This window comes from Phyllostomus discolor, chromosome 4, assembly GCF_004126475.2.
Source record: "Phyllostomus discolor isolate MPI-MPIP mPhyDis1 chromosome 4, mPhyDis1.pri.v3, whole genome shotgun sequence".
Taxonomy (NCBI): Eukaryota; Metazoa; Chordata; class Mammalia; order Chiroptera; family Phyllostomidae; genus Phyllostomus; species Phyllostomus discolor.
Genome location: NC_040906.2, coordinates 70,188,464 through 70,332,642, shown reverse-complemented (window position 1 = coordinate 70,332,642; position 144,179 = coordinate 70,188,464). Strand labels below are relative to the sequence as shown.

Below are 144,179 nucleotides of genomic sequence, written 5' to 3'. Positions count from 1 at the left end.
TCGATGATAAATTTAAGCCAGAAAAAGAAGGTATCTACCACAAACATGGCTGCTGACTTGCAGATGGTAAGGGAAGGTTTGAGGAATCTGCCTGGCAATTAGTAAATCTATTCAGCAAGGTAGCCTTGTCCTTGCCTTAGTTTGGAAACTCTGCTATCAAGAGTTTCAATAGCTACGTCCTTTACCTCTTTTTTGCCACAGTAAGTTAATTCGGTTCAGGAGTCAGATGGCAATGGCAGCAGGGGTAGCTGAGCCCCTGTCTAATCCCCAGGCTGTGCATCTTGATAAATCCAACCCTGTGATGATAATTCCATCACCTTGACAGGGGTTAGTTTAGGAAGGAGATATGTGATGTAGTTCTGGCCAATGAGGATACTTTCTGTTGAAGGAGATTGTGGTGGGGTAGAAGATTTTTTTGGATCTTTAAAGGAGAAACAGAACAAGTTCAGTTGTCTCTAGTAAAACCTGGGGAAAGAAGCAATGTTGGATGTTCTCAGTCTAACCTTGAAGTTATGAGAGGAGCTCACCAGAGGACCAGCAGCATGTTGAAGATAATAGGGTGGACAAACAGAAATTGATGCTGTGAGGATTCACCTAAGAGCCAAATAACCAGCCTCTTAAATGCTCTACCTCCTAGCTTCTTGTGACATCACACAATACATCTCATGATTTTGAATCTGTTACCTGTTTTTTTCATCTTAGTCAAACTGAATATAATAATAGTAAATAAATTATGTGTTCCATGTTAGAATCAAACCACAAACCTACATTTATCACTGGTCTGTTTTATTGCTAATTAGTCCATTGGGCACTGGTGAAGAGATATTCACTCATTCATGGATGCATTCAATAAATGTTTATTGAGCCTTTACTATGACCAACACTGAGGTGGAGCCATAAGCCAAATCAATATTGCTCTACTTTCACAGAATTTATAATTTAGCACGGAATAGAGAATGTTGAGCATGGGCATTTACATATGTGGATTCAAATGATGAATTCACCCATACTGTGAACATCTACCTTTCAGGATGTGTTCAGTCATGGCACTTACAGCCACAGTGGAGGCCATGCAACCTGGCCTTCCTGTGGTCGGCTGCAGTGGTTGCTGGGCTTGTAGATACAGCTGCAAGGGGATAGGAGATTGACCAGCAGGCACTGTGGGTCATGTACTTTCTCCTGACCATTTTACTAAGTCACAGAACTTTGCTTTATGTTCCTTTCTTGCCCTCTGGCTTGGTTCATTGTTATGTAAAATAAAAATTAGAATATTCAATATAAAAACATTAATGCAGTTCCCAGGAAATAGTATGTCAAGTACAGGGATATTTACCTCTAATTATTTCTAATTGGTATTTAGCAGAGACTGTGAGCTAGATTTTTAGATGTCCTTCATCAGTCAAACTTTTATTTCTGAAAATCTTCCACTCTTGGCCTCTTTTCTTCCAGTGTGCTAATATTGTCGAGCCCTTGCTATGTATGCCCCAGGATGCAATGAATAAGCCAGGGAATAAACATGGGAGTCTCCATTTCATCCTTGAAGAGCTTTATTACAAATTAAGAGTCCATACTGGGAAGATGGACAGCAGGTCTTGAGTACTGGCTCTGCCACTTATTAATTATGAGACCATGAGTAATTTGCAAAATCTGTTTGGCTTCAACCTCTTCGTATATAAAATTGTCAATTATTATTGTAGCCATCACATGGTTGTTTATGGGTATTAAGTAAGATAATTCAGGTAAAGCCTTTACTGTGTGTGTGGCACATGGTATTGTACAAGTAGATAGTAACCACACTCAGAGATTGGGCATGTGCATAAGCAACTATCACATAAACTGTCCAGCATTAAGGCTATAAGAAGTAGAGGAAAAACTGCTGCATGAATTCAGGAGTCCTCCAGGATGATGATGGGAAACCACTTCAAACAAGAGATGCCATTCGACCTGAGTCATCTCATCCTTGCCTTAAAGTTTGGCTTTTTTTTTTCTGTTTTAGTTAACTTCCAGTTAGAGTCTGCCTTTTAGTTTTCTGGTGGCAGACTCCATCTGATGAGGGCTGGATAACTTTCTTTATTCTCTGATAACTCTTTTGACTCCAAGCAGGTAATCCTTGAAAGTGGGCCTTTGGTCATGGAGAAGGGACAGAAACCAGACTGGGCAACCCATCCACACTACTAGCAAAATACCACTTGCTCTCCTCATAGATTGCTTCACCGATAGGGTCAGATCAAAATCCTGTAATCTCAAAGAGCCATGTAACATGGAACAGATGTTTTTGATTCCAGGACCTTGGTTCACTGATACTTAAGTAGATAGTGGAACTACAAAATGTACACTGGAGATACTATGGCTAGGGCCAAATGGGATGTGTCACATAACATACTAAGCACAACACTTTGAACAGAGAGGGCACTCATTTAAATATTTATAAGCATAGGTGCTGCATTCTTATTTTATTAATGTTATCAAGCAGACTGGGGCCATCCACATGGTGCCTTGGTGAATGACCCAACATGAATGCTGGAAGGAGCAGGTCTTTATTTATAACATTCCAACCTTGGGAGAACTTAGAGCACCTCAGCCCAGAGCCTGCCTTCCCTGACACCCAGCACTTCTCATGCTCCCCACCGGCTATAAGCCAAAGTATCCCCCAAAGTTTCCCATGTCCTCATCTGTGCAGGATCGGGAATACGTTGCCATTGGCCTCCATATACCGATCCAAAAGCACGTGCTGTGTTCTCTGGACCTGGTGAAACTCAGGAAGGCACAGGTCTTAATAATCCAGGTAAAGTCCAGGTGCAGCAGGACAGGATCATAAAGGGAAATCCTTTGCAGCTCCTGAGTCAGCTAGAGCAGGCAGGATTGCAGTGGCAGCACCTCCTTCTTACTAGTGCAGGGCACATAGCTTCCTTCTTCACTGTAAACTAAATAGCTGCTTGGCCTGTAAACTAAATAACTGCTTACTTCTTCCTTTTCACTGCTCTCTTTCAAGCTGCATAGGCAAGAATGAATCCCTCCTACAGGCAGCTTGTCTCTTCTCTCACTACTACTCCCTACATGGCCAAGAGCCCTTCTTCTCAAGCTTCAGGGCCCAGAGTGAGAATGGCAGCTGCACCTGAGGTTAAGTCCTCACCCCTGCTCCTCCTCCGTAACCCCATTTCTGACTCCACTCCCACAACTGGCTACATCTGCCGGTCCTCGGTATCTTCTGCCTTTTCTCTGGATGCCATGTTAGTCCAGGCAGGTGTGGCCCCCCGACTTGGAGGAAACCACCTCCAAGCCTCTAGGGAAGCCACAGTAAGCTGCCTCCCAGCAGCAAGCCCCTCTGGCTACATCTGAGGCAAAGTCACGCCCTTCCCCTTGCTTCACAACTATTTAATATAACTATAATACTGACTAACTATTATTGATATGCAAAGTAACTCTCAATGGCCCTGCTCTGCTTCTCCCTCCCCCAGTCGTGGCTGTAGAGATTTTGGGATTTTTTTCCTCTTTTCTATTTTCCTTCCGGGAGAGGAGCTTCTTCGGTTTGGGGGGATGCCTAGCTCAAACACCCGATCCTGAACCTCATTCACACCTTTTACATTAGGTTGTTATTGCTGCCATATCAAATTACCATAAACTTGGTGGCCTCAAAGAACTCAAATTTATTTTCTATTTCTGTAGATCAGATGTTTAATATAGACCTCACCAGGCTGAATCACAGTTGACAGAGTTGCTGTGTTCCTTTCTGGAGACTCTAGAGGAAGGTCTATTTTTTGTTTATTCTAGTTATTGGCAGAATCCAGTCTCTTGGAGTTATGAGAGTGAAATCCATTTCTCCTTGTGGGCTGTTAGATAAGCATGTTTTAGGTTTCTAGAGGTCACCTACAAGCCTGAGCTCTTGGCTGCCTGTCCTCCACCTTCAAAGCCAGCAATAGTGGTCAAGTCCTTGTTTTGCTTGGAATTTCTTTCTTGCTCTCTCATCTCTCTGACTCAGCCTCGTGAAGTTTTCTGCTTTTGAGGGACTGATGAGGTTACATTGGACCCATCAAGATAAGACACAAAGGTCCTGAGTGATCAGGGACTGGATTTCTAGCACCAGGGGGCAGGGTATTGAGGGGTCAGGGAATGAGTTATTTGGCCTCCCACACTTACCTTTTCTATTAAGCAAAGCATGTTATGATCATGCTTAAATGATCAGGCAAAGCATGCAAATGATATCATGCAAAGCATGTTATGATCAGGCCTTTCAAATTTTTTTTAATCGAAGTTCTTACTCTGTTTCATTTTCTATCTTAGCACGTCCAACATTAGAACAGATCATTGCTTTCATGCAAAAATCTTTATAGCACACTTCTCTATTCATGAGTGAATACATTTCCTTTATTTCAATTTTTTCTCTCCTCTTCCTTCAAACCAATGATTTTCACTCTTTATCCCATCTGTTATGATAGCTATCATTCTCATATCTCTTATATTTAGATTTTGTCCCTATTGTTTATCAATTGATTGTGTTACCATTCACATTTTCTCTATTTTCATCCTAGGTCTTAGAGAGTATAATATTTTTAAGGCTTTATAGAATGGATTAAAAGAGGAGAAAGAAATAATATAAGAAACACTTTGCTTTTCAACAATATATCTTATTAGTTTTAATTTAAATTTTATTAGATTTTTAATAATATTAATACCCACTCAATTCTAACAATGCAATTTAATATATAATAAAATAAGTGTTAATTAAAGTTAACAGTTTGTGTACACTGTGCATCTTCCCGGTTCTTTACGCTCATATACCATATACAAACACATAGAACCTTTTTATTTTCATTTGCTGTAACGGGTTGAATTGTATGCCTCCAAAATTTATATGTTGAAGCCCTAATCTAGTAGCTCAGAGTGGGATCGTATTTGGGAATAGAGTTATTGCAGATGTAATTAGTTAAGATGAGATCTTTACGTTGGGCCTAACCCAACACGACTGGTGTCCTATAAAAAGGGAAAATCTGAACAGAGACATGCACACAAGGAGAATGCTACATTAAGATGGAGACAGAGATTAGGGCAAAGCTTCTACAGACCCCGGCAGGCTGAAGACAGCCAACGAACAATGAGAAGCTAGGCAAAGTGCATGGAACAGATTCTCTCCTCACACAGTTCTCGGAAGGGACCAACCCTTCCAGCCCCTTGGTCTGGGCTTCCAGCCTCCAGAGCTATGAGACAGTACATTCTGTGGTTAAAACCACTCAGTTTGTGGTACTCTGTTACTGCTGCCCTAGCAAACTAATACACATGCTTTATGAATACAAGATTATATTGTAACAAATTATTTTATGACAGGCTTTGTTCACTTAACATGTCATGAACCTCTTGTTAGGTAGCATATTTAAATGAGGGTGTTTTCACCCTCACTGTGTCAGAGTGAGTTGACTCACACTGTGGACAGGAATGTGGAGTGTGGGGCTGGAGCTGCTCAAGGCCCCTTTGCTCAGGTTGGATTAGCTGGGAGGCAGTCGGTATCGTGGGATCGCTCCCGTTGTGGGACAGAGACAAGCATGGGTGCTGGCACCGCAGGTGGAGACTCAGCGGCCCCTTACGTTTTCTACTCATGCAGGGTCTTCCTGTACCACAGAGAATTTACTCAACAAGGAAAAAATTCCCTTCACTCTTGATACCACAACATAAGCAGTGCTGAACAGGTAGTCCCTATTGAGTTTTTAGGGAACAAACAACATATGTGAAGACTTCAGTAGCTTTGATACTATGGAAATTGCTCTAACTTTCTGCTACTTCAAGTAAAACCAGCCCAAGATGAAAATGCAACTCTCCAACGGTAGTCTCTTCAGCTGGAGGAACTGAAACCTGATCTAAGTGCCTGAGGAATTTGCCCCATGAATGTTTTCAAGGTTGGGGTGGGTGTGCAGGGAGTGGAGTGAGGATGGCTTGTTCCGGGAGGGAAAATGGCAATATCTATGCTAGTTTCCGCCTAACCATAGTTTTCATGGTGTCTAAATAAATGATAAAATTTTGAGTAAATTGTAAAGCCACATCAAATATAACACTGCTCTTAGGACATTTTCTATGCCTGCTTGGTTCAGCCATCTAAAAGTTTTAAAAGTTTATACAGAATGTTAGATGCCAGGAATTCTCTACATATTCATGCCGTTCTTGGAGTGAGTTACCCATGAAATGAAGCTGCAATGGAAATCTAGGCAGATATTTCTTCCTTTTAAGGCCACTGGTCCAAAGCAGAGCACACTGTGCATGGAGATTGAAATAGGAAGCTTATTAGGGAGAAAACATTATGGTTATTTGTTAGTCTACTAGGTAATATTTTTCTTTGCCCCAAAGTGGTAGGAATTTGGTGCTGTTGAATTATCAGCAAAATTGGAAGAGTATGTAAGAATATTCTCAACTTGAGTTATATTCTGCAAGTTGATTTTAATTATTTTGACATTTATGCAAATCCAACTTACTTTTCAGCTTTAAATTTATTTTATCTTTCAATTTTTTCTAAATCCAAGTATAACTTTAGGCATAATATCACTTTATTAATAAAATGTGCCCATTACTGGTTAATCTTTTCAATATTTAAGAATATCTTCTAAACTGTAGCATATAATTCCTGTGATAATACATACTTGGCCACATGGCCAGAATAAAATGAAATTAGATGATTATACTTAATAAAATTGAACTATAGCCTCCTCCCCAAAGTGATAACTTTATTTCTCATCTAAAAATAACTTTATTTCTTTTTTACAAATTTCCTCATGGTATTGTGTGTGGGAAGTAATTTATTATGTGGGCCTTCAGACCAATGCTTTTGGCTTCCGAAGTACAGACCTAGTTTTCCACAGGGAAAGGGAGAAGGGTGATTACCTTATGAGGAGAATAGTGCCAAGGGGCTAAGTAAACACAGCCAAACTAAATCTTTTTCAGCCAAAAAGTTTTCAAAACCTGGGTTCATGTTTATTTTCTTTCTTACATCATCAACCTATAATGATAGGAAAACAGAAGATAAGTACTAATTTGTGCAATGTTATAGAAATCCTTATTTTATCTCCAAAATTCTATAACTGTATAATTTTTATTTCTTAGCTCAGTTAGGTTATAGTGTGAAAAGCTGTAAGGAAGTTTAAGGAAGGTGCTGAAGTAAGCACAGTTGTAAGGAACCAGTTTAACCGTTTTGCATGGTGCTTGGAATTTAGGAGTGGCACATGAGTCACATATTCAAACTTTGGGCTCATTAAATATTTGCTATTAGAAGACAAACCTTGAAAGAAAAGAAAAGTCTTGACAGCTCTATGTAGATATCAAAGCAGGTGTGTGAGTGCAGTGCTGTGAGAGAAACTTCCAGCAAAGAAATTCCCCTTTGCCTTAAAAGATAACAAGAGAACCCAATGGTAAAAAGTGTAGTGAGAAAATTTGAGACTTCAACATTATTCAACTTTCCATTTTCTTAGAGTAATTTATTCCCTTTTGCCTGATCCGTAATAGTGGAATGAGGATGGAGTAGAGGCAAGTGCTAAGGAGCGGAGATACTTGGGTATTACCATTTCCAAGATTATCAATACTCTGTTTTCTGCTTTATACTAAATACATTAAATGTTTTTTTTAAAAGAATCTTTGGGGAAATATAACTCCTAGTAAAGAATAGTTTTCTTTCGGAATCCATGTGTATTAGTTAGTATAGGCTAATGGCTGTAACAAACAGCCTCAATGTTTGAACACTTAGCGCAATAGAAGTTTTGCTTTTTTTCTGTTTCATTGGTGTGATATTGTCCAAGACAGGGCTTTGCTCCCGTGTGGGTGGTCACTCAGGGGACACAGGCTCATTCAGTTGTTGGCTTCAGAATTTTCTAGGCTGCTGTGTTTCCTCTTTATTCAACTGCACAAATGGGGAAAATGAGAAAGTATAAAATTGGCATAAAACATTCTTAACTGCCTTGCTCCAGAGATGATGAATGCCATTTCTGTACACATTTCATTGCTGGAACTTATCCCAGTGATCTCATGGCACTGCATGGGAGGCTGGAAAATGTAGTGTGGTGGTGGGGCTAGAAAAAGAACTGTTCCTCAATATGCAATACATTGTTCAATATACATGAAGAAATAAAATGGGTTTGATGTTAAAAACAATATAAGATTTAATATTAGATTTTACAGAGCTTATTGTTATGAATACCAATTCTCTCTGTAATATAAACTTAGTCATTTATTTATTCAAAAACTATTTATTGAGTGCCACTATGTGCCACTTTGCTAGATGCTGCAGTGGTGTAGTGCAGGTGGTGAGCCAGATAGACAGAGTCTCTGAATTATCAAGTTAATAGTTAGTGGCGAGACACACTGAATTAATGTGAATTTTTTTATTTTAAAATATTTTATTTACTTATTTTTAGAGAGAGGGCTAGGGAGAGAGAAAGAGAGAGAAACATCAGTGTGTGGTTTCCTCTCGCATGCCCTCCACTGGAGACCTGGCCTGCAAACCAGGCATGTGCTCTGACTGGGAATTGAACCAGGGGACACTTGGTTCATAGGGCCAGTGGTTTCAATCCACTGAGCCATACCAGCCAGGGCTAATGTGATATTTAAAATATCTAGATGTACTTTTGTAATAGTTCTGGGTAGTACGATGCCCACATAAAGAATGTTTACCCAGATTCCCTTCATTTGTCTTTGTCACATCTCAGTAACTTCTTAGTTATTTATTTTATATACTTTTAGACATTTGCATATCTTGGATAGTTGTAATTCCCTAGAGACAGTAGAAATAGAGGGTTGTCTTTACTCAGAGTTGGATTTGAACCAATTCCATAATTGTATACCTTTTGATAAGTGTTTTGAAAAGGAGATTCTTTTATTTCATTGTTTTTCAAATTCTTACCATGAAGGTATAAAAAATGATTCTATTTTTCAATTTGGGCTTTCCTCCCCCAAAACTACCTCAAGTGGTGAATAACTCTAACTACTGAAATAGCCGAAATAGGTTCTGGCAGACAAGTGGTGAGAACAAAGCCTATCTGGAATGGGCTCATTGGCCTCTCACCCAGCACAGGCTGTCTGAAACTCGGTGGGCTGAGCCGACACAATCAGAGACACAACCTGTTTAGGACAGACCTTCCTAAGGAATGCTCCAGGGATGAGAAGGCATTCAACATCATTTTTTCATAGCCTGTGACTATACTACATGATTTCACTGTCCAGAACAGGGAGGACTATATAAGGCCAGTTAGATACACAAGTTTGGGAATGTCCTAATGATTCAAGCATCTCATGCCCTTTATTTTGGAGCCACACAGATATGAAAGGCATCCTTATTAACTATGTTATTGAGAAAAAGTTGACGCTTCTCACAGACTCTTCCTGAATGTGGCCTGGCTCCCAGTGCTGAGAGCATGGGGTGTGAGCGTGAGGGAGGCTGTAATGTAAACTTCCAAATTAACTTAAGAGTTTGCAGGGCTCATTTGACTTTACTTGATCTCCTTGGATGTCCCGGCAGCCTGGGGGCAAAACTGAAATTTATGGAGATTGCTACAGAATCTCCTCTCAAGGATTAAATGAGAATCTAAATTTACAATAATCCCTTTAAAGGAGAAAAATAAACCCAAGAGCTTTTGATCTCTGTATGTACAATTGTAACCATCAGGAAATTTTTAAAGAACTTGAATGTATCTTGAATATTAAGATTCAGTGCCCCCAAACTTTGCTGATGCTCACAGCTGACAGAGTCCAAACAAAATAACCAAATCTTAGAAAAAATGTCTCTGTACAAAGACCTCAGCATGGTGCCTCCTACCTTTTTCCAGAAAAGAAGCCAGAAATGATTGAAACTCTAAGTCTATTAACATTTCATCATAAGTTTTCCTCTCTGACATATGGGAAATATTTATAAAAGATGCCAGTCCATAAGGAATGAGATAGACTGTCTATGGAATATAAAGATGATAAGGCTACATCTGGCATTAATTGAAATGTTTTAGAGATACATCTCATCTCCAAAGAAATAATTTCCTTCTGTAGCTTCTAGAGTGGAAACTCACTTTTATTATTACACTTATGGGTACACTCACATTCACACTGTTTTTATGTAAGGGAGAGAAATGGAAAATTCAGTACTTGGGGGTTTAAAAGATGTTTTCAATAAAAAATTAAATTCCTGGCTATTTCTTAGGTATTTGGGGGAAAAATCAAATCAACATGATAAAATTGTTTCATACTGGAATAACATAATGGTTGCCAACTTGCAACTACTTCTGTCAGAAATTAAATGATAAAAACTTTCCCATTGGAATTTTTGCTGTTGTTGACAGAAAGGATTCCCTGTTTCTGTTTGTGAAGAGCAGCCTTATTAAAAATTTAAAGTAACGTTTAGATAAAGCCTTATGAGATAGAAGAGACTAAATGTTATTTGTAGTAAATATAGTTGCTGTTCTCATCAAAACATAGAGTAGTAGAACATATTTTCCAATATTCCTGGGCCCCTGAAGTTGAATTTTTCTCAGACGGTAGATCAGCATTATCATCACTGTGCTCATCAATAGAGACATAAAGAAAAAAATAGAGGGAGACAGATATCTTGTTATTTTTTTTTTATTCTTAACATTTTCTTTAGTAGAATTGACTCCTCCCTGGTTTCTGAATGGCTTCTCTTTCTTTGGAGGGTATGCATTACATGGTTTTAATCTTACAAATTTTGTTACTTAGGTCATTTTAGGATTTGTTTGCTATAACCATTCTTAGTAAATGAGGGGTTTTCAGTGGCTGTTAAGAAGATAAATCATAGAAAATAATTCTGATATGCCCTATGTGTGTGTAACTGTATATGTATGTAACTTGTATGTTGCATGTGTTTTGCAATTTCCTTAGGCTAAACCAGAAGTAGAAAATTTAATTTCATTTGTTGATATTTAGTGTCTACCAGATGAATGGCCAAATCTTCTAAGTTATAAACTTTTTGTATGTAAATTAAAATATTTACCTAAGATTATAAAGCTTTTTTATCAAATGCTCCATTATGCAGGTTTTCTGCTTAGCTGATTAGTCATTTGAAAAATCTAGTCAGGAAGGTCATCTATAAAAAACCCTACTCATGGACCAGAAATGTGACACGTGTCCCTCCACCTGGCAGTCTCTTGCCCTCAGATTCAGGCAGCATTGTCATTTCAATCAGCTTCCTGAAGAGGGCAGTGCTATAGGGCTTGCATTCAGAGTGGAAGACTTGGTTTGGAGAATTGCATCAATATTTATTTGCATATTTTAGAATACTCATCTATTTTTGTCACTTAATTGCTTTATCTTTCTAGGGACAATGACAACCTACTATACATTATCAGGAATAAATTAAAAAAAGGTTGTAAAACTTTTCTTACCAAGTTTTCAAGAGATGCTAGATGTTATTTTTGTTTGAAATTTAAAGTCACATATTCAACTTGCCCTTTTCTTCAGTTCTTATTCACTCAGGAGAGATATACCGAATCTCTACTAAGTGTCAGATGCCTAGTAGGAACTGAAGCTAATAGTCCAGTGGGAAATCTGACTGAGAAAATACATTAATAAGTATGTAATCATGCCTGGAGATAAAAGCTGAAGTGGAAGAATATTTGCTTCTAAGAGAAGGTGTAATGGAGATTTAATTTGGATTATAGATCAGAGATGCCTTGTTTGAGGAATTGACACCTCATTTGATATTGGGTTATAGGGAAAAGCTGGGCAGGCGAAAAGGATGTCAACATGCCTTCCAGTAGAGGGAACAGCACATGCTGCTACTCAGAGGTGCAAACCAAGTCTAGTGGGCTGAAGGAACTGAGTGACGGCCCGGTGGGTTCAAGGGTAGTGAACTGGGGATGGTGGCGGGGGTGAATGACAAAGGGTAAGGCTGGACAGGCAGTCATGGACTAGACCATATTAAAGATTTGGGTCTCATGGCAGATTTGGTTGGAAGACATTAAAGTGTTTGGGGTTACTGAGCAGCATGAGCCAATTATGTTTTAAAGAATGTACTCTTAAAATAATAAGCCATATAATCAGCCATGGCTATAATACCCTTTTCAGTAGCTTGATGACTTTTCTAAGAATATAGATACTTATTGCAAACATTGAAAAAATTTACAAGAGTGCACAAAGGATAGCAAAATTCTTTGTGAATCTCATCATTCAGAGAACTTTCCTAGGTTATGTGAAGTTGCTTGCAATTTTATATTCGTGTGTTCAAACAATATTGTTTTCTTCTCCAGTGACCTTAATATACACTCAACAACATGTTGTGGTCATCTTTCATGGCAGCAGTGATGTACATCAAACATGCTTGATAGATGATTAGTTGTCTACTGTAGTCAATTACACAAATTGGCATAATCCCCTATTGATGACTTCTAGCTCTTTCTTTCCAATTTTTTGCTGATATAATGATGTGCTGGGTATCCTTGAACATAGGTATACTTCACATGGGTGATTATCTCACTAAAGCAAATGGTTGAAAAGGGAAAATGCTGGATTAAAGAATTTGTACATTTATAATTTTATGTATATTGTCAATTGTCTGGAATTTTCTTTGGAGAAACATGGAAGAAGATTCAGAATTGTTTTCTTAAACGAATAACCAGTTGTCTTACTCATTGAAAAAAAAACCTGAATGGGATTTTAAAGCAATGGAAACACCAATTTTAGTATTTGCAAACTTAAGGCTAGTTTTTCTCACTTTGTTTTCTCTGAGTACATGTCAATTTCTCTTACTGGACCTGAAACTCCTCTTAGTAATAGAAGTGTTTGCCTTGGGCCACATCAAGCTCCTGTTGCAGCTAGCCTACTCACTAGTTATAAATTTTTTTAAATTAAAATACATAGTTATTTTTCATTTATTAAATTTCATTATATGAAGATAAATTTCTAATTCCTTCATACCTTTTATCTTCAATATGTTTTATTTTTTTTGCATTTCTTTTTTCTTTGTTTAATTGTTCAATATATTTGTCCCCATTTTACCCCCATTGCTCTCCCTCGCTTTACCCATTCCCCCTCCCATTTTCAATCTTCCCCCTCCCCCTACTGTTGTCTTTGTCCATAGGTCCTTTGTAGATGTTCCTTGACTATACTTCCTCTTCTATAATATATCTTTAAAATACTTTAGCATGGATGATAACATGTGTGAGTGAGTGAGCATAAATTATTTGATCTATGCCTAGTTTAATATTTGAAGTATATTAATCTACAGTACATACCAGAAAAGTACTTAGTTAACTTTTGGAAGAGTGTCATCAGGATTTCACTTTCTGAAGGTCTTGGGTATAAATCTCTCAATCTACATTAGAGGTTTTCCAATTAACATAAGATCTGCTGGAGATTGCATTTCCTTGGTGAGATGTGTGGTGTATCAGCTGTGTGTGGTGGTTAGAATATTGCACAGGCCACTAGCATTTCCACCTTGATGCAAAATTAGAAGCACGCTGGTTCCTATCTTCTCTATGCCTGCTATATTGTTCAAACCTGGTGTGCCGGATTCAAGCAGAAGCTCAGCTGCTATGGGACTGCGGTAGCAACTCCCCCAAGTAGCTCTTTCCTGCAAAGTTCTCTTTAGTCTAAGGAGCACAGAGCTGGGACAGGACTGAGCTTCCAAAGAGAGACTTTTACAATGGTTTCTGTACATATTGATAATAATTGTTTGAAGTACTGCTGAATTTGAACTTGCTTCTTTGTAGTATATAGTAAAGTAACCTGGAACAGGATTGTTGTGGGGAGGCCTGCAGTCTTCCAGATGTCCATCAGAAAGAATCTGCTGGTTGTGCAGGCCAGTTCATGAGACTAGGAATGCCTTGGAGGGCACTTTTCCCCTCATTTTATAAAAATGTTCAGGCAGGAGAGTTTCAGTGACTTATAACTGCTGGGCCCCCTTGGGCAGTTTCTGGGATGAATTGAGGTTTGTAAGAAAACTTAGCCCATGCCTCTACCTTTGCCAAAATTAAAAGCCCACACTAAAAATAATGGCAAGTAGTGCAAATATTACTACAGTTTTTGGGGAAGTAGATGAGGAGGTTACTGAATCATGCAAGTTCAAGAAAACTTTTCTTAAAACTTCTTTGTCCCTCTCTCTAGTCTCATCTCTCTTCCCCCACCCTAGGTTTTTCATTTAATGTTTCTTTTCTTTGCATTTCCTCACTTTTATAAGGCTTCTAAAATCCCATTTATATATGGTCCATGCCCTTACAGCAAAACAAAATTGTTTACTCATATATGCACCTTGGCACTACAGAGCTTTTCTTGTTATAGTGCAGGAGGCTGGATCATTTCCATTTATAAACCTTCAGGCAAAAGTCTCAGAAGGAGGCCCATTCCCCACCCAGGGCCTCTTTTCCTCAGAGTCCAGCTTCATGGCTGCCTGACCCACCCCTGCCACACTTAATCTTGCCTCCATACATCTTCGGGCAACTTTTAGCAGTGCTGAAACAGAGCAAGACAAACACATAGTGCAGTGGGTGTATCCCAGGGAGAGGAAGTCTTTCCAGAGCATATTTGCGTCTGCATTCCATTTCCTTCAGAGTGGTGTCAGCAAGCAATATCAAGTGTGAAAAGACATTTTGGATTGTGTTTACAGGGCCCTTGGACGCACTTACTGTTTTAGAGGTCTGCGCTGAACCACTGTTAACGTCTTGGTTAGCACGTAGAGGCCATGCCACTTTAGGCCTGCCTTAGCTCAATCTATAAAGAACTGGCAGAGAGCTACGAATGTTCTCTCCTTGACACCTGTGGTATGCTTTAGCCCTTTAACTGCCATGCTTCAAGTGCCCACTGTTCATCATAAATTCTCATGCTTCTTAAGAAGCGCATGACTGTGATCACTACATTTTTGACCACTTAGCTTATTTTCAACCTTCCTACTGCTGCAAGGTGGAACAGTATGTAATGTGGACAGCCAGTATGGTCTAGGGGCAAATGGCACATGAAAATACTCCTGAACCTGCCACTAGCCAACTCTGTACCTTTAGTAATGATAAACCCCATTTAGGTGCCTCATCTGTAAGATGAGTTTAATAACAATACTTACCTTATAGGTGGCTGTGAAATACAAATGAGATAATATACATAAAATGTCTGGTAAGTAATTAATAATATGACTCATCCTCCCCCTCATCCTTGAAGATTATAGAATTTGAAAGTGGACACCTGGCGTTCAAACCCAGACTTAAATTTCAAGATCATGAATGCTTGTATTTTATAACAAAGATAAGAGGTAATCAAGGCTTACATTTCAAATTGAGTTTTAAAAATACTTGCTGGGTACTATTTTAATCACTTACATGTATTAACCTCCTTTATAGTCATGTCAATCCTATGACATAGGTCAAAATGATTGGCATTATCCAAATTGAAGATGGAGGAAACTGAGGCCAGAGAGGTTAAGTAACTTGCTCAAAATCTCTGGTGGCAGTAGTGAACTTAATCTTAGGCACTGCTATGTAGTGCTCTTAATTACTATGTGCATCCCATTCTGTGACCCAACACTGTATTTTCCAGAAGTCTTTCTAGAGTGTATCATGGCTTCAGTGCAGTGTGGTGAGAAGTGATTGAGGCGGAGGCTCTATCCGCATCGAGGGTCACACTTTTGTTTCTCTGTGTGGCCACGAAGGCCATGCTGTCAGCCATCAGTAAGTGAAGCACTTGAAGGAAGGCATATTTACTAATTTGTTCTACCATTTGTACGAGGACAATTTTCTGAGCAGAAAAATCTTAACAGTTCTGCTATCCTTTGTAGGTGGAAATGGCAATAATTCAGTGATGTGGCTGTAGGGCCACAGTGTCTTTTCTATGGGGCTTCCTACTGACTTAAATGCAGGTAGTTGCTAAGCATTAAGATGATGCCAGATCAGCTAGCCCCTGCATGGTCACTATTGGCTCTATCAGAGAAACTGAATCATTTGCTCCTTATGATTTCACATGAAATAAACCTTTATCCACCAGGTGTTTAAAATAATATAGTTTAGCGCTAAGACCTACATACAATGTTTTCTTTATGCTAAATTAGTTTACTTAAGAAAGGCCTCCAAGATAGGTAAAGTGAAAAGCATTTCTCCCAAGAATCAAACCAACACAACTATTTAAAACTTAATAAAAGTGTATTTGGGTAAGAGAGTGAATAGGATCTCATTATTTAGTGAAAGCTTAGTTTGTGTTTTATTTTACTTAGCTTCATCTTTCTATGAGTCATAAATAAGAAATTCCAAGTAATAAATACACTGCACAAAATGCATTTTAATAATCCTACAGGGTTTCATTACTGTGGCTATAATCTGGAAATGTAAATTATGGCTGATACTCTAGGCTTTATGTATCAACTTCAGAGGTTCCGGTTTTGATGCTGTAAATGCTGTGTGACTATGCTAACTATTTGCAGAATGAATTAACTTGGTGTGGTTACATGGAACTTCCTTGCGTTTGAATGTCTAAAAGATACAATCAAAATCTTCAAGGAATATATCATGATATATAATGTTGAGTGGTTTTGAATTTTTTGAAAATGAAAATGATCTCTAGTTCAAGGTAATAAGTTGGAAAGTTACCCAAGAGAAACTGAACAGCTGTTTTCAATAACACAGGTAAATTCCACCCGTGGGAAAATCTGCATGAGTGCTTGAGCTGTTGGAAATGCCTTGTGCATTACACAGGCCTTGGGACCATTAGAAATATCCCTTATACGATCTATGCCCAACCCATGGTACTTTTTAAATTTTGTCTTCTGTTTTCCATAATTACCTTCCATTCAAATGAGTCTAGAATTTTGTAGTTAGTGCTCCAGGAGTAAACTATATACCCCTGTGTATTTTAATAAAATGCCTTGCTGCTGTCTGTAATGCCTTTGCAAAGCTCCATGTAGCTACACCCTCTGTCAAGTCCTAGACCAAGGGCTGCCCCTTCCGTGAAGTACTGCAGCTCACCTATTGGCCCCGTCTCTGGAAGTCCTTTCTAAGTGGTTTACATACATTCACATGTAACAAACACTACACAAATCTTTTATTTGTTGTATCTCACACAATCCTGATCTTTCAAACTGTAATTCCTGTGAGGACAAGGAGCTTGCCTTAAACTGTTTGCATTCCCCAAACTGCTTATCACAGTGCTTTATGTGCATTAGAGATTCAGTGAATATTTGAGTAAATGAACTTTGAAAAAAAAAATATATATATATATGAGTAGGATTCTAACAAACTGGTCTAATCCAGCAGATCATTTGTTCACAACTGAATAGCTTCTGTAAATGTTTTAGGATTATGCCAGCTATTAATGGAATGAATTAACATGGGAAATGGGTTGCTATGCTTTTGAAAGGATATTATGTAGTAGTTTTGGGATTACTTAGTAATGTTTGTGCCTTATATTATCAGTATAAGTTTCACTTGTATCCTAAAAAGATTATATATTTGTCTGGGTGGGGTTTTTTCCCCAGGGTAGATTAGTCACTTTTATTATTCCTTATCTTCATCCCACTCTGCTCCCCTTCAACCCAAGGGGACTAGAGCCTAGCTTTCCCTCTCCATGGGAAAGAGTGGGGATTGTTACAAATACAGAGCCATGTCCTTGGATCGTGGTGGTCAGTGCTTTTTCAAGAATGCTATTCTTCTACTCTGAGAACACTGCCCATGATCCATGTCGATCCAAGTCCACTGTTTATTTATGAACCAGCTCAAAGTTCCCTCTGTGTAAATGCCTACCTGACCAATTTTATGTTAACACGTTTACTTATGGACTGAAAGCGCCAGTATTTGTGTATGTTATGTATAGCATTGTTTTCAACATTCAGAGCCCCGGCTGGTGTGACTCAGTGGATTGAGTGCTGACCTGCCACAGGGTCACCACTTTGATTCCCGGTCAGGGCACATGCCTGGGTGGTGGGCCAGGTGCCCTGTAGGGGACACACAAGAGGCAACCACACATTGATGTTTCTTTCCCTCTCTTTCTCCCTTTCCTTCCCATTGTCTAAAAATAAGTAAATAAAATCTTTTAAAAATACATTATTTCAACATTCATAAATTTACTTATTCATTTAGTAAACAGTTACTACAGTGAAGTTCTGTACTGGGCAATGTGAAATGTCAAAGATATTTCAGACACATCAAAACATGCACAGTTTAGAAGGAGAGATTACAGACACTGGGGAGCACTAAGGAGTACCACAGAAGAGGTGCAGATGAACAAATACAGGAGCTCAGAGGAATGAGAACCTCCTTTAAGCTGAGGCCTCGTGGAATAGATTGTAATTTGAATGGAGTCTTAATGGGCAGGTAGAATTCAAACACTTATTGCACTTACTGCTTTGTGATAATTCTGTTGTAGACTACGTATCAGATCAACACGAGTAGCATCAGCTTTTTCCTCCCTCAGGTCTTCAGTGAGGAATCAGCAAATCTTTGCAGTTCCCCCTCAGAAAACCCACTCCACAGAGCACTTCTGAGAAACGAAGATTATAACAGTCATATAAGGAAAAAGAAGGTGAATTTTACATTACACATTTGGATAGTTTTCCAACCCATCCACGCCACCCTCTCTCCATTTATCTGTTTCTCTGTTCTGTCTTCTTGGCCTGGAGGCAGGTGGTCCCTCTCCAATGTGCTCTCCTCCAGTGTGGGAGCGGTACTGGCTCTGGCCCCCATCCCTGCATCTGCTGGGTGCTTTCCCCTGCTGCTTTTTCTTGTTCTGCCTCCTCCCGAAGCACCATTGATCCCCTTTGAATGCTCCTACCCACTGCTTAGTGCTAAATTTCTCAAAAGCCATTATTATGACAGTCAGGATTTTACTGCATTCGTCTGTTCTTGGCATCCACCCTCCTTTGAAATCAGTGAAAGGTTATAAATAACAACATTTTGGGTCATCCTATAATTATTAAACTCATGCACGTCCCATCTCTCAACTGCATGCTAACTCCCTTAGGGGGTGGACCATATCTTCCAGTTTTCTGGCTGCCCTGTCTTTCTTCTTTCCTGGCATCTATTGTGTTGCCTTCTGCACAGGAGACTGTGTGAAGTAGAAGTGAAGTGTCCTCCTTCACTGGCAGGGTCATGGCATCAGGCACCATTCCGCACGGTGAACCAGCAGCTGCAATTAAGTGATGTTTCTGCCACTAATGTTAATAGTTGAGGCCTCAGTCTCCAGAAATAAGATTTCTTCTGTTGACTTAGGAGACACTCAGAAGAGGAAGCTTCTGGAGCTTGGATTGTGAAGCAAGGCTTGATTGAGATGTGACACTCTGCATCCCCTGGGAACTATCATGAAGGAACTCAAGACTAGAAAAGTGTCCTAAAATGTTTCAGTTTCAGCCATGGCTAATATTTATTATGGCGATTTGACTCTTCCAGTTTCAAAAAAAGAATTGTGACAAATCCTTTTCATTAATTCCAGTGGTGAATGCGACATATAACATGCAAATAGTTCCACCATCACTGTCAGAATTTATTTCCACATGTTACATTTTATGGACACACTAAATGTACATGTGGTTGTTTTTTATCTTTATGGTCTAATTGCTATAAATAGCCTAGAGCTCTTTAAACTGTATTGAACCATCATGTTTTACAAGACTGTTTATTCCTCTCTACTGAAGGAACACATAGAATTAAAAAAATTCTGGAAATGAGGGGTCCAGCATTCATTGACAAGAATACTATAAATATATCTTATGTATAAACATTAGCAGCATATAAAACCCATGTATTTTGGTTTCTAGCCACATAGGGAAAAGAGAATATCACTAGTTGCTATTCATTCCTAGATTAAAGCATATTGAATGTTAAGGAAAAATTAAAACCACTGAAATAAGGTCTGCAACCCATAGAAACTATAGAAAATACTATTTAAAACTTATTTTTACATTTGTTTGAAATGTAGATATGGGAGGGCCAGGACAGCGCTAGGTCTTTTAGCTCCCAGAAATAAAGAAGCAAGCATTTTCTTTTTTTTTTTTTTTTAGTTTAGACAAGGGAAAAATGATCAAATGGACATTGGTTTGAGGGGGTAGAATAATTTAGGAGGCAGATTTTTCCAAAAAGAAAGCACACATAAATTCATACCTCAGTGGCTGGAAGGTCTCTGACTAAGCTTCGTGTCGGGCACTCGTTAGATGCTCAATGAAACAATGTGGAGCCAAAGGGTTCTTGCTGGTCATTGAGTGTAAGTACCACGAAAACCCATAGATATAATACGATTCATATTAACTATTGGCAAAGCTGAGTCTAATATTTTATGCCTTCCAGCTGTTAACCTAATGTTCTGTTGATCCTTGCTTTCCAAAATCCATTTTAGCTTTTCGGACCCTATTCCCATTGTGCTGAAAATGGCAGGAAGCCATTTTCAGAATGGTCATTTTTGGGACAAGTTGTGACTTTTGGAAAACTTTGCTTCATTGTTAGTCATTTTTTACCTGCCTATAAGAACTCAAATATTCCCTTTCTGTCTGTTTTTAAAGCATTAAAGTCTGTGTTCTCTCCACTTTACACAACTGCCATTCAGATATTTATGTTGAACCTAATGGCAAGATTGGGGTATTATACACAAATGTTGGCTGGGGATTTCAGGATACCCAAATGCAGCCTTGGACCAGTCAGCTCCCCTTGCTATGGAGTCTCTGAGAGATATACACACAGAAAAAGAGAACAGAAAACTACTTTATTACTAGCATGGCTTCTTGCCAAAACATCAGTAAAAAGGCCTAATAATACGGTCCCAAAGGCATAAAGGCAACCTTACTGTCCCAAGCCCCAAATCCAAATCTTACAAGTAGTGAACAATTGATAGAGGAGATAAGAGTGCCAGAACTTGAGCAGGGAGGGAGGACGGGGGTGGGGCCGTGTGAGTGGAGAGATGGTACTGGTGGTTCTGTCACTCAGACTGCTGGGAGACTGTCAGGGTACAGAGAAATGAGCCCATGTTAGTCTTCATGCATCTGCTGCTGCAGAATTTACAGCTTGATAGCATGGAGGCATGGGCAACAAACACTCACACATGAGTTAGTACTCTTTAAAACTAAAGCATACTGCCCTTCTAGCAAATATGCCGCGATAAGGGTTGCTTCATCTTACTAATCCTTTTAGTATTACCTCCCGTGAGTGAGGAGGACAGAGAAAAGTTACAGAGGAACTGAGACCATTCCTCTGCCTCCATTGGAAGGTGGCCATATTGTCTTCCCTAAGCTTTGCTTCCCCGGCCTCCATGCCCACAGTTGTCCCACATGACCTCTGTGGCTTCAGCATCTTGGCCTCCTCTGCGGGATGTGCTTCCTTTGTCAGTGGTCACAGAGTGCTGTGTCTCTGGACATGGTCTGGACTAGTGCAGATCAAATGAGACCTATTCCATATTCTAGGCCATTAGTGTGGTAGAAAAAGATATTAAAACTTTTAGTTACATTTATTTATTTACTTTTCTATATTTTTATCTCACATTTCTGATTTTGTGTTAATACTATGATCTATAAATACATCAGTTAAGCCATACTATATATACTCAAAGTTATTTTACTAATGGCATGCATAATTAGAAATGTTACATAGTATGGATTTAAACTCTATTTTTTGAAAGTAAATATAGCACTGTTGAGGATGGTATTGGATGTATTAGCAATTCATCAGTTATTGGAAGCCTGGAATTAAACTTGACTCTTCCCTACCCATCATAAATGATCTCTAGGCATGAAAGTTACTTATGTGTTCTACACTAAGTCCCTATTCCCATTGTGCTAATTCAGACCTTAGCTTCACCTTTCTAGATTATTGCCATAGTCTGCTGAAGGCTCTCTGACTCCAGTTTGCCCCCCTTAAAAATATCAGCCAGGGGCATTGCCTTGCCTTGTTCAAGGCCCTTCAATAGCTTCCCAGTGCTTACCAGAAAGAGTTCATATTCCTTAATAAGTTCCTAACTGTATTTTCTGCTTCCCCATCATTCCTAACTCAATGCTCTGGAAATACTGTGTTGCTAGTAGTATATTTAAGTTTTGTACACCCTGTCTTTGCCCATTCTGTTCCCTCTGCCTGGAATTTTCCACACCTTTCTTTCTATGGGCATGGATGGCCTTTAAGACCAAGCTCAAGTGTCATTTTCACAGGAAATTGCCCCTGAACCCTTGGATTAAAGTAGCTGCTCTTCCTCCATCTCCAGAAATTCTACATTATAGAAAATATATCTACTAATGTATTTGTAAGTAGATTGGAAGTTCTTTGGAAGCAGTGACCACCACTTTATTCATCTGTCACTGGTTAGCATGGTATTTGGCACTTAGAAAGACTTAATAAGTATTTAAAGGATTGGCTAAACTTAGGTTGTTAAGGTAATAAGCAATGAATATACGCAGACTGGCAGTTTCTCATACATTTTTCACATACATTGTTAAGTGGTTTCCATTAATATGTGGACTCTAAATCTAGAAATTATATTTACTCTCCTTGTTTTATTTATCTATTCATTATTTATTTATTTAGTTATTTAATAAATAAGTTACTAAATAATAAATAAGTTATTTATTATTTATTAATTAATTATTTTTAAAGATTTATTATTTATTTTAGTCAGAGGGAAAGGAGGGAGAATGAGAAGGAGAGAAACATCAATGTATAGCTGCCTTTTACATGCCCCCTGCTAGGGACCCTGACCTGGCCTGCAACACAGGCATGTGCCCTGGCTGGGAATCAAACCAGTGACCCTCTGGTTTGCAGGCTGGTGCTCAATCCACTGAGCCACACCAGCCAGGGTGACTCTCTTTGTTTTATGATTTTGTATTTAAAAATATAATTCTGACAATATTCTTCCAGTTATTACATGTAAAAATTATATATTAAACTAAACATATATAATTATATATTAAGTTAATAATAATAATAATTATTATTATTATATAATAATTATATATTATATTAGTTGAGAAAACATACCTTCTTGACCTGATATAAGATGTAATAGAAATATCAATAACTACAGTGTCAGTAAAGAATAGAGAGCTGGCATATCGTACCTGCTCAGTAGCTATTGGCTCTCGGGAAGTAGTTACAGGGGCAGACCCTGAAGCCAAACAACCTGTATGTAGAATACTACAGAAGTCACTTAACATCTTTGTTTTAGTTTACTAAGGACATAAAAAGAGGTAGTAAGTAATAGTCCCTATCTCATGGTTGTTATGAAGATTCAATGAGATAACACATACAAAGTCCCAGAGTATGCTTGGAATCATAAGTTATTAATACAGTTACTCTTATAGTTAATCTTTGAGACTTGGTTCAGGTTTTGTCACTTCTTCTGACTGCCCTTCTAAAGCTGAATTGTTGTTGGATGCCCTTCTTCAGGGTTTATACAGCATCCACTTCATTCATTCATTTACTCATTCACTCAATAATCACTGATAAGGCATCTACCAGAATCCATGCCCCCTGGTAGAAATGGGGACACAAATAAGGCTACCTTCAAGGAAGTCCTAGTTTGGTTAAGAAGACCAATCCATTGATGGAATAAAAGCAGTATGCTTAAGTCCAGTGATAAAAAGCAGGCCCAGAAATATAAATGATGAGAACTATTAGTTACAAATAAATGCCAAAGTTCCCATCACTACTTTATTTTGCCTGTCTTTGGTCTGACAATGGGAATTAGGAAAAGGTTTTTCCTTGCTATCTGGCTCTACTTTTCCAAGCAATCCTTTAGGGTTTCACTCTCCTTTTAGTTTCACTAATGGTCTTTACCTTTCTCTTCTCAATCAAGGTCATGAGATGTACAGAGGGGTTGGAAACTCAAATACATATGGGTGAATAAGGTACTGGAAATGAGGTGAGCAGGTGTAGTGGGGACAGTGGGTCATGTTCATGTCTAATGCACAGGAAGAGAAAGTGAACCCCTTTAAGCCAGTTGCCATCGTGAGGAAAGGCAGATAAATCATCCTATATTTCAAAATAACTCAGAATTCAGATTTTTATGTGAAAGCTCCTAGTTTTTGAAATAAAATTAATTCATAAAATAAAACAAAAAGTGTTGTATAAGTTAAACAAAACAAGTTTATAAGCTGGAAACTGTCTTTTTTTAAAAAAGTTTTTTCTTTTGAATTGTTTTATTATTATTTTTTATTTCATCTTTATTGTATTTTTCCATTATCATTTAGTCCCTTTATACCCTCTCCCCCCAGCAATCACCACACTGTTGTCTATGTCCATGAGTCCTTTTTCTTTTTTTCTCTCAATCCCTCCACCCCCCACTAGCTGTCATCTGCTCTCCATCTATGAGTCTGTCTCTGTTTGGCTTGTTAGTTCAGTTTGTTCATTAGATTCCACATACGAATGAAATCTTTAGGGATTTTAGTTGGTAAGTTCAGGAAAATATTTTCTTTTTATCACAAATTTTTATTTTGAAAAATTTTAATCCTACAAAAACACTGAAAGATTTGTATAATGAATATACTTTATACAAATATGTGTATTTACATTTATCACCTATTTGCACATAATATTTTACTCTCTCTTCCTCAAAAACATGTCCTGGATATAAGTTTGTAATGAACCATTTGAAATGAATTACAGAAATTTTGACACTCATGCCTAGGTAGCTCAGAATGTATCTATTAAGAAAAAGACATTGCCTTGTGTAATGACAATAGCATATTACCATTAACATTCATTTAATTATGCACTTAGTTTACAATTGCTTTAGTGAATGGTTTCTTAACACACATAATGATCTTTCTCCTCAACTAATGTGTTTTCTTGAACGAGTTGTATTCTTCTATTGCCACTAAGGTGGGACCCTCTGGACCTCATTCCTCTGAATCTATGGGAAGTAATACCCATTTGAGTCTTGATATCATGATCTAGTCCTATTTTCATAAGGCTAATATTTTATATCATGCGGTGTTGTTTCCTTCTTGCCTGAACACATGCACTCCCTTTTCATGCCTCACACTGCGTGCATAGATTTATGAGCACTGAATGTCATGTCCATTATTCTGGATTCTCTTTCCTATTCTTTCTTCCAGACAATAAATAGTTCCCTTTTCCATCACCAAATTTCTTTTTGTGACAAAGCTTTTTTTCTTCCCCAGGGGTTGGTTTTACTATTTTATCTGAACTTTTCTCCCTTGTTCTCGTCAGATTTCATATAACGCCTTCTTGAACAGGTCTATTAAAATGTTTTGCTTATTTACACGCTTGCTTTTTCTTTGTTCAAATGGGAAGATCTTAAGAAGAGAAATAAAACTTAGATAGAGATTTCAAAGGCTGCATTGAAAAGAAGGTTTAGGCTGATTTTCATCTGTCAATACCAATTAAAGTGAGACTATTTAAGAAGGTCTGAGTCACCATAAGCACGATTTTTTTCAGTTAGATTATAGACGAATACCAATATCGTGTGAAAGAGGCATTACTGAGTTGAGCTGTTGACCATATATTGGGATAGTTAAAAGAAAAAGAATTAGAAGTTGATTTGTGTCATATAATGCTTATGAAAGCACTGGTGCTATGTGTGACACATTGTCAGCATCCCATAAATGTTAGTTTCTCCAGTTACAAATGGAAATCTCTTTTATTGCTTTACCAAATGCAATGCTAAGACCAAGGAATTGCCTGGCTCTTCTGAATCATCTAAAATATCTAATTATATTTTTATTATGAGTATCATATTGTATTTTTTGAGAACTAGAAATAAATTGTTAAGGAATTTTCTAACTGGTATACCTTTAATACTTGATTCATGAAAATATACCTTTCTCTATCCTATATAATCAAAATCATCATCACTGTTTTATGATATGACATCTTATAGCTCTCAAACACCTGACTTGTACAAATACATACTTTGAATTTCATACTACTTTTTTGAGGTAAACAGGAGGGCGAATTCTCTGAGACTTAGTTTTTCCCCCAGTAAAGCGGACATATGCATACTCGTGTGGCTGTTAAGGTGATGCACACAGCACCTGCCACTCCTTTGATGCTCAGTTTTCATAATACCTGTTGTGTTTGTTTCCTGTGGCTGCTGTACCAGTTTTCCATGGACACATGGCTTAACGTAACAAAATTATTCTCTTACAGTTCTGGAGGCTAGAAGTCTGAAATCCAGGTGTTGGCAGGGTTGTGCTCCCTTCAGAGCCTCCCAGGGAGATTTTGTCCCCTGCCTCTTCCAGCTTCTGGTGGCTGTTGGCATTCGTTGGCTATGGTTGCATCACTCCAATCTTTCCCTCTATGACCACGTTTCATCCTCTTCTATTGTTTGCATGCCATTAGGATGATTTCCTTGTCTGGAGATCCTTAACTAAATTACATATACAAAGACCCTTTCTCCAAATAAGGTCACACTCACAGGTTCCAGGGATTGGAGGCATTTTTCAGCTCAGCACCACACAGCCTTTAGAGTTTCGAGCTGAGATGATGCACTTCAACAGGTGTCTTATTCTTAGTCTACACTCAGCAGATCTTGGCTTCTTTAAGAGCGTCCCTCAACCCCAAACCATGCCCCTGATTTTTCTGACTTAATGCTTGGTTAACTTCCTTGGTGTATTTAAATGATTTTCCAAGATCACAAATCAGAGGAAACAGACCCTTGGTGTTTTAATTTTTCAGTTCAATGCTTTTCCTAAGAACTATATTATTAACACATTTTACTCTAATGTCAAAATAGGACTCAATAATAAGAAAACAAACAACCCAATTAAAAAAGGGACCAAAGTTCTTAACAAGCACCTCACTGAAAGAGATGTAGAGATGGCAAATCAGCATATGAAGAGATGCTCCACATCATTGACATCAGGGAAATGCAAATTCAAATAACAATGAGATGGCACTGCACATCTGCTGGAATGGCCAAAATCCAGCATGGTCACAACATCAAATGCTGACAAGGATGTGGAACAATGGGAACTCCTGCACATTGCTGATGGAAATGTAAAATGGTACAGCCACTCTGGAAGACATTTTTTCTGTTTCTTTTTTCTTTTTCCTTTTTTTTTGTTAAAGAGAGTGAGTGAAACATCAATGTATGGTTGCCTCTAGCACACCCTGTACTGGGGATATGGCCTGCAACCCAGGCATGTGCCCTGACTGGGAATCAAACCAGTGATGCTTTGGCTCACAAGCCTGTGCTCAATCCACTAAGCCACACCAGCCAGGGCACTTTTTCAGATTCTTATAAAACTAAATGTACTTTTACACATGATCCAACAATCATACTCCTTGGTATTTACCTAAAGGAGTCGAACAATTATGTCCCCACAAAAACCTGCACGTGGATGTTTATAGAAGGTTTATTTATAATTGCTAAAACTTGGATGCAACCAAAATGTAATTCAGTGGGTGAATTCAGTAGGTAAATAAATTGTGGTATACCCAGACAGGGGAATATTATTCGGTGCTAAAAAGAAATAAGCTATTAAGCCATGAAAAGACATTGATGAACCCTAAATGATTAATACTAAGTGAAAGAAGCCAATCTGGAAAGGCTGCATACTATTTGATTCCCAAACATATGACATTTGGGGAAAGCAAAACTGTGGAGACAATAAAGCGATCCGGGACTGCCAGGGGCGGGGGGAGGGGAAGAGATGAATAGGTAGAGCACAGAGGATTTCTAAGGCAGTGAAAATACAGCCAAACCTCAGTTCTTGGCTATCTTGGTTCTTGAACAATTCAGTTTTTGATCAAGTTGTTCACAGAAAAAACGTCTCAGTTGTCTAACAAAACTTCAGGTCTTGATTCTCTATTCAACAGCCCCTTCATGCTGGTACCTGGAAGATCAGTCATATGTCTCGCAGGTGACAAAGGGGACTGAGTGTCAAAGGGATCACTTCTTGAACAGTTTTCCAGAATGAAATAAATTCAAGAACTGAGGTTCCACTGTACTTTGTATGCTATTATAATGATGGGTGTATGTCATTACATATCTGTCTAAACCCCTAGAACAGTGCCAAAAGTGAACCCTGAAGTAAATGTGGACTTCAGGTGATTATGATGTGTCAGTGTAGCTTCATCCTTGGTTAAAAAAAGTGCCATTCTGGTGAGTGATGTCAATAACAGGGACATCCATGCATGTGGAGGCAAGGGGTACATGGGACATCTCTGGACCTCTCAACTTTGTTATAAGCCTAAAACTTCTCTAAAAATGTCTCTTTAAAAAAGACACTGGAAAGGCCTGTGTATATATACAGAGAGCAATATTCTTCCCTGGGACTGTATGTGTGGCAATCCACAGTCACCTATGGAAATAGTCAACCACTGGATGGGTGCAGGGTTACTGCCTCTGAGCCTGAACTCTCTGGCCAGACCTCTTGCATTCGAGTCTCGGTTTTCTCACTTAGTAGGGTATAATCTTGAACACGTTATCTGACTTTTCTGTATCTCAGCTTTTTAAATCTATAAAATGAGCTTATTAGCAACAACAATAACAACAACAGGTTTCTGATTATCAAATGAATTATAATCAAAAGTGCTGAGAATAGAGCCTGGCATGGGGAAGAATAAGTGCTAGCTTCTATTATTATTATCATCATCAGTACTGTTGGCATTGTTGTTGTTATATATGAATATGGAATAGGGTGGCTGGTCTTTCAAAGTAAGATTTTTAATGACTCAGGGAGAAACATGCAAGGTAGAATTTTAAGGGATGATGATTCAAAACACTTATAAACAATGCCAGTGGGGGCTAAAGAAAAAATTTTGGGAATGAAAATAGGGCTTAACAGATTCTTTAAAGAATTTAGTAACTGATCTTGTTTTCCACTGCTGAATGATAGCCTGTTCAATTTTGCAACTGGCTGCCTGCCGTAATCCAGGATTTGGAAAAGTAGGGAAAGGACAGTTGGTTGTTAAATAAAACTGTTTACAAATGCTTTTTTTTTCTCTTACATACACACATATGTGCTTATTATCTGACAGAAGATCTGAGGTGATTTCCTCTCCATGATTCAGTGTAGAAATCAAATAAAAATGTTAGCAGAACACAGAAGGGGAAAAAGTCAGTTACCCAAATGGTGCAAAAATGGAAGGAGTAATAATGTTACAGAATTCAAAGAATCTGAAGCATTCAGCCAATTTAGGAGGACCTGGTGGGAGGCTCATTTAGGGTTTTCCTTCAGAGGGAGCTTGTGTAATAGAAGTTATTTCATTGGCTGGCTCTGTTCATAGGACAGCCGGGAAACATGGGCAGCCTCGGCTGAAAGGAGATTCCACAGCATGGAAGGGACTCATGGACTGCTCTTGGAATGGCTGGCGACTCCAGGCTCTTGGCTTGGTTAAGCAACTTGTCCACTGGCCCACAGACAGGACAGGCCTCACTCTGTTCTCTTCTGGAAGCCAAAAAAGCTCTTACTAACAGGAAATTTTGTCATTTGGGAGTAGAGCCTGACCTAAACTGACATGAGGTTATTTATCATCTTAGTGTTTATTAGTTTGCTAGCATGGCCATAACAAAGCACCGCAGGCTTGGGTGGCTTCAACAATGGAAAATATTTCACTCATAATTCAGGAGGCTAGAAGTCTGAGATCAAGGCGTTGAAAGGATTAGTTTCTTCGGAATCCTCTCCTCTTTGCTTGTAGATGGTAATCTTTCCTTATCTTCACATGGTCTTGCCCTGTATCTCTGTCCTAATTTTCTCTTCTTGTAAAGATACCAGTTGCATTGGATTAGGACTCACCCCAATGACCTCATTTTAACTTAACTCTCCAAAGAGTCACATTCTGAGGTATTGTGGGTTAGGAAGTCAGCATATGAATGGGAGGTGAGCACAATGCAGCCTGTAATACTGTGAAGTTCAATTCTTGTGGAGATATTTTTGTGTTTGATTATGGGTGCTGTCCCAGACCCCAGTGGGGGTTTGATGTTTTATGTTATATGTACATTATCACCTTTGTAACATGCCTTGAATTCTGAACTTCAAAATACATCTTGCCCCTCAGAAGTTTCAAAAAAGGGGTTGTGGACCTCTAACAGTTGTAGACGAGATTCCTGCCAAGGCCAGGCCCCTCCACCCACCCACAGTTCCAGCCTATAAAACTAGGGGATGAAGTGAATGGTCTTCAAGGTCCTCCCCACCTTTAAAATTTCATTCAATGAGCAGAGATGATTTAAGTAAATCTTATCTCCTAAAAATTACAAGAATAAAAAATAAAAATTATAAGCATATTTTAATACTGATTCTTCTAATTGTGCCTGTCTCATTGGGTGACCCTCAAGACAGGGCTCTATTGTATGTACACAGAAACAGGCTTGTACTCTTTGTACAGGGAATTCTGGAGTCTTGAGTCCCTGGGGAATTTTCCAAAACTGAGGGGGTGGGGGTATGAGGAAGCTCTGATGCCTCTTTTGCTCTGTGAGGAGGGATGTGACTGCAGGAGGGTCAGAATGGGACCTCCTCAATCATAGGCCAAAGGTAGCAGTGCCTGACTGGTGGGGCTTCATTTGGGGGGCTAAATGAAGAGGACAGCACCTAAGAAATCCCACTGGACAAGAAATTGGTTCATTTGGAAAGCCATGGGCATGGGGTATTGCTTTCCCTCTTTTTGTTCTTGCTCATAGAGAGTTGCTTGCTCTTGAGAAGCCGTCCTGAGGAGGAGATACAAGAAGGGCAAAAATCCTCTGGCTGTTTCCAAGTCAACAGAAAGTTCAAAATAATACATAAAAATCCCATAAGATTTATTTTAGGAAACTTTGAAGAGCTGGTTAATTCCGTATGAGGTTTGAATTTTTTAAGTTTTTAAGGGAAAAAGCTTTGCCTTTTAAAATAGTAATTGCTGATACAGGGCATTAGACTTTTAAAGTATGTTTTGAGACAAAATGTTTCAGTAGAAATAAAATCTGAAGGAATACCTAAGAGAATAGTGCTTACTTGTGTTTGATAGCTTTAAGCAAACTGAGATAAAAGAAATTTTCCTCCTGGTTTTTAAAATATTTCTGTTTGACAAGAACTTGGGTAGTTTTATTATGTTAGGAATGTTTAGGTGCTCTCCAAACACAGGGTCAGATAACTTACAGGAGGTTCACATGTGAAGGACTTTGGCTCAGAATAAAATTTGGTGCTATCCAAACTGATGTCTCAGGTTCTCTGGGCTTGAGTTTCCCTGGTCACAGGGCCGCACCTGGAGACTGAAAACAAGATCATCACATCTCTGGGATCAAGATTGAAGGCCATGGAGGGTCAGGGCAAGTGTACCTACCTGGTCTTGAGGGTGGGCATGTCCCCCTGACCTGGGGGACTATGAATCCAGTTTCAAATATTGTTGTGGATGATGACCAGGACATGGTTAAGGTGACTTTTGCATCTGTTTACTGTGGAACCAGTGCAGGGACACTGTAAAGCGTGTATGTATGAATGAAGACAAAAGTGAGTAGATGGTCTCCTTGGTTGCTCATGACGACATGTTCAGGATTCAATAGTCAATGTAAAAGAATCTGCCATGTGAGAAAAGCCCAGAACCAAGGGTTAGCTGCAGTTCATACCACATGAGCTCTCAAGAATCTATCCTATTTCTAGTAAGGAAACTCTTGTTGGACCACACTTCCATAATCTGTTTCTCACTGAGTTGTCAGGCCGGTAACTGACCTGGTCACCACATTTCTGTGGCCAAGCCAATTCTCTATGCTTCTTTTTTGCCATCATGATAGTGAGGTGGAAACCAAGAAAACCTTTTGCAAGTGTGAATCTTATTCACAGATGACCCCAGATATCCCCGGGCCTCTGTGGCTGACCTCATGCATATCTCCAGCAAACCCCTGCCCTTCCATGTTCTGCTATGTTCAGAACTATGTTTGATATGGTCCTCTAAGGCAGCCGAACTCAAACATTTACTGAAGGGCAGTGGCTGATGTAGCTCCTCTTCTGCTCTTCTGTCTGTTTTTACATCACACTGAGTCTGATGTTGGGTTGATTTATCTGTGTACCAAGGAAGGTACTTGTTGGACTGTGGACATTCATATAAGTATGCCTCTTAACCCAGTTCTCTACTCAATGACTTCAAAGGGTAACATTCAGCACCTCTGGTGAATGGAGCCAAAGCCTATGATTCTGCACAACCACAGTACAATTCATCGGCCATGATATGCATATAAAAACTAACATTACAGAGCCTGTGGGATAAATGTGGGACATGTGAGTAGCAGACAACAGGTAATATGGAGCTTTCAGAGGGGAAGAGAATGCAGAGTGCTGGAGTTGTCCAGGGAGGCACTTTGGAAATGCTAAGGTCTGAGTGAGTATTGAAAACAAGGGGGAGGAAAGCCCAAACAGGGGAAGAAGCCCCTTTTTGATGGACAGAGTGGCTGGGACCAGGATGGAAAGTTAGACTTAACAGTGCTTATTGGGGACCTACTGAGCAGTCACACCGTTAGAACTCTGTAATCAATATTGACTAATATTGACTAATATTAATTAGTCAATAGGGGGATTGACTAATCCCCCTTCAGACAAACTGAGATGCTGTTGATTTATTATTTGAAGTATTTTCAAGCAATTTTCCTCATCTGGGCCATAAATACTTCCTCTGGCCTCAGAATCAGTCAACATTCATGCCCACGGAGCAGGAGAACGGAGCCCACTGACTTGTGTTGTTTGTACAATTTCTGCTATAGTCTCGGATCCACATTGTGCACACCCTGAGGGCTGCCTTTGGAAGGTGGCCACAGTCTTGCCCTGAAAGAGTCCTGCCTACAGCCAGCTCCCTGTGGTGAGAGGGCGGGGGAGGGGAAAGGAGGGAGAGAAGAGAAGAGGAGAGGCTTGTTCTAATTCCATTCTTTCGTACAGCATTCTTTCATGTAATAACTTTTTTTATGAAGTAGACTGTTTGCCCTGAAAAGCACATTTCTTTGGTTTTTCTAAGTGGGTAATTGGAATTATCTGAAGGCTTTGTAGTTTGGAGGGATAAGTACAATAACACTTTATCTGATCTCCAATGTCTGGTCTGAATGTGTGCGGGCAGCAATGCCTGTTTGTGAAGAGTGACTTTGTAGTTTCCCTTGGGAAGCAATGCATTCCTAAATGGGTTAATTCAACTCAACTGGCTATATTATCTTTTTAATGTTAGAGTAAATATCTTTGGCTTGTGTCCTAAAAAGCTTTATTCAGGTGCACCCTACACCTGAATATTTTCCTGGATTTATTGTTTATTCCACTGCAAATCAAAGCATTATTGGCAACTGAATATACTCAAAATTAATGAAACAAGATATTTGTGGATTGGTGGAAGCTTTGTCCAATTGGAGTATGTGCCTTGGCTCTCACACTTAAAGAAAGGGCTATTGTAGAAAATGCTACAAATTACACGTATAGAAAGAGCATGGGAAACTTCCTGGAGGGTCAAAAATCCTGTTCATGTTGTGGATCACTACTGTTCTCCCAGTGACTATGGAGCTTTGCATTTTAAGTAACCCACAGTTAGTGTTTGTGCCTGAGCTCTCTCGGTGAGGTAAGTATCTGTGTGTAGTGTGAAAGTTCCTGCCAGGACCACTCAGGAGCCACTCGGTATGACCTCCTGAGCTGTGTTAGAGGATGGGGCAGAGCTCCCTCTGATTAGTTTGGATATCAAGGGTGAAGGGTCTACCTCAGGAGAAATGAGAACATTCCCCATGCCTATAACCATCATCTCTAGGAAGGATGAAGTAAACAGACTTGACCTTGTGTGCACCTACCTATCCCATTACTGTGTTCAGAACAGTGTCTGCTCACCAGCTCCTGTGCTTTTGGCTTCAGTGACCTCCCTTTCCAGAGTGGACCCCATGCTATGAATTTCAGCAACACTTTGATCTCCCTGACTCAGAGACTTTCTGCTATTCCCGCCAGCTACTAAGGACACTGGGGAACAGCAGCACACTCAGCTAACAGATTTGCCTTGGTACTTTTTTTTCTTTCTTCCTTATTCATAAACTGTTGGCAATCCACAGAGTAAGTCACAAAACTAATCTCAGAACTTTAAATGAAATGGATTTAGCTGATCTGCAATGGGACCTTCAGTACTGTGTGGCAGACTGTTTATTTCCTTCTCAAATTCCACTGAGTCCCAACTGTAACTGGTGCTTTCTGAGCCTGGCCATCATCCTCTGATTCTAGAGCCCACTTATGTTGTGAGGGAGGGAACCTTCTCCTCTTGGGTACTTCTCAGCATCCTCACCCATTTTCCACTCTTGTGTTCTACCTCCAGGGAAAGAGGCATCCTTCTGCTCCATCAGCAGATTCCTCAGTCTCACTGCCTTCTGCTTCCCTTGGGTCTTGCTCTGCCGCTTATTCCCCTTAAATTTTACTCCAGTGTGTTCTCAGGAGCTACAGGACATTCCCCTCCATTTGAAAAACATGCTCAAGTTCCTATTAATTGAAAACAAAGTAGAAAAGCAAGTAGTCAAAAAAACACACAACCAACTTGGACCCCTTGACCCCTATGCCATCCCTTCACTTTTCTCTGGCTGACAAACATTTTAATTGGCACTTGCCACCTTCATCCCTTCATCATTCACACACTCCTTAAAATCTAATGCCCAAACTGAACATTCTACTCAGTTGTTCTCTTCTTAGTTAAAGGCATCTCATAGTCTAAAGCTGAAATGACCTCATTCTAGTTTTTAACCTCTTTACTCTCACTGAAGGATGAGGCACCTTGGCCATCCACACTGCTGTGGACTGAGCGTTTGTGTCTTCCCCTGTCCCTCAGTTAAAATGTTGAAGCCCTAATCCCTGATGTGATGGTGTTGGAGGTGGGGTCTCTAGAGGTGATTAGGTCATGAGAGAGGAGCCCTCATGAATAGAATTCATGTTCTTGTGAGAACAGTCATGAGACATGATCTTCCTTTCTGCCGTGTTGTGAGGATACAGCAAGAAGGCAGCCATCTGTAAACCAGGAAGAGAGCCTTCACTAAGAACCTAACCATGCTGGCACCCTGGTCTTAGACTTCTAGCCTCTGGAAGTGCGAGAAAGAAATGTTTTTTGTTTAGGTCACTTATGGCACTCTGTTACAGTAGCTCCAACAGACTAAGGCACACACCTTAGAATTCCAGGTGGACTTTGTGACGATGCATGCTCCTCTGACTCTGACTTGCCCATTGGCCCTCCCCTTTCTTCCTGAATGGAGATCCTCCTTCTTCCTGGTCTTTCTCATTTTCCTCTGCACTTAGAGTCTGTCTTTGTGTGATCCCATCTACTCACATAAATTAAAACACCCCTTCTTGGAAAATACCTCTGAACTCTATCATACATATCTTATCTTGTATGTATGATACATATCATATCTTGGAAATATTGTGGGTTTGGTTCCAGATCACTGCAATAAAGCAACTATCACAATAAAGTGAGTCACACAATTTTTCTGATTTCCCAGTGGATATGTTATGTTTTTACTATACTGTAGCCTATTAAGTATTGTAGTAGCATTATGTCTAAAAAAACAATGTACATACCTGAATTTTAAAATGTTGCTAAAAATGCCAACCATCTTGAGTCTGTGGGAAAAATGGCTCTGATAGACTTAACTGACACAGGGTTGCCACAAACCTTCAATTTGTAAAAACCACAGTGTCTGTGTAGCACAGTAAAGCAAGCATGCTTGTGTCTGTATCACAGAAATACACTGTCTTAGATCACATTTCCAATTGTTTGCTGCATACCTTCCCTGGAAAGATGACCCGTGGACTCAAACTCAAACTCAAATTGATCAAAGCTAAACTCCCTTTTTTTCTCTCTATTAATACTTTAGGTCTTTCTTTTATCACTGCTTGTGAAGCATAACATACCTTCCAAACTGGTTACTCCAATTCTCAAATTTCTTCCTCATAATTATGCATGTGTGGATAAATTTATTACTGATAGATTATTTGTCAAATTTTGGTGCTGTTTAAAACTCTCAGTCACAGATATGAAAGTAAACCCAGCCAGAACCTTGCTTTGAAGATGTTCTACAATGTGGATAAGCCTTGCCTTCTCAGGCTATTCTCCTAAAACACTCCCCAGATTTCCTATGCTATAGATGAAACTGACAACTTACAGTTTCATGGATATGCTCTGAGCATTCTTGTCTCCATTTCAATAAACTGACATGCAAACATGGTAAATAGTAGATTGTTTAAAAAATGGATACCAGTGAGTATACACATATGAGTTGCATTCATGAACCCAGAAATGATATCGCTTCCTCACTGCCTCTCAGTATAGGTAAGGAAAAAATGTTGAGTGGGGAGGTATATAGCTGTTATTATAAGTTGTTTGTCTTTGACCACAGTCAGATTTTTTTTCCATATATCTCATCTCCCAAAGAAGACTGTATTCTCTTTGGGGACATCATATGACTTATTCTTTATATCTTTTAAAATATGAAGTATACAGAATAAATATTCCATATGTATTTGCTGAAAGGGTACATGGATGGTTAAAAATGGACATCATGCATGCTACCATCGGAGAGAACATACCTGTTACTTATCATGCAAACCCGGTTTCCCATTTCTAAATGAAAGTTCTATGGCAAACATCTGAAAGCCTAGACAAATGGAAATTAAGCTGCTCCCAAATATATCTGGAGATTACAAGGCACTTTGTAATGCTTTCCCATTTTATCTTCCAGCTTAATTTTCGTCTGGAAAGCAATATTCCACAATTGGCTATAGCATGTTGGAGATTTCAGCTCGGGGGGAGAAACTTGCCATTTATAGCATGAGCCATTAAACAGTTTTACAAAATTTCCAGAGTTTTCTGAGGCTGGTGATAACTGCAAGAATAATGCACATTCTCTATGCCAAAAGATGTGAATTAATGAGGTAAAGGAAACATTTATCTCTCACAAATGACTAGAGGAAGTTTGCCAAGTCTCTTTAAGTTGTCTCTTTCCTCTTGGCATTTTCTTGGAAAGAAACGGCCCTGGCTATGAGACGCTCATGTGACTGAAGAGAGCTTTATGGACTGATGCAGGCCTTCAGGGCCACAGTTAGAGGTTCCGGGGATACTGGATGTTGACATAGCTTTTAGGAATATAGAAATATATTTCAAAATGTGATCAGTGAAAAATGTACACCCCCTAAACTAGGTCTACACATTCAACGCAAGGTCACGTGGGGTGTGTGCAGGTCAGGTCACCTGGAAGTTATGACCCTGTATGATATCATAATCCCCTCTTCTCGTTCCCTAGACCACTTTGTAATGTGGGGGTGTGTGCACACGCATGCATCTGTTTGTCTCTGTGAAAGGGTCGTTAACATGCTGAAAATAAGACAATAGCTTAGGGAAAAGCCTGTCCTAGTGAAAACCGACAAAGGCTGACATTTTTAAAGTAAAATTCTTGGATGACTGAATAGGTGGACAGCCACTCTGGGTGCATCTTCTTCTTAGAATAAGAAAGAAGAGCAGTTCAAAGGTTTGTGCTCTCTTCCCTGGATGGTTTCCTCAGCACAACTGGATAGTAGGACCTCTACTTGGGGTCCAAATAAAGATTTTCTTATGCTCACTGTCTTTAACTTTTAACATATTCATGATATAGTGGAAATACATTTGCCCTTATTTTCTAGGCTAAATAGTCCCCTATTCAGTTCAACACATTGACCTCTGGCCTAGAGAACTTGGGGCAAGTGGAAATCTTTGGGTAGTGTTTTCTTGTGGCCTGTTGGACACCATCACTCTCAGGTAGCTAGAACACTTTCCCCAAACTCTTTGGGATTTGATTTTGTTTTTATCTGTTTTTTTTCCCTTCTGTGTCAGATCATTCCTTATCTTACCTTTTACCTTTCCTGTTCTCTCTTCCGCTTCTTTTGTTTTCAACTATACAATTCCAGATGCCTAGAAGTTAATGTGGCTTGTTAAATATTCTCTGCACAGAGCATGGAGAAAAGTGCTATATATGTCATGCAAATAACGATAAGGAATCAAATTCTGCTCTGTGCTTTTGCCACTTTGTGGTAATAAGTTATGTAATAATGTACTAAATGATCAACTGGCAGCCTGGTGGGGTGAATGCACTTCTCTAAGTGCCTCGTGAACACCCTGGGAATGACTTAAGTATGGGAAAGAATAAAAACCGATAATATATGTCAGCTCTGATCCACTTGAGAATTCATGTCCTGAGAAATTTCAATGGAAAAATCTAATGTCTCATCTGCAATGGCATTTGATTTGCATTCATAGAGAGATCATTTTCTGGTCTGGATGCTCTGGGAGGGAGTTCAAAACTCATGAAACCTTTTAAATCCTTAATTTTGTTCACTTCCCTTTTACAGTGAATACTCACTAAGGTCATGGCCCTGCCTGGAAGGAGAGCTGAATTCAGAGCAAAAATAATCTGGTTTGTACCTCTGAGAGCTTTGTCAATGCAAGAAACATCCAAATCTGTAGACAATTTTTATGAGTTTATTTGAGCCAAGCTGATGATATACGGAGCTCAAGATCTCCCATGCTCCTGAGAAGGGCAGTTTTGCAGTTTATTTAGTACATTAGAATCAAAGGAGAAGACATGAGGAAGGCGCATGGACAGTAGATTAAGGAGGCAAGAGAAAGCAAAGCAGGGAAATCTCTAGAGTTGGATAAAAGGCAAAATGGAGAAACATACTTCCTTTACATTAGTGGGTACAGTATAGTTAATAACTAACATTTACAGCACGTAGAGATGGTATTCGAAGAACAAGATAACAGTGAGGCACTTTGTGGTCTCCTGCTTTGGCACTCTTATACTCTGGTGCCTGCTTTTGTGCCTTCAAGGGGTAGAGAAAGAAAATTACTCTGACATTTCAAAGGTATGTTGTCATAGATGTATAAGAACAATGGGCAGGGCTCACTTAAGGTAAAGACTGACCTTTGCTGAGGAAGCTACAGGCCTGCCATGTGGCTCCCCTGAGCTTGTCAGACTTATTACGTAGCCCCCATTTTTGTTCACGGCTTCTGTGAACAAAAATGCATCACCAAAAGTGGCCCTTGCCTGGAACCCAGCTAGGGAGTTCCCTGAGATAGGCAGTATCCCGATCTTCCAAGTTACAGTAAAGGGAAGCCTGCTACCTGTCATGTGCTGATAATCCCAAATCTCAAAGAGATGTAAAGTGCAATTCTTGTTCACAAGTTGTTTAAAGTTTTTTTGAAAAAATGTGTATGCACATTTACAAACAACGTCACAGTCTATAACAAACTTTAGGGAACACACATAGAAAGACTAGGGGAAGTAAGATCTGTACAAGCTGCAGGTATCAGAGGGAAACCTCGTGGGGATGGTAAGATTTGCTCTTGGCCTTGAAGTAAGGAGGGGCTCTGGTGACAATGGGCCAGCGTGGTTTAGTAAAAAGAGAAGGGACTTTGGAAACGATTTGTCCTCATTTGAATTCTGCTTGACTACTTACTGACTGTGTGAGCTCAGACCAGTTGCTAAACCTCTCTGCTTCTCAGTTTCCTCCTGAGAAAATGGGCAGAGACACATAATAGGTGCTGAGTAAGTCATTACTTAATTGGGTGAAAGAGTGTAGGAAGCACTTTCAGCAAACTAAAACAGCTGAGCAAAGGTTTGGAGCACATGGGAAGAGGATCTGTGGAGTGGAAGTGAGGCTCCTGATTGTCTAGAGCAAAGGTAACCTGGAGAAGAGTACAACATAAAGTTAAATTATGAGAAAATAGAAAATGCATAGGGCAAACATTTTTTAGTTATTTTAGTTAACTGAAGTTCAGCTAACCAGAGCATTCAGTTCTGTGGTGTTAGGAAAATTATTGTGTATACTGGCATGCTCCTGATTATGCTTCAGGTCTCAGCTTTCATATCGAATCCTTCCTTGAACCTCCAAGTCTGGGTTGTGTGCGTGTTCCTATTAAACTGCATCACAATTGCTTTTCCCGTGACCACCTTCCACTCAAGATGAGCTTGTTTCTTGATGGTGCCTCAGACTGTGCCTATTTTATTCACTGTTGTATTTGAGCATGAGCAGAAAACCTGGCTATTTATTAAGTACAGAGTAGGTGCTAAATAATTACTGATGGATGAGAAGAAGGAAGGAAAGAAAAAAGAGGAAGGGAAGGGAGAGAGGGAAGGAGGGAGGGAGGAAGGGATGGGAGAAAAAAATAGCTATTCAAGAAGCTGAAAGTGAGGAGATTCTGATGTGAAGAAAAGGACTTTGAAAACTGGTTGGTAAGCAAGGAGTGAGAGCTGACCTTTTGCAAATTCCTGACTTTGGGATTTGTTTAGAAAAGGCAAGGAATTTAACTTGCAAATATTTAATTGATTGAGAGTCATTCTACAACTGCCTGACTGAAGTGCATTTTTCTTACAAGCCCTGCTTCTCCCTTTTTTGCAGCTATTTTCAATTGTTTAAGCACAATTGCTAACAAAAGGGAAATCAACAATTCAAATAGTCATTTCTTAAAAAGAGCATGCAACCAGGAGGTCCACTTTCAGAAATATCAGTTTTGCTAAATCTCTACCTCTCAATTATACCATTTATCACTGATTCTAAAATATATTTTTTGTATTTTAACATCTCTGCAATCAGGATGCATTTTATAATCAGCGGCATATTACACTTATAATGGCCATGGCTTTTCTTTCTCTATTATAGCTAAATAGCTGTGCTTCTTTTAGTCAATAACATCTTAGATAAGCTGAAGAAACTGAATTTTTAGCTAAATTAGGAATTTTCTGAAGATTACTCTGTAATCTGGTAGTGGAGCTAGGATGAGATCTTACTCCCAATGCATGACTCCATTCTCCTGGTTATTCTTCCTCCTTTCTCTAACTAATAACATGTCATAACTGCAGATACTTCATGGTAAAATTGTTTTTCCCTGTCAGTGACAATAAGCAACTCCATTCCAAGAGTGGGAAAAGACCAGTTACGAAACCTGAATAGCAAGAGTTTTCAATGATATATGTGGGATGCAGGAGCATTCACTGTTGGCCCGACTTCTGTGAAAGGTAAGCAGAAGATGTTTGCCACCAAATTGGTTCAAAGAGACTTAGTTCCACTCCTGTGAAATCAGGGGATGCAGCAGGGACACCATGGCAACGCACATTTCCATCATTGTTCTCCTGCCTCTTCCCAGCCCTGAGGGCTTGTATAATGAGACCTTGACTCCCCAGACTGGATCGATTTGTAACACATTTTATTGTTCTGACTACTTGGATTTTGATGCCATCATGCCCTGGATGGCCTTGCCTGACAATCTGGAAGCCTAAGGGAAGTAAGTCTGTTTATATTATTCATGATTTGAGAGTCCCACAGTCAGTCATTCCCTCTCCAAATAATGATGGAACAGATACAAGCTTCTGTAGTGAAGCAAGATTTGGAACCCTGAGGTTTTGGTCATGCTATTTACAGGCAGTATTGTGCTTTTGAACATTCATTTAGTTACCCTGAGCTGTTTCCCACATATGTATGTTGTCCTAGTCTCACAAATAATAGTTCATTTCTCATTCTAAAATTTTGCACAAAGAACAATGGCTCTTGTGTGCTTATCATTTCCTCTCTGTGGCACTTTGTGCAATTTATTATGTTAAACATGTGGGACTAAGTCAAAGAAAAATCCCTAGAATTTGCCTGCAATTGGTGATTACCTTTGGGATATTTTCATAGGGCTTTTATAAAACTCTTGCTCATGGGGTCCTGAAATATTACAATGGTTGTTTCTATGTGTTACACCATGATAACAATCTATGTATCTTGCTCTGTGGCCATATCTATACCACTGAAATTATCTTGTTCTCTAGAAAATTTAGAAATTCTTCCAAGATTAGACTCTATGGTTCTAATAGGGAATTAAATTATCCCTTAAGTAATCAACCAATTTCAAAAGCAAAGAAATCACATTCAATTAGGAGCAAGATTTAGAGATATTTAAATAAATAAAATGTTGAGACATGAAATAAGTGCATAAGATGTTGAGATATGTCAAAGATAAAAGTTTTCTGATCATTCATTATGGCTGTCATCACCTGCATTTGTTTACTAATTAGTTACTTCTACTAAATAATAATAATTGCCAACATTTGAACCCTTTCATGTGTAGACATATGTTGTTGGGGCTCTATTCTCTGAGTCAGAATTTAGAGAATCTGAGTAACTGAGTTCTGGGCATAGAAATTATAGTAGATTCTCATTGATTTCTTTCCATCTAGGTTTGATTTTTTCCCACAGAAAAATCTCTCTTATCAACTTCTCTCCCCATGTGAGTGGAAATGAGGAAGACTTCACATGATCCTGTTTCTCTGGTCAGAGTTCAGAGGTTGACAGAAGACTCAAGTTGGGTCTATGAGGGTTCCTTCCTTAGGAAATTTGAAATTGAGATAAAAGAATTCTGTCAATTTTGGGGTGACTAAACCTGCAACGTGTAAATTAGGTACCTGTTGCAATCCATCATATGTTTATCTCAAGGAGAGGCAGAAATATGGAGCTGGAGATAGATAAAGGACATGTGTAAGTGGGAGCAAGGAGGAAATGTGGGAGGTCTTTTTGATGGTGTCAGAGGCCCTGTCCTAAAACACAGCTTATTTCCTGTCCTTTTAACCTCATAGTAATTTTTATCTTGTTTTTTCTTATTTGTGAGTGGGTTCCTATTACTGGTAATCAAAAAGTCCAAAGTTACCTAAGGATAGGTGTTTAATGCAAATTAATATCATAAGACTGTAAGATAAAATAACCTAATTTCAAAATATATTTAGGGCTGTGCAACTAAATGAAGAAAATGGACTTTTTATCCTACTTTTTATATTTTTGGATTATCCACTTGACAGATTTTACTGAGTACTCACTATATGTAAAAAACAGTAAAAACAAAGATACTTTATACTCATACAGTCCTTGTCCTTGTGTAACCAAACAGAAATAGGTTCAGGTAACTGAACAAAAGGAGGTTCAGCTGCCTGTTGCCACAAAAGCCAAACTTGTGAGACAGATGCTGGTGCAAGAGGAAAGAGGTTTTATTCAGGTGCTGTGTGGTTTGGGAGGATGGCAGACTCCTGTCCCAAAGCCCATCACCTCAGCACGGCCAAGCAAAAGCCAGTGTCCAGAGTTCCTCTCCAATTTCAAGTACAGTTCCTTTGGAGCTCACAGCAGCTGCTAAGTAGTCATAGTCCCCATCTCGGTAGCTTACTTGTTCCTGGCTGCTGTTCCTTTTAGGATCCCTCCTGCAGCCTGTGTGTGAAGCCCACATGGCCATGGCCATGTGGCTGCTAAGGCCACAAGGTCAGGTACTTCTGGGAGAGTGCATGAACACACCAGCCAGTGTGTCACCAGGTGGATAAGAGAGGATTTCTTTGTTCCCCTGGGATTCTATTAGGTTGGGTATGGGACAGACCAGGTACTTTCTCAAGATGATCAATCAACTTCCCCAACTTTCTCTCGCTTCCCAAGTAATCCTTTCTTTCCCCTGGCTAGACTGACAGGCCTCTTTGGTCCAAAAACCTCCCTCTGTGCCATTTTGACTTCTAGGGCTCATATACCTGCCTTCCCTTGGTTCTGTCCCCAACCTGGTACTGGAAGGGGGAAGGGCATTGTACTATCCAGTTATCTTGCTAGTTTTTTGTGATCTCAGTCTAAGAACCTCTCCCTGTCACCATCTTGGCCAATGGAGGAGACTCTCTGGTGCTCTGACTGACTGTTTTATGGTAACACTTGAGGATCTTATAATTTAGTTGAGAGAAAAAAATGCATAGGGGGGAATTCTTAAGTAACAACTGCAAAGCAACAACTGTATAAATACAAATTAAATAGAGCAAACTAATTGCATAAGTGCTGAGGGGTGACAGAGTAATGAGCAGGTTCTAGAAAATAATCTGTAAGGTCTATTTCAGCTACAAAATGCCATGAGGTTGCATACAACTGATAATTGGATAAGGCGGCACTTAGCAGTAACCCTCAGCCTTAGGGAGCTTGAAGAAACCAGGCCCAAACCAAGCCAAGATTTGATTAAAACTTGAATGTTGGGAATGCATGCTGTTCTGGGCTACAGCAGATGCTTTCTTATATGACAGCAGCAAGGAGACTCCTGATGCATTTGGAGTTTGTCTGAAGGAGAGGAAGGAAAGAGAGGAAAGATACCAAGTCTTCTTCCAGGCAGCTCTGGCCAGGAGAGAAGGGAGAAGGCCATTCTTGCCACACTGTCCTTATGAATTTGTGACTTTATGACTACTTCTTAGGTGTGTTGAGACTGGGTAAATTTGCTGTACTTCTACAATATTTCCATTTGAGTTTCATATATATGTATATATAATTTCATATCACTTATTTAGAATATTCCCTCTGAAGATCCTTGTTTTAAATAAATCCTATAGAGGGAGGGCCCTTGGTATTATGTATTAAGAGATTTTGTTATGAGCTATATAGCAGCATAAACAACTAACTACATTTCTGGGGTTATCAAAATCAATTATAATGAGATGCTTATTTATCATTTTACCTTCCTGAACTATAGGTTCTTAACCACAAAGAATATAACCATAGGGGGGGAAAACTTTCTCTCTCTTGTTTTTAGCACAGTAGCTGACCCCTCATGAGCTTTCAATTGGGACAAAATGGCTGAGGAGTTAAGAGTGTAGGCTCTGTAGTCAGAGATTTGGTTTCAGGTATTGACTCTGTAAACTTGGACATGGACCCATGGTTCATCTGAATGTCACTTTTCGTGTTAACCGTCAATGGGGTAATGGCAGTGTGTATATTATGTGGTTGTAATGAGAAGTAGGGGGTGAGAAGGTAAAGCCCAGAACAGTGCCTGGTGCATATTAAATAAACAAATGAATAGATGAATGATTTGACAGCATTTTATGAGAGACCTTACAATGAATATTCTGACCTAGAAAAAGGTATTGAAATAATCAGAAAAAGTTTAAAAGGCATCACTATAATTAAAAGCTATAAGATTGCTTAACCCTCCATCCCACAGAGGATTACATTTTCACCAGTATTATTAGAAAGGATAGGAACAGGGCTCCACACCTTTAATTCACTTAGATTTGTGTGTAGCTGGGGACAGTGTCATGCCTATGGGCATATGGCTTACAATGTGAAGATGGATGTTATTGCTGCTGGAAGCGTCCCTGAAGCTTGGAGATATCGCCTGCTCTCCTCTGAATGTAATGACAAGCAGATCTGCAGATGCAAGATGCTATGGGCAGAGGCTGAGCTGTCAAGCAGAAAATAATACACTTTTTGTCTTTTAAACTCTCAGTAATTTAGAAGGTGGGGGAGACAGAATTGCCTTTTGTGCTAAAACTATAATACCAAGGCATTCTATGTGCGGGAGTCCATGGATCTCGTCACTAAGCTTCCTTAGGTCCTGCAAGCTGAAGTGAGGACTTCCTTTAATAGTGAAACTCTTATAGCTTCATTTGTAGCAGTGTAGAACTAAAGATTAAATTCAATCTCTGAAGTAAAAAATAATTTTCTGAAAGAGAAAAACCAGAACAGCCATTTAGGTGTACCTAGTGAAACACACAAAATAGTAATAGGGGAAGAAGGGAAACCTGGGGGATTTTTCATGAATGTTATTAGATTGCTAAGTCCTCTGTAACAAAATAACACAAACTGAGTGGCTTAAAACAACGGAAGCTTGTCTCAGAAGTTCTAGAAGCTTGTCTCAGAGTTCTAGAAGCTAGAAGCCTGAAATCGAGATGTCTGAGAGCCAGTCTCCTTCTGAAACCTGTAGGGGACCCTACCTTGCTTCTTCCTCACTTCTGGTGATTTACCAGACATCTCAGCAGTCCTTGGCTTGTAGATGTATTGTTCCCATCCCCATCTTCATATGGCCTTCCCCCAGTGTGTCTTCACATCATCTTTCCTCTGTGTTTGTGTCCAAATGTCCCCTTTCTATAAGGACTCCAGTCATATTGAATCAGATATTGAATCAGAACTCTCCCCACTACCCCATGACCTTATATTAACTTGGTTACTTCTATAAAGGCACTCTTTTTAAAGAAAGTCACATTCTGAGGTACTGGAGCTTAGGACTGCAACATATCTTTTCTTTTTGTGGGGAGCAGGGAGATATAATTAAACCACAACAGGTAATCAACCAAAGCTTAAGTTTTTACATATTTTGAAGGGTTCATGCTTACTACATTAAGCACACTTTATTTAAGCTCAGGAATTTTTCTCTTTAATTAAGTGTTATGGAATGATCAACTGTAAAAGAAGTGAGTTTGAACTCTGGGATTCTAGGACGTGAAGGAAAGATCCACAGCAAAGAAACATAAGTGCCTGTGTCTTAACAGCAGGGAGGACAGGAAAGACATTTTTAATCAGTGAGTTAGTCTTTCTTCCCGGCCTTGGTGCCCAGTGGGGGAACCACCTGGGTGCTGTCACAGCAGCTCTAACTGCACAGCCCCTTCCAGAACCAGGGTGTGAGGTTCTGCTAGATGTCTCTGCGAGGCAGCTGAGCCCCCTGGGCTCTGCAGGACATTCCACCACGTCATACTTCAGGTGTTTCCATGGGAATGTGTGGGATGGTAGATGCTGAGGTTCTTCTGGGTGGTTCTGAGGATCCGCCCTATGCACATACATACCAGTCTCAGAGGGTGGTTGTGAGAAGTTCATGATATATTGTATTTAATGCTGCTAATACAGCATCTGCCAAAAGAAAAAATGCTCAACAACAGTTTGAGATAAATTTTCAATATAATCAACTATGAAAATAATCAAACTAAGACTGAACTTTAAAAATAAAAAAATGTGTAGTCAGTCAACACTTAGGAAAAATGACCAAAACAATGGTGTTTTAAGAGTGGCTGTTTAGGATAGGCTAAGGGATCTTACATTCCAAGTAAGTTCTAATCTTTCAAATACTACAGATCATTGCATAACTATTACTTACTGCCTGTGTTGTCAATACATAAACTGGCAAAATGAATTTAGGAGGTGATTTAAGGAATTGTGTGTTGATTGATGTACATTGAATTTTAGAAATGAAAGTGACCTTTTTAAATTTCATTAAGTATAGTAACTTCAATGCAGAAGAGAATAGTGCTTCTTATTTTATTATAAAATGTTGTGGGAAGTGGAAGCTTCTCAGAAGCAAGTGTTAAAATCAGGATGATTTATTCTTAGCCACAACATTAAAATTTTTGTTGTACCATCCTCTCTGTATTTTGATTAATTAAGGCTTTATAAATTACAGGATTAAAAGGTTTATTTTCAGATGGAAAGTGCATTACTATTTAGAGACAATATAACTTTTCAATATTTAAACTAATATATATGTTAGTATTAATATATATTATATATAAAATGCTGATTTACCTCCACATAGATTAATTATAAAAATGTCAGTAAGATACAGGAAATGAGATATGAAGACAGAAAATGAGAACAAGAAAGATAAATACAGGGAGTGGGCCCAGGAAAATTCTCTCATTTTAAACTTCCTGGATAAATGCTGTACAATTTCCTGGCCCCAGGGAGTATGCTTTTATCTCGGCAGTTTCGTGTTTTCTGTAATTTGATTTATCATTTGTTCCGTAGATTATAAAGCATTGTGTCCTTTCGTCTATAGCACTGAGGCTGCCGCCTTCCCCAACCCCAGGAATTCTGCCCATAAATCACTGTGAAGGAGCTGCTCCATGAGTACAGGCTAACATGTCTATAGTTGCTTGACCTTTTATTTTTTTTTCTCTTTTTTTATCAGAGCTCGGAAACTTCTCAGTAACAATTTTCTCCTGCTTTCCAGAGAACCACATTGAGATAAAATTTTAACTTCTCAGGCCATAACTAAAGAAAGGGTTTCTTTTCTGTCTCCCACCAGTCTCGCTGCTGCTTATCAACAAATAGGTGCTTGGCAGCGGCAGGACAGAGGTTTGGATTATGTGCTGAGGGGTGTTGGGAGGAATGTGGGGACTCTTGGTAGTACAAGTCATTAATGTCCACTGTAACACCCCTTGTCTTTGCTCCTGCTCCCGGAATTCCTGTCCTAATCTTATTTCCCATCATTCGTCCCTCCGTTACACTTTCAGTTCCAGTCAACACAGCAGATCGCAATTCTTTCATGCCCAGTTTACAATGTTGACATTAAGACACAAACCCAGCATCCTGCCCCAGGGGCCCCCACAGAATGCACCTTTCCCACTCCCTGTGTCTCTCACAACGGGCTTCTTAAACCTAAAGCTATGTCAGGTCAGCGTTGAATTTAAAAAGTGCACCTGCAGTTTGTGGGACTACTGGGGACTAGTGTCTGGGTGAGAGGAGGGACACCAGCAGTGACCTGGGGCAGCAGAGTAAAAGCCTGTACTGCAAAGTAACTGAGGTTACTGAACGAGTCACACAGTTTAGTTTCTGCCTCCCACTGATTCTAGTATTTTCTTCCTGAGGCAGCCCTGGGTGAGAACTCAGGCTGTCCCTTGACTTTTCTGGGCACTCTTAGTGACCACACATAAAATGCACACTCGGATAAGCAATTGGAATGCGCAGTCCCACATCGTTATCAAATCTACCAACTTGATTTTAAGTTGGGGTGTCTCTTCTTTCCCCGTTTTGGGATTGTTGCAGGAAAAAAGTGTGTGATTGAGAAGTGTTTCTGTGTTTATCTAAGCTAGTGGTTCACATCTTCCCCCTCTCTACCCCTCTGGAGTCAGGAATGTGGGGCAAGGTGAGAAGGAAGAGGGAGTGTTGCTTTTATCAGTGTGCACTTCTGTGAGGGGTGGCATGTGCCGTGGCTTGGCAGGAGTTTAAAGTGGACTCTGATTTGTATGGGTCATCTGAAGGTGCTTAAGAACCCCCCATTCTCCCCACCCTCCCTCCCTGCCAGCCACTGAACATCTTCCTACAGGTCTTTGAGAGATGGTAAATGTGTCTTTCCTCGGACTGGACTCTTGCTCCCTCCTCAGGCTTTAGTGGTAATGCCAACATTTTTCTGTTAAACTGCCCTTACATTCTTTCATATTTTTCTTTTATTCATAGATTATATAAATGGAATTAGAAAAAAATACTCAATATAAATTATAGGAAAATAAGTCAGATCTTGGGCACAGTCCAGAAAGTTTCTAAGTACATTTGTTTGTTTGTTTTGAGTTCTCATGAAAACAGATGGTGTCATTGCCCTGAAGACTCTAGACTCAATACATGTGGAGATTTAAACACTGCATCAAAAGTGACTTTTGCAGCACTTTTGATTCTAAGGCAACTTCATGTGGATTAAACACAGCTCATTGAGTTGTGTCATTTAAGGCAGCTGCAACTTTGTAATAAAAAACAAAAACTGATGTCCACATGAACATAGTCTTTACTAAGTCTCAGTGATTATCAGCCTTGAGTGAGGTGAGCTCATTCCCATTTGATAGACAGTAAAATCAGGTTGAGAGAGTCTAACGACTTGAGGGAGGTCACTGAGCAATACTGTGGGCCAGAACTAGAATTCACGTTCAGATCGTTCTGACTTCAAATTCCACAGTATTTATACTATGTTCCGCAGTGTCCTGGAATATACCAAAATAATAGGAACTTTTAAGATAGTGACATCTGGCCAATAATTCCAAGTGTTCTGGTAAAGATGCATGGGAACCTGGCTGAGTAGGCAGGTGGCAGCTTCGGCCCCCCTTCACATTCTCTCTGGTTGTCCTGGGTAGAGGAGAACCATTTTTGGTCAGAGGACTGGGATTCCTGCTCAAACCTTTACTTAACTTTCTCAGGGGAATATAGAGAGTAGGGTATTTGAAGTACCACTGTCGCTTGAAATCTTTAAGAGAGAAATTTCAATATGTCGAGTGTTGGGTGTCGAGGGAAACAGATATGACAAGTAAGGACTTCCTTTTGGAGACTTTCAAAATAAAATAAAAAGGGAAAAATGTTCCAAGAGAGGTTGGTCTCAAAATAATGTTTTTAAAGTTTTATTTTAGATTTTCCAAGACCTAGATATGTTTAAAGGAAGGGGAAGAGGGCACCTGAAGAGAGGGCGAGAGATGAATGTTGCAAGCAAGGAAGATCATGACATAAATGTTTCACAGCTTCAAGGGTACCACACACAGATGACAGACTTAGCCATGAAATTAAAAAGATAATTTTTGTTTGAGTTGGGAGTGAAAAAGGAGAAAAAGCGAGAGAAATATGGGAAGACAGATAAGTTGAAAATTCAAAAAGTTTTCTGTATAATTAGGGTGACCATAAAATGTATCACCTAAACCACATAGCTTTGACAGTGAAAATGGCACCTGCTGGAATAGATGTTGGGATAACAAACATAAGTTAAGTTTAAAGGTGATGTATGTTCACCCTCTGATGGCTTCAACCTTTTTATTTAAACTCAGGTCTCCTTTTCTTTTTTTCCCCCAAACATTCCTTGAAGTATACCTCATATCAATGTGGTATTTATTCTTCTACTTTTTAAAAAAATATTTTTAAGAACTTTTTATATATCACACAGCATTCACTACACTGATATGTAGTGCAGAAGACAGAAAAAATTATAGCATACTTTATTAGACTTTTTATATCTGAATTCTCAATAAAAATAAATTAATGTGTTCATAAATTATATACTTATACCACCAAATTAATATATTGTGTCCATTTTAGTCCAAAAAAGTAAAGTTTAAAAGTGACATAAAGATATAACATGCAACATTTTAAAATTGTAATTTCATTATTGACAAAATTATTTTGTTCCACATGAAATACTAAACTTATTAGTACTGAACCTATTACAAATATTTTATTATTTTTGAAATCATTTAAAACTTTAAAAAAGACTTACACATTGCCTCTACGTAGATGTAGATACTTGGTTTTAATAACATGCATAACTGGAAAAAAACACTCCCAAAAGCACAGTATATGCAAAAAGGTAACATTCACTTAGTCAATATTGACGATGTTGGATATCAATCCATAGCTCAAGTAAGCCGGATATTTTTTTGCCTGACTTTGAATCAGAACCGCCATGTCATCATTGTGTCTATGGGTTTTCACTGCTGTAAAGAGCACATTCCTGCGCCTTTCACACGTGCTTACATTATTAACATTGTAATTGATTTTCCACTGCTTTGGAGAAATACTTTGAACCCATTGTTCTATTCTCGAGGTATATTAGTTAGACAGATAAGTGACTTCTCTGGGCCCCATAAACGACAACACATCATGATACATTAAAAACTAGCAAATGAGTGAGGAGGCCACTGTCCCCCTCTGTCAACCCTCTTCCTTCCAAATGCTCTGTGGACTGTGCGTGTTTTTTCACTACCTGATCTGGACTAAAATGGTCCTACTGACAAATGTTGGCCAAAAAGAAATAGAAATATGACTTTTCATGTCCTCTTTCTGTGCCCCTGCAGGTTGACTTGTGAATACTTGGCGGGGGGGGCGGGGAGGTAGGCTCAGGTATGGGCTTTGGTGTCATGCAGACCTTGCTGTGACGCTGAGAAGCTCTGTGGTTCTGGACGAGTTACTTCATCTCTCTGAAACTCAGCTAGCTATTTGCTGTATAATAGTGATGATAATATTTGACTCATCTATTTTTTTGACAGTTGATGAAAGACCATGGTCATGAAAGAAATCCAACCAAGGAAGGGCAGATAAAGTGGTTCCCAGATAAAGTCAAGTTAAAGGAGTTCATCATCACCAAGACTTTATTATATGAAATGTTAAAGGCACTTATCTAAGAAAAAAAAGATGATCAAAAATATGAACAGTAAACTCAACAAACTCAAACTATCAACAACTGAACCTAAAAAATAAAAACAAACCCAAAAACAAACTAAGCAAACAACTAGAACAGAAACAGAATTATAGAAATGGAGATCACTTGGAGGGTTATCAGCAGGGAGGGGGTGGGTGGGAGGGAGAATGGAGGAAAAGGTACAGGGAATAAGAAGCAAAAGTGGTAGGTACAAAATAGACAGGGGGAGGTTAAGAATAGTATGGGAAATGGATTTATAAGCCAAAGAACTTACATGTATGACCCATGGATATGAACTAAGGTAGGGGAATGATGGTGGGAAGGTATACAGGGCAGAAGGGAATAAAGGAGAGAAAAAATAGAACAACTGTAATAGCATAATCAATAAAATATGTTAAAATTAAAAAAAAAGAAATACAACCAGGAGCTTAATACATGGTAGGTGTTCATTGACCCACTGGCTGCCCCTTCTGCTTCCATTCTGTCCAATCTACCTTTCTCACCTAGCTCGGTCATCCTCCCACCCCATGCTTTGCTTCTATGTTTGAAAAATGAATGAAAACCAGAAAGTTGGTATACATGACTAGCTCTTCTGAGCTCCCCACATTTTTTCCTACAATGGCAGTTTTCAGGACTCTGCTCTATTTTAGAAAATGGACAAGGGGACCTTTTCCCAGATTCATACATGCCATACATTTCTCCCAGGACTCATCAGCTAGAACAACATATGAGGTCACATTGAGAGTAATAGCTCAAATTTCACCTGGTTCGTAGGCCCTCCCTACCTGTTGGCAAAGGACTTTCAGCGCCCACACACCAATATTTCTGATACTCCCTATGGGGTGCCTTAAATGTGCTTACACATGGTTTTATGCTTGACACATGTAGCAGCACTGGGCAGTGTGGTCCTTCCATTGCTTTCCTGTGCATAGTCTCTCCCTGGCATGTCTCTGCATACCCTCTCCCAGCCTTGGAGTCCCTCTTCTCCATGCTTCTTCATTCACCATTTCAGTTCCTCCTGTGGCTTTGCTCAGCACAGCTGGCAGATGGACTAATTCACCAAGGAAGACCTGAACTTCCCTCTTACCAAATTTCCTGGGGTCTTTGCCAGGGCAATGAGGAGGGGCAGTTGCTGAGGAAGAAGATAGGTCCTGTTCCCTTTGCCTGATGTTCTGGTAGGGTAGGATCACAACAGATATATTATATAATTTGGTATAAATAATTATTTAAATTAATAATTACAGTTCCATCTTCTTTTCTTGACACACATGTGTCCAGAAGGCTGGGACCCGGGCAGCTCTGACAGTGTTTACCATGATTATCCAGGATCTCTACTCCAATGTGATAATTAAGCCTTTTTTATCGGATCAGCTCATTACCTTCACTTCTTCCTTTAGTATAAGTTCCCTACAAATAGACTTCTGAGCCTCTATCCAAAAACCTTTTGGACAATCAGATTATCTAGCTATACCCAGATATGCCTAAGCTCCAGAAAACAGTGTGGCTCAAGTTCTGGTTCCAAGGGATTTCTTGGCATCAAGCTGAGAAACTGGTGAGTACTGTCCTTCCAAGTCACTGGCAAGCAATAGTATCAATTTTGTCATCATTATGATCTCCATCCTTGTCAAAATCATCATCACCCTAACAGCTACCATTTAAATGCTTCTGACCAGCTGGATGCTGTACACAGCACTATGTAACTAAATAGTGCATGATATAATTTCTTAGCATTAGACTTGTAGCAGGTGAACATAGCCCAAGTGCAAGATGAATTTATGCTATGTCAGGTTCTCTTTGTTGCCTCAGACATTAGTGTAACTTGCCATACTAATGTCAGGAGAGGGGACTTGCAGTGAGTAACTAGGAGCATACCATAGCATAGAGAAACCATAACATAACCTGTGTAGGTTTGAACCACTGAAGCATTTCAGAAAGCACACTATAAATGTACTTTGTCTCCAAATGATGAAGCCTTCAGTTCCACTATAATTTTCAAAAGTTTGTTCTGCATAAGTCATTTAAAAGGCAAAAGTAACTTATTTTTGGTGCATTGTGCATTTTAATTAAATGCCCTGGAAGCATCAGTATCTCCTCTTTTTCTCCCTTGGAAAGAGGAATATATAATGAACACACTGACATTGAAATGAGTAATTAATATGCAGCTTGTTTAGTTAGTATGAATCAGCATTTTGATGATGTCTTATGAGAATAGGATTATGATGGACAGGATTTTTGCCTTAAGGTTGATAATTCTGAATTCTGGAAAGAACAAATGAATTAAATAGCACTGTTAATTTGTTTTATAAAGCATACAGTCATACAAGAGACAAGTAAAACTTGTAACAGAGAGAAATTGATAACACCTAATTAAGTATATACTAGCTTTGAAATATTTAGGTCATTGTAAATTTGTGGCAACTCTTGAATTATTCAGAAAAATAATTTAGAAAACCACCTTACGTATTTTCTTCTGTGATATGTTATCTATAAGATTAGTATATTCTTCAAGATTCACCTGCTATCTTCTCATTGACCTCAGAATAATTATAATTCAAGGTGCTGGTTGACTTTTCCAGTTATCTGATTTGTTTCCTGCAGTATTCTTGCAGGAATCTTACTCAACCAAGCCTAGTTTGGAACCTGTTGTCTCTTCCATGAAATAGATTGCTCTCAAGTCTGGCAAACAGTGTAACAAGTCTTTCTCTCATTTTCTTATCAACTTCTTTGTCTCTCTCTTTAGAAACTCTGCCACAACTTACATGAAGCTCTTTTTTGATTAAACCTGTGTGAATCCTAATCTCTACTATGAAGTATTTAGCAAGTGTATTCTTTGGAACATAGCTCTTCTGTGATGCTCTGGGTAAAGAGTTTCAGAAATAAAGAACTGAGGGAAATGCTGCTTTTATTATACTCCACTGGGAGACTCACAGCATGTCCTAAAAGTTCAGCTCTAAGAAGCTTATTTTGATTAACTTCTTTGATGACACATTTACATCCCTGAAACTGTTGTTGTGTGGAATGTACTCTAGGAACCCACTACTGCAGCTGTGATAATTTGGTACTTGAATTAATATTGCTGACATTGTTTTCAGAGTATTTAGTAATTTCTCTGCATTTGATATAAAGTGCTTCAGTTATGTTGTCCCATCTCCCCGAGCACTCACGTGTAATTTTCTCAAAGTGGGCTTTTAATTCACATCATCTACCAGATACAAACTGAAGGCTATGGTGACAGACCTGAAATTTGCCATTTCTATCTGGATTTGAAGGGCTCCCTTGGATTTTTAATAAATAAGAACTAGCAACTCTGTCCATTATACTGACCCTGTCTGTCCCTTCTTTTAATTCTCTCGTCACCACCTCTGTTATAAACGTTGCTAAACACATTCAACTTCAAAGCCTTGCTATGCCTTTTATTTTAGTTCCTATTGCTGAAGTCTGGCCTTTCCCGGGTGTGCAAGTCACAGCTGGTAATGATGGGGACCAGATGATGCCCCAGCAGCACATTAAAGGTCTTTTCCAGGATGTGGTTTGGTGGTTTGCTTGGGTATTTTGTTGTTGTTATTTTTTCCTTTGGAATGTGATTTGTGGCCAAGAATTATTTCCCTGATTGCATTTTTGCTATCCCTTTTCATTTGGGGGGTTGGAAAACAGAGACATAAGGAATATGGTTGTACACTACTTCTAAAACTAACTGGTAAGCTCCTGTAGGGGGACTTTTAGCTGTGACCTTTTATTCACTCAATAAATATTATGCTTCTATTATGCCCAAAGCACCATGCTGATATTTTGGACTTACCACTTTAACAAGGCATCATTATTCTAGATTTTTTAAAAACTTAGAAGTTTATAGGCATGATTCTTTGAATATTATAGAAGAGATGTTTGCCCTTATACTGTGTGTGTTCACATAATAATATAGTGGAATGTGTATAGTTTTCTGATCACTTTGAAATGCACTGTGTACAATATATAGGGTATTACTATTTAAATAATGGATTGTGTTTTTCTCATTAGAGCATTGTTGTATGCTTATATAAAATTGTTATAACACCAAATCGTTATAGAGAATTTGAACAACATAAAAAGGACAAGGAAGAAATGAAAAATCATCCACAGTGTGATCATGATGCACAGCTCACTCTTCGTTTCATGATAGGGGAAAACAATGGGGTAAGTACAGTCGACACTCCAGCCATTACTCTCAGCATCCTAACTAGGCAGTCTGCCTCTCAGCATTTGTCACCAGACTCAGAGATTCAGTGGTTCTAATCACTGGAGTTACTCAGTCCTGAGATGCCTTTTTGTTTCTACATTCAAACTTTTTAGGTTATCGTTACTAATTCCCTGGACTTAAAACTATATCCCCCAAATGTATATCTCCAACCTGGCCACTCCCTGGAATCTTAACTCATACTTATCTGCTATCTTAACATCTCCATGCAGATACCCAGAAGGACTCTCAAACTTAAGGCCAAAGCTTAACCCCAGATGTTCCTTTATCCAGACTTTTTCCCCAGGTGACTTTTTTGTTCCTTTGTTTTTTGGTTTTCATCTTAATAAGGAGCATCACATTAACACAGTTGCTCAAGTCAGATTCTGGGAAGCCATTGCTGATTGATCTTTTTCCTTCCTCTCTCCCCCTCATGTAGCATATGTGAGCCTGGAGAGAGAAAGATTTGGGATAATGCCAGATTTCTCTCGGCCAAGCCATTATTAAAGAATGTAATTTATAGGGGTCAGTTCTCCCTCTGCTAGAAGCAAATGGAATCCTGTCAACTTCTATGCTGGGGGTAGGCATGACTTTGGCAGAACAAATATTTTCCATACTGGAAAAAAGGAGGAGCCCTTATGGATGACCTAGCAATATGTAGCAGAATTCAACAACTGCTGTTTTTGGCAGCAGAAATCAACCCCAAGGACTGATATTTTCAAGCAGCAGCATTCTGAGTGGTTGCCAGTAAGAGTGTTCAGCAGGTTGAGCAAACATCAGAGTTCCCAGGAAGCCGGGAAACTAGGAGAAGCTGGGTCTGAAGGGGCCAGAAAACAAAATCGTATGTTATATTTTAAGGGGACATACTAGCCCATTTCCCATCTTCTTCCATAAGGCACTCGCTGAAGTGAACTGTTGGGTGGGGGTTGGGGTCAGAGCATTGAGAAAGGAGTAGAAAGAAAGGAAGATAGGGAGACTCTAGGGCAGTGCTCCTTCATGGAGACTATTAATTTCTGGGACAGACAATTTATGTTTGTGCAAACTGCCCCACACTGGGGGACATTTAGCATCTCTGGTCCTGCATGCTAGAAGTGAATGCTACTAAATGCCAGACATGCCCATCAGTCATTAGGGTAACCAAAACATACTTCTGTGGATAGGGAGCAGTCCCAGCTTCCTTGGAGTCTCTTGAGAGAATCTATAAAGAATGAAAGAACTCTAAAGAGAGATATTTGAAGGAATGATGTGTGTGTGCAAGAGAAAGAGAGAATGAGAGAAAGAGAATGAGAGGGAGAGGGAGAAATATAGATAGTGGTGAAAGATCTCTCCTTACTGATTGGGGTGGCCAAACTTAGAAGGATGTGGAGACTTACCGGATCAAGAGAATCCTCAAGGATTCTAAGACAGGGCAGACAGTCTGTCCCCAGGGTCCTTTGGGAGAATTTCTCCATCCTCAACAGACAGGGAGTTTTAGGGTCCAGCCAAGATTAGATTTGTTTTGCCATATGCATCCCAAAACCCTATTGGTGTAGGATATTATTACAAACCCCTAAATAACCAAAGTGTGTGACACACAGGAGCATCTGTGATGTCATTTTCTCTGTGATACATTCCACTGGCCTGAGTAATATTGCCTAAAACACATGCCCAAGCTGCCTGCAGCCTGTGCCTGGCGCCAGGAATCACATTGCTGATCTCACTCATATAGAAAGATGGTACAAGGAATCATCTTGGACAGCTTAGGCCCACGCCTGCCATGAGAATTTAATTTTATAAATATATCAGCAGGCACCTCCCCTTGGGTGGGTTATTTCACTTCTCTGAACCTCAGTTTTCCTATCTATAAAACACAGCTATTGATACTTTACAGTGCTGTAGCAAAGAACGGATAAAATAACTATGAAGTACTTAATATACATTTTGTACCTTCCTGAACATTAATTTCCCAACTAGTTAGATAGTCTAGGTGATTACCTGGAATAAGGAAACTACTTTTGACTAAATGACCTTACATAGTTTTATAAAAGTCTGTCTTCTTTGGGTTCTTTCCATCTTGATCTTCTCATGAATTAGCGCAGCCAGCACTAGGGGAATGAACCTCACCCTCATCCCGGTAAACTGATTACACAGCACACTGCAGTTTAAGCTGGAGGATCAAGCATATGGGAAGGTGAGCAGGAGAAGTGGTTCTGTAGTTTTTAAAGAGCAAAAGAAAGGGCACATTATACATTTCAATCTGGACATCAAATGCCAACTTTGTTCTAACAAACCGTGGAAACAAAAAGGAAGAGGAAAAATCCCACTCCAAACTGGTTTGTGCTTCAGACTGTGCACGGGATGACTAAGCATTTGTTTGCTGTCATGTCACATAACCTCAGCAGCCAAACACTTTTAAATATCTGCAAAAAACTCACATAATTGGAGAAACTCCTTAAGAGGCATTCAGAAGTCACAGAAGTCAGGGGTGTCAGTAGCAATATAAATATTAAGATGATAAAAATGAAGTTGGGATACATGTCATCAGACATCAAAATGGAACAGGCTGTTAATGGTGCTTCTTTTTGCTGTTGTTCTTTCTTTCACACATTCTTCCTTATTTAGGCAGCTTTTTTCTCTTTCCTCCTAACCCTCATATATTTGGCTTCTTTCTCATCTTCCAGCAACACTGCCCCTATAATCCCCCATAACACTCCACCCCAAGACATCCATTGAATACTACTAATATCTATGTATCATAGAATAGACACTAAAAAACTATCTTTATAAGTTTATATAAAACATGAACCTAAAAAAGACAATTACAAGAATTGCTGAAGCGGAAAATGTAGTAAAGTCCCAATGTTCTCATTTACTAATTAACCCAGACAAAGCACACATTCCAAAACTGCTTTCATTTCATGTAAGAGTGCCAAAATTAATGAACTATTCAACTAATTTACCTCAGCTGGAGTCTCAAAATGTGGTACCTAGTGCTTATGAGCTGTACTTTCATTTTTTTTAATAGAAGTGGAAAAACTGGGAAATGAGCCAGTGGCTGCTGCTTCTCTTCCAATATCTTCTCTCTTGGCCCTGAGGTTAAATATACTCATCACAGCCACAGGCACAGACACAGGTGACCTCATAGGGGCTGAAAAAGAAATGAGAAATAACAAGAGAGGCAAAAAATAAATAATGGATCAGTGCTGAGATATGTGTCATTCTTGAGCAAAGTAATAAGAGCATTAATTAGACACTTAGGACAGACGTGTGAGCCCCTGTACGGAGCGCTTTACAGGTGTTTATCTCTTCCTCACACAGCTCTAAAAAAGATGTAATGATGATAATAGAAAACATCCGGGCAGCATTCATTATATGTTAGGTGGAGGTCTAACACTCTGTAAATGCCAGCTCATTTAATCTTTGTAACAATCATTTGAGATAAGTATTATTAGTATTCCTGTTTTACATATGAGGAAATTGGTGCACAGAGAATTTCAGCAACTTGTCCAAGATCACAGTAAATACATGGTGGCCTTAGAATTTAAGCCCAAGGGGAGTTGATACCAAATAATGCAGTTATCACTAAGCTGTAGTATTAACAGCCTAATTTCTCCTGGGTTAAAAAGATGATTGGTATTTTATACCCTAATTTTTTACAGACTTTGTACCTGAAGTTTATGTCTTCTGGGTTGCCAAGATTAATATTGCTGAGGACAGAAGGGAGGACAAAATGACCCAACTAGGGAGGGAGTGACAAGTGATATGTGCAGAAGATGGATGAGGTTGTGCCCTGTGAAGGCAAAAAAATGTGGAAGGTGAGAGAAAACGTGCACCCTAATGAAGATGCACTCTGGTGGAAAATGTATTTCATGCCTTTACAATATCTTCAGCCTAGTTGCTAAAGGATTTGTCCCAACTTGATTGGTAGCAGCAATTGTGTCCAAATAGCCATCGTCTTCTATCTAGACTGGTTCCTAACTGCCACTCTTGTCTTTTCCACATGCTTTCCCCACCTAACATCTAAGAGGGAGCTTTCAGAAGTGTAAATCAGATTATGAGGCTCCCCTGTTGGGAACCATCCAAAACCTTCCATCCCATTTGGAGTAAGTGCAGATGCCTCACCCTGATGCTTAGGGCCTGTGTGGCCTGCCCTTTGCTTCACTAGGTAGAACATTTCAGTCTTGAAGAAGACATAACTTGATGAGTATACATTACTTAGCTGAACATGTATTCCTTAATATAATATTGTCCACTACCAAACATGATGGAGAAATTCACATTCATACGCTCAATAGTTTTCCAAGATCTAACTGAAAAATCACTCATTTTTTTCTCAAATCAGTTTGTATTTCTAGTGTTTGCCTCTGTGTACTGCCCACAAATTATAAAATAATTGTAAAATCATAACAGTATATTGGTCCCAATATATTAAGTGAAATCTATATCTCAAACCCTCCTTGAAAATCAGTAATACACACACTATATTTGAAATATCTTTTAGAGTAGCCCCTGAAAAAATTATACATTAATTGTGAAGAGGATGAGAATACTTGTATATACCACCCCAAAATATGTCACGTTACCATAAGGGTTATTTTGAGCTGAAGGCACATACTGGAAGAATTCTCTGCTATCCTCTTATCTGCTTAAAAGCAAGTCATAAATTTCATTTTGAGGAAGGAATTCCCCTCCCCCACACCCATATGAAGAAGAGAAGTGTAACTCACTGGAGATGGGGAGTAGACACTAAATTGAGTTTGCATAAAATAGACCTTAACTTCCATTTATTCCCTTGTATATTTGGTAGTAACTTCCCCACAGCTAGTAATTTCTTGAAGCCCAAAACCCCTGAATCTAACTGCTTCATTGAGTTTTACTTTAATTCTGTGAACTCCTATGCATGTAAATATAGTACATTTCCCCCTATTAATTTGTTTTTTGTTAGTTTAATTTACAGGCTTCTGAATCACAGACTAAGAGGGTAAAGAAAAAAACTTTTCTTCCTTAACAAATGCATTTGTAATTGTAATGGGATTTTTAGATGAGGCCAAAAACCTTAAATATCATATTCCAAAGGAGGTGCTAGACCATAGTCAAAGTTAACAAAGTTGTGTCTACAAAAATTAACCTTTCAAGGAAGCAAAATTGTTATGTTTGCAGATGAAATGATAGGGTACATAGAAAATCCTATAGACTCCACCAAAAACTACTCGACCTAGTAAATGAATTTGGCAAAATAGCAAAGTCAATACAAAGTCAATATTCAAAGACATTTTTAAAATAGCGATATATAAAGTCAACACAAAGGCATTTTTGTATACCAACAATGAAATATTGGAAACAGAAATCAGAAAAAAAATCTCACTTGATAAAGCTACAAGAAAAATAAAGTGCCTAGGAATAAACCTAACAAAGGAGGAAAAAGACCTGCACTCAGAAAACTACACAATGCTAAAGAAAGAAATTAAGGAAGACACAAATAAATGGAAGCAGGCACCATGTTCATGGATTAGAAGAATTAACATCACCAAAATGGCCATACTACCCAAAGCAATTTATAGATTCAACACAATCCCTATTAAAGTACCAATGGCATATTTCACAGATATAGAATAAACATTTCAAAAATTTATATGGAATCATAAATGACCCCCAACAGTGGCAGCAATTTTGAGAAAGAAGAACAAAACAAGAAGGATCACAATGCCTGATATCAAACTGTATTACAAGGCCACTGTAATAAAAAACACCTAGTATAAGCATAAGAACAGACACCTAGACCAATGGAACAGAATAGAGACCCAGAAATAAACCCAAGTCTATATGGTCAATTAATATTTGACAAACAGGGATAAGCATAAAATGGAGCAAAAATAGCCTCTTCAACAAATGGTGTAGGGAGATCTGGACAGCTACATATGAAAAAATGAAATGTGATCACCAACTCAAACCACAGACAAAAATAAATTCAAGGTGGATAAAAGACTTAAATATAAGTAGTAACACAATAAAAGTCCTAGAGGAGAATGTAGGTGGGAAAATCTCAGGTATTCTATGCAGCAATATTTTCACCAAATATGTCCCCCAGAGCAAGGGACATAAAGGAAAGAATAAACAAATGGGATCTCACCAAAATAAAAAGCTTCTGCATGGCTAAAGAAAACAGCATTAAAATGAAAAGAGAACCAACAGTATGGGAAAACATATTTGTCCATGATACTTTGGAGAACAGTTTGATCTCCATAATATATAAAGAACTCACATGACTCCATTCCAGGAAGACAAACAACCCAATTTAAAAATGGGCAAAGGACTTAAACAGACACTTCTCCAAGGAGGACATACAAAGGGCCCAGAGACATATGAAAAGATGCTCAACATCACTAGCCATCAGAGAAATACAAATTAAAACCACAATGATATATCACTTCACACCAATGAGAATGGCCATCATATAGAATTCAACAAATAACAAGTGTTGGAGAGGATGTGGAGAAAAGGGAATGCACTGTTGGTGAGAATGCAAACTGGTGCAACCACTGGAGAAAAAAGTATGGAATTTTCTCAGAAAACTAAAAATGGGACTGCCTTCTGACCTAACAATTCCACTGCTGGGATTATATGCTAAGAACCCTGAAACACCAATTCAAAAGAACCTATGCACCCCAATGTTCATAGAAGCACAATTTATAATAGCCAAGTGCCGAAAGCAACCTAGGTCCCCCTCAGTAAATGAATGGATCAAAAAACTGTGGTACATTTACAGAATGGAATACTATGCAGCAGAAAGAAAGAAGGAGCTCCTACCCTTTGCGACAGCATGGATGGAATTGGAGAGCATTATGTTACGTGAAATAAGCCAGGCAGTGAAAGACAAATACCATATGATCTCACCTATAAGTAGAACCTAATCAACAAAACAAACAAGCAAGCAAAATATAACCAGAGACAGTGAGATTAAGAACAATTGATAGTAAACAGAGAGGAGGTGGGAGGGGATAAAGCAGGGAAGGGGGAGGGTTTTTCAGGAACATATATAAAGGACCCATAGACAACACCAAAGGGGGTTAGGATAGAGGGTGGGAGGTGGGAATGGCTGGGGTGGGGGCAGATGGAGACAACTGTAGTTGAACAACAATAAAAAATTAATTAAAAAACTAACCTTTCATCCATATTGAGGGCATAAACTGAAAGGTTTTTCAGAGAAGCATTTAAAGTACACTTTTGGTGAACTTTTGAGTCCTTCTTCCTCTAAAAGGAGGAAATACCCATAGAGCACTTCTTTCTTCACTTCCATTTAACAGAGATTTAAAGATGCCAAATAAAAACAAATTCAGACTTAAGTAAGGAGAGACTTTATTTAGAAACTACTTCAATAGGGGGAACATTCTGACCTTAGAATCTGCAAGGTTCTCAAAATTATTTTTTTAAAAGGGTTTTATTTTATAGGAAGAAGTAAAATGCAGTAAGAGAAACGCTGTGGGGAGCAGGCAAAGTGATGGGGTGAGCAAACAGCATCATCTGGGAAGCTTAAGAGGAAATGTGTCTCTATGGGATGATCAGCAATTCTCACAATAAGCTGTTAAAAAGGATGTTTTGCTCCTTAGTGCTTTAGTACTTGCTCAGATTTGGGCTCAAGCCAGATTTTAGGGGCCTGCACGGGGGAAAGAAACCTGATCAAAGTTCGGTCAATCCAAAGTTCACTGGGTAAGTAATAGTCAATTGTAAGCCTTTGGTCAAAGTGAATCATTAGGAGAGCTTAATGCTTTTTTGGGGAGATGCAGTGGACTTGGGTTGGCTTTCTGTGTGAGAAACATGTAAAGTAAGAGGGCAGCTTAAGTGGCCTGTGGCAGTGGAGGTGACTACTGCTTAAGAACAATTGCACTTAAAGAATTAGTTGAGTCAGAGAAAGTGGAAGTTTTTTCTGACCTTCTTTTGAAAGAAGTCTTAACTAAGAGGACCATCTGGAAGAATGAATGAATGGGCTTTGGCAGAGAGAAGCTGATAGTACTGCTGGATTCTTAGAGGCTGAGACAGAAAAGTAGAGATGTGTTCATCTTTAACAAAAGAAGAGCGTGTGGGAGATTCTCATAGATTGGGTCTACAAAAAACTCATGAGTGAACTTCAGAAGAGAAAAAGTAGAATTCAACACTAAATCGCACTCAAAAAGCTCTGATGTTAGAACAACCCACCAGCACCAAACACGCACATCCCTTTGCCCCTTTGCTTTTCTTCTACTCCCTTCTTCCCCAGATGTCATGAATCAGTTACCATAAATGTCATAAATCAGTAGTCAGGTTTCTCCTGGCTTTTAGATTAAAAGCATTATTGACTCAAAAAAATCAAATAGGGAAGGCAATGGCTTAGAGCAAGGTAGGTACATATGCCAAAATTTGGGAATATTCACCCTACCAAGTAGAATTACTTGTGTAAAAGTTATTTATCTAAACATGCTGTCAAAATAAAGGATAAACTTTCAACATACGTACAGCATTTTTATTTATGAAAAGTTATTATCTGGAGCATTTCACAAAACTAGAAAAATAATAATCCAAAAATTTATATGGAACCACAAAAGACCCCAAAAAGCCTCAGCAATCTTGAAAAAGGACAAAGCTGGAGGTATTACCTACCTAATATCGAACTATACTATGAGTATGCACTAATCAAAACAGCATGGTACTGGCATAAAAACAGACATACAGATCAATGGAACAGGATAGAGAGCCCAGAAATAAACCCATGCCTATGTGATCACTTAATATTTGCCAAAAGGTGCAAGAACATACAATGGGAATGGGAGTAGGGGGGAGAAAACTGTACTTGAACAATGATTAAAATAAAAAAAAAGAACATACAATGGGGTAAAGACAATCTATTCAATAAATGGTGTTGGGAAAATTGGACAAATACATGCAAAAAAATAGAACTAGATCATTTTCTTACACCATTTACAAACTGAAAATGGATTAAAGATGTAAAATGTAAGACTCAAAATATTAAAGCTCCTAGAATAAAACATAGGCAATAAAAGTTTGGAAATTTCTTGCAGCAATATTTTTTTCTGATATATCTCCTCAAGCAAGGGAAAGAAAAAAATAAACAAATGAGGCTACTTCAAATTAAAGCCTTTTTGCACAGCAAAGGAAATTATCAATAAAATGAAAAGATGACCTACTAAATGGGAGAAGATATTTGCCAGTGACACATATCCAAAGTTTATAAGGAACTCAGACAAGTTAACACCAGAAAAAGAAACAATTAAAAAGTGGTCAGAAGGTCTTATTATACCCTTCTCCAAGGAAGACATACAGATGGCCAATAAATATTTTAAAAGTTGCTCAACATTACCAATCTTCAGAGAAATGCAAATTAAAACCACAATGAGATACTACCTCATACCTGTCAGATTGGTTATCACCAATAAATCAACAAACAATGAGTGTTGATGAGGATGTGGAGAAGGGGGAACCTTTGTGTATTGTTGATGGAAATGCAGACTGTTGCAAATACTATGAGAAACAGTGTGGAGGTTCCTCAGAAAATTAAAGAGGGAACTGCCTTATGACCCAGTGATTCCACTTCTAGAAATTTATCTGAAGAAACCCAAAACACTAATTTGAAAGAATATATACACCCCTATGTTCATTGCAGTGTTATTTACAATAGCCAAGGTTTGGAAGCAGCCCAAGTGCCCATCAGTAGATGAGTAGATAAAAAAAACTGTGGTGTATTCACACAATGGAATACTACATGGCTCTAAAAAAGAAGGAAATGTTACTTTATTCCAACAGTGTGGAATACCTAGAAGGTATTATGCAGAATAAAATAAGCCAGTCAGAGAATGACATGTATTATATGGTTTCATTTATATGTGAAATCTAATGAACAAAATAAACAAAATGGAAACAGACTTGTAGATACAGAGAACAGAGTGACAGCTGTTGGAGGAGACAGGGATTGGGGGTCTGGGTGAAGGAATTAAGCAATACAAATTGGTAGCTGCAGAATAGCCACAGAGATGTAGATTACAGCACAGGGAATATAGTCACTAGTATAGGGATGAATAGGTAGGTATAGGGCCAGGAGAGTACTTTCAGCAGCAAGGGGAACTACTCTGGAAAGTACATGACTGTCTAGTCACTTCGCTGTACATTTGAAACTAATACAGAGTAATACTGAATGTAAGCTCTAATTGAAAAATGAATTTAAAAAAATACCAAAGATAAAGTCCTTGTCAAATATATTAAGTGTCTTTTAATCACTGCTAAGGCCTTGCTGCCTGTTTATTTCCCTACACAGCAATGGAAACAATGATCTCTCTTTTGTTTGGAGAATATTTTTGTTAACACTTGGTAACAGATAATTCAGACTTTTAGAAAACTATTGAGAAGCATGGAAGCCGAAGCCATAACACAGCTGAATCATCTTTTAGGACTGAATGCCTTTGACTGGAGTCCCAATTAACAAAGTATGATGACTAATCATGTCAATTCTCTTTTTGCTACACCAAGTTCTCCTAGGGTTTCATCTTTCAGAAACTTCCTATAGTTCTTTTCTATAATATTTGGAAGTCTCCACTTTCCTTTCTTTCTGAGGGTCTTCCTTGAGGTACCACGTTAACTTCATCCAGTGCCAATACCCAGCTCCCTTGAGGACAATCGATAATCTATTCTGGTCATGATCAAATAGTTTGGTGTTTCTGTGATTATGCAGCCTCCTGGACTGGGAGCAATCAGGCAGAGAATTATCAGGACATTGACAGATTAGCCTCATCAGTTACCTGCTGTGACCATCAGCTTTCTGTATATTAATAAGGAAAAAATAGCCTACTGATTGTCATTTAAATTACATGAAGATATATTTGTCTTTTGGAAGTCCAAAACACTTAAGTGTGATGTAAGATAAAAAATTGTTAAAGAAGGATCAGAGTTGTTCCAGCAAACATCTCCCAAGAGGCTGAAGTGTGCCACTTGCATAGTTGAGAAGGTGAGCACATTTCATGCTTAATCTTTTCAATATGCAACACAATTTAATCCCACAAATATTTATTGAGCACTTACTATGGGCAAAGTACTATGTTAGGCCCTGTGGGGGCTGGGGGAAGGGACAGGGCACTAAGAAGCTTGAGTCAATTATTGAAACCTACATGTAAATAAACATAATCCAAAGCAGACTATAATGTATGATGCAAAAAAATAATCTGAAAAGACCACTTATGCTGGAACAATTAGGAAAGTTTTTGTGGAAGGAGACAATATCTGAGTTGGCTTTTTAAAAAGTGAAAATGGGAAGAAGGGAATTACAAAATGAAATAAGTACAATATTGAAAGCATGAGAATGGGTGTGGCAGAGGATGAAGGTGTTCCTACAAAGTGCTCTGGGTACATACCTTTCCAGTGTACACTGGCAGTTTCTTACTGCCTGGTATGCAACTCTCCTATGAGTTTTCTTTGGCCATGGGACCTGATCGGTGAACATGTAGAGCAACCTGGGGGACCAGGGAGTTGATACCCTTGGGAGCAGCTCCAATCAGTGACAAACAATAGGACAAGTCCAAGGGGTATTCTCTACCATCTCCTGGAGGTATCCAGCAGGACTGGTTCTCAGTTCCCCAGAGTGGTTGGTGCTCACTAAGTTACCCTACTTTGGATTTCTTCCATTTCCTGCCTCACTTCTCCACTTCCCTGGTGGGTGCTTAATGCGCTACTTAATGACAAGGATACATTCTGAGGAATGCTTCACTAGGTGATTTCATCATTGTCCACATCATAGAGTGCACTTACCCAGACTGGATGGTACAGCCTACTGTACACCTAGTCTATATGGTCTAGCCTATTGCTCCTAGGCTGCAAATGTATAGCATGTTACTGCACTGAGTACTGTGGGAAATTGTAAGACAATGGTATTTGTGTACTAAACATAGAAAGGTACAGTAAAAATGTGGTATAAAAGACTATAGTGATCATGTCATATATGTTGTCCATTGTAGACAGAAACATTATGTGGCATGACTATACTTGCATACTTGCACTAAAGTCCTGGTGACAGATTTTGCTTCTTAGAAACTCCACCAGAGACAGAGGACAAGCACAAGGCAAAATAAATAACCAGCAATTGTCCAGCTTGTTTAAAGCAGACGGGGTGAATAGCACAAATAGGAGTGGGAGCAATAGTTTTGTGCTTTTTGCTCTGTGCCAGGAATTGTGTAAAAGCCTTTTATATGTTGTATCTAATTTAATAATCAGAAAACAGCTATGAGTTAGGTACTACTCAAAATCAGAAGTACAGAGGGTAAAGTTGCTGAAGATCACACATTTGTCAGGTGGAGAAAGAGGAATTCAACTCTAGTTCTCTGAGGTCAGAAACTAAACTCTGAAATCCAATGCTCTCTGGCCTCCCTAACATCACTGAAGGTATTAATTCCACTCTGGAGAGTTTCCATCTAGTGGGGAGCACTGGGCAGCTGTGGAAGTTTCAGAGACAACTGAGGAACAAGAGGTGACCCTGGCTTGGCTGGTGATTCTGATAAGAAAGAGAAGAGTGTTAATAATTGTGAGCAAAGTCATGGTCTGAACACATCAGAGGAACTCTGAACAACCGAGACCCTACCCAAATGCCTCCAGGGTGTGTCTAATCCATGCACTGCTAGTGTTTGGGAAGTTCTAACATTGAGATTAAGGTTCTAATTCAGTAGTTCAGAGTCTTGGTCCATCATTACTGTTTCTGAGATTTTGAGTGAGGTCAGTTATCTCTACTCTCTGAGCCTCAGGGTTGTTGTTTATAACAAGTTACTTCCTAGGGATGTGAGGATTAGCAGAAATAACAAGTTGAAAGAACTTTTATGTGGAATGTCTGTGTTGTTGCTTTATTGAAGGTTTGTGGGACTAATATACAGAGTGAATACAGAGCTGAATTTTTGGCAGCTGGGGTCCTAATAAGATCCGTCTTTCTGACCCTCTCTTACTCAGCTGTCAGTGTCTTGTGAGCCGGCCAGGCCAGGAGCACAGCTGCAGTAGTGATGCAGGGAATTTACCGTGTGTGCGTGGTATGGGTGTGATAAGGCCCGCCTTCCTCCTGCCCTGGAAGAAGCTTTAATGGAAGCCTCGCTGAGGGCCAAGTTCTTGGGTGCCCCTGCTGTGAATTGCCATGGGCAGGATTGTACAGAAGTCAGAAAGGACGTGTTTAGCTTTAAAAGGCAAGCTTCTAGAGTAATCTACATGTTAAGGGTGCTCACTCCAAGTGCCTTGGATTTTTACCTATTAAAAAACATTTTTAGTTAATACCCTTTATATTCACACAATGCCATTTTTTTGTCTTAAGTAAAATTCAGAAGACAGCATTTCTCCAAATTATTATCCATATACCTGTGGTGATTCTTCATTGTAGTACAATTCAAGTAGGCGCAAAGGATGTTTTTTGCTTGGTGTTACGGAGGAGTCCAGAGAAATATAAGCCACATTTCCTTCCTTAGAAGCTTATAATTTCATCAGGGAGAGGAAAAGAAAGAACTAGCATGCATTTAATGCAGAGAAAATCCTATGGCTGTGGGTGGGAATGTTCTAAAGAAGTGGGAAGTGCAACCTGACTTTGAGTGTGTAAGATGGTTGCAATTTAGGTGAAAGCTGAAGATGGCCTTCTTGGAGCAAGGAGCAACATGAACAAAAATGGAAAAAGAATAAGAGAGATTTGTGTACGTGACAGTGAGTATATTGGCCGGGCAGGGGTGGGAATTGTTGAAGGTGGATTTGGGAAAGGGAGGTGGGCTCAGCCTGGGTAGGATTTTGGCTGCGAGGGAGAGGCCATGTCCTCCCGACATTGTTCTAAGTTACCATTTTCTTGCTTACACCGATGCAACGAGATCTTACCTGGTCTCCTGGGATCCAGTGTGAGGTACTTACAATAGGAGAACTGTCACCTCCCTGCTAAAAGCCTTTCCTAATTTCCCTTAGCTATTAGGAGAAAGACAAAGACTTTATCCTGGTCTATGAGGATCTTCTGATCCAGTTCCTGGCCATCTCCACAGCTTCATCCCACCTACTCTACGCTGTCTTCAGTTCTCCTCCTTTGACACTCTCCTCCCATGCTGTTTGTTCAGCCACCTTGGCCTTGATTCAGTTCCCCAGTGATCCCTCCCACCCTCCAGGAGCCTTTGCTTGTGTTATTTCCTCTGCCCAGAAGGCTCTTTCCCTCCACCTCTGTCTTTGACCTAATTAACCAATTTTTATCTTACATACTACAGCTTACATGATACTTTCCAGGGGAAGATTTCCCTGACTACCGACCATTGCATATTCCTAAAACACCCTGTGTCTCTCTCTCATAAGACTGAATCCCAGTTTGTGCGCACTGGTTTATGTGCGTAACTGTTCCAATGTCACCCTCTCCTCCTGGACTGGAGGCACTGATGCTCACCATTGCATCGCCTGCATTTAGCATCGTGCCTGGAAAAGAGCTGGTGAAGATCTTTTGGATTAATGGGTGTTTGAAAGAGTGGATTGGTGAGTGAACAATAAGAAATGTACTCATCAGAATTTGGATCAAATTCCTACCTTCTCATTATTATCAAGTTTATCTGAGGAATATCGGTTGCTTATTATATTTAAAAGCTTCCTATGTCTCTCTTCAGGCAGTTAGCTTATTTTTAGAACTACTATTCATGGAAACCAATTCTTCAGCCACCCTTATCTGTTATTCTTCTGAGTCTGGCTTGTTTTAAAAATGTAGAGAGGAAAGTAAACACTCCAATTTTGTGGTTCAGTTCACATTTCAGTTTTCTCTTCTCTCATTCTGAACAATGTCAATGGTTTGAAAAACCAAACGCTTGCATTTATATTGCTCTTTTTAATGATAAGATTTCTAAGAGCTTTGAAAACACACTTACAGTAGTATTTCAAACTACAAAAATATATCTACATTAAAGCCCCTTTAAGATATAGAGGTTGTTAACCGGTTCACAATACAGCAGCAACATTTAAAACACAAATGGAGGATTCTAATTAAATCCTCTAAATTGACTAATGGTGGATTCCTCCAAGAAGCACCCCTCATTCTAACCCCAAACAACGTTTATGTCTCTTCAAAGAACACATGGCTTTAGAGAGCTCTGGTTTGAAAACAAGGATTTGAAACATTTACAATAAAAAAGAGCAGGATAACATTTTCTCTGCCTTTTCTAACTTCTTGAAAAATGTAAAAGGATCTTTAGTCCTAGATTTTTTCTAACATGTACATATAAAGCTATCATTTTTTCTTCAAGCACAAGTTTTTGCGGTATCCTGCAAATTTTGATATGCCATATTTTAGTTATTTTTGCTTCAAAACATTTTCTAATTTTCACTGCAATTTCGTTCTTTGACCCATGGGTTCTTTTCAAATGTATTGCTCAGTTTCCAAACATTTAGCCATATTTTAGTTACCTTTTAAAAAAGTTTTCATTGATTTTAGCTTTAATTCCACTGTGGTAAGAGAACATTCTCCGTATGATTTCAGGTCTGTGCGATCTGCTAAGAGTAGCTGTGTGTTCTGTAAGCAAAAATTTATAATTGTTGTAAATGTTGTGGGCACTGAAATGCAGATTCTTAAATGTGTGCAGTATTATACATATGCCAATTAGATCAGGTTTCTTAGTAGTGTTATTCAAATATTTTATATACTTACTGACTTATTTTAGTCTGTTTTGTCAATTTGTGACGAATGGTTACCTAAAATCTCCATCTATACTTATGTATTTGTCAAGTTCTTTTATCAATTCTACTTAATATATTTTGATGTTAGGCTGTTAGTGCATACACATTATTATTACATCTTCTGGTATGGCTGGTACTTTCATCATCATAAAATGCCTCTCCTTATCATCTTTCTTTAAACTCTTTTTCTGTGATTTTAGCATAGCTATTTTATGTTTTCTTATTTTGTGGGAGTGAACATATTACATGGTTTTACTATTTCCATCCTTTTTGCTTTCAACTTGTCTCCTTATAGTAAATGTCTCTCTTCTAAGCAACACATTGTTCTTTTTAATCTATTCTTAGAGTTTTATTTTTTTAGTGAGATTATTTGGCCTGTTTACGCTTAATGCGTTTGTTGGTATATTGAGTTTCTCTTTGTCCCACCTAATATTCATCCCCGGTCTCCCCTTTCTAGTCGTCTTTTGGGTCAATGTAGTATTTTCTTTTGTTTTCCTATTTCCTTCACTCTACTGGCTTGTTAACACACACACACACACACACACATTTTATCATTCATTGGTGGTTACATTAGAGATTATAATATGAACTTTTAGTTTTTGTTAGCATTATCTGTAATTAAGTACCTTATATGCAATTCTTGATGCACATTTACATTCTATATACATTTTAAGTCTAACATGTTATTTTTATTGTATTATAAACTCAATATCATGGTAACTTGAATTTCTTCACACATTTACAGTTTGCACTGTTAGTTGTTTCCTAAAATTCCATGTCTCCAATGAAACAATTTTTCTTCTACTTGAAAGATCTTTCTTAGTATTTCTTTTAGTGTAGGTCTTCTGGGGGTAGGAAATATTTTTGATAGAAATTATATATTGATTTTATTTTTTCTTCTGTGCATTTTAGAAAGCTTTTAGTTTTGAAATCATTATAAACACACAAGAAGTTGCAAACATGGTTTAGAGCGGTCCCATGTAACCTTTATCAAGTTTCCTCTAGTTGCTACATTTTGCATAATTGTGATAGGCAGAATTGTAAAGTTGTCTCCCAAAGCTCCCAACCTCTAATCATTTAAACACTAATCTAGGCCCTGCTGTGATGGAGCTGTGCAGATGTTACAAAGTTTATGGATCTTAAAATAGAGATATTATCATGAATTGTCCAGGTGGGCAAATTGATCACTTGAGTCCTTGAGAGCAGAGAAAATTTCTCTAAGTGGAATCAGAGAGGTGTGGTAGAAGAGAAAAAGGAGGAGAAAGAGGGCAGAGACTCAAAGAGTGAGGACTTAACCTGCCACTGCTGGCTTTGAGGATGAATAAAGGAGGCCATGAGCCAAGAAATGGAGGCAACCTCTGGAAGTTAACAATGACCGCAGCCAACAGCCATCAGGAAAACAAAGACCATTTTACTGCGCCCACATGAACCTGAGTTCTACCAATAACTTCAATGATCTTGGAAGTTCATTTAACCCAGAATCTCCAGAAAAGAATGCAACCCTGCCAACATCTTGATTTTGGCTCCATGAAACCGGGAGCAAATAATTAGCTAAGTCATACTGTGCCCAGACCTCTGACCTACAGAACTGTGAGATAATAAATTTGCATTATTTAAATTTATGAAATTTGTTACTGAAATAAACAAAAACTCAAACACAAAAACACAATAATTTTTTTACAATATCAATTTTAGGAAATTGATATTGGTAGAGTGTGTAGCATTCTATTAATTACATCTATAGATTTGTGGAACTGACACCAGAAAAGATGGCATTCATGCTTCCTGTCACCACCAAACCCAGTAAGCAGAGACAGGAATTGAATTTTTGTGGGTGTTTTTACTCAGGTGGCCAGTGATTTGAGAAGACAGTGGGTTATGTACCCTAAAAGATGCTCTTACATTTCCCTTTAAGCCAGCCTTTTTTATAAGGAGGAACAAAAATGTAGGTAAGGGATTTGGAATTCAAGGGAGAAGTAAAGGTAAGGGATTTGGAATTCTGGAAAGCAACTAATCAGATAAAAGCTGCAGTCTGGTAATTCCCCTAACATCTTTTCCTCCGATGACTGGCGATTCTTTATCTGGCTCCTCTGCCCCGCGTCCTGGGTGATTTTCTTTATCTGTGTCCTGGGCGTGGGATATCTCTCTCTGGAAAACAGTAACTCCGATACAGTCTTGATTGCTTGCAGTTTTCCTGGAGCACAAAGGTGGAATTGCTTGTGGTCTCCTGGTGTCAAAGTGGGCCATACCTTCAGTTTCTGAAATAATAACTTTTTACACGCATTAACGGCTAGGCTTATTAACTATTACCTAAAACTAAAATTTTCTAACTCTTGAGTTCCCCCATCAGAACCACTAATCCAATAAAGATGTGGAATTATTCCATCACTACAAGGACCTCCTTCTCCTCTTATAGTGACGCCTCTCCCCCTACATTTCTAATCCCTGGTAACTATTAATCTCTTCTTCACCTTTATAATTTTTTAAATTTTAAAAATGTTATATAATTGGAATCACATAGTATGTGACTGAGGATGGCTTTTTTCACTTGTACAATGCCCTTGAGATCCATTTCAGTTGCCGCCATGTCAGTAGTTCTTTCCTTTTTCCTTTTTTTTATTGTACAAAACCCACATGCAAATAAAATTTATCATTGCAGTAATTTTTAAGTGTACAGTTCAGTAATGTATATTCTCATTATTGTGAAACAGATCTTCCAAACTTTCATCTTGCAAATCTGAAACTCTTTATTCATTAAGCAAAAATTCCCCTTCTCCTCTACCCTGCCGTTTCTGGTAACCACCATTCTACTTCCTGTTTCTATGAATTTGACTACTTTAGATACCTCATGTAAGTAGAATCATAGTATATTTGCTCTTTTGTGACTGCTTTATTTCAGTTGGCACAATGTCCTTAAGGCTCATCCATATTGTAAGTTATTTCCTTTCTATTGCTGAGCAGTATTCCGTGGTATGGATGTACCACAGTTTGTTTAGCCATTCACCTGTGCAAGGACATTCCACTTGTTTTCAGGTTTTGACTCTCCCAAATGAAGCTGATATGGATGTTTATAAACATGTTTTAGTGTGGACATAAGTTTTTATTTCTCCGGGATAAGTGCCGAGCAGTGCAATTGCTAGGTCAGATGGTAAATCAATGTTCAGTTTTAAAGAAATTGATCATCTATTTTCTGGAGTAGTTTATTATTTTATATCCCCACTAGTAGAGATCCAGTATCTCTGCATATTCATCAAATTTAATATTGTCACATAAAATTTTAAAAAAGATTTTATTTATTTTTAGAGAGAAGGTGAGGGAGAAAGAGGGAGAGAAACAATGTGTGCTTGCCTCTTGCACACTTCCTACTGGATACCTGGCCTACAATGCAGCCTTGTGCCGTGACTGGGAATCGAACTGATGACCTGTTGGTTCACAGGCAAGCTCAATCCACAGAGCTACACCAGCCAGGGCAGAATTTTTTTTAGTTATTCTAATAGATGAATAGTGATTGTTCATTGTGGTCTTACTTGCCTTTCCCTAATGGCTAGCAATGTTGAACATCTTTTTATGTGCTTATTTGCCATCTGTAGATCCTCTTTGTTGAAATACTTTATAATGTCTTTTGCTCATTTTCTAATTTGAATATTTGCTTTTTTTCTTTCAAGTTTTTCAGAATTTAAAAAAATTATCTAGGTATAGTTCTTCATGAGATCTGTGGCTTGCAAGTATTTTCTCCTAGTCTTTAGCTTGCTTTTTCATATACTTCAGCGGGGCTTTTCTGTACACAATTTTAGTTTCAATCAAGTCTACTTTATCGACTTTTTTCTTTAAGAATAGTGCTTTTGATATCTAACCTAAGAGCCCCTCACTGAAAGTCCTGAATATTATTTTGTTGCATTCTAAAAGTTTTATAGTTTTACATTTTCCATTTAAATCCATGGCCCACTTTGAGTTCATTTTTGTGTAAGATCATAGTTTAGGTTGAGGTTCATGATTTTGCCAATGGACATCTATTATTTCTTCAAATACCTTTTTAGTCATATGTGCTTTCTCCTCTACTTCTGGGACTGCTGTGACACATTTGATATTTTGTTATTAATCTATAAGTTTCTGAGGCTCTGATCATTAGTTGTTTTAATTAGCTGTTTCTTTCCTTTGTTCAGATTGGGTAATTTCTGTTGTCTTATTTTCCAAGTTCACCATTTTTCTTTCCTTTCTTTTCTCCTTTCTGCTATTGTGTTCATTCAACGAACATTTTAGTTTGGTTGTTGATTTTTCTTTATATCTTCTATTCCTTTTTTAAAAATATATTTTATTGATTACTACTACAGTTGTCCCACTTTTTACTCCCCTTTATCCCCCTCCACCCTGCATGCCCCCTTCCCACCGGCATTTCCCCACACCCCTTAGTTCATGTCCATGGGTTGTACATATAAGTTCTTTGGCTTCTCCATTTCCCATGCTATTCTTAACCTCCCCCTGTGTATTTTGTACTCACCATTTATGCTTCTTATTCCATGTACCTTTTCCTCCATTCTCCCTCCACCCCACCCCACTGATAACCCTCCATGTGATCTCCATTTCTGTGATTCTGTTCCTGTTCTAGTTGTTTGCTTAGTTACTTTGTTTGTTGCTTTTTTTTAAGGTTCAGTTGTTGATACTTGTAAGTTTGTTGTCAAATATCTTCTATTCCTTTGTAGATCGCCTTTTCTCATTCAAATTGAGATTTTTCTGGTTCTTGTTATACAAAGTGATTCTTAAGTATTACCTGCATGTTTGGCTATTATGTTGTGAGACTCCAGATGGGATAGTAGCTAAATCTTCTGTTTGAATTGGTCTCCTCTACTCCCAGGCTGGTGGGGAGAGGAATGTGCTGCCTCATTATTGCTAGATGCCGTAGAAGTCCAGTTCTCTACTCAACATCTTTTGACACTTTAGCAGGAGGGATTCCTCATCATTGCTAGGCAGAGATGGAAGTTTTGGCTTGCCAATAGACTTTCATAATGTCATGCTGTCTGGGAAGCACAGAGGTGCTTTGTTATTGCTTACCAGTGGTTTCTGTAACACTGACACTGGAGCTGAGGTGGGGGGGATTGGAAGGATGGCACCAGATGTAGGGTTGTCCTCACTACAGCTGTGTGGTGGTAGAGTTCCTGATTATTCACTAGGCCTCCTCTGACACCACCCCAGTGGGGAGACTATCTCATTACTGACTAATGGGGGGACATGTGCAAGATGTCTCCTATGGTTTCTACTGAAACCATAAATGTAAGGGGGCTTGTTACTGGTGGGTGGGAATGAAAATCCCTGCTTACCACTTGGCCTTCTCAGAGATTACAGTAATGGGAGTTGGAAGCCCATCTAGTTTCAGCTCTGTAAGGTGAAAGTCTAGGCTCCTCAATTCACCTGTGTTTGTGGAGATGGGGTTGGGATTCAGGTTTTCCGGTGGTGTTTGCTTTGAGTAGGGTGGTAAGTGTATAAGTTTTCTGCAATGATAAGTTGGCCACTTTTTAGTCATTTGGCTAGAACAAGTAGGCTTTTCCTGAGACTCTGTTTATTGTGCCCATTGGTGTTCTAGCTTGTTCATTTTACATTGTTCATTTGACTTCTTTCCCCTGAAATCGTTATTGATTCAGATCTTGAATGTTTGTAACATAGATTGCCAGAAATTTAAAATAAAAAGCTTTACACAAATGTTATTATGGAAGGATAAAACAAACATTTTCAAAGGAAGAGCTATCTTAGCTATCTCAAAGCCAAAATTGTACTAGGATCAAATGCTTCTATTTTATGTTCTTAATGGGTGTAATCTTTTTGTTTGAAATCCATGGATCTTTAAAATGTGTTCAAGTCAAATATTTGTTTGCTTAACAGCACTTTTTAAATGTGTAATACAACATAAAGTGCAGTAGCCATTTTCCTGACATCTATCATAAGTCATGGTGGGGATAAGGTACCTGACATCACAGAGCCTCTGACTGATAACTGTCTCTTTGAGGTCTGATCGTCCCTCCCACCAGATCTCAAACGCAACCGTCATCCATGCAGAGTCTGGCAAAGAGAAGGGTTTTCTCTTACTTTTGGATAAAAACATCCACTGAAAATAACATCACAACAACTTTACACAACCAACATTTTGACTATATCTGTATTTTTTTACCTGTTTTTATTGGTATATGAATAGACTTTAAAAAGAATATTCAACTTTTAGGCATTATTTCTGAGTTAAATGTATTGCATTAAAAACACTTTATTAAGCTATAATTCCATGCAAATAAATATGTCTTCTTGAAATGTAAAGTTCAATGAGTTTTGACAAATATATACGCTTTTATAACCACCACCACAATCAATGTATATTACATCTCTATCAGCCATCTTTTTTCAAATTCTCTTATGTCCCTTCATAGTTAACAGGCACCCCATACCCCCAACCCCTAGACTCAGGCAGCCACTGACTTTATTCCCCCATATTAGATGTTCTCTCTAAAATTTCATGTAAATAATACCTCATTTATACCCTTTCGAGTATGGCTTATTTCATTTGGTATATCGATTTTAAGATTCATTCATGTCATTGCATGTATCAGTAGTTCTCTCTCTCTTGCTCACTGTGTAGTATTCCATAATATGAATGTACATAATGTGTTCATCCACTTATCTCTTGAGGGGCAAATGGGTAGTTTTAAGTTTAGGGATATTATGAATAAAGCTGCTATGACCATTTGTTTACAAGCTCCTTTGCTATTGTGTTTTTCCCCACTGACTTTTACATAAGTTTATATATGCATGAAATACTTCATAGAACTATAAGAGGAGACATGGTAGAGTTACAACTCCCTTGCTCTCATTTAAAATGTTTTTTCTCTGTTTCTAAAGATAGTATGATATTATCCTTTAGGTATCAGGGGTAGCAGCATGCAATTTGTTTGGTAGTTACCCAGGACACACAGGAATGGCTTAGTATTTTTAATGGTTGTTGCTACTTCTTTTTTACACATCTCCGTCCTCTGCGACATGGTTGGTAATGTCATGCCTGAGAGGAGGTAAGAGTATGGAGTATATTCAGCCCTTCCTTGAAGACTGCATTTTAATATTTTTAACTGGGAGGCTTTCTGCTTCTCCTCTGTTCTGTATTCAGCTCTAGTTTCTTTTACAAGCTTTTATTTATTGACCCCCTGGTGTTTCCTTAGCCATTAGTCTCAGCAGTAAAGCTGCTGGGAAAGAGGCCAGAAAAATCAACTGTAACAGAGTAGACGTAAACATTTCAAATCTTCGGTGTTTTTACCTTAACCACAAAATATGTGAGATCTTAGTTTGCATTCTATGTAAGACTGGAAATCAGGATCAATGATTCACTTGCTCTTCATATTATGGTGAAATTCCAACTTTCTCTCAAACTTGGTTTCCTCTTCATTTAGTTCCTTGTACATTTGCTATCACTCGAATTCTTTTGTTTAGGTTCTGGCTGTTGTGAATATTACCCTGAAATACCTCCATGCTCAGTAATTGAGATCTCAAACACAGTGATGTTCTTAGAAACTATTTAAACCTTCAAAAATATAAACCCTGAAAATCAAAGACCAGTAGATAGAGCAGCATTCAGACTTTCAGCTCTGTTTGTTGTGAGAGATTTAGAGCATTCAAACAAGGTATCACAGTAAAGCAGTAATTACTGAGCTCAATAGCCTATTGTTAGGATATTAAACTAAGGCCAAATAAGATAGCTAACCAAGCTGCCATTTAAATATAGCGACTCATAGCCTAATTGATGTGAGGATCAAAAATATTCTGGAACTTCTTTAAGGGGAAGGGATTTCTTTGAATTTAATTTCATTTAATGGAATTCATTGAACATCTTCAAAATTTTCTATAAATTGTCTAATAAAAAACAAAAAATCTGAAGCAAGTTTAAATCACCTTTTAAAAATGGATGGTGAAACTTTTTCTCTTCCTGCCTACCACATGAGAGGGAATGTAGTGCTGTAAATCCCCCTGTAATTTTAGCTGTAGAGACCTGGATCTGGAGGAAAATGTCCTTGCTGGCACAAAATATCAAGGGTTCTTAATGGGATGCAACTGAATGGTGGGACTTTTCTATAACACATTAAACAAATCAGGGCCAGAATAAATGTTCATTCGGTCAACCTGCGGTTTTGTTTTTCTTGTGACAGAGTATTGGTTTGGCGTGTTCTTTTTACTTATTTGCTTTCCAATAGTTTTTTTTTTTTTTTAACTTATAGGTTCTTTCTGTTATTCAATGACAACTTAGAAGAGTTTCTACCTATTAGGCAATTCTGATGACTTTTGCCACTACCACTAGATTTCTTTCAATCACGTTGAGAGAGGGTTAGGGGAGGCCCTAGAATGATGTGAAACATGCTGAATACTTGGCATCACAGAAAAGAATTTGAATTCCTTCTCTGCTACAACTAGACGTATTTTTTTATTAAATGGTTAGCATTTTGATCCTTGCTTTTTCACTTCAAATGAGAGTATAAAATTCTTTTTTTTTTTTTTAAAGATTTTATCCATTTTTTAGAGAGGGAAGGGAAGGAGATAGAGAGAGAGAGAAACATCAGAGAGTATAAAATTCTTTACTTAAAGGAATGTTTTGTTATTAAAAGAAATAAAATATGCAAAGAACCAGGTATATATTACATGCTCAAAGTAGCTTACTTCTACCACTGTATATTTTTAGAAGGCTATTTTCTAGACTTTTCCTCTCTGAAAATTGTTCCTTTCACATTGACTGTGCCTCTAGATACATCTCAGAGGCAAATTCTTTTTGCAAAAAGATAATATCATTATAGGTCTTGTATTTTTACAATTTTTATATGCATTGCACAACCCTCAGTTAAAACTACAAGTCATATGAAATGGTAAGACAATAAGAAAGAAAAATAGAAAAAAATTAGGCAACAGAAAAAGATACACTTGGCTTCAAATAATGGAAAAATCAGACATAACACTTAAAATTACTATTCTTAATGAATTCAAGGAGATAAAAGACCAGACAGGGGATTTTGGAGAGCCTCATAACTCTAAAAATTCCAAAATAGGTACAATAATTAGGAAACAAAATATCTGAAATTGTGAACTCAACTTGTGTGAGTAAAAACAGATTACATGCAGCTGAAAAAAAAACTAACTGGCGGATAGGCCACAGTAAAATATATAGAACTAAACCCAGAGAAGCGAAATAATATGGAAAAGAGAAGAGATGGACAAGTAAGAAGGTCTCACATGTCTCTAATTGGAATCACAGAAAAAGAGAGAGAATGGTGCAGAAGCAGTATTTGAGGTAATGTCTGAGAATTTACCAAAATGAATTAGAGACATAAATCCTTAATTTTAACTCTACGTATTATATTTCTGGGCTTTATCTGGTTTCCTGAATGGACATTAAGAGGCCAGATAATATAATTTACTAGTGCTGGGGAACTGGCTGCTCATGAGTTGGACTTAGAACAATAAGAAACAGGACATATCTGAGAAGATAAATATCCCCTCCATTCTTTCTTCCACTGAATACTTTTCAGTGTGGTTCATTTTTTAAATCCCTATAAACAAGTTACAGTGCCAGAGAGTAAACTCAGCTACTGAGGAACGTATTATATCTCTTGGCAGTTTGCTATAATAACTAATATGGTAATATAATTCATTACATTCCTTACATATTCTCTTGCATCATTTCCCTTTTTCCATATTCATACCACCTTGGTTTTGCACTTCTCAAATTAATGGCACTTTAATCCATTTCACATTGTCTGCTTTCTTGAGGACCTAAGCTAAGAAACTCTATGAACCACAGTATTTAAAATAAAAAAAATACACCTACATACATCTTAGTATAAGTTCTGGAAACCAAGAAAAGATCTTAAAGAAATATAGACAGATGACCTTCAAAAGACCCACATTGTCAATTACAACAGACTACACAACAGAAACAGTGGAAGTGAAAATATAATGAAATATCATTTACATTGCTGAAAGGAAGTACATAACAGCCTAGGCTTTTATGCACAGCAGCAAAAAATTTTTTTCATGGACAAAAGTGAAATAGATATATTCTAAAAAACAATAGTAAGAAAATGTATCAATATCAGACCAACATTAAAGGAAATATTAATTGACTTTTCAGGTAGAAGAAACATGGTCCTAGATAGAAGCTTGGAAGTAGAAGAAAAATAAAGAGCAAAACATTTGGTAAATATGTGGACAAATCTGTGACTGTTATCTGTATAAGACACTATCTAAATTCTGACTGTTCATAAAACAATGATAATAATGTCTTGGTTATTTAAAGGTCATATACATTCTGAAATAGATTGTTGGGACGTGGCTAAATGGCAATAAAGTATTCTATTGACTTTTAATTGTCCAGGAGTAGGGCAAAAGTACCAGGCAACTTATACTCTATGAAATCATGAATGCATATTATAACTCCTTGGGTCACTACCAAAATAATAGTAAACTAAGCAATTTGGGGGGTGGTGTCAAGGGAAGAAATAGAAAAAAATCAATCTAAACAAAGAAAAGAAAGGAGAGGAAAATTTTATCATACCTGGTTGGTAAAAAAAAGAAAGTTCTATGAGTGATAGTAGATTTAAACTATTTTATTAGTGATTTTGTACAGGTAAATGAGCTGAATGATCCAATTAAAATACAAAGATTACTGGTTAGATAAAAAGTAATACCTCCAACAGTAAGCTATTTATGAGATGCCTCTCATATATAAGAATGTAGATAAACTAAAACTATTGAAAAAGAAATATCAAAAATTATTAGCCAAACAAAAGTTCCTTTTTTTAAAAATTATCAGACAATATAGACCAAAAGCATTTCCAGTGAGAAAGAAATATGATATATGGTGATATATGTTTGACTTCATCAATATATAACAATTATAGTATACATTTAAAAATACAGTCTCAAATATATAAAATAATGCTGGCAGAAATAAAAAGAGAAATAACCAAATATACAATCATACTGCTCTCAATAATCAACAAACCAAGCAGATAAAAGTTTAGGTTGTTTAAATAACTCATGGATCAAGGAAAAATGACAAATGGAAATAATGAATCTTTTTAAGTAAGTAATATAAACAATATCTACATATTATGAGATACAGATAAAGCATATTTAAAGAGAAAGTGATAGTCTTAAGTGGATATCTTGAAAAAGAGAAAAAGACCTGCAAATCAAAAAGCTAAGCATCTATTGCTAAAGTTAGAAAATAAATAGCAAATTAAGTCTATGGAAATGTGAAGGAATAAAATAATAAAGAGCAGAAGTTAGTACACAAAATGGAAGATACACTGGAGAAAATTTACAAAGAATAGATTGACTCTTTGAGAAGACCAATAAGATCATCTAGAAAAATTTGTAGGAGAAAACAGAGGAAAGGTTAAAAAAATTCTAGAAAAATAATAGGCACAAATAACCAATATCAGTAATAATAAATTGACATTATTAGACATCCTGTATATATTCAAAATAAAATATAAATTTGTTAAAAACATTTATATTACAATATACTTAAAATATAGATGAAATGAACATATTCCTGGAAAATTATAACTTAATAAAACTGGCACAAAAAAGAAAATGTGTGTAAATGCTATAACTATTAAGTACTTGACTCTTTTTTTTTTATTTCAATCATTGTTCAAGTACAGTTTTCTCCCCCCTACTCCCATTCCAGCCCCTCCACCCAACCCTCCCCCCTTCCCCCCATTACCCCCCACCCTTAGTTTTTGTCCATGTGTCCTCCAAATTTGTTCCTGTAATCCCTACCCATTCCCCCCTGAAATTCCCTCTTCTTAAAAACTATTCCTCAGATAAAATGCTTTACTACTTAATTTTAACAAATATTTTTAACAAGAAATAAAAAAGCTTTTGCAAATATGTCCAAGAATAGTGAAAAAGATACATCTTACAACACGTTTTATGAAGCCATCTTAACTTTTGAGAACAAAATCTGGCTATGATACAATAAATAAAAAAATTACAGGTAAATTTGTAAATTTCACTTCTCAATGTGTATGAAAATCCTAAATAAAACATCAGCAAGAAATATGCAGCAACTATGAAAAAAGATAATCTACCCATTTGAGTTGTTTGATTTTTCAAAAAGAACCCAGTGTAAATCAACATATTAACAGCAGAAAGAAGAAATGTAATGTGACTACATATATGACGCAAAAGTTTCTGATAAAATATAAAATTTATTCGTTAAAAATTTAGCAAATTGAAATCATAAGAACTCATCTTTAATTTAGTATCTATATAAAACCTACTGCAAATATAATAGTTAATGGTGTAGTTAAAAGCTTTCCCTCAGATATAAGGAGTTTCAGAAGGGCTCACAACAGACTTAAGACTTATGCAGACTCAGTCCCTCTGGGCTCTAGAACCATGGCCACAGCTGGAGAGGCATTAGTGTCATATGGGGAGAAACTGCAGGATCCAGCATCAGGGTGAGTGCTGGGGGACAGCTTCTTTCTGGAAAAATCTCCGGAGGCCAGGCAGCAGTCATTGGTCCCTTTTCTGAGCCCTCTGCCACACAGAGTCACAGAGCAGTGACACCACATCTGAGATTCCATGAACCTGGTTCACACAGGATGCTCCACCCTATCCAACTTATGGATGCACTTTTCTACAATAGGCCACACACTACTAAGACAGGGAGTCAAAGCAGCTCTACCTAATACATAGAAACATACACAGGGAGGCTGCCAAAATGAGGAGAAAAAGAAACATGATCCAAATGAAAGAACAGAGAAAAACTCTAGAAAAAGAATAAAATGGAGATAAACAATATCTTGGATGCACAGTTCAAAACACTGGTTATTAGAATGGTCAAGGAACTCATTGGGTACTTCAATAGCATAAAAAAGATACATGGAGAAATGAAGGTTAAACTAGTGAAATAAAGAAAAATTAACAGGGAATCAACAGTGGGGTGGATGAAGACAAGGATCAGATCAATGGTTTGGACATAATGAAGAGAAAAAACATTCCATCAGAACAGCAAGAAATAAAAAAATTCAAATAAATGAGAATAGGGTGAGAAGCTTCTGGGACAACTTCAAATGTACCAACATTTGAATTACAGTGGGGCCAGAATGAGAAGAGCAAAAGCAAGAAATTAAAAACTTATTTGATAAAAGAATGAAAGAAAACTTTCCTAATTTTGTGAAGGACATAGGCATGCAAGTCCAGGAAGCACAGACAGTCCCAAACAAAATGGATGCAAGAGGCCCATTCCAAAATGCATCATAATTAAAATGCCAAAGTTTGAAGGTAAAGAGAGAATCTTAAAAGCAGCAAAAGAAAAGCAGTTAGTTACCTAGAGGCAAGATTCCATAAGACTGTCAGCTGATTTCTCAAAAGAAACTTTGCAGGCAAGAAGGGTCTGGTTAGAAGTATTCAAAGTGATGAAAAGCAGGGACCTACAACCTAGATTACTCTATCCAGCAAAGCCATCATTTAGAATCGAAGAGCTGGCAAAGTGCTTCCCAGACAGGGTAAAACTAAAGGAGTTTGTTATCACCAAGCCATTATTATATGAAATGTTAAGTGGACTTATATAAGAAAAAGATTAAATCTATGAATATTAACATGATGATAAATTCACAACTATCAACAATTGAATCTAAAAAAAAGAGAACTAAGCAAACAAGCAGAACAGAAGCTGAATCATAGATATGGAGAGCATTTGGAGGTTTTTCAGTTGGGAGGGGGAAGAGAGAGAATGGGGGAAAAGGTGAAGGGGTTAAGAAGTACAAATTCATAGGTACAGAATAGACAGGGGGATGTTAAGAACAGTATAGGAAAGGGAGAAGCCTAAGGACTTATATGCATGACCCATGGACATTAACTAAGGGGGGGATGGATTGCCAGAGGGAGTGAGGGGTACTGAGTGGAAGAGTGAAAGGGGGGAAAATTGGCACAACTGTAATTGCACAATCAATAAAGTATAATTAAAAAGGAAAAAAAATGAAAGAAAACCTTAATAAACTTATTAATATATCTGCAATTATAAAGACTTGATATTGTAAAGATATCATTTTTACTCAAAATGATCTATAGTTTCTAGGCATTCTCATTAAATGCCTCAAGAAATGTTACATGTTTGTGTGTATGTGTGTATGTCCCTTGAAATACTGATTATAAATATAATGGGAAACATGTACAGCTAAGATTAGCCTGAACACTTATAAAGGAGAGCAAGATGGAAGAATTTTCTCTACAGGATATCAAAAATTAATACACACCCCTGGCTGGGTGGCTCCATTGATTAGAGTTTACTGTGTACACCACAAGGCTGTGGGTGTGATTTCCAATCAGGCCACCTACGGGAGGCAATCGATTGATGTTCTCTCTCTGTCTCTGTCTCTCTTTGTTTCATCTTCTCTGTCTCCTTTCCTCTCTCTTTAAACAAATCAATAAAAACATATCTTTGGTTGAGGATTAAAAAGTAAAATAAGTTAAATAACAATTTTAGAAATTAGGTTAATGTGCTATTAATTCAGGTATAGATAAATTGACCAATAGAATTAAATAGCTCAGAAATAGACCAAAACACTTATGGATACTTGATTATATACAAACAGGCCAGTGCAGAGTACTGCAGACATTTTTTTATATAAATGATGTGGAGTAAACTGATAGTGTTATAGAAAAGATAAATTGACCTCTACCATACATCATACACAAATATCAATTCCAGGGATAGAAAATTTAAATGAATAAAACAAAAGTTTCTGTAATAGAATTAGGAATATTAATTCTCTTTGTCAAACAGAAAGATTACCACAAAGGACAGATTTATAAATTTAACTATATTAAAATTAGCTTTTTATCAAAAGGCAAACTACAGAATGAGAAAAGACATTTGCCATGCATAGTATTACTTACAGAGGACTTTTGCATCCCAAACATATACAGTATTTGTATAAATTGGTAAGCAAAATGTGGATAACAGTGAATACACTGGAAAGAATATAATGGATATTTTATAAAACAAGTTGTATAAATGGCCAGTAAGCTTAAAAAATATCTTGAAAGCCTAAAAACAAACTACCTCACTACTCTTAACCTTGTGAGTGAACATCAAATGACATATCACTGCATGCCTATCAGACTGGCTGCAATCAAGTTATCAACAATACCAAATATTGGCAAGGCGGGTAGCTACTGGAATCTTTATGAACAGGAGTATAAATTGGTACAGCTACTTTGGAAACTACTGTAGGATCTTACCTCCTATGACCCATCAATGCCATTCTTAGATCAATACTCAACAGTGACGCCAGTGACATGTACTGGAGTGTTAATAGTAGCCTTACTCTTAAATTCCCCAACTGAAAATAACTCAGATATCAATCAACAGTAGCTAGACTAGATCATTAAACTATGGAATAGTAATACAAAGAAATATTATGCAACAATGAAAACATATTAATAATAGCCATATATAGCAAGCAACATGCATAAATTTTCAACTCAATGTTGAAAGAAAAATGCCAATTTTAAAGGAATATATACTGTATGATTTCAATTTTGTAACACTCAAAAACAGGCAAAAGTAAATTATAATGTTAGAAATCAAGACAATGATTACTTTTGAGGAGGGAGATGGAGTAAAGCCTGGAGGTGGGGGCCATTGGGAGGACATTCTGTAGTGCCCCCAATTTCCTGTTTCTTCAGCCAGGATAGTGCTATTATTAGAATTTACTTTATGAAAATTTACTTTATGGTACATTTATCTTTGTACCTCTATGCATATGTATTATAAGTCATAATAAAAATTTAAAAATACCACATGGAAATAGACTTAGGTGTCTTTCAAAATGTAAAATTTTTGTTTCTTTGTAGTTTCCATGTTTTATCTTTTTGCTTGTAATTATAATATAAAGCAAAGGTGGCAGCAAACAGAATCTTTATTAGAACTACTGATCCATGACTTACATATATTATTCCTAATTTTCATCACATTTTTCAGGTTATTGTTATCAACATTCATAAGTGAAGCAAGTGAGGCTCATAAAAAGCCTGTACAATACATGGTGGGGTCTGAGCAGGTTATGGAAGAGTAACTGCAAACACACACTTAGATGAGTCAGAGAGCAATAGTAATATAATACATTTCTCCAGTTCACTATTTATGCCATATTGCCTAAATCTACAATATTTCAAAAATAAACTTGTGTATTTTTTTCTTTAGAAGTTCAGTTTGGGGCTGTTTCTTTCTTTATTTTTAATTATATTTTATTGATTATGCAATTATAGTTGTCCCAATTTTCCCCCCTTGCACCCCTCTGCCCAGCACCCCAGACTCCCTCAGGTCATTCCCACATGGGTCATGCACAGAGTTCTTTGGCTATTTGATTTTCTATACTATACCTTATGTACCCATGGCTATTCTGTATTCTGACCTGTTGGTATGTTTAATCCCCTCACCTTTTCACCTATTTCCCCACACCCCCATCCCATCTGGCACCCATCAAAATGCTCTCAATATCCATGATTCTGTCTCTGTTCTTGTTTGCTTAGTTTGTTTTTTAGATTCAATTATTGATAGATATGTATTTATTGTCACTTTGTTGATTATAGTTTTGATCTTCTTTTTCTTAAATTGGCCCATTTAACATTTCATATAATAAAAATGATGATGAACTCCTTGGTGATGATGAACTACTTTAGTTTTACCTTGTCTGAGAAGCACTTTACCAGCTCTTCCATTCTAAATGATATCTTTGTCTGGGTAGAGCAATCTTGGCTGTAGGTCCTCCCTGCTTTTCATCACTTTGAATACTTCTAACCAGACCCTTCTTGCCTGCAAAGTTTCTTTTGAGAAATCAGCTGATAGTCTTATGGGATCTTGCTTCTAGGTAGCTAACTGCTTTTCTCTTGCTGCTTTTAAGATTCTCTCTTTATCTTTAAACTTTGGCGTTTTAATTATGATGCATTTTGGAATGGGCCTCTTGCATCCATTTTGTTTGGGACTGTCTGTGCTTCCTGGACTTGCATGCCTATGTCCTTCACAAAATTAGGAAAGTTTTCTTTCGTTCTTTTATCAAATAAGTTTTTAATTTCTTGCTTTTGCTCTTCTCATTCTGGCCCCACTGTAATTCAAATGTTGGTACATTTGAAGTTGTCCCAGAGGCTACTCATATTATTCTCATTTTTTGGATTATTTTTCCTTCTTGATGTTCTGATTGTTTTTTTTTTCTGCTTCTTTTTTGTCCCATATCATTGATTTGAATCTTGGCTTCATCCTCTCTATTGTTTCCCTGTAAATTGTTCTTTGTTTCAATTAGTGTTTCCTTCATTTCTGACTGAAACTTTTTTATGCTGTTATGGTGCTCACTAAGTTCCTTGAGCATCCTTATAAATTGTGTTTTGAACTCTGTATCTGATAGATTGCTTATCTCCATTTTGTTTAATTCTTTTTCTGGAGTTTTTCTCTGTTCTTTCATTTGGGCCATGTTTTTCTCCTCATTTTGGCAACCCCCCTTTGTGTTTTTCTATGTATTAGGTAGAGCTGCTATGACATTCTCTCTTGGTAGTGTGGCCTAATGTAGTACATGTCCTGTAGGGTCCAGTAGCTCTCCTCTATCACCCAAGCTGGGTACTCGAGGTATACCCTTTGTATGGGCTAAATACACTCTCTTTTTGTAGTTGAGCCTTGATTGCTGTTGGCAGGTCAATTGGAGAATTTACCCAGGCCAGTCAGCTGCAAGGATTGGCTGTGACCACTGACCACCAACCTCTACCCTCTGTGGAGGATCAACTGTGCAGGGGTAGGGTAGTGGTGCTCTGATGTGGTCTGTAGCTGTCCACTGGGTTTTTAGGCTCTGGGGTTTCCCTAGGTGGTTCAGGCCAAGGTCATACCCCACCTGTGTTCTGCCTTGGGCCACCTTGCATTAGGCATAAAGGAATTTGAGATGAGTGCTACTATTGCTGCACTTAGAGATTCCAAGGTGAAGCCAAGCTGTAAATCTAGGGTGGCTGCTGCTACCCTAGCAAGGATCACTTAGCAAGAGGTATAGGATCTAGAGGCTTGCTGAGGCTGGCTGTTGCGTGTTTGATAGGATGTAGGAAGTTGTGAAGCACCAGCCAAGACCAGTAACTCATATGGAAAAGTCATGGTTAACAGTCTGAGTGGGCACATAATTTGGGTGGGACACAGTCTCAGGGGATCTCCAGGGTGGAGCAAACTGTTAGCCGGGTTGATGGAATATTGGATACAGCACCCACCTGCCAGCTCTGTGCCTCTGTGGGGGATGGCTCAACAAGGGAATGATGGCCTCTGCCTTCCTTTCTGTCTGAGAGAAAGCTGTCCTTTAGCTCCCACCTTGGTGCCAGACACTTCAGCTTCTCCCTTTTATGCCACTGGTGCCTTTCAAGCTGCTACTCTGGTCCTGGAGCTCAGAGGGATTGTGTCTAAGTAAGTCTGTGTGTGGGTTCTTTAAGGGGAACTGCTTGGGACTCCAGAAGTTTCTTCCACTGACTCAACCTTTGCTGTTTTTTTTTGTTGTTGTTTTTTTTTTGGGTTTTTTTTTTTTTGCAACTAGAAGTTATGGACACTTATCTTCCTGGAACTGGTACCCTGGGCTGGGTGGCCTGATGTGGGGCTGGGACTCCTCCCTCCTGAGACATCCCTTCCGAATTTTTATCTACCACACGTGGGTATGGTATCATCCCCTTCCATATCTCTGCCCCTCCTACCAGTCTGGATGCAAATGTTTCTTAATTCCATAGTTGTCAGACTTCCATTCAACAGTTCTGAGTGATGGCTTTCTATATTTTAGTTGTAATTTTGATGTGGTTGTACAAAGAGGTGAGCTGTGTTTGTGCCACCATGTTGCCTGGAAATTAGTTTGGGTTTGTTCATATTTAAAAAATTCTTCCAGGTTTCTGTAGTATCTAGCTTTTATCTGCCTTCTTGAACATATGAAAACACAGTTACAATAAATGTTTTAAAACTCTTAACTACTAATTTTATCATCGAGGTCATTGCTTGGTCAGTTTCAATTGATTGTTCTTTCTCCTCATTATGGGTGGTATTTTCCTGCTTCTTTGAATGCTTGGTAATTTTTTTTATTAGATATTAGTTTCCTTTTTGGGAACTAGACATTCTTGTATTCATACAAGTATTTTTGAACTTTATTGTAGAACACAGATAAGTTGTTGTGTTCAAAGCTTGTGTTTTAGCTTTGTTAGGCAGAACCAGAGTAGCCTTTAAGTTGAATTTTGCCCAGCTACTAAGGCAACGCCCTTCTGAGTACTTCACTAGGGATTGTGAGATTTTCCTATTCTGACTGGTGGGAATTCAAACTGGAAGGTGAGCAAGTTTCATTTGGGAGCTTCATAGACTTCCTCCTTCTCCTTTTGGGTGGTTCTTTCCCTGGTTGAGGAGAGTTTCCTTTCAGGCCTGCACTGATCACACTTAGTTCAAGACTCAAGAAGGACCCTCTCCAGATACCTGGAGCTATCTCTCTGTGCAGCCTTTCCTTTCCAGTGCTCTTCTCTGGATGCACTAGAAATGATAGAGCCTTCATCTCTCTGGACTCACAACTCTGTCATCTCAACCCTGAAGGCCTTTTGGGTCTCTGCCTCCACTACAGCTTGGAAGCTTTTACCATGGAGTAAACCAGGGTAATCATAGCACTCCCTTCTCATGTCTCCCTCTCTCAGAGATTACTGCTTTGTCAGAGTCTGAAACCCACTGTTTCATAATTTTGTTGTTGTGTTTTGTTTGCTTTTTTGTGTGTTTCAGGGTGTCATATAAAGCCAGTCCTTGTTATACTATTTTGTCTGGAAACAGACCTCAAATGTGTTTGCTTTGATTTCATCTTTTTCTGATTTCTATGAGTGAAGTAAATCTAACATATGTGCCTGTGTTACACTAATTGGGAATTATATCAGAATTACCTCAAGGAGAATCTGAGGTGACAAATCATAAGGTAAAAATTTAGTGTGTGCTCATGCTACATTATATGGATCCTGTGTACACTACCCCTGCTGCTGTCCAGCTGGGAATCTAGTTTCAGGAAGGAGTTAATCCTTTCTCTAAGACATAGTTATTTCTCCCAACATTTTTTTTCTTTTCACTGCAGAAACAGGCCCATTAATCATCATTTTGAATTGGGGTTATGCAAGGCCAAACAGTTCCAACTTGCAAACTGATGAAGTTTGGCAAACCCAGTCGAATTTCCAGAACAGCATCTAAGCACAGTGCACCTGCCTGTACCTTCACTTGAACTCCTACTTTGCCAAGTTCACTTTGTCAATATTTGCTGGGCTAAGAGCCAGGACTTGGATGCCTTCAAACCTGAAATAAGCTTCCTTGCTTGTGGAATTCCCTGCATGCAAACTTACAGGTGTTACAACATAGACACAGGTGGTCCTTAAGTGAATCTGATCAGTGAGCCCACATATCCATCTTTGTTTCTCTTCCCTCAGCTTCAGCTTTCTTTCTACCCCCTCTTTCAATGACTAGTGCTTTTTCCTGCTGTTTGTCTGATGCTGTTCTTAGGTCAGCTGGGTTATAGCAAGTAGGGCTGGATTCATTATGAAGAGAAGCCTAGTTTTTGTTTGTATGTCACCTAATTAGTAAATCACTTTTATCAGGGGGCACATTGACTGAGGGGAACTAAAGGGAACATTTCTCAAGGAGACCACCAAGCAAATAAAAATCTTTCTCACATCCCATTTTACTGAAGTAGCTGCCAACACTACTCTTTCTGCATGCAAGACCAGCCTTAGTCTTATTTGCAGTTCTCAAGTCTGATCTGATGTTCCACATATATTTTTTTCTGGATCGTATTTTAAAACTAATTAACACTTATTGTGGGCTTATTATGTGCTTGGTACTGAGTAAGAAGTTTCATAAGTTCTTTAGAAATTGTTGAGCTTCAGTGACAACTTAGTGAAGTGACTATTTTAATCCTCCCTTTATAGACAAGAAAACTGACCCTGAGAGAGGTTAAGTGACCGTTGAAGTCCTTGCAGTACGCTATAGAGTCAAGATTCTAACCTCCATCTAGTTTTTTCCCACTACACACAGTTTGGTAGCTAAAGTAATTAATATGAAGATTCATAGGCTGTGTGCATTAAGCTGTCCACTTATGCTCAGCAGGTCAATTATGAAATCATCTTTACCAAGCACAGGATTATATAGGCAGTTTGTCTTCAGATACAAACACAGACCAAGCTATTTTATTCGTAGAGCTTTGATCTTAGCAAGGAAAGATCTATTCTGAGTCCAGAGTAGGTTGTGAGGTATGCTCCTTGGAGGTAAATAAGGAGAGAGAGGAGATATTAGTAAACGTTTTAAAATGAGGCATGTGGACAGAATATTTGGTGATGTAACATAAAGCATTATATTAAAAGTATAGTTTGACTTACAGGCAAATATTACAACAGGATTATTTTGTGGTTATTCATGAATGCATTCAGTTTCCTTATTGAATGTATTCTATTTTTTCTGCATGAAGAAATGTAAATGCTATTTTAACTTCCTCAAGTTCCAATTGCCTTTTTGTATTAATTATTTTGGGAGGTGATGTTAGCTAGAGATGAAGTAAGTAAGAGGGAAAAGCAGTGTATATTTGCATGGGTTTTAGTTGTTTAACCTCTATACCAGTGAGCAGCTCAAGGAAATTCCTGTGGGAATATCTATAAGCAAATGATTTCAGAAAATGTTAAATTTACAGAGAAAGCATGTGATTTTTTTTAAGTTGAAGTGGGAAGGCAGAAAGCCCTACAAATATTTTCCCCTTTTGTATATTGCCAAGAAATTTATGAAAGAAATATAAGTAATTCTAATAAATCAGAGATATATCTCAGAAAGACATCATCCTACCTTCCTGTCTTTTATTCTGCTTGTCAAGTTTGCTTTCTTCCCCAGAGGTCACCTTTGGTAAGAGTGTGGAGTATAATGCTCCAGGCATTATTTTTCCCAGCAACTCACAAACCACACACACACACACACACACACACACACACACCCTGCTACAACATATGCCACTCAATCAGACTTCATTAATTAACAAGGCATCAACAGAGTATTGATTCATTCATATCTTTTATAAATTAATGTTTTAATTGGTTATTTTTAGATAGAGGAAAGGGGAGGGGAGAAAGGGGAGGGGAAAAATGGGAGAGAGAAACATCGATTTGTTGTTCTACTTATTTACACCCTTATTGATCACTTCTTTTTTTTTAGGATTTTATTTATTTTAGAGAGAGGGAAGGAGAAAGAGAGTGAGAAACATCAATGTGTGGTTGCCTCTCACACATCCCCTACCAGGGACCTGGCCCACTACCCAGGCATGTGCTCTGCCTGGGAATTGAACTAGCAACCCTTTGGTTCACAGCCCATGCTCAATCCACTGAGCTACACCAGCCAGGGCAATTGGTCACTTCTTGTATGTGCCCTGACCGGGGATCTGGCCCACAACCCTGGTGTATTAGGATGGTTCTCTAACAAAGTGAGCATATCTTTTACTGTAAAATCTACTTAAGTATCTGTCTGAGAAAACTCTGGAGTTCTGAGGATTCAAGCTCTTAAGACATTGCCAGAGAGTTCAAGCCTGGCTTATTTGGCCCATTTGAGTTTATAACTCAGCAGGTGAGTTAACAGGTCACAGTATCTTATATCAATTGGGCATTTGTTTAGTTCTTATATTCAGTATCTTTAGTTTTAGTGATTTTCAAGCCTTCATGTTGTTGCTGCTCCTGTTGTTGATTGAAATTGAAAATATAGTTGTACATATTGTGGCTTATTGTGTTTGCCACAACTCTATTGTGTTATAGAGTCAAGGATTTAAAAGGTAGATCTATCTTCCAGGTATTTTCCAAAAGTATGGACCATTTCTAGAAAGTGGCTGAGATAGCAGCTCAGTTCAGACAGAGTCCTCAGCCCCTCCACTCCCTAGCTACATGACAAAATTCTTTCCCATGCTTATGCCAAAACCTTAGAATCATCCTTGATTTCTCTCCTCTTCTCATACCCCACATACAAAGCATCTGAAAATCTTTTGGTCTCTGCCTTTTCTATACAAACCTCCAATTTGATCACTTCTTACCATTAACATTGTTGCTACTGTAATGCAGCAACATTGGTTCCTTTTATACATTTTATTTGTTGTTGTTGTTGTTGTTGTTGTTGAGTTTTCTGTTATTTAGTTGTTTTATAAGAATTCCTAAATGCTTTTTGAAGTATTTTTATAATGCTGACACTAAAATCCTTGTCAGATAATGCTAATATCTGACTCATCTCATCTTGGAATCTGCTGATTGTCTTCTCATTCTAGTTGAGATAGTTTTCTGATTCTTGGTAGAATGAGTGACATTGGGGTGTCCTGGATATTTTGTAAATTACTTTATGAAATTACAGATTCTATTTACTCCTTTTTTTCTTAGTAGGTATTCCCACTGTTAAGGTGTAACAAAGGGCTGGGTGGATATATACAAAGTCTGTCTGGATAAAGTCCAGCCATTGCTAATATAATGAGAACTGTTTGTGCTATCTCATGTAACCTGGCAGCTAAGAGTGGACTGGAATGTGCATGAGTGAACAATGACACCTTCACTGTACTAGTCAGTGGGGTGTAGATGCCTTTGAGAGAGCATGTGTACTTGTGGCCATCACATCCAAAATGACTGAGTGAGTAGAACAATGAATCTGCCTCAAATTTTGTGTTAAGCTTGAACATTCTTCCACATAAATTATTCAGATGATTCAGGAGGCCACAGCTATGGGCAACTGGTGACCGGCAGCTTCAACAGGACAACATACCCATTTGTGCATCACATCTCATGCAGTGTTTTTTGGTGAAACTCAAATCACCCAGGTGACACAGCCCCCCTACAGCCCAGATTTGGTGCCCTGTGACTTCTGGCTTTTCCCAAAACCAAAATCACCTTTAAAAAGGAAGAGATTTCACACCATCGATGAGATTCAGGAAAATAGGATGGAACAGCTGATGGTGACTGGGAGAACTGCGTGAGTTCCCAAGGTACCTACTTTGAAGGGCACTGAAGCATTATTGTTCTATATACATTGTTTCTTGTATCTTCTTTAATAAATATCTCTATTTTCAGCTTCCTATTGTGCAAATGCGGGGCACCAAGTCACACTGCTTTGTGGCAGATGGGTGGGGGTAGAAGTTCAGTTCCTCTACTGGTCCCTCTGACACTGGCTAATGAAAGTGTGACATTGGCTAAGACTGAGTTTTTCCTCTGAGAGGACCCAGCTGCCACTAGGGGAGGAGAAGAGGGAAGTGAATTGGCACATAATGCCACCTTTTCCCCATCACCTCCTTTCACCATTGATTTCAATTCTCATTGGGCTCCAGTGACACTGGGGTGAGCTTGTGAAGCAGAGTGGTGATAAGCCCCACTTCTCATTCCCTCATTAAGTCTCTGTGCTGCAGGTAGGAGTGAGGCTCAGTTTATTTCTGGACCCCACTGATACCACCCAAGTAGGGCAAAGTACCCTCAGCTTTTCCTGGGCAGGATATATAAGATCAACTGCCCATTCAGTCATGTTGACACTAACTCTGCAGGGGAATCAGAATTTTGCCTGCTTTAGCCAGGTATGGGGATGGGTTGTGGTAGACAAATTGCTTACTTCTTGACCCTGCTGCCACCACTGGGTGGAGATTGGAGCACCATTGTGTGATATCCCTGCACAGGGGATGAGGGAGGTAAAATGGTGGGAGAGGTGAGAGCAGCTTCCTTCTTGGCACAACTGTTGACAGCAAATGGTACCAAATGTTAGATGGCACCAGATGTTAGACTTCAGATAAGAAGCGAATTCAGAACCAAGGAACCCAAATAGAAAGAGAATGTTTGTTTATACAGCAAACAAAGGGAAAGTACACTTGAAAGAAAAGAATCAGGTAGGTGGCTGGAAGAGCTGCTCTGGGTTGTGGCAAAGGCACCTTATCCAGCTTGGAGGGGCTAACCACTTCTTTCTTTAGGCTGACTATCAAGACCAGTCCTGTTGTCTCTTGTCCTGGTCCAAGTCAAATGATGCTTGTCTCTGGTCCCTTGTCCCTTCTCTAAGGGGGTCCATTGCATGACTATTGATATGAAAATTCAGGGATGCTTAAACTATATGCCAGCAATGTGCTAGAGGAGGAAAGATCATCCTGGGGGTGAGGTCTCAGCCCAGTTTTTCTTGTTGCTAGCTGCCCAGGGCTTTCCATTCTGGTGACCTTCAGTACCTGGTCTATTGTTCCTACTCTGCTCATGTTTGTCTAACTGCCTACCACATAACTAAAATTGTGGGAGTGTGTTTGAAGAGGGTGAATATTGCCAAAAATGTATTCTGTACTTTTAGGCCACATTTTTCCTGGTATTTTGACTAGGGGTTATAGGCTTCTCTGGAGATTTTTAAAGGGAGTTTGTATCTGTTAGCAGTTCTTGTTGGAGGTTTCTGTAGGGTGCCATCTGGGATACATATGAGGAAATAAGGAAACAGGGAACTTATCTCAAGTTCCAGGGTTCTGAAATATCTGCTTTCTTTTTAGCTTTTCAGGACCTAGCTGTGATTATTGTTTGTGTTTTATGGGTGGTAGAAGGGATGATCTGGGAGGAAGGGGACTAATTTATCTTGGTCAGAATTGAAAGTCACCAATAGTATCTGTCATGAGTGTATGTACATGGTCTTTCCTATAAGTCAGCTGGGCAACTGCTTGGCCAGCTGCCTGCTGAGCAGCCCAGCACCAAGGAATAGACAAGAGTCACACACAATGACTATGCTCTTCACTCAGCTTTTATTGAATGCAGGTTCACTCAAAGTAGAACATCAACACATGTTAATATCCTACTCACACTCTAATAATCTAAGAAAATTATAACACACGCACACAGCAATCAATGGGGAATGACAAACTTGAGTCCCAAAGTCTCAGTCTTCAGGTTCAGGAGATAGCATGGTGGGCAAGGGAGTTTTCAGCATCTTGCAGGGAGGGATCTCTGGAGCCAAGAGGGCAGCAGGGCAGATGAAGTCCTCAGTCCAGCAGGGCAGAGCCTTTGGTGACTGATGCCAAGGGAGATCAGCGTGGTATGGAGCAGCACTCCGGTGTGTGGGGCTCGGCTGTATCAGCGTGGTCTGGAGCCTGCCTCAGTGTAGTCCACGCTTCTGGCTCTCTTGGTAAGTGTCTTGGCATCCTAATAAAGAGTGTGGACTTTCTGCAGGAGCCTATCTATGGGTGGCTGTTTGATCACGTGTGCAGGTATTTTGGATGTACCTCCTTGACAGATGTGTGTAGTGTAACTTGGGTGGTTTCCCTCTTGAACCAAGGTGTCAGAGCTGACTGGCAGCCATCTTGGTTGACATGAGGGACACCATCTTGCTTTGTATACTTTATGCTATTTCTACTGGATCGATGCCATTTTATTGGTCCTGCTCTCCGAAGTATCTTTTGAAGATCATACGTTTTTAAATCCTATGATTTAAGAAATTGTGTGATTAAAAAAATAGCCATAGATAGGCCTGGATGTGACTACCTGCCTTGGCTTCCCAGTTGGGACTTTGTGATCAGATTGTCCTGAGGTTATTTTTGGTCACTTGGCTTGTCAGGCCACCATGTCCACCACCACCCCCAGCCCCCTGAGCCTGTCAGGTTTATCACATAGCCCCTTTTTGTTCACAATAACCTTACCACTTCATAAAAAGTCAGCTGTTGATTTTTCATAAATGCTCTGCAGTATGTTTAGGAGGTTTCTATTTGTAGTTTTTGGGGAGTTTTTTTAATTAGTCAAATTTTAATTTGTCAAATACTTTTCTACATCTGTTGAGATAATTATGTTTTTTTCTCTGTTAATCTGCTAAAGTATTTTGATTGATGTTTGTATGTTTAACTTTGTATTTCTGGCAAAACCCCAGTTAGTCATGATGTATTATCATTTTTAGATTTGTGGGACTTGATTTGCTGAAATTTTGTTTAGAATTTTTACATGCATTTTTATTAGAAACATTGGTCTGTATGTTCTGTTATTTATTTGTCAGGTTTTAGTATCAGGGTTTTCTTTAGATATTACTTGGTTATACATTTGCTAACTTTCCTAGACCTCAGTGCCCATGAACCTTATTTCTATTTCTCATTTCAGCAGGTCTTCTTTGATATGTTCCCACCTTGCCAAAAATAATTAAAGCCTCAGATGGTTCGTAATTAACTTCAAGGTCAAGAATAAATTAGTATACATTTGGATTACAATCTTTTGATTTATGGTGGCCCCAAAATGAAAGTAATGAAATATTATAGCATTAAATTGTGATCAAGTCTTTAATAATGAATATTCAAATAGTTCATTTTAGTAAAAATGGAAATAATGGGAAAAATGGAAAAAATGGAAACTATTTTTTTTTTGTATAAAATTTTTAAACTACCATTTCCACCTCAATTTTTAAAAATATTTTTCTTTCCTGGTGAAACACTTCAGTGACCATGAAGAATGAAACACAGAATACACCTAAACTTGTTTCTACCTTCCCCTCCTCCTACTTGTTTAACTTTACTAAACTATTGTGAAACAATTATGCAAATGGTGATAATTAATTTTCATCTTTAGACAAGTGAAGCTTTTAATATAAGATGATTATTAAAGGTTTAATCTCTCCAAGGAGAATGGAAAAATAGGAAGTAAGTCCTTATTATTAGAAGAAATATGGTTTGCAAAATAAAATAATGCAAATATTGATTTTTTGACCCTGGGTCTGGTACCACAAGGAGATTTTGCTTTTTCCCTTGGAGTAGTTACACATGGTACAGTTTTCTAGATCCTTCAATGCAGTAATACTTTAAATTTGATATGAAATCAGGTGATCATTAGAAACAATATTTATTAGAGAAATTAAAACTAGGTATAAGGTTATCTGATAAAATAGAACATTAATTTTACAAATGTATCAAGTTTAATTTTTTGCTCACAAAAAGATTAATGGGTATTTTAAAATTTTCAGGTAGTTTTCAATAGCATTCATGTATTCAAGGCTACTCTTTTCTGAAATAACCTTATTTGAAAAGTTTCCCCTCTCTCAACAACTGTTTTCTACCTGTCTCTGTTCTATGTCTTAAAGTGTGTCAGATATTTAAGGGGATCTAAAATGCTCTTGTGTAAAGTGATGGTATAGTACAGTATACCTTGAGTGAGAGCATCATCACACATAAGCTGCTATTGAAACTTTGCACTCCATGACCCTTCACAAGTATGCCAATGCTAAGGCAGAGAGAAGAAACTTTCCCTCAGGGCCTTCTCTTTTACTTCCGTCCACTAACTCTGAGTGAGGGAACCCACAGTGTTCCCTCAGCCTGAATTTTCCAGATAACAGTCCCAGTAGCTTTCTGTGTTTCAAACAGTGCTTAAAACTTTGGGCTTACCAATTAAACTCTTTGTTTTCAAGTTATTTTTGGATCCTTAGAAAATGTATTTTCTATCTGTTCATGGTATTTGAGGAGAAGATGAAGTACTATATGAGCTGTCTTCATCGAATATGCACTTTATTTAATCATCCCAATAACTATAGATGGTAATATTATCTATACCATCGTGTTTTTTTTAATAGAAAATTAAGCTGCAGCTTGGGGAGATTGAGTGACATATCCAAGATTGCACAGCTAATTGATAGCAGAACACATACTAAATTTTACAGGTCCTTGAATTTACAAACCATGATCTTGTTTTAAGCTAAAGTCAGTATAGCCTAGTGACAATTTAGAAGAATATTCCATAGAGATGGAGAGCATGCTGTGAATAGTGGCAGCTCCATACAACATGTAAGATATTGTGAGGGCTATTTGGAAGTCTTTCACAGAATTATCTAAAATGGTAAGTGTTCAACTATGGCAGATATGAAAGGGACTATAAAATGAACAAATATCATTTTGCTACTTCTATGAGTTAGCAGAAGCTGCTTATCAAAAACTTCACAGATGTAAGTGAAATCCCAGGGGTTTTTTTCTACCCAATTAAAATTTCATAAACCTTAAAATACCATAAAAATGAGTATCCTGATTTTTACAGGGAAAGGTGGTAAAGTTAGAGTGGAATTAGAATAGTCTTTCTCAAATCTTTGAGAAAAAGTAAGAGCTACCTCAAATATCATCTACAATTTAAAAATCCATCTCTTGCCAAAAGTATAGCTATAGAAAGAATTTTGTATTTTAATAATTAAATAAGATTTTATTTTACTTTCATTATTAAAATAAAACCCTACTGTTATTTTTTTAATCATTAGAAAGATTGATTTGTACCCATTATCTTATAGAAAAATGGAATTGTAGATATGATTGGTGGAATAGTCAAGAAAATTGCAATTCATCTTTTATCACTATGCATATCTTTATTGCCTAAAGCATCTTTCAGCTTTAAAATATACCTGGCAGTCATAAGACTCTGTTTGCTATGAGATTGAACACTGTTTCTCAATGTATGCCACAAAGCAGCACATAGTGTAATAGACTCTGGAAGTCTCTCTCCATACCTGGGGGAGCCCTTTGAAGGCTGCTATAGTTACTACTGATAATGACTCACACTTGAAATCCTCCGGGGAACTGGAGCCACCTCATCCAGAGGGGCTGAAGAGGCCTCTGAGTCATTTCTTGACTGGAAGGGGTTCCAAATACCTGCTGTCTTGACTCCAGAAGGGAAACAGCAGCTTGCTTCAATCCTACTGTCTCAGACTGATACTGGTTATACCAGAGCTCAATTCCTTCCTTAGCTGCTTTTTTTAAATTTAATTTTATTTTTTGTTGTTGTTCAAATACAGTTGTCTCCATTTTCTCCTTCCACTTTCTACCCCAGTCATCCCCACTTCCCACCCCCTTGATCCTACCCCCATTTGGCCAGGCAGTGAAAGACAAATACGACAAATACCATACAATCTCACCTATAAGTGGAACCTAATCAACAAAACAAACAAGCAAGCTCTCTGCTTTTTCATCTTGCTCCCTTCATTCCTCGTGGTCTTACTTGAGAGTACTCCCTTAAAAACCACTTGTGGAAGAATCCTAGTCTCAGAGTGTACTGTTAGGAAACCAGACCTTAGATATGTGGCAACCCACAGTAATTATCTCCCTTTTTTATACTCAAAAGTGTGATTGGGTTCAATTTTGAAATATATAGATGCCTGCATTGCCAATAATATTGCTGGTTGTGTTACTTAATTCTATTTTTTCTTTTCTGTGTGCTCTTCTTGTATTAAATGGAGAATACTGAGGTTATTTATTATAAATATTGAAATGAATTTTATAAGCTGTTGAATGTGAAAAGAAAATGCCCCTATTATGGGTATTTTTGAGGAAATTACTAAAGGATTATGTCACACAGCAAGGTCACACTTAATGGTAATCAGTTCCTTTCTTCCTGCATGTTTTAGAAATAATTTTATAATCACTGCCTGTCTGTTCCAGATTTTACTGTCTCCCACCCATTTCTCCAGCTGGCAGCTCTTTACTGTGCTGTAGTGTTTTTCGGTTTTACCAGACTGGGAATACAAGAGATATGAAACAGAAACTGATTCCCCCTACGCCCTTCTGATGTGGACAACATTAATTTATAACAAAGCTGTTTTGCCATTACTGAAAAAGAAAAAAAAAGCAAACAGCTGGTTTGATAGAAAATCTGCCGTAATCCCTGGTGAACAGGGAGTTCAGACATGATACAAGCTGACAGAGGGTGAAAAAATAATCTCCCGGCAGATGAGTTAGTGCAGCTAGGATGCACAGGATAAGATGCCATTTGCCAGACAAGGCAACACAGGGCATTCTGTGGTCATACAGCGCACTTACAAAAGGTGACATTGGGGAATGATAATAACGAGCTAACCATTGTTTATAATGATGAAAAAGTGCCAACAAAATTTATGGAAATGAAGATTTAGATATATCACATGTAAAGGAGGTTCATCTGCTTAGAATCCATTCAAGATCATTGTTCTATCTCAGTTGATATTTTCCTGAACACCAGCAGAGGCCTCCAGACACTTCTGTAAGCAAACAAACACCACACACACCCATTGTGTCCATCTTCATGCAGAGGACTCAGATGGAACTTCTGATGATGATGATTTCAGTGAGAGTCAGCTCTAATTAGAGGAGCTGTTAACTTTTGTTGTATAATCTGCTGAAATGCCCATTAAAACAAACACACACACATACACACACACAAACACTTTGATCTGGAATAGAAGGAGATCATGGTATGTGAAATGATAGTAATTTTAGATCACATTTAGCTATGATCACAATGTGGGCATTTCTCTGTTAACAATTATGATGTTAGCAATAGCTCTCTCAAGCCACATAACTTGTTCAGTATTCTTGGTGGCAAAACACTATAGTTGCAGAGGGAATGGCAACAAGGTCTTTTGTGGACCCCCATCCTGGGTTATTTGGCAAGTACCACTTTTTGTCTCAAAGTTGGAACTGAGTGTAGTCCTAAAGGAAAAGTTTGCTAAATAGTTACTAGTCATTAAAGCTTTACAGAAAATATAACTAACTCATAAAAAACCTACTAATGAGCAGTCTGAAGCACCTCTTCCATTTGTAAGTATTTGTGTTTATGTGAGTGGTTGCAAATAAGTGCCCAAGACCTACATGGCCACTATGGATTAACTACATGTCCCCTCCCCCCAAGTGTTAATGAATAATTGTAATTATAATCACACAAGTCCTATAATATCCCAGGATGTCCTCTGCTTCTCAAATAAATGTCCATCAGATTCTTCGTGTCACTCATAAACTCTGCTCAGCCCTGACCTCTGCTCACTGCTTTCAGAAACTACAACAGCTTCTTTATATATTAGACCCTCCTCTGACTATACCTTTAGAAGTATAAATACATTAATTTTGCTGCCATATTAATTGATTTTTAGCTAATTAGGAACACGTTTTTTGACCCTGATATGATAAGGAAGTGCGAACACATTTTTCCTCGCAGCAGGTTTGTTATTTGCTGAGATAATAGAAGAGTGTTAATTAGACATAATTCTACTGTCAGGTTGGTGGTTTTTGAACAGTATTCACCATACAGTCTAAAACGGCGAGAGTAGAAGCTGGGTTTTGGCCATTGGTGTTATGTGTCACATGAGGTTAGTCCACCTTTGGAATAGAAACCTGGTGGAGGTGAATGTGTATGTGCTAAAGACGCCCCAAATCTGTTTTTCACAAATGTACTTCACAGCTGAGATCTCCCTCTCCTCCGTTTCAGAATGTCTCAGGAGGCTGCAGAAACACACGTGTCTCTCTTCAGTCATTGTCACTCTCTCCCAGCCTTCCAGCATCCAATTTGGTATTCATCCTGGCCCTTCTTCATTTTAAAGTAAAAGTCGCAGGTTTTGAAATTCACTGGCCTTGAAGTATTTGCAGAAAATCTTCTGAACAGTTTGGGTCCTGGGATTTCTTTCTTCAGTCTCTTCTGCTGAAGGCAAAGCTGGGCGGCCTGTGTGCTGCCTGCCTGGAGCAGCAAAGCAAAGGGAAACAAACAACAGAGCAGTTGAGATTCCTGCTAGGAGCTGGTGTGTGCATGGAGTACTTTTGTTTATTTGTGAGACTTTTCTGAGGGAATGCATGAAAGGAACTTAAAATAAGCAACCTTTTAGAAAAAAGGAAGAGGGATGTTTGACAACATTTTGAGTTTCAAGGCTGAGTGAAATGCTCATTGGTACAATGCGAATGCTCTGTGAAGGTGCGGTGGCTCTGTAAGGCACGTGCTTTCTGTTTCCTTTGTTTTCTCTTATAGCTTTACACTAATCATTTACACACTTGTTTCCCATCCCGCCTGTTACTAATCTATGGATAAAAATATTAAATAAAATAATCTCAGAATGCCCTTCTGTTATTACATTCTACCATTTTGATTGTGCAGATCAAATATCAAGTGTTGATCTTACCACCAAAGACCAATCAAGTTGATAAAATTTTATTGGAAATATCAGGTGATATATGCAGTTTATAACTATCTTTGAGTCATAGAATATAGTAGGATGAAGGGACAAACCCCTTAATAGAGTACCTTGACCTCTGAAAGATTATTCTTGATAGAGTAATGTAGGGGAGGGGGGAAATTTCCCTTTTTCCTTCTTAGTTCTTTTGTCTGGTCTAATAATCAAATTTACATGAGACAGATTAACAGCAAAAATAACCAAATTTAATAATGTATGTACATACATGAGTTCATTTCATAAGACGATGGGGCCCAGGACAAATCAAGCAATTAAGGCTCATGAAGTCTGTCCAGAAAAAGTCCAGCCATGTTAATATAATGAGAAAGGTTTGTACTATGTCATGTAAACTGGCAGCCAAGGAGAGTGGACTGGAATGTGTATGAGTGAACAATGATGACTTCACTATATTAGTCAGTGGTAGATGCTATTGGGTGAGTATGTGTACTGTGTGGTCGTTGCATTCAAAGTGACTGAGTGAGCAGAATGACAAATTTGCACCAAATTTTACGTTAAGCTTGAACATTCCTCTGCAGGAATTATTTGGATGATTCAGAAAGCTTTGAGGAATGATACAATGGGTATAGTGCAAATAAAATTGTGGCACTAACACTTCAAAGACGGTTGAGACTCTGTTGAAAGCAATTCATGTTCTGGGAGGCCAGCAACAAGCAGAATACCTGAGAATGTTGAATGTACAGGCTGCAATCAACAAAGATCAGTGACTAACAGTGCAAGAACTAGAAGCTGATCTGGGGATTCCAAAAACTAGTGTGCCTGAGATTTCGTTGCAGGATCTTGGCATGAAACATGTCGTGGCAAAATTGTTCCATGGCTTCTGCTACCAGAACAGAAGAAACGTTGTGCTGCAGTTGCTAATGATCCTGGGAGAACATGTGAGATCCCAAAATGCCTACTTTGAAGGGGACTATGGTGTTATTGTTCTATGTGCAATGTTTCTTGTATCTTCTTTAAGAAATGTCTCTATTTTTCATAGTGCATGGCTGGATACTTTCTAGACAGTCCTCACATATGCCATCATGAGCTAAGGAGAAAGGAGAGTTGTGGTTTGGCACTTGAAAGAGGAGGAAGGCAGTTTGCATGGAGATAGAAAAACACATTTTTGGTAAGGAAATGTCTATTGGGCCATCTTTAACAATGGGACACAGGAAAGATTTTGATCAAATAGGCCTTAATAGGTTCCGCTCTGTTTATCACATACTAGTTCATATTAAACTTTAGTTATCTGTGATGATAGCTCCCTTTGTGGAGCTGGTCCTCTATCTAAACCTTGTAGGCATTAGAGCGAAGATCAAAGGATTTTCCTGAGTCTTCTTTCTTAAAAATAACCAGATTAATATAATCAATATTCCAAAAAGGTCATATGTTGGGGTGGCAAACCCCACTTGGGAAAGAGTATTGGGAGACACTATTCACCTGTTGGTTATAAACTGGTTCAATTGATCTTTGTGAGTCCTAGCTGTCTCTTTTGTAAAATGAAAATAATAATGCCTTACTTTTAGCTAGTTGTTGATATTAAGTATATTTTCTTTTCTTTTGTCATCCTAGTATTCATACTGGCTTTTCTTAATTTTAAAACAAAAGTCACGATCATTTAACAATGGTGGGCAAATAAGCTTTTCCATTCTCTATTTTGTGTGGCAGAGTCTGGAGAAGACAGTCAGAAATGGCACCTTGCAAGGGGAAGGAAAAGAAGGAAGAACAGATCATTAGCCTCAGACCTCAGGTCGCTCAAGGGGAAAATGTATTTGGTATCTGTCACATTTTGCATCTTTCAATGATACTTTTGTCCATGCCACTGGTGTTTCTGGCAAGAAAACCATCTGCCATGTTACTGGTGGAGTGAAGGTAAAGGCTGATTGTAATGAGCCCTCTCCATACGCTCTCATGTTGGCTGCCTAGGATGTGCCCAGAGGTGGAAAGAGCTGAGTATTACTGTTGTTCACATCAAACTCTGAGCCACAGTGAGAAATAGGATCAAGACTCATGGACAAGGGGCCGAGTCATATCTCAGCACCCTTGCCCCCTAGGGAATAAAGATGAGACAGATTGAGAATGTCACCCCCATCTCTTCCAACAGCAAATGCAGGAAGGGGGTGTTGCTGTGATCACCATCTATGAATAAGACTCCTCAAATTATTGTTTTATGTAATAAATTGTTTTTGTGTGAGCTAAAAAATAATAATGGTTGGCAAATAATGTGTGCTCAATAAACATTTGGATATCTGGCATCATCTCATATATTTGTTGGTTTATGTGATTACTACCTATAGGCCCCCAATAATACATAAGTTCCATGAGAATAAGGTATGTGTCTCATTCTATAATGTTTCCTCAGCTACTGATATGTGGCAGCAGCTCAATAAACGCTTGTTGTTTAGCTCAATGAAATGTCAGCTATACGGCCCTGGCTGGATAGCTCAGTTGGTTTGCATTATTGTCCTAATTCACCAAGGTTGCTGGTTTGATCCCTGGTAAGGAAACATACAAGAAAGCAGTCAATGAATGCTTGAATAAGTAGAGCACCAAAAGGAACAAATGGATGTTTCTCTCTCTTTCTCTCTAAAAAAAAAAAAAAAAACCCTGTCAGCTATATGGCACTTATTGTTATTTTTGTAGTAAAAATTTACTAGTTAAAATCTAAGATAAACACTAATCACATAAAAACAAAAGGGTATTTATATTTTCATTTAAAGGAAGGTTGAAAATGAGTTATGTAAGATTTCATCTCAAGAACACAGGAAAAGAGTAAAGCCACGCCAAAGAAAGTAGATGGAAGCACATTCTAAAATTAAGATAGAAAATCAATGAAGTAGAAAACAAATATAAAACAGGGAAAGTTAACAAACCCTATTTGATTTACTAAAAATGCTAATGAAAACACTGGCAAAATGAAAAGGAAACCAATTATATGAGAAAATATATTTACCAGTGAAACCTCAGAGAAAGGTTTGATCTCCAAAATATATAAAGAATTCCCACCACTCCACACCAGGAAGAAAAGCAATCCAATTTAAAAAATGGGCAAAGGACTGGAATAGACCCTTCTTCAAGGAGAACAAACAGAGGGCCCAGAGATATAAGAAGGGATGCTCAGCATCACTAGCTATCAGAGGGATGCAAATGAAAACCACAATAAGATACTACCTCACATCTGTCAGAATGGCCACCATTAACAAATCAACAAACAAGTGCTGGCAAGGCTGTGGAGAAAAGGGAACCCTAGTGCACTGTTGGTGGGAATGCAGACTGGTGCAGCCACTGTGGAAAACAATATGGAATTTTCTCAAGAAACTAAAAATGGAACTGCCTTTTGACCCAGCAACTCCATTGCTGGAATTATACCCTAAGAATTTTGAAACACCAATCCAAAAGAACCCATGCACCCCAATGTTCATAGCAGCATTATTTATAATAGCCAAGTGGTAGAAACAGCATAAGTGCCCATCAGTAACTGAGTGAGTAAAAAAACTATGGTACACTTACACAATGGAATGGTACTCAGCAGAAAGAAAGAAGAAGCTCCTACCCTTCATGACAGCACAGATAGAACTGGAAAGTATAATGCCAAGCGAAATAAGCCAGATGGTGAAAGGCAAATACCGTATGATCTCACCTATAAGTGGAACTTAATCAACAAAACAAACATGTGATCAAAATAGAACCAGAGACATAGAAATAAAGACCAAACTGACAGTGAGCAGAGGGGAAGAAGGAGGGGGATAATAGGGAAGAGAAGGGGGTAAAGTCAAAGAACATGTGTAAAGGATCCCTGGACAAGACAATGGGGGAGGGCAGGATTGAAAGTCGAAGGTGGGAGGTGGGTAGGGCAGAGGAGAGTAATTGGGGAAATTGGGACAACTGTAATTGAACAATAATAAAAAAAATTTAGAGCAATTTTGAAAAGAACTAGGAAAAAGATATATACCCTACAAGTAGAAAAAAATACTAATGAAATGAACAAAACGTACCTAGAAAAAACAAAACATTAACAATGTCAAAAATTACTCCACCAAAAAACTATTTAACATAATAAATGAATTTGGCAAAACAGCCAGATACAAAGTCAATACTCAGAAATTGAAGGCATTTTTGTACACCAACAATGAAATATCAAAAAGAGAAATCAGGGAAAAAAATCCCATTTGATATAGCAACAAGAAAAATAAAGTACCTAGGAATAAACCTAACCAAGGAGGTAAAATATCTGTACTCAGAAAACTATACAACACTGAAAAAAGAAATTAAGGAAGACACAAACAAATGGAAGCATGTACCATGATCATGGATTGGAAGAATTAATATCATCAAAATGTCCATACTACCCAAAGCGATTTGTAGATTCAATGCAATCCCTATTAAAGTACCAATGACATTTCACACACATAGAACAAACATTTCAGAAATTTATATGGAACCATAGATGAACCCAAATAGCTGCAGCAATTTTAAGAAAGAAGAACAAAACAGGAAGGATCACAATACATGATGTCAAACTATACTACAAGGCCACTGTAATCAAAACAGCCTGATACTGGCATAAAAACAGGCACATAGACCAATGGAACAGAACAGAGAACCCAGAAATAAACCCAAGCCTCTATGGTCAATTAATATTTGATAAAGGAGGAAGAAGCATAAAATTGAGCAAAAACAGCCCCTTCAACAAATGGTGTTGGAAGATCTGGACAGCTACATGCAAAAAATGAAACTCCATCATCAACTTACACCATGCACACAAAAAAATTCAAGGTGGATAGAAGACTTAAATATAAGTAGTGACACCATAGAAATCCTATAGGAAAACATTGGCAGGAGAATCTCAGACATTCCATGCAGCAACATCTTCACGGATATGTCCCCTAAAGCAAGGAACATAAAGGAAAGAATAAACAAATGGGACCTCATCAAATAAAAGCTTCTGCATGACCAAAGAAAACAGCATTAAAATGAAAAGAGAGCCAACCATATGGGAAAACATATTTGCCAATGACACCTCAGAAAAGGGCTTGATCTCCAAAATATACAAAGAACTCACACAACTCCACTCCAGGAAGACAAAAAGCCCAATTAAAAAATGGGCAAAGACTTGAACAGAGACTTCTCCAAGGGGAACATAGAGAGGGCCCAGAGACACATGAAAAAATTCTCAGCATCACTAGCCATCAGAGAGATACAAATTAAAACCACAATGAGATACCATCTCACACTGGTCAGAACTTCCAACATAAACAAATCAATAAACAAGTGTTGGAGAGAATGCGGAGAAAAGGGAACCCTAGAGTACTGTTGGTAGAAATGCAGACTGGTGCCGTCACTGTGGAAAGCAGTATGGAATTTCCTCAGAAAACTAAAAATGGAACTGCCTTTTGACCCAGCAATTCTGCTGCTGGGATTATACCCTAAGAGCCCTGAAACACCCACCCAAAAGGACCTATGCACCCAATGTTCATAGCAGCACAATTTACAATAGCCAAGCGCTGGAAGCAACCTAAGTGCCCATCAGCAAATGAGTGGATAAAAAAAACTATGGTACATTTACATAATGGAATTCTATGCAGCAGAGAGAAAGAAGCTGAGTATACCCTTTGCAACAGCATGGATGGAACTGGAGAGTATTATGCTAAGTGAAATAAGCCAGGAGGTGAGGGACAAATACTATATGATCTCACCTTTAACTGGAACATAATCAACAAAAGAAAAAAGCAAACAAAATGTAACCAGAGTCATTGAAATTAAGAACAATCTAACAATAGCCAGAGGGGAGGGGGGAGGGGACAGAGAGGAGAAGGGTTTTCAGCAACTATTATAAAGGACACAGGGACAAAACCAAGGGGGAGGGTGGAAGCAAGGGAGGGAGGTAGGTTTGGAGGGGTTGGGGAGAAAATACAGACAACTGTAATTGAACAACAATAAAATAATTTAAATTAAAAAAACAATGTCAAAAATTAAAATAAGTCATTTTTAATATAAATACTAAAACATTTAAAAGACAATACTGAGAAACATTTAGGCATCTATCACGTAGATGAAATAGAAAAATTTCATGAAAGCCATTTACCGAAAGTGATACAATCTAAATGATCAGATACCTTTTGAGGAAATTAAGTATATTATTATAAAAACCTCCCACAAGAAAACTTCTCAACCAAATGGGTTCCTCATAAATGTTTGATATTTATAATATTTATAGTGAGAGTGAGCTTGCAAAAACCATTCCAGAGTAAAGAAGAAGAGGAACACTTTTTAACACATTTTATGACTCTAGCATTACCTTCACACCAAACTCTCACCAGGGCAATATGAGAAAGGAAAATTAAGAACCAAACATAGATACAAATATTCTTTAAAAATTAAGTAATACAACACAGCAATAATATATATGTATATAATGTAAACATAAGTGTAATAACTATATAATATAAAATCACTAAGAGCAAAGATTTGTTATTAGAGACCAAGGCTAAAATCATTCATGCCCTTGTATTCCCAATTGTTACATATGGATATGAAAGCTGGACAGTAAAGATGGCTGATAGAAAAAAAAACCGATTCATGTGAAATGTGGTTGGAGAGAAAGATGAACAATGGGTCCTAGAGAACATTAAGCCTGAAACCTCGCTGGAGGCAAAAATGACAAAACTGAAGCTGCCCTACCTCAGGTATATCATGAATCATGAGAAAGCAGGTTCTTTGGACAAGACAGTAATGCTGGGTACATAGAAGGCAGCAGGAAATGAAGGAGCACAAATATGAGATGAACTGACGTCGTAAAAGAAGCCATAGGCACGAGTCTATAGGAGCTGAGCAGGGCTGTTTAGAAGAGGGTGTGAACATCACTCATTCATAGAGTCACCAGGAGTTGGAGCCACCTCAATGGTACTTAATGCACAGTATATAAATCCCTATTATATATATCTCCTGTTTTTAGTGGGGCTTATTCTAGTTATTTAAAAGTAAGTTAACATTTTAACATGCAGGTATTAATTAATCAATATCATGACTATGTTCATAGCAACACTATATTTAAAGTTATAGACTATATAGCTATGAGAATAAATTTACTATAATTAAATGTAAAACATAAATATTACAAAGGTAGTATTAAGCAAAATAAACCAAACAAAATATGACGAGGCAGATGGTGGCTAAGCTTGGATGGACGTAGCAGTGCCTGGGAGGACACAGGAGTGAGGCTGGATTTTTTTTTCCTCTATGCAAGTGGTTACTTAGATATATTCAATATTGAAAATCATAAAGGTAATCAATTATGATCAGTGTACCTTTTTGGATAGATGTTTATATGTCAAAGAAATTTAGATGAAACACACAAATAAATGTAATCACATAGCCTTACACTGGACCTGCAAGCTTAGCATTTGTGTTCATGGGGTGTTTCTGCAGACTCCCACTGTGACTACTGTAGTACCAGACAAGCCATGTTTAGTGTAAGGAAAGGGAGAAAATAAGTAAGTAAGTAAGTAAGTAAATAAATAAATAAATGCAGTAAGAACCAAGTTGCTTAGTCTCGTCAGCAGGTGCTCATATAAATGAAGAAGTACATGAGTGCACAATACGCATATTGATTTTTACCTATTTTTTTCTCTTAAGAATTTACATTGTAATCATTATCTGTTAGTGCTAATAAATAAAAATACATGATCATTTTTAATGTCCAAAGAGCATTTTATTGCATAGATATATTAAAATCTATTTCAAAAAAACACCTACACATGAATATTTTAAGTGGTTTCCAAATTACTGCCATTCTAAACAGTGCCTATGTGTATTCCTTTTACAATGACTGAAGAGCTCTGCTTCTGGCGATCTGTCATTTATGTCGCCTTCCACCATTACTCACTGGAGGTACACACCATTCACATGGCAGTGAGAAATGCCCTCCCAGTGCACCCAGGATCTTAATCATCCCAGAGCTCCTTTCCCAAAATGGCATCTCATATCAGCTTATACTAAAATAATGTTCCTAGAGCATAGTTCTGTTCAAAGAGGTCTTGGAATGCTTATGTGAAGAAACATCGAACTCTGCTGCGTTATTAGCTTAGGAGGTTCAGACATGATGGTGCAATCATCCTAAAACTTCCGAATAATTATCATTTTGCACATTTTAAACCTAAAAATAAAGCACTCTTTATGAGCATAATTTAAATTCCTAGTAATTAATGCCTCCACTTCTCAGGTTTCTTTATTCAAATAGAACCAAATTCAGGTTAAAAGAAAAAAGAAAGAAATGCAATGGAAAGAAATAGAAGAATAGCTCTGAAAACATACTAGTTCCTCATTTTTCTCAACATTGTATATTTTCATCCAAGTGAATTCACATTATACTTTCAAAGTGGTAGGTAAGATGCTTATAATTCATTAATCCATAGTTCAGAAGCAAGGGTGAAATGTCTTCCTGGCCATCATGTATCTAAATGAAAGTAAAAGAGTGTGATTGTGATTCACTGCAGTGATTGTCTACAATAGGGAATAGTCCTTCTTTTCTTGAGATGCAACATTTGCACTGGTGAATGCAGCTGACTCTACAATAGCTCTCTAACACAGAGACAATGAAAAGAGATGAATCTATTGAGAAAGTTGCATAAAACACACCTGACCAGAGAATAAAACCCTGTAAAATTTGATTTGAGTCAAGCAAGGAGGGATGCTTCCTCCTCAAAATAGATGGTATTTGGCATCTCCTTTTAAAAAAAACGTTAGGCAGTATCAGCCAGTTCAGAACAATATGCATTGTCACTTTCCCAGGAAAACATGTCTTGAGGAATGGCTGATTCAGTTGTCTTGCAAGAGAGAAACTTAAAGGGACTTTGCATCCATTCCTTTCTCTTTAGCCTATTGTCATTTAAATTTATTTATAACGAATCCAATCTGCTTAGAATGTAGGTAAAAATTCATAAAAACAAAATGAGTGGAATGGAGAAATATGTCATCATGCCTTTTTATTTTTCTGTGCCTCTGAGAAAAAGTTATTGCTATTAACTTTGTACTCTAATGCAAGGTAACTTTGAGTTGCCATCACTTAGGGGTAATTTGTGCTGATATCCTTATGGAAGCCCTGAGCCATTTGTGGATGAACTTTTTTCTTTCTTTAAAATTGTTGACAATATTAGGCTTTCCATAAGATAGGGATAAGCTGCTTCAAAATCCAAAGAAAGGTGACAACATAGTAGGATACTTGTGCAAATGGCTCTTCAAATAAAATCGGTGAAAAAATTTACATGAACATCTGTTTGAAGAATAGAGCTACTAAGGGGAATGTTCTGCACAAACAATATGCCACACAGAATAGTTGTACAATAATGCTGTGAAATTGTTTAATTAACTCATAAAAGAGGGAATCTAGGAAAGGAAATGCACACAGTGCACTCGGGAGATATTTGACAGTCTTCAAGAGCAGATGTGATTATGATTATAATTATTTTAGTAAATTGAGCCATAATTTCTCTTTCTGTCATACAATAAGGTAAAGTACAATATATTATGAATTCTAAGTAGAAAAAAAACCCTTTAAACGTAAATAATTCATGCAAATCCTGGCTCTTGTTGGAGGCAGCATTGCTTTCATTTCCTTCTTTTCACTGAGGAGTACCTTTGTAAATACGACTGAATAGAGTGAGTACTCAATATGTAACTAGGTTGGATTTTGTGTGTACTTTGTGGAAATTGTTTCAATATTTTGTAGACATGACTTTCTTACCATGGTCCATAGATTTGGATGGCTGTAAGCAGTACATTTTTGTCTCTAGGAGTACAAATTATTTATGAGACCATGGTACAGAGCAGGTTTGAAGTAATTTTATTTTATTACCAGAAAAACTTCATCAGAGGCCCCACAGTATTGAGCATAAAGGCTACAACAGCATTTTTTTTATGTGTGAGGTCAACCAGTTGGACTTGAAGTGCATTCATTGACTACACATTGTATATCAAGTGTGTTTGATAATGCTGTGCAAATGTATTAGATTTGTACCTTTCTATCATTTTTCATCCTTCCCCATTATAGAAATTACATATTTTTATATTCATAACTGTAGTTAGTAATTACAGAAATGTTACACTTTCTGTATGTTGCCTTTATCATTCCTATTAATTGAAATTACTGCTAGAAGAAAATTAATTACATAAATTAGTGTGCTTATTCATGAAACCTAGATTAAAGTAAACCCCAAGATTAAGACTAATGAAACAATTACCTATTTAATCATTTTTAAAAAGGGAACTTTGCTCAGGTATCTGACAGTAACTGTGGTAAGCATTAGAAGCGTACACATGAGTATGTTTTCCTTGATTGCTCTTTCATGAAAGTAAGATTATCATCACCTGCTGGGAGTTTGATTTCATAGTCAACATTCTCCCTATTAAATACATCTCTTCTAACTAGGAAAGACAAAATATAATTTCTCTAATAGATTTCTGTCCCTGACACTTAAACTCTTCTTTCCCAAACTTGAAGATATATGTGAAAATGGCCATAAGTCAAGGCTATAGAGGCTTATCAGGGGCACATGTCTTTTGCTATTTATAAGAATGAACACTAAATTAAATGTATAAATATTCACTTAAGGCATTTCTTAAAACAAATTCAAAATTTTTAATTTAAATTAAATATGTATTAAAAAGCAAAACTAAGGGTCTGACAGTGAAAACTGATAACCTTCTCCTGCACACGCCTTTGCAGCTGGCTTCCCAGCACCTAGTGGCTGCCACAGGTGGTCGGTCCTGCGTTTAGGTCTTCTGGTGATTGCCTTCACAGTGGACTGCTTTTCTTCCTCCTCAACTTTAGACATTAGCATAAACCTAATGGTTTTCTGCCATAATAGCTGAAGATTTTATTCATACTACTTCTCACATCTTATTCCCTCTTCATCTAAAAGTATTCTGGGTCACTTTATTAGCTATGCTTGAAAATCTAAATATTACATTTAAAACATCAGTTTCTTGTTCTATCAGATCTAGACACCATTTATTGATCCTGCTTTTTGTTAAGGTGAGAATTTCAGCATTCTTAATACTTATGAGAGGAATCTAATGAACAAAATAAACTAATGAGCAAAACAGAAGCAGAAGCAGAGAATCATGGAACAGACTGACAGCTGTAGGAGGGAAGGGGGATGTGGGACTGTCTGAAAGAAGGTGAAGGAATTAGTCAAAGAACATACATGAAGGACCCAGACATGGACAGTGGCATGAGGAATGACTGGTAGTGGGAGGGGAGATGGGGGTGAAGGGGGAAAATTGAGACAACTATAATAGTAAAAACAATAAAAAATAACAAAAAGAAAAAATTCTTTGACATTTTTTGTCATACACAGATATAACCCTTGCTTTACATAATGAGTATTTCCCTTAGAAGTCATTCTTCTGAAAATCACATTTTTGCCAATTTAGATCATATTTTAAATGTAATAAGACTATACTATTTACATGAATCAAATTAAAAATCTTATACAACAAATTTAAAAACCTTATATAAATAATTCTGTAGTTAACTTTTGGTAATTACATCTTACCATATAATGCTATTATATTTTTATATTAACACTAAATTGTTAATAATAAATATTTTAAATATTGAAAAAAATACTTCTTTATTCTGCTTTCCACCATACTTGGATTGCTGGATAAATATAGGACAACCAGTTAAATTTGAATTTTGATAAACTATAATTCATTTTTTACTATCAGTGTGTCTCAACTCTGAGACAGATGTCTATCTATCTATATATCTGCTTGGAAAATAGAAAACTAGATAAGTGATATTTAGTTAACTACACTTGAGAAAGGAGAATTTATCTTGGGAAACTAAAAATACATGACCACCAATTTGTCTGCATTAACCCCCAAAGTCTTAAGAGTTTGGGATACAGATCTTTTTAAACTGGGCTCAGGTGATGAAGCAGAAATAAGGATGACTGTTGAAAAGTTCTATCTAAGGAACAGCTAAACTCTCAGATCACTAAGCCTTCATAAGCTAAACTCCAAGTCCCACTCCAGCAGAGGAAATGAAGTTTCTATTTATGGCAAAGTTAATGTAGGGAGACTCTTAGCTCCAGAAGAGCAAAAAAAACTAAGCACAGGGTGTGGCCCTGAATTGGAAAAAGGAAAACTGAGTGAAATTCTGTGTTGTGCAGTGGGAGGCCTCTGGCCCTCTTTTCTCATTTGGCTCTCAAAATGCTGATGGCAGTACCATTTAGGGGTAGCCTGGAGAGTCTCTATCCTGAGCTCAAAAAACTGGCTCAAGACAAAACATTTACATAAAGTATTGTTAGGACTTCTCAAGTAAAACAGCATGGTAGCCCCTTTACCACTCATAGTAAGAACCATCAGCCATCAATCCACAGCTTTTTTTTCTTCAAACAGAATTTTAGGACATCCCTTTTGAATTAAATTTCTGGCCAAGTAAAAAACAGACACTGGAAGTCCCTGATGTAAAAGGCAAAGACCAAAATGAACAAATAGAAAAGGGAGACACAAAGCTCATAAAAGAAAAATCATAATTTTTTAAAAGCTACAAGTAAGGCCAGTAAGATAAGGTGTTGCATTTGACCTTACAACAGGATATTTTAACAAATGGGTATCCCTTGAACAAGAAAAAACTCTTTTAAACTACAAATGACAAAGTTTTATATTGAAAGAGTTCATGAAAAGCTCAGAAAAAAATCCATGAAAATAACACCAACTCTGGAGAAATGGATCATGAAATTTCAGAACAATGGGTATGAAGAAAACAAATACTTTTTTTCATATTTTTTATTGTTGTTCAAGTACAGTTGTCTCCATTTTCCTCTCACCACTCCCCCCACCCCAGCCATCCCAACTTTCCACCCTTGATCCTACCTGCCTTGAATTCTTAAAGATAAGAGGGGGGAGCAGGGGGAAGAGAGAGAGAGGGCAGGAGGGGAAGGGGGAGGAGGAGAGGAGAGCAGAGAACTTTACCACATAGTTCAACAGCTTTTCATCTTTTCAACAGTAAAGAAATGTATAAAATCCTAAGGAAAAATAACTTCCAACTTAGAATAGTATACTTAGCTAAACTATCAATCAAATGTGAAGGTAGAAATAAAAATGTTTTCAGATATACAATGTTTCAGAAATGTACCTCCCATGCAACCTGGGTCTTCAGGAAACCAGTGACAAATGTGTTGATAACAAAGGGAATTACACTAAGGAATAGTAAATTATGGGATCTGAGACATAGAGGCCAAACAGAAGGAAGATGAAGATAATTTCAGGATAATGGTGAAAAAGTCTCAAGAAAATAGTTTATCAGCAAGCCAAATTAGGGAGGAGAGAATGTTGTAGTAGTTACTGAAAGCTTACCTGATGAGTTTAACCATATGTAAGTGTACATTTAAAGTTCTGTTTGAAAATTTAAACCAGTGTTAATTACTTATAAAACTATGCAAATAAGGAAAAATACAATTACTAACTTTAACTCCCCCTCAAAATGTTTACAATTAGGTGGACATAATTACAATATACTATCTGTCTGAGCTCTTAATAAAATTTATAGTCATAACATACATATGAAATATTAATTTGATAAAAATAATGATATAACTGGATTAAGAAGATGAGAGAGTAAGAGGGAGGGAGAGAGAAGTGGAGATTTGTATGACAGACTGAAATCCTCTTCTTGCATTATAGAAGGCATTAGATAATATAAACAAATGGGAAAATGAAGATATAATTATACAATGTTTTAGTTATAAATAAGAGGTGAATACCAGAAGAAATCATTAAAAAGAGATAAGAATGATTACTTGTGTTGTCAGGACTTGGGAGTACAAAGAAATGGAGCAGAAGACAACTTTTTCGTTTGTTACCTATAAATGTATTTGACTTTTAAAATCATGTGTACATACATTACTTTGATATTAAAAATGAACAAACATGTAACAAATACAGTGAACAAATAAACAAGCAAGTGTTACATGTTTATTTCCTTACAGAAAAGAAAGGAAAGACAAAATGAATTAAGCCACAAGACTCCAATAAAAAAAAATAAAGCATCAGAGTAGCGGCAAGTGTGGGAACAATGGACATTTTATAGCTCAGAGAAAAGGTGATACATTTCTGTGGAGTAATTCACATAGTACAATTTGTAAACTAATAAGAAACAGGAAGTGAACCATGAATGTGGTAGGATTCCTTCTCTGTGCTCACAAGCCTGAGGCCTTTGTGGGGAGCAGCGGGAGGCTTGTCCAATGTATACTTTTTGGAGAGTTGTAAGTCAGAGACACCACCAGGCCACTCCCGCTTGTAGGAACTGTAGACACAGAGGACTCCGAGACTTGATGCATTCTTCCTTCCTGAACTTGCTTTTTAAAAGCCTAGGAAATATATCACCACTGGAATAACAACTCCATGCTGCCTTTTTCAGCCCAACATGGTTCTTTAGGATTCAACCATGTGGAGTGATTATCAAGCATCACAAAAAGACCTGGTTTTGTTTGGTGGCATTTTGAGGCAAATGATAATAACCATAAAAGGAACTAAGGGTGGGGGGAACTACATATTTTTTAGAGCTGTTATGGAATAAACCTTAAGATACTACCACATCTTATGTCATGCAATCTTTCCCAAGGCATTGACATTTAAATATGGTACTGACACAAATATGGCAAAGAAAGATAACTCTTAGGTTTCCAGGAGATATCACAGCTTTACTAAGCAGATCCTGAGCCCAACAGAATTCAGTTTTTTATAGAGACACAACTAGCAATGACAACTTAAGTTATGCTAATAAAATGACAGAGTCCAGAACAAGTAAGATGGTGGTTTCACTGTACTTTTCCTGGGTCATACCATATTTGGAGTGTTGTGAGATCTAGCCAAATTGGTACACAGGCTGACTGAAGGAACAATGACTATGAGAAGAATCAACCAGACTGTATAAGGAATATTTAGAAGAACCAAGGATTTAAGTCTAGATGAAGGAATATGTATTGGAACACATTATGGCAAAATATCATAAGTACTCTGGTATAAAAGAATGTATTTTAATCTGGATTGCCTCTGAGACTGAAATTGATTAAAAAAAGTAGAAGTTATAGGAAGCACTTGATAGAGTAATTTCTAACAACTAGTGAATAGTGGAATATCATGTCTCAGAAATTACTGACCCTTCATCAAAATTGTTTAAAGAGTAACCAGATAATCATCAAGTAAGCACAATGAAAGACTATTCCAACAATGGAATACAGGTGGGACCAGTTGCAATTTAAAGTCTAATCTGAGTCTAACATTCTAAGTCCTTAGATATGTCAATTTTGGTATTCTTTCCTTGAACACTGATTATTCAATGAATAAATATTGGTCATCTCCTATATGTCAAAGAACAAAATAAACATTATTCTGTCTCCTGAAATGTTAAATTCAACAGAGAGGCTAATAATTAAGCAGACAATTGCATAAATAATTAATTTAAAATATAATGAGTTATGAAAAAATAAAAAATATTATGGCCACATATAACACAGGATCTATTCTAATTTGGAAAGAGTGGGAAAGCTTCTTTAAACAAATGATATTTAAGCTGAGACCTAAAGGCTGAGTTGGCCTCTGGGAAAAGAATCCAGATCCAGGGTCAAGGTCCAAAAAATTTTTTGGATAGAAAATTGCACATATTGAAACAAAAAATTCTACCTTAACACTCAACCAATCTTTCATATATCCCTTAATGCCTCCCTTACTTATTGATGTGCTACTGAGTGAAGTTTGCTTTTTTGCTTTACAGGAGATCCTCTTTGCTCACAGACTAGTCAATTGCCTTATTTATACTCGGGCCCCTTTCAGTATGATTGACTTTGTTGGTGGTATTGTTGTTGTCTCTGACTGATAGCAGGACCCACTACTCTATGTTTTTCTGTTGCTCAAATGAGTCAGATTTTGAATTATAACTATAGAGGTAAGTGGGATTGCTTTCCTGCCCTTGACTTTTAGAGTTCAGAATACTATTGTTTAAATGCCACCTGCAAAACAAAGTGAGTAAGGAATAGCTCTAAGAGTATATGAAACCATTCTTTCCCTGAGTGTATTTCAGAAATCCACAGAGTAAAATCTGTCATCTAATTAAAGATGAGCCCTCACAAAACTTCAAAGTATCTGATGATATGAAGGGATTAACCAGGCCTATGAAGTGCTGGTGAATAATCACAACCTGAGATTTATTGGTGACCACTGTTGTGTTAATAAAAGGTTGGCTGACCAGATAAAACAAGGCATTAGCTAGAGGGAGGACTCTTGAGCCACTCAATCTTTTGAAATTTCTAAGGAGTTTTCCAAGGGGAAAATCAGCATTCACATGCTATATAGGAGAATCTTTACATAGATCAAATGGATTCAGCTGGCTTCAGTTAACAATGTCTAATTCAGTGCCTGAGAAATGTCATCATGCTTTAGATCTTAGGGATATCCATCATGACTGCTAGTTCTATGTCTGTTAGGTATGTTACTGAATCTACAATGTCAGCTTAAGATCAATTTGGAAATACAACATAGCACAATAGCATTCGATACAGATCTCATCGAGGATCTTGTAATCAAGAAGTGTCACCTAAAACATGACTACAAGAACATTCTCGAGCTTTTATAACATTGAGCGGTTTTCATAGTGTGATTCAAGGTAACACACTCAGATAGTGCTTTTGTTTAATACCCAGAATAGCAAGGCCTCTAAGTGCAGTGAGAATACAGTAACAGCCTGGGTGGGTCCTTTTAATAACAGAGCTCACAAATGTGGCCTCTAAGTTATTTATGTAAATAAAAATAAGTATCAAATTGTCAAACTAAAACTGAAAGCTGAGCATTTTGTCTGTGAAAGCTTTATTCTGTACTCCAAAATCTTAAGTATTTGAAAGAATTATTTGTTTGGCTGCATAAATGTTGCCCTAGAAAAGATAGTTTATGGATGAAACAAATTGGTCACTTCAGTGTATCATTAATAATATTGATAAATAAAGTAAAACAGGAGATGTGGAGAATAAAATTTGAAGACTCATTAATCTCAGCCAGCTATTTGAAGGTTCTAGATTTTGTCTTTGAGCAATTCAAATATAATCTGTAAATTCCAGAAGACATTGCAATAACAGATCTCAAGGTTGTAGAGTAAAAATAATCCTTTAAAGTAACAGAAACAAAATTTGATTGAAAATAATAAGCTCATCAAAGAATTTATTATTAAATATGTAACTTTTGCACATAGGTTTATATAAACTGTGTAAAACATATTCTCACTTTCAGCCATTTATCTCATATTTGAGACATGGATTTCTAAATATATTCTCAATATATTTAGTATATTATCAATATATTATTGAAAAATAATGGTTCACATTTATTGAAAGTTTAGTATATTGTTGGCATAGCTAACCTCTTTGCCTATATCATCTCATTTATATTGATGACAACTCAGTGAGGAAACTAGTATTGTGATTCCCATTACAATTAAGTAACTGCTTCTTAGAGAGGTAAATAGTCTAAGGGTGTACAGCTAGTGAGTTAAAGACAGAATCTGGATTAAGGCATTCTGAATTTGGAGTCTGGCTCTTAATCACAAACTATATGGCTGTCTACATGGCAGCATAACTGATTGAATGGTGGTGAATTCAAACAACTTGTCTTCTCTGTATACTCTCAAACATAAAGTCTCAAAATTGTGTGGACATTGTTACATATCATCCTCCTCATTCACTTGAAGTAATATCATATAGGTAGTGTCCCTGTGGAAGTCATGGGAGGTTGAGAATTCTGGAAGTAACAGGTGGACTTTCACATGACATTGGTAGGTTAATTAGGATGGGGGTCTATGATTCTTTATTGTTTTCTAGTTTATATTAGACCTGTAGACCAGGTGGGTGGTGATTTATAAAAGATAAGTAAAGAATTTAGGAGGGGTAAATCATAAACAGACTTTTTAGAAATAATTAGGTAATCAAAGCTAGAGATTTTAGGATGGAGATTTTCTTTTTTTTAATAGTCTCTCCCCTGAAATGTGTCATTCCTCAAGTCCTTGTAGTTTCCAGAAATATAATATACTTTATTTTCAAAGACCTCCTTGCTATGTTGCATGAGGTTGAGAGCCTTGAGAGTGAGGGTGACAGCCATGTAGAAAAAGAGACAAGAGAACCTAGAAGGTGAAATTAGCTGCAACAGAGCAAAGCAGAGAGTTCCAGCCAAGATGGAAGCATAGGTAAAAACCCTTCACTTCCTTGCACAACCACAAGAAGGAAAACAACCAATTTAAAAACAAAAAACAATAAGAACTGCCAGAAAAATCAAACTGCATGGAACTTTGACAACCAAGGAGATAAAGAAACATTCATCTAGACTGGTAGGAGGGGCAGAGATGGGCAGCCAGGTGGAGAGGATGCAAAGCAAGGCAGGGGCTTGTAGATCAGGGGATCCCACACTCATGCACAGATAAGTCAGGAGGAGCAACTGGGGAGTTAAATAGACCAAGAAACCCAGGGTATTGGCAGAGGGAAATAAAGACTCAAAAACTCTGGCTGTAAAATTCTGTAGGTGTTGCGAAGGTGGGAGAAACTCCCAGTCACAGGAGAGTCCATTGGAGAGATCCATAGGGTCCTAGAATGTACACAAACCCACCCATCTGGGAATCAGCAGGTGAAAGGGGACAATCTACTTGTAGGAAGAGAGGAAAGTGATGGAAAGTGAGGCAAGAACCAAGCAAGTAGCACCGTCCATCTCTGATCCTTCCCCACAGGCAGTGCCACAACACAGCAAAGAGTGTTGCCCTGTCCTGTTGAAAACCTAAGCCTCCACCACTTACAACGTAATAGGTGTGCTGAAACAAAGAAATATGGCCCAAATGAAAGAACAGATGAAAACTCCAGAAAAAAAACCAAGTGACGAGGAGACAGACAACCTATCAGATGCAGAATTAAAAACACTGGTAATCAGGTTGCTCACAGAAATGACTGAGATCAGTTGTAAAATGAAGAAATGAAGGCTATACAAAATAAAATAAAGGAAAAATATAAAGGGAGCCAACAGTGAAGGGAAGAAAACTGGGACTCAAATCAATGATTTGGAACAAAAGAAAAAAAATAAACATTCAACTGGAATAGGACGAAGAAACAAGAATTCAAAAAGATGAGGAGAGACTGGAACAACTTTAAATGCTCCAACATCCAAATCATAGGGGTGCCAGAAGAAGAAGAGGAAGAGCAAGAAATGGAAAACTTACTTGAACAAATAATGAAGGAAAACTTCCCTAATCTGGCAAAGGAAATAAACTTCCAAGAAGTCCAGGAAGCTCAGAGAGACCCCAAAGAAATTGGATCCAAGAAGAAACACACCAAGTCACATTCATAATTACATTACCCAAGATGAAAGATAAGGAGAGAATCATAAAAGCAGCAAGAGAAAAGAGACTCCTACAAAGGAGTGACCATAAGACTGCCAGCTGATTTCTCAAAAGAAATCTTATGACTAAGAAGGGGCTGGAAAGAAGTATTCAAAGTCCTGCAAGGCAAGGCCATATGTCCAAGATGCCTCTGCCCAGTATAGCTATCATTTAGAATAGAAGGGCAGATCAAGTGCTTCCCAGATAAGGTCAAGTTAAAGGAGTTCATCATCTCCAAGCCCTTAGTATATGAAATTTTAAAGGGACTCATCTAAGAAATAAAAGAAGATAAAAAACTATGAACTGTAAAATGACAACAAACTCACAACTGGCAACAACTGCATAAAACAAAAACAAAAACTAAGCAAACAACCGGAACAGGAATAGAATCACAGAAATGGAGATCACATGGAGAGTTATCAGTGGGGAGAAGCAAGGGGAGAATGCGGAAAAAGTTACAGGGAATAAGAAGCATAAATGGTAGGTAGAAAATAGACAGGGGGAGGTTAAGAATAGTATGGGAAATGGAGAAGCCGAAGAACTTATATGTACAACCCATGGACATGAACTAAGGTGGGGGAGAATGCTGGTGGGAGGGAGGGTACAGGACAGAGGGGGATAAAGGGGGAAAAATGGGACAGCTGTAATAGTATAATCAATGAAATATAGTTAAAAAAGAGCAAATTCAAAACTGTAGCAATAATGTGTTGTTTGGCCTTATTGCATAAATTATTCAAATTATTCATTTTCTGGTTGGGTTTTTTCCTTTTCCTTTCTGTGGAATGACTTTACAGTTTTAAAATTTTTAATGTATTTTCATTCAAGCGGCTTTTATTGGAAATTTACCTCCATAGGTGTAATGTTTGTATTTTCATTCTTCTGCACTTGGGGGGTTTGGTTACCCATTGCTTGGCTCTTCAGACTTAAATGAATGGTTGAAAGAATGAAGCAAAGTTTTCTCCTCCTTGGCACTCTTTTCATTGTGGTAATATGTAGTACGATATCCTTTGGCAAGGAAGCAATTTGCCTTGATTTCACCTGTGCAATATCATTTTTGATTAGTCTTTACTGAGTTCTCAATTTCTACAAGTCATTTAAATCTCACTCTTGAAAAAGTGATAGATTACAAAAATGTTTTAACGCTCATATGAAGGAGGTTCCTGATTCAAAGACTAGGTTCATGCAAAGGTCATTATATTGTTAATCTTTTCTTAAAATATCCAAATCGATGTGTGTGTATCATTGTAACATAGGATCTAAAGGCAAAAATAAGAGTCTGTGTGCTCCATTCAGGCTACAGCATGTCAGTAATACAGTGTCTGCAGTGTGGGGAGACTGAGAACGTTTCTTAATCAAAATGTCTACAAATCTTTGATGTCTGCTTATTTATTATCTATAGAACAGCAGTGTCTTCCTGTTTGATCTGCCAGAAGCAAGAGCCTGTTTCTGTGGAGTTTGATTATAGAAAGAGAGGTGTCCTCACAGGGAGCCCAGCTGGATGTATCCTGCTTTCTGCCTTAGTTTCTTTCATGGTAGCAGAGAAAAGAGGAAGAAAAGCAAGTAATAGAATTGGTAATTGTTTGTGCTACTGGCTGGGCCTCAAATGGTATTTATTCTGTTACATTCACTTCCAACCAGAGGATTCATTTTTTTCTCCAGATGGGAGGTGGGCAGCATGTAAATGCCTGGATTAAACATATTCTAATGCTTTTTTAAAAACCTTCGTCTCTATTCCATAACAATGTTGTTTGTAGACATATTTTGTTGCACTTTTATTGGTGCTTCATTAGAAAAATTAGGAAGAGAAATTTAAGTGATTTTGTTGGTTATAGTTCCTTACCAAATATTTGAATAGGGGTCAGGTGACTATAAGGGTGGAAAAAATGCAGAAGTTTAGGACTTGGCCTCGTTTCAAAAACTGTTAGGTTTTAACAAAGCTTATGGGACTGATATTTCTCCACCTTTTTTTTATTTCTCCAGTTTTTTATGGGAAGAGAATTAGATTAATTGTTAGGATGTCACTGGGGAATCCTTGTTTAAGGGTTACTTTTGAGTTTATTCCTGGAAAAAAATGCAACTGGCATGAACAAGGCCAGTTTACTATTATGTCTGATGACTGTTTCCAGGAAAGTCTGGTTAGCCAAACCACATGGATTCTTGGCCTCTATTGTAAATTGCCAAAAAGGATGTCCCCCCCATGGAGATTGCTACAACTTGTTTTTTTAATGTTGGCATTTGTAAGCTTTTCATGGTACAAGGACTAAAATCTTGAGAAGGAGGCTGAAAATATATAAATCCTGAGATCCAGCAAATGCAAAACACTCTTCTTCCACAGTTGGAAGGTCTAACTGTCCCTATCACACATACTGGATGGAGGGAAAAATTATTCTCAAAGTGAGAGAAATTGTGTGTATTCAACCTTCTAAATGGTTTCTGCTGATAGGGACTTGATTTTTATTCATTTATACGAATTTAAAATGACATTCTTAATAAATCAGCAATTTTGTATTACCATTAAACACCCAAGACATTCAAATTAGAATAAGGATGGTATTATCAATTAATTAGTTCAACAAATATTTATTGAACACCTTGTAAAGGCCAGACACAATGTATTTGTGAGACGAAGTGAGTGAGATAAAAGCATTTCTACTTTAATAGAATTTTCACCTTAATGAAGTAATACAAAACAGTGGAAAATTTTTACTTTAATGCTGTACTTTATATTACAAAAGGGAAAGTTTTAGATAACCTTCAGCAGGTCATGAAATCAAGATAATTTTTTGTTGGTTGCGGTGTGCTCATGTCGACCCATGGACTCGCTCTGTTTCTGATTTAAGTGTGGTAACAATACACATTCTTTTAAAGGTGGTGACAGCCTCTGTTTAATGTTGGGCCCTACAGTAATGTTAATTTATCTATGAAGGATTTAACTTATAGAGGTAACTTTATTTGTTTTAGCAACTAAGCTAATCAGTTGCAGTATTAATTGAATTCCTTTCCTGGCCTTGTACTTTAGAATTTATTAGATACTCAAGATTATTCAAAGGCCTATCAACCTGCTTTTATATAATTTATTTGTCCTTTTAAAGGAAATACAGTCAGAAATTTTGCATCAATTTCTTCTGATATTCTGATTTATAAAGCTGGAACTTAGTCAAATAGGTGATATAATTAATTTGTTTCAGGTCTCAAATGATAAAGTTTTGACAGCTTGCAGAAAGCCTTATTGTTCATTCCATTTCCAAATGTTATTACTGTTAAGAGTACATGCAATTATGACTATTGGTATATAATGTATTGTCCATTCTAATTTACTTTTACAATAATGTTTAAAAAGCATACAGCTTATGTGTATGTGCTCAAGGTGAGGTAAAAAACTCTGACAATTATATGATGACTGCAATTAAAGTAAGCCAGAAATTCTCCATATGCTATGTTATAATAATGAGTCTTTGATTAGTTGTCAGCTGTGCTGCAACTAATTATTTTATTAAAATAAAATATCAAAGGTTGTGAATGATGAAATTTTTAAGATATATTAGAAAAAACCAAGGTTACCCTTATAATAATTTCATTAATTATTATTCATTATACATGGTATACTTCTGGAGGGCAAGAGAAAGAAATGGAGTTGCTTATAAACCTGAGTGCACCTATGGGAAGGGGTTGCATCTGTGACTTGTATTTGCCTTGTGAATATGGTGGAGGCATGTGTGATAGACCTTGGTCCAGGCAGCACTAGAACAGCAGTATAAGATGTTTCTCCAACTGTCTTCCACCCACCTTCACAAATATGCTCTCATTTCATATTGTTAAGACAAATTTATTTAAATGGTTTTCATGAATTATTCACTATTCAGTTTCAGAGAGGTGAAATAGCTGAGGAAAAAATGGCTGAGAGAAAAATTTCTATTGTAAACAAAAGTAATTTAATTTATAAACATCAAACTTTCTATTTCTCTTCAACTATAATAGTTACCTCTTGATTTAGATAGATTTCAATTTATTTTGGTCTGATGGTCTTGTGCCTTTATTGTAAGCTGCCTCACGTTCTTTTTGGAACAGTTTACTTATTGTTTATGGCAATCAGAGAGTAGTCACGAAAATAGAAACCACTCATTAAGTATTTCAAATAAAGGATATTTGCTATAGAAAATTAATAACACAAGTGACTAAAGAGCTAAAAAGCCAATCAGGGAAGGAGGAAACTCCCAAATTAATAGTATCAGGAAACAGCTATCACAGATAAACTTGAAAAAGAAAAGATGAACAAGAGAGGTGGTTTACCACCTCTGGTACCAAGGCCATCTGGTATACCTGTCTGATAGACATTGTAGCAGTGCATGTCACCAGAATTACTACTTGGGAAGAGAGAGAGGGAAAAGTAGTTTCTTACTCATCTCCCCAGCCCCAATCTACTGTCTGTATCCCCCTTTGACAACACCCTACCTGGTGCCAAGATATACAGACCTGGGAAATAGTCTGCAGGGGTCAGTCTCCTTGTGACACAGAACAGAAGAAGAGTAAAGAAGGCATCTGTAAACAAAGAGGCCAAAGAAGAAGATATGGGTTAATCAAACAATATAAATAACTTTTTAATTATATTCACATTTTCCTCCAGAAAACTAGGTTGATAACTACTAATAAATAAAGTAGCACTGTATCTCTTGATTAGCTTGTGAAAATCTTGAAGTCTTAAATTGCCAAGAGGTATTTTATAAACTTAATTTATCTACTTTTTAACATAGCATTTTGTTAGCAAATCATAAAATCAAGAGAATAGATCACTGGACAACTCATGTAAAATTTTTTTTCCCCCAGAAGTGTTGACAGAAAAGTCAGAAAGATATCTGGTTGAGTTAGTCTAAGTTTTACTTAGAATCTGCTGGTTCTTTACAGAAGGTCATCCCAGCACTATAAATTATCTTATAGCTATGAAGTTAATAGTTCTATGATTATTAAATATTTGTATTCTTATAGATATCATCTAGTTGGACTAAGAGTTAGAAGATACTCTGGGAAATAGAGAAGTATATATAAAATTGGTCTGGATTTGAAAAATTCTTAATACTATATGACAGAGCATGTGTTCACATCTAGATATTTTCAGAATAAAAGCAAGAGGTTAGAACAATTTTCAGAGCTTATTTATAAGAGAAAAATAACTCTTATTACATTAATAAGAAAGACACATCCTATAAAATGTTTATGATATATGGAGCTTTGGTAGAATTTGAATGATGAAAATTGAATCTCAAGGGAATATAATCAAATTTAATGCAAAGCTTTGAAGACCTATTCAATAGTTCTCTCCTTAGATAATTACCATGCTCAGGAATTCAGTCCTAACTGGACAGAATCCCCAGATATTTTTTTTTTACTTGCTGAAAGAAGACTATACCTCATGCCTTTAAAAATGGAATAAGGCATGAATATATTCTCCAGGAAGAGGAATCATTTCATCAGAATCAAGCTATTTTACCAGAATTATATTAAAGCAAAATTCTAACTACTGTTGATAGAAAAAAATAGTTTTATTCTCTCTCCTTTTAACCTTTTCTCTATTTTCTTTTTAGCAATCTATGTACACTTGAGAAAAATTATTTTTATAATGTCTAATTTCAAGGTAATTTTCAGCAACATTGGTTTTTCTCTCTAGGTTTCTTTGCAAAGAAAAATTATTCTAGACAATGAGGATTTTTCTATCAGCACTAATCCCATGCAAGATCATTCACTGGAGAGTATGGGAATTCTTCCACTCTGGTCAGCTTGTGCTGGGAAGTGGAATGCCTATCTTATGTTACCATGATAGTCAATACATGTAAAGAACTCAGGGTAGTGCTTGGCATGTGGTAAATGTTAAATAAATTCTTGGTGAGTAAGTGCATAAATAAATAAATCTCTGTTCTATCCATGCCATATTAATTCCCATCTTCTTTGCAGAGCTGATCCATTCTCTCTGCTTGGATTCCCACCTCCTCCCTAGTTTTTCAAATTCTTTGATTCTTTAAGAACTTGTTCAGACCCCACATCTTAAGACTTTTGTGACAACTCAAGACTCTACTGACTCAACTTCTCCTATACCTCATTGCACTTATTCACATATACAATATGTGTTTTATTTAGCTCTTGCCATTTTTTTTTAACCAGGGGAGAGCATTGGAATTCCCTGGAATGATTTTCCAAAATATGTATCTCTGGGTCCAATCCCTGGAAGTTTTAGATTCAGTAAATCTTTACTGACACTACAAATATGCACATTTTAATTAAAGTACTCCAGTAAAACTGCTATAAGCATCTAGTTAAGATACACCAATGAAAATTATCTCTTGAGGGTATGTGAATTTTCTCTCTAAATGAGATTATAAATTTCTCGAGGACATGAACCATACTTTGTTTTTTTATGTATCCTCCTGCAGTGCTGGAAATGTGACAGTGATTGAATAGCACTCTTCTTTCTTGTTTGACTGCAAGATGTCTTCAAGTGGAATCAGGATGTACATGTTAAAGGAATCTAGAGGGACAAGGAAATTGACAGGTGGATCATTCAACTATTGTCACTAGATGCTGTGAAATGAGTATACACAAAACTTTAGTAGCATACAAAAAGCATTTACTATTTATGTTTCTAGGATAGGCAGAGATAGGCACCTCTGCTAGCTTGCTCACATATTTGAAGGGTCTGGTGGCAGCTGGCTGGGCTGACTTGGTTGTTTGCAGTTCAACTGCTGAGTCATGCACCTGTGTACTGCAGAGAGAATGTAATCAGTCCTGGAAGGAAGATGGGAATTACCGTGGAATGGATAGAACAGAGATTTATTTATTCATGAACTTATTCAGCAAGAACTTCTTTAGCAAGACTTTGATGCTTCTGGGACCATCAGGTCAATCAATGAAAGTTTCTTATGGAAATAATGGAGGACAAGAGGACAAACCCAGATGCACAAGTCCATTCCAAGCCTCTGTTTGCAATGCATTAGCCAAAGCAAGCCATGTGTGAAACCTGATTTATGGATGGAGGGTACTACACAGCTATATGGCAAAAATTATAGATTCAAGGAGGTGGGAAGGATGGGTGTTATTTTCTCAAACTATCACAATGGGTTGCTTGTTAATGACTCTTCTGCACAGTGTCTACTCTAACACCTTACTGAAGATCAATTCATGTTGTATATCATCCCCGTCACGATATTTTGAAAACAACCGTACTGCCCCCAAGTAAGCAAGCAACTAATCATATTCAGAGAAAAAAGTTTCAAATATTAGTCACACTAATGTCACTTTATTTGCCATTAAATAAAAAAATTATCTTCTGCATTTTTCAGACTTGTCATCACCCAGATAATATGTCACACTTCATTAAATTAGAACATCAAATGCAGCAAACAAAATACTTGTTGTTCAGTAAGATTACATACTGCTTGAATAAGGTTTTGAGAAATTGTCAACATGATGTATTTGAATTCAGGAAATTAAACCAAGTATTGTGACTGGAAAGATGTTAAAAACACCACAAATTGGCTTTGAAATAATATAGCCTGTTGTTGTCACTTTTGATTTTACCACTGGTTTTATCTTTATTACCTGTGGTGCTGCTTAGTGAACTGTTGCAAAGCAACTCATGCAGTTTGGTGTGGAGATTCAATTTACTATTGCCAGAGAATCATTTGGGGCTGAGAGAGAATGTGTGCTAAGTGCTACATCTTCCACCAAGGCTATGCTATTCTTTGTCTAAGGGAACTAACTTATCTCTTAAAGAGCCAGGAAATTATAACATTGAACAAGCAATGTTATGTTACACTTTTATTTATATATACATATAGTATATACCATCAAATAATTAAATTATTTTGACATTTTCTAAGTTAATGTGCTAATTTTTCATATTTGATTCTTTTCTTGCTCCAAAGGTAGGTACCTCATTAACTTCCAGTGGGCAAATTTGATCAACAATGTCAATATTACATATTCTCTGGTAAGGAAAATTGCTTTCCAGGTCTACTTTGCCCTTACTGTATCATGGGATTTTAGGCAAATTACTTAACTAATCAATATTCTTATTTATAAAGGCAGACAATTTGCATAAATGAATGGCAAGGATCTTGTAGCCAAATCACAGATAAAGGATCTGAAGTAAACTGTGGGCCAGATTCTCATCTTTGTTCATATAAGAGAAATCTGTATAGAATCACCATGTATGAGTAGGTTTGTCTTTTATTAAAAATGTTATGCTAAATTTTGCTTGGTTTTCCTTTTTAAAAGGAAGGACATTAACTTGTAGAATAAAGAAAATAAAAGTGAGCATAGAGGCACAGACTAAGAAGTGGGCTTGTGCAATATATTTAGTAGAGTTCAGTTTTATCACCTTGCATTGATGGAGAGATTTTTAAGTCACAGCAACAGAAATAAATGAGGCAAAGGGGATTTTGACATAACCCAGAAAGTTTCTTCTGAGACTTTCTAATTGCTGGAGGAGAGAAAAACTGAAAGAGGCAAAATAAACTCTCTCTGACAGCTGGAGATATTTCATAATTTTACACAAGTGTGATTATGATGGAGGCAGATAACAGGACCATTTTTCTGGAAAGTCAGGAGTGACAGCATTAAGAACCTTCTCTCTGTTGTCACGTAGAAACAAATATGGCCATTTCTTCTCTAAGCAACACAGCACCAATGGGAGCAGGCTGGTCACAAAGCTGGTCCTCAGGATAGTGAAGGTTACAGGTTCAGTTTTACTTCCTCAAATGGAAATTTCTGTGGAACTGGCATTGTAGTTTCTCTTTAAATTACAAAGAAGGAAAAATTGCTTTAGGACTTTGGTAAAAGCTGTAGTTCCCCTAAGTAGTTTTTGATAGAGCATTGTAGTTCATGCCATTGGCTGCAAAGAAAATTTAGCAAGCACTTGGGCAAGCTAAGCTGGGCCTAGGACACCACATAATTATGAGAAATTGACAGGATGGTATTACAGGAAGATAAGAGGGACAGCTGGCACTGCACTTGGGACTAGCCTGTATTAACCTTGGGGGGACCACAAGTTATAATAGGAATAAAGCCAGTGGCAGAAAATTAACTATTTTAAAATGTCTATTTTTAATGGAGTTTCAACCTTGGTACCTTGTATGTGGATAAACAGTCAATGCTTAGAAAAACATAGTGCTATGAATGTTTAATAGCCAAATGATATCTTGATGTCAAAGTCACTCGCATACATGTGCATTTTTAACTTGATTTGACTGTTGCAGTGGAAAAGCTAAAATTGAAGCAGTTATTTTCAGGATTTAGAAGTTTAAAAATTCAAGCTGTGTGGTATTGTCTTAGAATAAATTAATGTGGACAAAGTCATTCCTGAAATGGCAATAAGGGGAAAACATGAAAAAATGGATAAGTAATGCTTAGATTTATAACTTCATGCTCTTGTATTGCAACGATCACGGAGATATTCAACAAGAAAAAGGAAATAACATATTTTTGGAGACACCCTGTATATGAGGAAAAGCATTCTATTTAATTTGTGTATGGAAACTGGGTTCTCATTTCCATAAAAAGAAAAACTGTGATTGAATATAGGAAAGTGGTTGATGGTAGAGAGAACTCCTGATTGTGAGATGCATGCTTCAGAACACCCTTTCCCTATTACAAAACCAGCCTGACACCTTCCTATCACTAGGGATGTGTTGAATTAGATGACAGCTTTTAATTATATAGGACCATTCAGCCTGTTTCCTCTCCATCTTTACTTTTCCATGCATCAAAAGGATGCAATAGCCATAGTTATTTCAGTAATCCTAAAGAGAATGCTACAAAATACAGTACTTAGCTGTCAGAAAGAGAAGGCTAATTTCTAGTTATGAGAGCATTTTCCCAAAGGAAATCTTCCTTTCATTCAGGATAGACACATTTGTGTCTTTTTCCATCTTTATTGAGCTTCATTTTCTCCTTGGGGAGCTAAGTTCTTTCCTAGTTGTTGAGAATTAAACAATTTCCTCAATTCCAGAAAACTTTCTAGCTTTTTTTAGCTAGCCAGACTGTCTACATTACCTGAATAATGTACATTTAGGTGAAGTACATTGCCTAAAAACATGGCACATGCAGTGAGACATGGCTTATGCCCAGCACAAGCATAATGGAACTAAGTAAATTGGAAGAATTTCCATAATATGAGGATGTAAAGGGAGAAAAATCCTAAAACTCCCAGAAAAGGGAAAAAAACCTAAAAATCCTTAAAAAATACTAATAGATGTAAAGAGAAAAAAATCAATGGTCAAATATTTTGGGCAGTTATGGGCTAAATAAATAGATTACTTTAGGATTTATCAGATAGGCATAAGGTCTTTGCCACCAGACTTTCAGATCTTTCTATCACCATGTATCTTTCTGGGAAGAAGAAAAATGGGGGAGAGAGGTTTTTCATTTGGGTAATTGGTAAAATCATACTTTTATTTTGTTTTCTTTGAAACCAGCATGTGACAATATCCTCCCTCTATTAAAAGTTTTAAAATGCCTCTGTTGTTCCTACTGAAAAGGAGAAAGGAGACCTGATTTTGTATTACTTGTCAAAATAAGTCAGGCATATGGGTATGCACAGTACCTTAGCCTTTTTCTTTTAGATAGAGATAATCATAGACCAATACACTTAGAACATGCAATTTTTAAAATATGGAAAATGTACCCTCTAGTGTTCCCGGGAGAAGAGGAGAAACGTAAGTACTGGACAGCATCATTAATAGTGACCAGAGCACTCTAGATAAGACAGGATTTCCAATTCCATTTACCCCTATGCTCTGTTATCACATCATATTTTCTCCCTAGCACTTCATAATACCAAGCTGTACTATACATATTATAAAAAAACCTCATATGCTAGATCCTCTGTTTATTATTTGTTTCTCTCCATCCACCACCACCAATGTGAGCATCACAGAAACAGGGGCCTTGTTTGTTTTATTCACTTTTCATCTCCAGGATCCAGAATACATATTTGGTGAATGAACTAGTGAACACATTTTGTTTAAATATTGAGAACCCAGAAAAACAAACCCTTGTTTGAACCCTTCATTTTCCCCTAGAAATGGAACTGTATTGTGGATATACTTTAAAGTTATTTTTAAACAGATTTTATTTATTCCTAGAGAAGGGGGAAGGGAGGGAGAAAGAGAGGGAGAGAAACATCAATGTGTGAGGGAAACATCGACTGGTTGTCTCGTATATGCCATGACCTGGACCAAACCTGCAACCCAGGTACTTGCCCTAGCTGGGAATCAAACTGGTGACCTTTTGCTTTATGGGACAGTGCCCAACCAACTGAGCCACACTGATCAGGGTTAACTTTGTTTTATTTAACTAGAGTTGGTGTAAAACCCTATGTTGCTTATATTTTCAGGTGTACAATATATTAATTAAATATTTTTATACTTTATAATGTGATCACCCCACAATTTTAGTGATCATCTGTCACCATATAAACTTACTGTGATATTTGTTGACTATTTTCTCCTTCCCCTTTTCACCCATCCCCTACCTTCTCCCTCTGGTAACCATTTCTGTCTTCTCTGTATCTATGAGTCTGTTTTGTTTTATTTGTTTTTTGTTTGGTTTGGCTTTAGATTCCATGTATAAGTGAAACCATATGGTATTTGACTTTCTCTGCCTGCTTTATTTCACTTAGCATTAATATACTCTAGATCCATCCATGTGTGGCAAATGACAAGATTTTATTTTATTGGTGCATAATATTCTGTTGTATATATATACCACATCTTCTTTATCCATTCAGGTATTGATGGACACCTAGGTTACTTCCATATCTTTACTATTACAAATAATGCTTCAGTGAACACAGAGGTGCACATATCTTTTTGCATTTGTGTTTGTACTTTCTTTGGATAAATACCCAGAAGTGGAGTTGTTGGGTTCTGTGGCATAACCATACTGTTTTCTTTTGGAACTGCACCAGTTTTAGTCTTACCAACAGTGCACAAGGGTTCCCTTTTTCCACATCCTTATTAATCTGTGTTATTGGTTGACTTTTTGATAATAGCCATTTTTAGTGGTGTGAGGTGGTAGCTCACTGTGGTTTTAATTTGCATTTCCCTGATGATTAGTGATGTTGAATATCTTCCCATATTTCTGTTGGCAATCTGTCTTTATTGGAGAAGTCATCTGTCACCTTATAAGCTTACTATGACATTGTTTTCATGTCCTCTACCCACTTTTCAAGTGGACTCTCTGATCTCAAACTATACTACAAAGCAATAATAATCAAAATAAGATGGTACAGGCACAAAAACAGACACAAAAAGGGACAGAATAAAGAGCTCAGAAATAAATGCCTGCTTAAATGGTCAATTAATCTATTACGAAGGAGGTAAAAATATACACTGAAGTAATTACAATCTCTTCAACAAATGGTGTTGGGAAAACTGGACAGACACATGCAAAAAAGATAAAACTGGATCACTCTTTTACATCAGCTAGAAAAATAAGCTCAAAATGAGTTAAAACCATAAAAATAAGGCCTGAAACCATTCAGTTTTTAGAAGAAAACATAGAAAGTGCTTTCTATCTGATGTCAGTCTGAGTAATATTTTTTGGACATATCCCCTTGAGCAGGGGAGGCAAATAATTAAAAACATAAACAAATGGGACTATATCAAACTAAAAACCTTCTGAATAGCAAAGGAAACCTTCAACAAAAGCAAAAGGCAACCTATGGACTTGGAGAATATATTTCCAAATGATATATTTTGATAGAATAAGGATTGATATCCGAAATATATAAGAAACTCATACAACTCAATAAAAAACACCTAACCAATCCAGATGAAAAATGGTGAGAGGATATCTTTGAACTGTTATGTCAGCCAAATGCGGCTCAGAAACTATCTTTACAACAGAGATAAATCTGCATTAAACCTTGTGCAGAGCCTTTGTCAGACCAGCTGGGCACATTGTTTGCTCTCAGACAACAAAGAGATTATTAAAAACCCTCAGAAGTATCCAGGATCTTAGTGCTGTTCCTGGTAATACACAATTTGAAGGAAAATGAGTTTGAAAATGAGCTTAGGCTTTTAAACAATACAGGCAAAAGGTGTAAAACCTTGAAAAATAGGTAAATTCTCAATTTAAAAGTTTTTCTATCTCAGGTTTATGTTTATAGTCAAGAACATGCAGCTCTCATTCCTCACTGAATATCAGAAAGTTAAATCGCCTCTTGGATATGAACTGTAGATACAATGTTTGGCACATTCTCCTTGGGGAGGAGCAGACCTGGTGGATCCTGGGTTGGGTGAAATGGGGGTTTCCTGCTGGTTGAGACACAGGTCTTTGTGCTTTTTTTAGGCTTATTGTTAACTCTGAGCTTAATGAGTGCATTCAGGCATGTAATGAAGAACAACATCATCATACAAACAATTCATTGAAGTCCAAAATATGGTGATTTTATCAATTATGTTATTCAGTAGAGTAAATTTGCAACTTGTAAAAAGAATACAGATTGATTGGCACCTGGCCACTGTTATTTTGACACTCATGATATTAGCAGCTGTGTTAAACAAAATCTCAACTTGATGGTATTTGCTACCATGGGTAGAAAGCTTTTGTCTTTCTACTTGCTAGAGGAAATAGATGAGAGCAGTGTGGCTGTGGATCACAGGTCCCTCTGGTGTGAAGCTCATCCTACTAAGCTTAAAATGTTTGATGACCAAAAGCATGGGTTCCCATAGGAAATGATTCTCATTTTCACCTTCACTAGCTAATGGGGATGAATACAGGGCTGGAAGGCAGGGGAACTCTACCAGTTATGCAAGAGTTACTTAATCTAAACAAGTCACTTTCCTTTTTTTCTCTTTCTTTTACTTTTTATACAGTATGTTATAGAGTTTTCAGAGCATTTTTATACATATCTCATTTGATCTTACAACAAACATCCCAGTGAGGTTAGCTGGGTAAGGGTTCTCACTTCCAATTCTAGTAAGAGACACTATTGCTTACAGAGCTGACTTGGAAGAAGGTCAGGAATTTTGACTCTAAACCAGTTTTTTTTTTTTCATTATACAATAATAATGCTCTGGACTCAGTTTCCTCATTTAACCAAATATAAATATTCTTAGTTTGCCAACTTAAGTTGTGGGGATGACAAGAGATAGATGAACTTAAATATTGTGGCTAGTCAAAGTCTTATGTAATTATAAAATAATCATCTTGCTTTTGTTATGCCCAAGAGCTTTGTCCTTAGAACTCCTTCTCCATATTCTTCCACAGGAACTGTCCCACACTGATGCATGTATACAGCTTTGGAATTCTCCATATGGAACATTTAAGAATGAGCTCACTTGAGGAAGAGTGAAGAAGAGTCATTTAAAAGCAGTCAGAAACAATAGAGGCCACATGCACATCCCAAGCATCCCTAGACTCCCCACCCCTCCCGCAAGGGTAGACCTGAGAATCCCCTTGGCTTGCCTGCCTGCCACAGCTGACAAGGAAGCAGCCTTTGATGATGCTGTAGAAGAATGTGTGGTCAACAAAAAATACAAAATATGGAAAAACAACACCTCTTTTCTTTATGATTTTGTGATGACCCATGCTTTGGAGTGGCCCAGCTTAGCTGCACAGTGGCTTTCACATGTAAACAGATGGGAAGGGAAAGATTTCAGCATTCATTGACTTGTGCTGGGACACACAAGTCAGATGAACAAAACTACCTTGTGATAGCTGGTATGCAGCTCCCGAACAATGATGCTCAGGTAGATGCTTCATACCACCATGAGAAAGAAGAATTTGGAGGTTTGAGTTCTGTTGGTGGAAGAATTGAAATAGAAATAAAGATCAACCATGAAGGAGAAGTAAACAGGGCACATTATATGCCGCAGAGCCCTTGCATCATTGCAACAAAGACTCTATTCACTGATGTTCTTGTTTTTGACTCTATAAAACATCTTCCTAAACCAGACACTTCTGGAGAGTGCAACCCAGGCTTGCATCTCCCTAGAACCCAGAAAGAGGGCTATGGACTTTCTTGGAACCCAAGTCTCAGTGGGCACTTACTTAGTGCTTCAGATGACCATACCATCTGCCTATGGGACATCAGTGCTGTTCCAAAGGAGGGATAAGTTGTGGATGCAAACACCATCTTTTACAGGGCATACAGCAGTAGTGGAAGATGTTTTCTGGCATCTGCTTCATGACTCTCTGTTTGGGTCAGTTGCTGATAATCAGAAACTTATGATCTGGGATACTTGTTCAACAATACTTCCAACCAAGCCACTCAGTTGATGTTCACATTGCTGTAAACTGCCTTTCTTTCAGTTCTTATAGTGAGTTCATGATTGCTTGTTCAACAATACTTCCAACCAAGCCACTCAGCTGATGTTCACATTGCTGTAAACTGCCTTTCTTTCAGTTCTTATAGTGAGTTCATGATTGCCAAGGATCAGCTGATAAGATCCCACTGTTGTCTTGTGGGATCTGAGAAGTCTGAAATTTAAGTTGCATTCCTTTGAATTACATAAAGGTGAAATATTCCAGGTTCAATAGTCACCTCACAGTGAGACTATTTTGGCTTCCGGTGGTACTGACTAAAGACTGAATGTCTGGGATTTAAGTAAAATTGGAGAGGAACAATCCTTAGAAGATGCAGAAGAGGAGCCACCAGAGTTGTTATTTATTCATGGTTGTCACACTGCCGATATATCTGATTTCTCCTGGAATCCCAATGAACCTGGGGTGACCTGTTCTGTGTCAGAAGAAAATACTGTGCAAGTGTGGCAAATAGCAGAGAATATTTATAATGATGGAGACCTTGAAGGAAGCATGGATACAGAAGCACAGGGATCTTAAATACATCTGCACTTATTGTGATTTTAGAGTCCTCTTTTTCTCTCTCAACCCTGATGATTTAACACTGGTTTTGAGACACAGACTTTGTTCAGCTCTCCCTCTGTAATAGGTACCACCAACGTTGCTATTAGCCCAACTGAGGGTGTTTTCTAAATATTAACCAGGGGACTTGATTCAGCAAAGCCACAGGTTTGTATTTAAATCTGCTTCAGGAATTTTCTAGTAACAAAAATCTAAAGTAGCCACTGAAAGGGGACTATTGTGTGTGGTTATTTTATTTTTTTTCTAATGCTATATCCCAAAGTTTTTCAGACTCATTTAAATAAAGGCTAGAAGTAAGTAAGTAAGTCAGCCAAGTGAGACAGGTGTCTGAGCCATGAAGTATAAGTACTGCAAGATGTCCATTTATTCAGAAATTAGGGGAGATTCAAGCCATACAAACTACTACTCTAAAAGTCTTCACCCCTGACTTTCAAGGATGAGCATTTTCCTCTGTAGGCCAGTCTCCTCTCAGTTTCCTGAGTTATGTCAAAACAACATATTCTTCATTCTCTATATATTTTTGCTTATTAATGTATTTCTTGAGCTGTTTTCACATTATCTCTTTCCTTTCTGTGAAATAGTTAAAAAAAAACCTTGAGACCACCAAGTTGTAAAGATGTATGTTTTTACCTGACAGGTATACCACAGACAGACTGTCAAGCTGTGAAAAGTGAATCGATAGCTTGAATTTGTTTATAAATTAAATTAATCTTGGATAAGAGTTGCCTTATTTTGTAGGAGTTAGTCCTTGATCACTAGTTTGAGACCATCTGTTTTGGGTGACCTGTTTCACCAGCAGGCCTGTTATTCTCCATGACTAACTGTGAAAGAGCTTATAATGGAATAAATTGCTTTTCTACATTAAAAAGAAAAAGCAGTCAGATGGTAACTCTGATTTGGCCCTCTTTCAAGATGGTCATCAAATTTTAAAAAATTTTATGATGACTTCCTGGTTTGTTTCAATACTGCTCTATTTTGTGACTCATTAATAAAGACAGTCCTCTTACTGTGACTAGGCTCTGCCAGATGGCACTATGGTCTACTGTCAAGGACCAAAGTAAAAAAAATAAATAACTTTTTTATACTCCAAAATGTGTATGGCTGATTTTTTTTCATGGATATAGAGTTGAGGTTGGAAATTTTTTTGTAAAGGACAAGCATTTACAGGACATATGGTCTCTGTTGCAAATACTACACTCTGCTGTTATAGAGTACAAAGATAGCCATAGAGAATGTTAGTGGATAAGCACATTCCACCAAAAATTTTTATGGTCACTGAAATGTGAATTTTATGTAATTTCCTGATATGATGAAATATTATTTTTCTTTTGATTTTTTTAAGCCGCTTAGAAATAGAAAAAACATTGTTAGCTCATGGGTCATACAAAAACAGGTGATGGGCTGGATTTGGTCAATGGGACACACTGAGCAGTGATGTAGAGCTCAGGAGAAACATTCATTGCTCCTGTACACACTACTTTATTCAAATGATTCTTTGAATTGGAAAAATATTTCTAGGGAGTCTATTCTCACAACACAAACTTTCAGCACCATCAGCAAAGGCAATATTTAAAAGCAAGTGTATAGAAGTTAGGTGATCATCCTTGTATAGTAAAAGTAAAAGTACTTCCTCATTAGGAAGTTAGAAACTTCTGTTTTACTTTTTGCTTTTTTAAGGTTAAAATTTTTAATTTATTATTATTATTTTTTAAAGATTCATAGAGAAAGTACACAATTTATAAATCATAAATGTACAGCTGGTGAAATTTCATGATGAGCCCAGATTCTTGTAACCATCATTTGGACCAAGAACAGAACAGTATTACCACCTGAAAGCCTTCCACTGCCCCATCCCTGTCACTGACACTGTCCTATTTACAACAGCCCAGACCAGCAATTTTCAACCCATGTGTCTACAGCAATTTTTTTCAAGTACAGTTGTCTCCATTTTACCCCCCAAATTACCTCCACCCCAGCCATCCCCACTTCTCACCCTTATCCTACCCTCTTTGGTTTTTCAAAGAAGGGAAATTAATTAGCACAAACCGGCAAAGAGTTTGCAGAATTTGGGGGCCAAGACATTCTCACAGGGCTAAGTACATTATCACTCTCAATTTTGGTTCCTAATAAGTATCTATTTAGTTCATTGAGATTCCCACAACTTCCTAAGTTCTTGCTTATCATGTAGAATAAATGAACATGGGCTATAACTGTCTACTTAGAAAACAAGGAGTTAATGAAATGAACCTTTTTTGAGTAGCAGTCTTTACTGCTATATGGTGAAGGATAATTATGAAAGATTTAAAAGACAATGAGATTTACAAAAGACCTGTGAGGTAGGGCAAGGTTTGTACAATATCTAAATGATTAGCTATTATGAGCTAATACCCATGACTAAGCTAATCTATGGCTATTTACTATATATCTATGGAACCTGCTAAATTCTTTTAGATCTCCAGTATGTAATGTAATCATAATGAAGCACCTAATTACTTCTGTGTCCTATTTTCTTAGAAGTTCACACATATTTTAAACTACTTTGCCTTATAATGAATGCCAAGATATGTTGGTCCCTAACTAACCTTTAGTTTTTCATGTGTGTTACTTTTATTTGTTCAATGACATCATAAGTTTTTAGGTATGACAGAATCATACCACATAAATAAGAACAGCATAAAGGTTCAGAAAAAGACTATGGATTCAGGCTGCTGGGGTTCAAACCCTGCTTGGACATTCACTAGCAATGAAACGTAGGATACATCACACAGTCTCTGCTTTTAGTTTATTCATTTGCAAGTTATAATAATTAAAGCACTTTCTTGATCAGATTAGATTGCTGTGAGAACTTAGTAAATCAAAACATCTACGGCACTGAGAATATTTGCTGGCACACAGTAAGGCTTCAATAAATGTGGACTAAAAATATGCCTCAGGGTACTAGTCTGCCACCATAGAGTCCTGTTTATAAGCTAATGACTTCTCCAGTGTTGATCTCTCCATTGAACCCTACATAACTTGTCCACTGGGAATTATTACACATCTCTGCTTTGAAAAAGAATACTTATCTCAAAATGATCATGTTCTCCTTTAATTTTTCCCATCCAATATGAAAGGCAATTTTATTCTTTCACTTGTTCAGGCTAAAAAGCAAATATAATTTTGAAGTCATCTTTGACTTCTTTCTTTTTCTCACATTTCATATTCTATCCATTAGCACATTCCACGGTTTCTAACAAAACATATCTAAATCAACTAACCTACCACCTTACTTATTGTCCCAGCACATGGCACACCTATGTTTTGCTTAGGCTATTATTGAAATAGCCTCCTGCCTGGTCGTCTTGCTTCTGTACATGATCCCCTACCATGACCAGCCAGGTTGTTATGTTTATAGCATCTACACAGTTTCTGGTGCAGAGTCAGCACTCAATAAATAAACTGAATGAATATATGATTGAAATACTCATTTAAAGCTAATTAACTTACAACCTTATGATAGACACTGAAATAATTTTATTCAAGTAATGCAAAATTCTAAACAGTCTCTGCCTTTTAAAATTGTCATAATAAATAATTCCTTTAGAAGTGAGTATAGAATGTGAAAGCAGGACTGCATAATTTTGAAGTGTCTATCAGACTAAAATTCTATGAATCTGTGACTTGGCAAAAGTCATAAGGGCAGGAATAAGACAGCCAAAATAATTCTAAAGGTGAACCTTTAGATTATTCTTGAGAAGTGTACCAGATTTGGAAGGTTTAGTTTTGTGAGCCCTGAATTATACCATGAAGGTTGATTTGTGAGTTCTACATTTGTACCAGATATGGGTACTTTATACTCACACAAAATTAGGACCTAATATTACATGAAAGTAAAAAATGAAAAAGAAAATAAATTACCACCTTAATTGGATCTTTAGGAAGATAAAGTAGAAAAAATATTTTGTGTCAAATTATTGACACAAATCTCTAACTATTTTGCTTGTTTGGAAGTACTGTTCTAATCTACAAATATTTTATTTATGGATTTTAAAGTAATCTCTAGTGTAATTTCTTCAAACTGTAAAGTTGTTGTTTCCTAAGGTCATATTTAATAACTGTTGGGAGACTTAGGCCCAGGATGCTTTTAACATTAAGCCCTGGTTCCTCCCACTTCTCTGTAGCGATTATGTCCAGATCTAGAGATGATGCAAAGGGCAATTGCTGGGAATAATCCCTCCTTGTTTCTGTAGAGGAGAAGGGGTGTGGTGGGCCACAACCTGCTTTTGAAGGCTGATAGGTCTGTAATTCTTTCTGGACATCTTCAGTCGACAGCACCCCTCCTATCTATCCTCATTTTTTCTTGAATAAATGAGAGATGATTTTTGTGTCTGGAAAATTCAAAGAATTTTTTCTCTTCACTCTCAGAAGGAAACGATGAATAAACATGAAAGAAAGAAAGAAAGAAAGAAAGAAAGAAAGAAAGAAAGAAAGAAAGAGAATGACAGCCAGAAGAGAAAATGAAAAAAGGATAGATGAATACTAAGGAAATGA

At 37.6% G+C, this 144,179-nt stretch overlaps 2 pseudogenes; both read left to right on the top strand.

The window, feature by feature from the left end:
* Positions 1–40,491: 40,491 nt before the first annotated feature.
* LOC114495331 lies at positions 40,492–139,609 on the top strand (annotated as a pseudogene).
* Positions 105,347–106,713, top strand: LOC118500114 (annotated as a pseudogene).
* Positions 139,610–144,179: the final 4,570 nt, after the last annotated feature.